This window comes from Lygodium microphyllum, chromosome 28 (assembly GCF_053477565.2).
Source record: "Lygodium microphyllum isolate KBCC chromosome 28, Lygodium_microphyllum_v1.1.10, whole genome shotgun sequence".
Lineage (NCBI taxonomy): Eukaryota > Viridiplantae > Streptophyta > Polypodiopsida > Schizaeales > Lygodiaceae > Lygodium > Lygodium microphyllum.
The window spans coordinates 95758627-95902805 of record NC_141162.1 but is presented as its reverse complement, the minus strand read 5'-3'; the positions used below and the strand labels follow the sequence as shown (position 1 = coordinate 95902805).

Here is a 144179-nt window from a genome sequence, read left to right as displayed (position 1 = left end):
AGCTGATTACTTTGTTGCTGCATGAGGAAGTTAAGCTTGGGCTCAATACAAGTTCTAGTATGTCTCAAAGAAGAGACACTATTCTTTACTCTAGCTAGCGTGGTAGACGCGGCAGAGGCCGTGGCTCTTTTCGAGGTTGAGGAGACACTCGAAACACTTATGGACAACATCAGCAGAATGCCTGGCATGGCACAAATACATAGATCTAGCATGGATTTGGTGGATTTAGAGGCAGGGGGAGATCACCCATGGTAGAGGTGGTGGATCTGGTTCATGGCAGTCAAATGATCAGTCAAACAGAGATAAGGAATATCATTATTGCGGTAGATATGGACACATTGCAAAGGATTGTTACAAGAAATAGGGAGATATAAAGGCAAAGGGAAAACAACATGGACACTATGCATCTTCTAGCGGTGCTCATGATGAGCAAGTTGACAGATTGGTTGCCATGCAACATGTGTCTACTAAGAATGCATCTAGGAAGAACATAGATGAGAGATGGTACATTGATTTAGGGGCTTCAAATCATATGACACCCCATGGAGAATGGTTTCATGAGATGGTTGCAGGTTCACATGGTTATTGTGTATTGGGGATGATACCCAACATGACATTCAGCACACAGGAATTGTTCCGTTGTTGATGCTTGATGGCAAGAAAAAGAGCCTGCATGATGTACTACATGTACCTACAATAACGAAGAATCTTTTGTCAGTTGGACAAATAGTAGAATAGAATCCGCAGGTGAGATTTAATAGAGATGGATACTTTGTTGAACAATATCGTAATGGCTGCAAATTGATTGCTAGAGGCCAAAGAGATGGCAGAACTATTGTCCACAACCTTACAGCTCTAAAACGGGGCCTGAAACAGCCTCAGACACCCAAAATAATTGTGAAATATCCATAAAAGGCTTATTTGCAAAATATACAATGATCTTCCCGCACACCAAATCTCACAGCAATCTAAGATTTTTGCTCGACCCTGCTTCAAGTGCCTCCATAGGCACTATCCAAGAGAGAGAGTGGAAGAATGGGAGAGCTTCTTACCCATTGCTTGCTTGCTGGAACCTTGCTTCTTCTCCTTCACTTTAGCCTTCAAAATCAGCCTCTCTCAGTGGCACGGCTCTGATACCATATCAAGAATCGCATGATGGGGGGATATGCTTGAGCTGTTGCGCTAAACACACATTATATACACAAGAGGAAGCTCACTCAAGAACACAAGAAGAGAGATGGAGGACAAAACGTTTTCTTACTGATTTTTCTTCTTCTTCCACACACTATCCAATGTACACAAAGTATAGATAAGATACAACATAAAGGAAAGTGGCCTTCTAAGTCAAACAGTGCATAACTGACTACACTAATCGACTAGCGTTATATATTTGCAAGGTGTAGGTAGGTGTACCAAACTAAATATAATAAGTGATAAGTCAGTGACCATGTGAGTATCATAATGACCACCAACGTGCTAAGTGTAGACGTGTGGACTCATCTAGCCAGGCGGTCCATCATCAATGTCCGCACGTGTTGAGCTTGCCATCTCAACAGGGAAGAGGGAGGTAGAGGCCTAGGAGGGCAAGCCAAGGATCCAATTGTGTGCTGGACTTGTGGTCACCCATGACATATTTCTTCATGCTGCCCTAAGAGAGAGCAAGTGAATAGAGATAAGGCTTATTTAAGATGTGCTAAGTGTGGAATCACTCATCTCTTTGTCGACTACCCTAGGCAAAGATCATCCTCTAGTTCAGCAAACGAGCCATCGATTCCATTGGGGTTGTTCAGTGTCAAGACACTCGATGGGAAGCCACACCTATCATGTTGCATGTCATGACCTATGCGCAAATAAAGCAAGTCGGCATATCATTGCCAGGGCCTAGAAACCTTGATGCATCCTCAGTTGGAAAGAAGAGCCGAAGATGAAGGAAGAAAAGACCGAACGGTAAAGTCACCCTCAAAACCGAAAGTGCCACAATGCTACTAGTTGGAAGGAGAGTCAATGCTGAGGAAGAAACGTCTGCTCCACGAACGGCTGAGAAGGAAAGTGCTAAGGTCGCCAAACCAAAGCGCCAACTTAAAGTGATGCCAGGAGGCATATTCCACGGTGGATTCCGTGAGGTTTTACGGTGGATTCCGTAAACTTAGATAACCGGGGCTCATACGCAAAGAGGATTCTTTGTGCAAGAAGTTGATGGGGACGCCTGTCCTTTTCGGGCGTTTCATTAATTTAGTGTGTACATGGGTGATTCCATAGCGGGTGATTCCGCAAAATGCATATTAAATTAATAAACGTTTATGAGTTTACAGTGCGCACTCGTAATAAATTAAGGTTAGGATTTATTTCTAACCAGTTGATTTATTTATGTAGCTGAAGACTGCTAGGTATTCACTTTTGTCGGTTTAATTGTGTTATTTTACTAACGATTGTGAATGCTTCAGTTGATGTGTAGAGATAGCAGCAGTGCGGAGGAAAGCATTGGAGTCTAGCGGGTTTTCGACCTTTGGACTATATTTTGATAGGCGCCACGCCTATATTTTGTTATGTCTATAGAGACATCGATTATTTATTATTATTTTGTATGCGCTTATGCGCCTGGATATGTTATTTCTATTTGGACATTGAGATTGGGCGTGCCAGACACTATGGGCACCGTCCATTAGCTTTATTTTCCTATTTTTGGTAGAAAGCAAACTCAAAAGCTAAAAGCTTGTCATATTTTTGTATTTGGGCTATTTTTTAGCATAAAGATTGGAAATATACATTAAATACATGCTTTGTGAAGCGCTCACACAAGGCATGGGGGAGATTCAACCCAATTTGTCTCTTGTCTCATGTCGTGCTTGTTTTTACATTGGTTTTTGTGCTAAAAAGTAGAGTGCTTTGTTCTTGGGGACCTTTGGAAATTCACTACGTGAGCTACCTGCGTCCGATCTGCGCACCAGTGGTATCAGAGCGGAGCAGAGATCAAGGGCTTCCAATCGCTACCAATCTCGGGCGAAGGCGGAGCTCCAGGAACAAACGGCCTCTACAGTCAATCTCGTCGCGAACCGTCGATACAGGCAGACTTCTGGCGATCAAGAACCCCTATTTCCACTGTTAGATCGCGAAGGACCACTCTCTGTCGGCGGAGGACCACTCCCTCAACTCCATGAACAAGTCGTGATAAAACAGTGAGAAATCTCTAATCTTCTTCATTAAAAAGCTTAGTTTCAAGCTTAAGAAGCTTATAAGCTTCATAATCAACAAATCGATGCATCCTGGGAGGTCCGAAAATTCCGCGCTGTCAAAAAACGCCCCCCCCCCCCCTCACGATCAGAAAACGGCGCCTTCTTCTTAAGCCTATTAAGCTTAAGCTTAATTTATTAAGCTTAAATCCTTCTATACTCTGCAAGTTCTACTGGGCAGACAAGTCTGCAAACTCTCCGTCACGCACTCCAGAAGACAAGTTCCGTAAGTCACTTGGAATCAAGTTCCGCAAGTTCTGCAAGTCGGCTAAGTCCAGCAAGTCTACAACTCTACAAGTCTGTTAAGTCTGCAACTCTGCAAGTCAGACTAAATCAGAACTGACTAACGCTCGAAACTCCTAGAAGACTTGTTCGTTTGCAAAAACTCAGAACTGGAAAGTTGTTCAAGCAAGCTGTTTTACCTATCTACAAGTTCGTTGAAGTACTTTCAGCAAACGGAGACAGAAATATTTCAGAATTTCTGAAAATTGAAGAAGAAAATACCCAAAAATACATAGCCTTGTAACCCCAAAATTTGAGCTACGCTCATCCCGCTAACTGATTTTGAGTGAGAAAGGTTTGTTGAGTTTTACAGGATGACTACCCCACATATGGATGATCCTATGGCTGAAGACAATCTACCCGAGCCTACCATGGAACAAAAGTTGGATCTTATCATGCTGCAATTGGACGAAGAGCGAAGAGCTAGGCAAGCCTTGCAAGCGCAATTGACAAAGCTACAAGGAGCGTCCACTGATAAAGAAGAACCTCAAGCTGAAGATCTGATTCGCCGTACCATCGACGCCACTCTTGAAGCACAAACCATTCGCAAGGAATCCAAGATAAGTAAACGAAGTTTCAAGTTTCGCACTTTCAATGGCATAAGAGAAGGAAAGACTGTTTTATCATTCATTAGCCAGTTTGATGACTATTTCCATGAGGAAACTTATCCTGAGAAAGATAAAATCAAGTGTGTTACTAATCATCTGATAGATAGAGCATCACTTTGGTGGACTGTCGTCCGCAAGAGCATAGAATGTCCTGCTACATGGGAAGATTTCAAGAAGAAGTTCATGCAAAATTTCCTTCCACCACAATTTCATGAGAAGGCTATCAAGCAATGGGATTTACTTCAACAACGCGACCGTGAGCCTATTCCACAGTATACAGAGCGTTTTTGGAATGCACTCTTACAGCTACGCATGCTTGAAGACGTACCAGAGACGACACATAAGTGGAAGTACATGTCTGGACTTCTTGGACATTACTACGCTGAGGTGAATATGTTCAAGCCTGCTACCCTTGAAGATGCCATCTCCTTAGCTCACGACACTGAAGATAAGTTACGTGGAAGAGATCGACGACCACAACCATTCCAAGCAAACGGTAATTATGGATCTAAACAATTCAATTCAAATTTCAGAAGGTTTAATCCAGGTCATTTTTCATCACCATCTTTCCGCAAGAATTGGCCTAAACCACCTGCATTACCATCCACTGTCAATCCAAATCCTAAGCCTATCCAACAAGCAAATCCAAATATACCCAGACTCCCAGCCATTGCAAATAATGTGACCAAAGCCAAGCCCATCGTATGCTACAAGTGTCACCAGCCAGGCCATCTCGCAGCAAATTGTCATTCAAAGAAGCCATCAGCACATATCAACTACCTTGGAGCTATGGACGAGGACGAGCATGAGGATATGCCGGACTTCACTGAAGAAGAAGATGATCCTACTACTACTTCCGACACTTTACCAGGTATGCCTACTTTACATTCATTATTGACTATGAAATGTATGGTGCATGGAAAAGAAAGAACTATCTTGCATGATGACGGTAGTACGCATGATTTTATTTCAGCAAAATTGGTAAAGGAATTGAAACTGCATACAGTACCTACGCATTATCGCATAAAAGCTGCATTTTTAGGTACTAGGTACAATGGCACACAAGAAGTTCAAGATTTAGAAATTCAAATTGGTCCATATATTGAAAGAAGAAATTTCTTAGTTGTCCCATTACAGTCTAGCGACATTATTCTAGGAATGCCATGGAGACACCAACATAATCCCAATATAGATTATTCCACACACACAATGAATATTAATTTTCAAGGAAAATCTATTACATTATTTGGTATGCATGCATCTCATATGTTTCCACTGCTTTCGCATACTCAAGCAAAACGTGCACTACGCAAGAATACTAAATCATATCTCATTTGGGTGAATGAATTGCACGCAAAAGAAACTCATATGCACCCTAGGCATAAGGAATTTCTTGCATATTTTAAGGACTGTTTTGCAGAAGACCTACCACCAGGTTTACCTCCATCACGTCCAGAAGACCATAAGATTGACCTAATACCTGGCACACAACCACCTTGCAAAGCCCCATATAGGCACAATCAAATAGAGCAAAAAGAAATCCAGACTCAAGTAGAAGAATTACTAAATAGAGGTTTAATTCGACCTAGCAGTTCTCCATTCGGTGCACCTGTGCTCTTAGTCAAGAAAAAGAATAATACTTATCGGATGTGTATTGACTACCGAGCATTAAACAAGATCGCTGTAAAGAATAGGTATCCTATACCTAGAGTTGACGACCTTATGGACAAACTGCAAGGATCTTCTATATTTAGTAAAATTGACCTTAAATCTGGATATCATCAGGTGAGGCTAGATAGATCCGACATATTTAAGACTGCATTCAGGACACAGTTTGGCCATTACGAATTCTTAGTTATGCCATTCGGATTAACTAATGCACCTGCCACTTTCAGTAGAATGATGAATCGTATTTTTCTAAAATATCAGTATTGCGTGATTGTTTTCTTTGATGATATTTTAGTGTTCAGTCAAAGTGAAAAAGAGCATTATGAGCATTTATCATTAGTTTTTCAATTACTGAAAGAAAATCAATTGTTTGCAAATCCTGACAAGAGTGAATTCTTTAAGACAGAAATAGAATATCTAGGTCATATTGTATCAAAAGAAGGAATAAAAGTTGATCCTAAGAAAATTGACGCAATATTGCATTGGCCTATTCCTAAAAATGTACATGAATTACGCTCATTCCTTGGTCTTGCTAGTTTCTATAGGAAGTTTGTACGTAATTTCTCATTACTTGCTTTACCACTGACCAAACTTCTTAAGAAAGGCATTGTTTACCAATGGACTGAAAACCAGCAGAAATCCTTTGATTTACTTAAACGTGCATTGACCAATGCCCCTGTCCTACAATTGCCTGACTTTAACAGACCATTCTTTTTAGTTGTGACCGATGCTAGCGGATCAGGAATAGGAGCCATGCTAATGCAAGATAACCATCCAATAGCATATTCTAGTTCTAAACTGAAACCCTCTGAGCTCAAATATTCCACTTATGACAAGGAACTCTTAGCAGTTGTACAAGCATTGAAACAATGGAAGCATTATTTAATGGGTTCAGAATTCATGATAAAGACTGACCAGCAAAGCATTAGACATCTACTTAGCCAACCCCAAATTTCTGACCGCCATATCAAATGGGCTTCATTCATTCAAAGTTTCCATCCTATCATTCAATACCAACCTGGAAAAGAAAATGTAGTTGCCGATGCATTAAGTAGAAGACCTGCAATTCATAACATTTCTATCATATCTTTTGATTCTTTAATTCCTATGAAAGACACATATCACCAGGATATTACTTTTCATTCTGATTGGCAAAAATTAGTTCAAAATAATTTCATTCCTGTTGATTCATTGTCATATAATGATGGATTTATGTTCTTTGAAAAGAGACTGTGTGTTACTATTCCATTCTGATCTTTTGTTTTGAATGAAATTCATTGTCCCCCATATCAAGGTCATAGAGGTATCATTTCTACATTACGCATGTTAACTGAAGATTTTTATTGGCCGCATATGGATGCAGATGTGTCTAATTTTGTTTCTGAATGTCTGATTTGTCAAAGAATAAAAAGACATCATGGTAAACAGTATGGATTATTAATGCCTTTATCTATTCCATCTAAACCTTGGGAACATATATCTATGGATTTCATTACTGGCTTACCAAATACTAAATCTAACCATGACATGATTTGGACAATTGTAGATAGATTTAGTAAGCAAGCATATTTCATTGCATGTAAGAAAACTTTAACAGCATCACAAGCAGCACAGTTATTTTTGAAAACTGTTTTTACTAACCATGGATTGCCGAAAGTGATTATTTCAGATAGAGATTCTAGATTTTGTAATAATTTCTGGATTACACTGTTTGCAAATCTAGGCACAAAGATTGATTTTTCATCTGCATTTCATCCAGAAACAAATGGACAAACAGAAGCCACAAATAGCACTATTTTAGATCTTTTACGTGCATACACTATCTCTAAACCTCAGACATGGGATACTCATTTACATTTATTACAGTTTGCATATAACAATACACCGCACACATCTACAAAGAAAGCACCTTTTGAAGTTATTTATGGACATAGATTATCTACACCTGTTGCATCTTTGTCTAATAGAATACAAAGTGCCGATGATATTGCTGTTATGCATAACACTATTTTTGATGAGGTAAAGGATATGATTGCTAAAGCCCAACAATCATATACTAAACAAGCCAACAAGAAAAGACAAGCCATGAATTTCAAAGTTGATGATTATGTTTGGCTTAGAATAGAAAAGCGTAGACTGCAAAGTGTAGATAGACATCCAGTTGTCAAATTAGCCCCTAGATTCTACGGACCATTTAGAATCATTCATAAGATTAATGACAATGCATTCAAGTTAGAACTGCCATCACATTGGAAAATTCATAATACCTTTCATATTAGTTTATTGAGACCATTTAGAGGACAATTACCTATCCACCCTGTCTATGAAAACCCACCTTTACTAGAAGAAGAGACTGAAATACTTGAACCAGAAGCCATTATAGACACTGACTACATGACCACTAGAACTGGCCGAAGGTACTCTAGATATCTCGTGAAATTTAAGAACCATCCTGTAGAAGAAGCACAATGGATGCACGCTAGAGACCTAAATGCTTTCCCCACTCTGTTAGCTCCACATTGAGCTAATAGCAATTGAGGTCAATTGCTATCCCACCCCGGGGGTATGATGCCAGGAGGCATATTCCACGGTGGATTCCGTGAGGTTTTACGGTGGATTCCGTAAACTTAGATAACCGGGGCTCATACGCAAAGAGGATTCTTTGTGTGAGAAGTTGATGGGGACGCCTGTCCTTTTCGGGCGTTTCATTAATTTAGTGTGTACATGGGTGATTCCATAGCGGGTGATTCCGCAAAATGCATATTAAATTAATAAACGTTTATGAGTTTAGAGTGCGCACTCGTAATAAATTAAGGTTAGGATTTATTTCTAACCAGTTGATTTATTTATGTAGCTGAAGACTGCTAGGTATTCACTTTTGTCGGTTTAATTGTGTTATTTTACTAACGATTGTGAATGCTTCAGTTGATGTGTAGAGATAGCAGCAGTGCGGAGGAAAGCATTGGAGTCTAGCGGGTTTTCGACCTTTGGACTATATTTTGATAGGCGCCACGCCTATATTTTGTTATGTCTATAGAGACATCGATTATTTATTATTATTTTGTATGTGCTTATGCGCCTGGATATGTTATTTCTATTTGGACATTGAGATTGGGCGTGCCAGACACTATGGGCACCGTCCATTAGCTTTATTTTCCTATTTTTGGTAGAAAGCAAACTCAAAAGCTAAAAGCTTGTCATATTTTTGTATTTGGGCTATTTTTTAGCATAAAGATTGGAAATATACATTAAATACATGCTTTGTGAAGCGCTCACACAAGGCATGGGGGAGATTCAACCCAATTTGTCTCTTGTCTCATGTCGTGCTTGTTTTTACATTGGTTTTTGTGCTAAAAAGTAGAGTGCTTTGTTCTTGGGGACCTTTGGGAATTCACTACGTGAGCTACCTGCGTCCGATCTGCGCACCATAAAGCCATCAAGAAGGTGAAAGAATGGGTAAGGGAGGCCCAAGAGTACCTAAAGGACCTTGAACCCATACTAGAGGATGAGATCGATGATCTCTCAAGCATGATCACGCCAATCCCCCCCCCAACAACCAATATCAAGGGAGGCGATGGCATCCCAAATTGGGCTACCTACACCAAGGCTAAAGGCTTCAGGCAAGCAAACCAATCAAGGCCATTAGCCAAGAACCATAGACTTAGGAGAGAGACAAGTGACTAACAACCTCCTCAATACACTGGTGGCCACCCTTGTAACTTTAAGGCAAAGAAACTTAGGTTACAAGAATGTCATCATAAACCTTAAACTGGGAAGTTAGAGACCCCAAAATCTAGATTCCCTTAGTTAAATTCCAAGGGGAAGAGTTCACTATGTGAAATTCAAGGTCTTATTGCTACTAGATTAATCATCACTTGAAAGTTGCATGATTGATTGAATTCATAACTGCTTTTTTAATCAATGAATTTGTTTTATTATGATTGTATGTCCATGAGTAAATTATGCAAACGAACAACTGTGCATTAAGGGATTTTTAATTAATGAAGTTGTTTTTATATGTTTCACATAATGTGGTAGGTAATTAGATAACTAAGAACTTCCATAGAGGGAAGTGGGTGGATGGATTCTCGACTAATCCATACCCATGGCAGCTATGTATAGGACTTGGGGTAGACTCCACCTATAAGTAAGGGAACAAGATTTGACAATGTGATTAAATGTTACCTATATTGACAATTCCCAAAGTGTATGAAAATTTTTAATTTCTCTAATAAAGTGTTAACATATCTACATGAGATTCAATTCCTCCCCAATAGGCGATTCTTTGTTGCCACCATTTCAATCACCTGCTATCTAAAGCCCCAATGTTACCCTTATTTACATTTTGTGCCCACCAATCTCAAATAGTAGAGGCCTGAAGCGAGGCCTGTTGAGTTATTTTTGCTAGCCTCCATACTTCACATATTTCAATGTGATGCATTTGTTTATATGTAGCAATGCCTAACTTCCTGGTATGCCTCCTAATGAAAAAGACAAGAGTGCTCCCTCCCTTCCATTATGTTATGCAGTCCTCCATTGTACACAACCCTTATTGCCAGCCAATTCACGCTTGCCTCATCAGACATGAATCCAACAAATTTAAGAGGATTATGGCCACATCGAACCATGACGGATCAAGCCCTTCCTAAAATATAACCAATGCCCTTTCTAAAATAGCACATTTAGAGCACAACAATAGATCACATGTCTACAGATATGTTACTAATAGTAATACTCCAACAACAAGATCTTGACATATGAAGAATCATAAATGAATTTTGAAATAATAATTTTGGTATCCAAAAAACATACTTAATTCAAAATAATGTCTTTTATTGTATAACCCAACAACAAGGAGTTAAGCTAGTAATTCCTAAGTCCTTGCAAAGTAATTATATAAAACATGTTCATGCTTATCCTTTGTTTGGATACCTAGGATTCCACAAATGTCTAGGTTTATAAGGAAATTGGCCACCAAAACTTCATCACTTTGTGGCACATTTTTAAAGAATCAAACATTCAAACTAGGGATATGAAAACCAACGGGATTTCTCCAACCTATCAAAGTATCCAATCATTCGAATCAGTGGCTTGGAATATCTAACACGATAGTTTGAAGTTAAAGCATCACAAACACAATAGGAAATTCAATAGCAAAATTCCTATTATAAGAAATAATAATTAGACATTCTTGCCCTAAGATAATGCTTCTAGATCAAGATTAGAATTTCAAGTATGAAGTAATTAAAATAATTTCCAATTTCTTAGGATTCAAACAAAATTTTGCATAACCATATAACCCCCCAAAAAATGGGCTAATAGAATGTCTAAACAAATGATTTCAATATATGTGGATCCTCTACAACAAAATTGGGATGAAATACTACCACATGTAACTCATACATATAGATGTTTAATATAAGCATCCACTCAAATAAGTCCATTTAGGACATATATGGAAGAGACATAGCTTTTTCATCAAAGATACCTTTTTAAGAAATTACACAATAAATATAAAGGTGCAGCGGATTGGTACTTAGAATTGAAACAAAAACAACCATTAATGAGACTAGGAACTCGAAAAAACCTTGACATAACTTAATCTAGACAAAACAAATGGTATGATAATAAGAAAACTAATAAATAATATGACATTAGAGATAAAATATTTATTTATTACCCAAATAGAAAGAAGAAATAAAATGAATCACTACAATATAAATGGATGGGTCCATATATAATAACAAACAAGATAAGAAAGAATACATATGCGACAAAATGACTAGATAAAAATACAAAGACAACTACACATGCAATAAGAATAAAAGAAAATTTTCAACATACTAATGAGCATGTGTGCAAGACATATTAAGGATAAATGAAAGGAACTAAAGGATTATCACAAGGGATAGTATGTGGGGGGAAGTGTGGCATGCATTGGAGGACATCGCCCATGAATAAGGCTCAAGGGGCATACATCAAAGGAAGACTACCCACAAGACTCAAGAATGACATCTAATTGGCCATCCAAAGCTTGTAACAATCTCAAGAGGACGTTTAAATTGGGGTCTCTTTCTCATGATACCATCGTCTTCATGAATTGATGGTTGTTGCATAGAATGGGTTATTCTTTTCAAACTTGATCATCTAGTAACGGAGCATTACATTTTCTTACAAGAAGAATAAGAAGAAGACAATGAAGAGCAAGACAAAGAGCAAGGTGATGGTGATGGCATGTGAAATCCAAGCATGCTTCCTTGCTTTTTGAGGGTTCTACCTAGTCTAGACCCTTTCCACCCCTCTCAAGCAGAGGCACACACACACACACACACACACACACACAGAGATGTTCTTTTGTTATGTCCATGAAATGTGAAACAAGGTGACTTATCAATAGGTGTTTGCACCGTCATTTCACTACCCTTGCTACTCAATGATTTGCCTAATTTTGGCCATGATTATTAAATATGATAATATTTCCTATTTTGGCCAAGATAATCACATTCCAATGATCAAGTGCAAGCACTAATTCTTCCTTTGAATTATCATTTTTAGTTGCCCAACATAATATAATTTATGGGCATTTGATATAAGGATAGATTGTCTCAACTTTAAGTCTTTGTAGCCTCCATTTGAATCCATTGGACTACCACCTCTTGTATTTAATCCCTGTCTCGTCACACTAGAAATTAGACGAGAAAGCTCTCATTTTGCTACATACCCTAGGTAACCATAGGCCAACTATTGCACCTAAGAACCTCATGTACATGGTATGTAGAGCATTTGCTAGGACTATTAAGTTTAAGCACTAGAGTTATTAGGAAGTGGGGTGGTGGTGGTCTCCTCCCCACCCACCACCTGTCGGCCTGCATGGATAGTAGGCATGTGGCCTCTCGCTCGTCGTGTCATCGCCTCCTTTCCCCTTCCTCGTGCTCATCGCCGTCATCCTCCTCCTCCACGTCGATCATTGTCTGCTCCCTCCCTCTCGGCGTCATCACATCGTCTCCCCCTCCACGTCGGCATCTCCCTCCGTCTTCGACTTCCTCGTTTACCCCCTGCCACCTGTCGGCGACGACAAGGGGGGGGCAAGGTAAAATATTTGTACTAAAGTTTAACCATTAAAAGGGGGGGTTTTGTATGCAGGACCAGGCACGGACATTACACATGTTAACAATGGATGCATGCCAACCTCCTTCTGGTGGATGCTAGAATGTCTATACACAAATGGTTTGCAGCTAGCTGTAGACACCGTTCTTATTTCAATGGATTGCTAAGACATATGGAAAAAAAAAAAAAATCATATGTATGAAGGACCTTGAATAATTTTTGTTTTATGTGAAATTTGATCAAAAACAAGAAAAACTTTTGTCCATGTTGGATGATTATGTTATTGAGATTTATGAAGCCACCCTTGGACTATTCTCTAAAAGGCTTTAACTGTTCTATATGACCAGAACAAATGATAAAATGTTTTCTTTTTCACATGAGAAAAGGGATTTATAGGCGGAACCATAGTCTACATAGGGTCAAGTGTGATGTCAAATAGTTTTTTCTTTCCCTTTAATGCAACATGTTTTAGCTTGGTATTGAGCATAGGGATCACACACAACACACAAAATGTATCCACTTCAACTAGGTTGCCACTTTGAGGCTATGTCAAAGAGTTAGAAAGATGACCTCTTAATTGTAAAAATTGAGAAGTAACGACCATTACAATTTCCTTTGTTGTTTTGTAGGAAGTGGAAAATTTGGATCAAAAAGTATGAAATATTTACAATTGAGAGATTTTATTGAAGTGGGGAGAGTGTTTACAGGGAACCATCCTTTAGTGGATTCTTATTGAGTAGGTTTTTATAAGATTGACTGAAATTCAAGTTTTTCAATGGATAAAAGCTAGCTATTTTATAGATATTGTGATTATAAAACATTAATATCATATCCCCCCCCCCACACACACACACACACAAGGAAGGACTTTGTAGGCATACTATGGAATTGCCTACAAAAACACCTATATAGGAAGTAATAGTAACTCTAAGCCTTGCTTGATTTCCACTCTATGTGTGATTCTCTATACACATAGTGAACCCTCACATATGTGAAGTTATGAGGTATAGTCCTGGGATGTGCCTATATTGTACTATTGCTTTTTTTGAATAATCCAAGAATATACCGTGCTCTCACATACTATGTTACCTTTCTATGCCATGTTGAGTGAGTAACTGAGTGCAAGTGCATCACATCTCCCTTCCCTCTTCCCCCCCCCCAAAACCAGCCTCACTTAACCCTCAACCATTCCCCTTTGTCATTTCAATGGAAAAAAGGTTTTTTTAATGAGCATTGGAATGGGAGAATGAAGGTGCCTAGTCGAAGTGGCATGTGGGATACTTCAACTATATGGGATATAGAACAAGCTCTCATATACTCTCCTTTTTAGGGATGAACAAAATGTAGCCTAATAATAGTAACTAATCCTCCATGCTAGGACTTATGCAACCAAGGGTCATTATGACACATGTAAAGTGATGGTGTTTAACCCCCCTCTAATACCCCTCTCTCTTTAAGCACATTTTCTACTAACTTATCTTACTATAGATGTGTAACTTTGTCATTTTAATAATCTCCCCCCTCTCTCTCTCTCTCATACATTACACAAAACACTCGTGTAACCCTCTAAGATAATGCAATTCTCACTCGCATTAGACCCATTCATCACACACACACACACGCACACACACACACTCTCTCTCTCTCTCTCTCTCTCTCTCTCTCTCTCTCTCTCTCTCTCTCTCTCTCTCTCTCTCTCTCTCTCTCTCTCTCTCTCTCTCTCTCTCTATATATATATATATATATATATATATATATATATATATATATATATATATATATATATATATATATATATATATATATATATATATATATATATGACTTTGTGTGTATGTGTGCACACATGCTCGTGTGTATGTGAATGTGATAAGCACTCAAAAAACCCCCTCTGTGTGTGTGTGTGTGTGTGTGTGTGTGTGTGTGTGTGTGTGTGTGTGTGTGTGTGTGTGCGTGCAAATGAGATAAGCACTCAAAAAACCCCCTAGGATTAATTCATATCCATACAAGCTCATGATTCATCTCACTTTTTCCCTAAGGTAATATAGTTTACCCTCAAAATTCGTACACAAAGTAACTGTGAAATGGTTGACCCCAAGCTGATTACTCCTTTAGTGTACATACTAATGAGTTACACATAATTGAAGAGTCCAACATCCCTTGGTCTTTGAACTTAAAGCTTGATGGGGTGGGAGCATGCATCCATGTTGTAGCCTCAAAAAGTCATGAGCATAAGTGTAATATTTCCCCCATCCTACACAACAATGGTGGCTGCCATGTTTGCTAGACCTGTTGACTGAAATAAAATTCCAAAATAATGAAGCAATACCTCAATGTCAATGCCCTGATGGTGCCTCAATAGGCCGAGAAGAAGCTCGAGAAGCTAGGGAGTGGCGGGAGCTCAGGAGAATGAACTATGGCTGCCGGGAAGGAAACCCAATGTGAGTGGGGAGTCAATGGGAAGCTGAGAATGCCACGAGCCATGCTCAAGAGTCGGGAAGCCGTGCTCTGATACCAATTGAAAGGTGAGAAGGATCGAAGCTTGCACTTGAAAGCTATGGTGGGAGAGCAAGAGCAAGAAAGAGAGAGACAAGAAATGGGAACTCCAACAGTCACAATGTGTGACTGGGCCTTCCTTTATTCAAACTGTCACTAAAAGAATAAAGAATAAAGTTATGATGATGGGCACCCGTCACCTACAGTGTGCAGTGGCGGTGACTGTCAGTGTAGTAATACACGGGCGGCTAGGCGGAGGCGCCTTTACCCCCAACAGCTTGTTGAATTTCCTTATTACATCAAATAGAGTTCTAAGTACAAAAATTGTTTCGTATAGATGGATAACAAAAAGAGGGTGACTCTTTATATTTATAGCTCAAAATATTATAACTTTTAGGGTAGAACTCTAGGAATGGTAATCAGCTAAATCAATAGGATAGTCGCATGGGGTTTCATGGTGGATATCCAAAAGCACATATTGCGAAGGAGGATCGGGAAGACCTTTTATATGCAATCCAAGGTTGCATGCATGACACTATATTGACACTCTATCAACCAAGATCATTCTTGCCACATCATCATAAACATAATGGTCCAATCAAATGGCTCAACCATAGGTGTACAAAGTGGGTTTTCTCCTTGATGGGGTGAATATGAAAGCAGTTATAACCTTTAGGCTCTCCATCCATTGGATTCTTTAAGTTTGTTTGGATCTAGTGAAAATGATACATGGCTATGTAGCACTAATACCCATACCAAATCCATCTTCTTTCTCGGTACAATGAGAATAGATTATACAATTAGTCCATGATGTGCATCACATCTCTCCTCCATCCATAGTCAGAGGAGGGTATCGCCAATGTGAACATGGCTCAAAACACTAGAAAACAATCCCAAGCTTCCATACTTTGCTATACAAGAAAAATTCTTGAATCCCTAAAATTGGTTATAATGCCATAAAGACATTGATGGTTATTCAGTGATTGTACAATATGATCTTTAACTCTAGAAACATGTAAAGAATACAATGTACCAGATTTAGCACCTTTTGCAACAACAAAAGACTCTTTGTAATTTTTTCGTACATGATATGAAGGTCACCCTCTGACCACAATCATCAAGGTGTGTTGTACTAATCAAACTCTTAGTGAAGTTTGGAACATGCCAAAAGTTTTGCAAGACAAAAGAACACATATCATATAGCAACAAATGTATAGTCTTAATACCAACAATGTTGCATGCGTAATTATCAAGATAGATGTATCATCATCTCCCGACATCATAAGTAGTGAACCATTGATATGGAAAGATTCTCTAAAATCTAAAAGCTAATTCTATGATATGCCATTATTGACAGTAACCAAGGATGCATCACTTAAAGATGATGCATGATAATACATCTTCATCATCAATGATGTATGCATTAATCTCCTCTACCTTTGTCTTGCCCTTCTTTTCTTTTTCCCCTTTTGCATGTTCTTCCACTTATAGAAATCCTTCTTTATGTATTCCTTCTTATTGCAAAAGAAGCATTCCATCCCTTCTTGTTGAAAGAATTACTCCTTGGCTTGCCTCTCTCACAAGAGTTTCCCCTAGCAATTGACCTTTGCCGCACAATGCATGCACTAGAGCTATTTGACCATGCATCGTTCTCTTCATTCACCTCCTTAGTGTGTAAACTTCTCTCAACCTTAGCAGTCCTAAGACCACTTATAGGTGTGGAGCTACTAATGGGTATCTTGAAAGTGTTCTTCTAACTCTCAGGCGGCAAGGTAATCAACAACAATACAATTTTTACCAAATCATAGAAAATTATTTTCTACAATGTCAATTGGCTAAAAATCATATTAAACTCGTTGAGATGGTTGGATATAAAATTCCTCTCCTCTATGGAGGGGCCAATAATTTTCTTCAATTAGTATACATGTGAACTTTCTTTCTCATAAAAATCATAAAGCTTTTTTCATACAATATATGCACTACCTATTGTGTCTTTTACATTAAAATACATGGATATTGAGTGTATCAACATGATAGTGGAATGGACCAACTTATTCATTTTTTTCATACATCTCTATCTATGCCCTGAGGTGTAACACCATTGAATCTGATATCTTTCTTCCTTATTTTAAATCAATACATTATACATTTTCTCTTTCTAATAAGAAAAATTAGTGACATCTAATTTTTTAATATTAAATAATCTATTTTTAGAAATGCTTCCAAAATTTATAATAGATACAATATATCATATACACAAAATACCAAGATATGCTGAATTGCAAGCTCAAAAGAGAACAATTGACAAAAACAAAAGTGTCCCACAAAGCCAAAAATGACTTAAGTAGCATTAAGAACCCAAAATTAAGATATATGTACATCAAAAAATCAAGATACAACTAACTACAAGGCTAAAGCTTGCAAAACTAAGTGGTCATCACAATGACAAATTAAGACAATACCATAATAGCATACACACTCTTTAGTGCATACCAATGTTTTTGCAATTCTTTTTGGGATTTAACGACTATTAATCTCAATTAAAAAGACCTTAAAAACACATATATCTTGTTTTTCTAATGTGAAATAATTTTTAAAGAATTTTATGCGAAATGGATGTGTTTTTTGTGAACACGTCTTTCTTGCTCTAGAATTGTAGTCTGACATGATAGCCTTGATCTTTCTCTTTTTTCAAACAATTTTCATGTTTATAGCCTGTCTTTCCAATTCATGAATTGGTCTTATTCATTTTTGTGTGGTTGCAGCTATTTTCTCACATGATTTTTGCTATTTTTCCATGTGAACATGATCTTTTCTCATCGGAATGGTCTTCTCCTTGGTTGGCCTTGAGCCCTAGTCAAATTAGACATTTTTCCTTTTTTGTCCCTTAATTTTGGCCTACAAATTTTGTGTTATTAATTTTAAATTGTATTTTCATACGTATTTTTGGCATGTTTCTATGCGAACGTGCCTTTCTCACATCGGAATCATGTTTTGACATGAGTGCCTTGTCGAACACTTATCCCTTAACATTTTTTCTTTTCATTGCCCATTATTTTAACAAATAGATCATCTCGAATTAATTTTTGTTCCACTTTTTATGTGCATTTTTTATACTTTTTCCATGTGAGCACTCCCATTTCTCATTGAATCTATGTTTTGATTTGATGGACATATCTATCTTATGTACCCAAGCATTTTTTCTTTTTCATGCACTCCATTTCGACAAACATATTTTCTATTATTACTTTTTTTAAAATTATTTTTTCCATGTGAATGCCTATTTTTTCTACGAAATATCTTGTTCATGCTATCCATCGTGTTTCTCCTATCACAATGCCCACTTTTCCTTTTTGCCACATTTCAATCCGAGGCCCAGATCTTTTCGAAATTATTCATGAATTTTTTTTAATGTTGTGTTTGTGTGTTCATGCAAACGCCTGATTTTTGCCTTGAATTGCATGACGTCAAGTCCTTTGTCTAGGGGTCCAACCCACCCATCCTCCTTCATTGCTGTTCATTTCCATCGCAACAAATTTTTTGCCTTGCCCCGCGATTGTACGCGGGACAAGAGGGTGTTTTCTTTTCTTTTTTTAAAAACCACCAAAAAAAAGAAAAAATCATTAAAAAACTTAGTTTAAAAAATTTTTAAAACCCACTCCACTTCCCGTCCGTTTGTGTCCCCCCTTTCTTTCTCTCTCTCTCATCTCTCTATATCTCTCTCTTATCCACCTCCCTCCCCCCACCCCTCGCCATTGTCCTTCCCCACCGCCTCCCTCTCTCCCTCTTTGGTACATAGATCAGATGTTGTATGCATACGTAGCGAGCGCTAGAAGGTCCCCAAGAACAAAAGAACTCTACTTTTGCACAAAAAACAAAAGAGAAGACTTGCACGACATGAAGCAAAATGACTAATTGGATACAATCTCCCCCCATGCCTTGTGTGAGCGCTCCACAAAGCATGTATTTAATATATTATTCATCTCCAAGCTCAAAAATAGCCCAAATTTACAATTAGCACGCTTTAGCTTTTGTGTTTGATTTTGTTCAAATAAAGAATAAAGTGGTGTCGGAGGGGTTTTTTTCAAAAGGTTGAATTCACCGGGGATTAGAAGTAGAAGGAAATAGAGATAGGAGATGGAAAAGAAGATAGAGAATACCCAAGTGGTAAACACTACAAAAACAAATCACAATGAATTGAATCAATATGTATTGAAAGAACCTGAAATCTTTGCAGTACTCAGAAGCAATCTCCAAGCATTAGATCTCCTGGAGCTTCTTCGTAGAACAAAACGTGCATAAAAATTCAAGCTCCTTCTCTGCTTCTTGGAACCCAAATCTGATGGCTCCGTTGGCTCCAAAAGGGGGGTAAAACTACAGGACACCTACTCACGGATCTCCCAGATCACTCCTTCTTTCAGTTCAATCTACAATTTTTAGCCTGTTTTTAGCGACCGCGACACGCGCGATTTCGTCAATCTATCCTTCTTGTGAAAATCCCCTAATTGGATGAAAAAGCAACTAGCTTTTTGCATGCCATCCTAATTTAGAAGCTTTTTCTAAATTTTTCAGATTTTTACAATAAATAATATCCATGCAACTCACACTATTACTAATGGCTCAGATCACATTGACTCTCTAGATCAATAAAGAAGTCGAATGATGATGCATTCCATACTTTTTCACATTGTGTCCTCATAACATCACGACAACAGTTGGGCGCCCAAAGAGTCGGGCTATGCCCAAATACAATGTCTAAAAACAAATATTGAAATCGTGCACCCATGCACATACAAAATAATAAATATATGTCAAGCGCTTTAATAAATAAGTGCATCAAAATAAATATTAGCGCCATGCCTAAAATGTGCGCCCATCAAAATTGATAATTTCTTCTAAATAACTTGAATACACGCTATCGCCCAATGCTTCCCAATGCCACCGTTGCCTGCTCTACACATCAACAATTGAAGCATTCACAGTTGTTAGAAAATAATAAAATTAAATCGACAAAAGCAAATACCTAGCAATCTTCAGCTACAAAATAAATAAATTGGTTAGAACTCTGTCCTAACCTTAATTTATTACGAGTGTGCACTCTAAACTCATAAACGTCCATTAATTTAAATATGTATTTTGTGAAATCGCCCGCTATGAAATCACCCACTAGCACATTAAATTAACGAGACGCCCCAAAAGAATAGGCGTCCCCATCGACTTTTCGCACAAGGAATCTACCTTGTGTATGAGCCCCGGCAATAAATATAATTTTACAAAATCCACCGCAAAACCTCATGGAATCCACCGTGGAATATGCCTCATGGCATCATACCCCCAGGGTAGAATAGCAATTGTCCTCAATTGATATTAGCTCAATGTGGAGCCAATAGTGAGGGGTAAGCACTTAGATCGCGAGTGTGCATCCATTGGGCCTCTTCAACAAGATGATTTTTAAACTTTATCAAATATCTAGAATATCTACGGCTAGTTCTAATGGTCATAAAGTCAGTATCTAGAATAGTTTCAGGTTCAAGGATTTCAGTTTCTTCTTCTAACAATGAAGGATTTTCATAAACAGGGTGTACATGTAATTGGCCTCTCAAAGGTCGTAACAAACTGATATGAAAAGTGTTGTGGATTTTCCAGTGTTGGGGTAATTCTAGTTTAAATGCATTGTCATTGATTTTGTGAATGATCTTGAAAGGTCCATAAAATCTAGGAGCTAACTTTACAACAAGGTGTTTGTCAACACTTTGTAATCTTCTCTTTTCAATGCGTAAGCAAAACATAATCATCAACTTTGAAACTCATAGCTTTTCTTTTCGTGTTAGCTTGTTTTGTATATGATTGATAGGCTTTCGCAATCATATCTTTAACTTCCTCAAAAATAGTAGCATGGATGTTAGCAATATCATCAGCAGCTTGAACTTTGTTTGACAATGATATAACAAGTGTAGGCAATCTATATCCATAAATGATTTCAAATGGTGCTTTTTGTGTATCTATATGTGGTGTGTTATTGTATGCAAACAGAGGTAAATGTAAATGTGTATCCCATGTTTGTGGTTTTGAAATTGTATATGTATGTAAAAGATCTAAAATTGTATTGTTAGTAGCTTCTGTTTGCCCATTTGTTTCAGGATGAAATGCAGATGAAAAATCAATCTTTGTTCCTAAATTAGCAAACAAAGTAGTCCAAAAATTATTGCATAATCTAGAATCACGGTCAAAAAATAATAACTTTTGGCAAACCATGGTTAGTGAAAACAATTTTCAAAAACAATTCAACAGCTTGAGATGCAGTTACCATTTTCTTGCATGGAATGAAATAGGCTTGTTTGCTAAACCTATCTACAATAGTCCAAATCATATCATGATTAGCTTTAGTATTGGATAAACTAGTAATAAAATCCATTGAAATCTATTCCCATGGTCATTCTAGAATTAGTAAAGGCGTTAATAAACCATATTGCTTATCATGGTGTCGTTTAACTCTTTGACAAATTAAACATTCAAATACAAAGTTAAAAACATCAAATTCCATCTATGGCCAATAAAAATCTTCAATCAATGTATGCAAAGTAGAAATAATTCCTCTATGGCCTTGATATGGGGGACAATGAATTTCGTGTAAGACAAATGATCGAAATGGAACAGTTACACATAATTTTTTTCATAAAACATAAATCCATCAACGTAAGACAATGAATCAATTGGAATCCAGTTATTTGCAATTAATTTATTCCAATCAGCTTGAAAATTGGGGTCTTGATCATAGGTATCTTTCATAGGGATAAGGGAATCAAAAGATATCACAAATATATTATGGATAGTTGGTTTTCTACTCAAGGCATCGACAGCAACATTCTCTTTTCTAGGTTGGTATTGGATAACTGGATAAAAACTTTGAATAAAAGCAGCCCATTTAATGTGTCTGTCTAATATTTGTGGCTAACTGAGGAGATGTTTAATACTTTATTTGTCAGTTTTGATCATGAATTCAGATCCCATTAATTAGTGTTTCCATTGACGTAAAGCTTGTACTACAGCTAGCAATTCCTTATCATAGGTAGAATACTTAAGTTCAGAGGGTTTAAGTTTGCAGCTAGAGTAGGCTATGGGATGGAAATCTTACATAAGGTCAGCTCCTATTCCAAATCCACTAGCGTCAGTGACTACTAGGAAAAATGGTATGTTAAAGTCAGGTAATTGCAATACAGGAGCATGAATTAAAGCATGTTTCACTAAATCAAAGGACTTTTGTTGATTGTTGGACCAATGATACACAATATCTTTCTTTAATAATTTTGTCAAAGGTAATGCAAGCAATGAAAAATTTCTCACAAATTTTCTGTAAAAGCTAGCAAGACCTAAGAAAGAACGTAATTCATACACATTTTTAGGTATCGCCCAATTCAAAATTGCTTCTATCTTTTTAGGGTCAACTTTAATACCTTTAGATGAAACAATATGTCCTAAGTATTCAATTTGTGTTTAGAAAAATTCACTCTTTTCAGAATTAGCATATAATTGATTCTCCTTCAATAATTTAAAAAACCAAGGATAAATGTTCATAATGCTTGTTCTCATTCTTACTAAAAACCAATATGTCATCAAAGAAAACAATGACACAATACTGATGCTTCAAAAATATGCGATTCATCATACGACTAAATGTGGCTGGTGCATTAGTTAAACCAAAAAGCATAACAATGAATTCATAGTGTACAAATTATGTTCTAAATGTAGTTTTGAAAATGTCAAATGTGTCCAATCGTACTTGATGGTATCCAGATTTAAGATCTATCTTGCTAAATATTGCTGACCCATGTAGTTTGTCCATAAGATCGTCTAGCTTAGGGATCAGATATCTGTTCTTGACAGTGATCTCATTTAGGGCACAATAATCAATGCACATCCTATAGGTATTGTTTTTCTTCTTCACTAATAGGACAGGTACACCAAATGGAGAACTACTAGGCCTAATGAGTCCTTGGGTTAACAATTCTTCAACTTGGACTTGAATTTCTTTCTATTCAAGTTGGTTATGTCTATAAGGTGCTTTACATAGTGGTTGTGATCCAGGAATTAGATCTATTTTGTGATCTTTAGGATGTATAGGTGGTAAGCCAGCAGCAAAACAATCTTGAAATTGTGAAAGAAATTGTGCATGCCTAGGATGCATCTGATTTTCTTTAACTTCAATTTTATTCACTCATATTAAGTAGGATTTGCTACCTTTTTGTAATACACATTTAGCCTGTGTATGACTAAGCAATGGAAAATTATCAAAAGTTTGCATACCATGCAATGTGATTTGTTTTCCATTAGAATGAATCTTCATCGAATGCGTGGAATAGTCTATATCGAGATTATACTGATGACGCAGAGGCATTTCTAAGATAATGTCACTAGATTGCAAAGGCACAACTAAGAAATTTCTACATTCAATATAATCACCAATTTTAATTTCTAAGTCATAAACTTCTTGTGTTCCATTATATCTAGTGCCTAAGAATGCAGCCTTGATGCGATAATGAGTGAAAATAGTATGTAAATTCAATTCTTTGATCAATTTTATAGAAATAAAATTGTGTTTGCTCCCATCATCATGTAAAACAATCTTTTCTCTACCATGCACAAGATATTTCATCGTTAATAAAGAATGGGGATTTGGCATACCTAGTAAAGTATCTAAAGTAGTACCGATATCATCATCATCTTTTGTAAAATCTGGCATTTCTTCATGGTCTTCATCTTCTATTGCTCCCAAATAGTTGATGTGAACCGTTTGCTTTTTGGTTTGACAATTGACCACTAGATGTCCAGGTTTATGGCACTTGTAGCAGATTATGGGTTTGGCTTTAGAAACATTATTGGTAATGGCTGGGAGTTTAGGAATGTTGGGATTTGGCTGGAAAGATGGCTTAAGATTTGGATTTGTGTTTGATGGTAAAGCAGGGGGTCGTGTCCAAGATTTACGGAATGAAGATGGAAGGAAACGATTTTGATTGAATCTTCAAAAGTTTGAATTGTATTGTTTTGAACTGAAGTTACCATTAGTTGGGTATTGTTGTGGTCACTTCTCTCATCCTCAAATTTTGTCTTCAGCATCATGGGCCAAGGAAATTGCATATTCAAGAGTCGTTGGCTTGAACATGTTCACCGCCGCATAAAAATGACCAAGTAAGCCAGACATAAACTTGTGTTTATGGGTTGTCTCAGGTACATCTTCGAGCATTCAAAGTTGCAATAAAGCATTCCAAAAACGCTCAGTATATTGTGAAATAGGCTCGCGATCCCTCTGCTGTTGCAGAAGATCCCACTATTTGATTGCTTTTTTGTAGAATTGGGGTGGAAGAAAATTCTACAAAATTTTCTTTTGGAAAGCCTCCCAAGTAGTAGGACAATCAATGCTTTTGTGGACAACAGTCCACCATAGCAATGCTCTGTCCACTAAATGATTAGTGACACACTTAATTTTGTCTTTCTCAGCATACTGTTCTTCATGGAAATAATCATCAAATTGACTAATAAAAGCAAGTACAGTCTTTCCATCGCGTAACCCATTGAAAGTACGAAATTTGAAATTTCTTTTACTTATCTTTGTTTCTTTCCGAATAGATTGCGCTTCAAGTGTCGCATCGATCGTACATCGAATAATATCGTTAGATTGCGGTCCATCTTGGTCGATGGTAGATCGTTGCAGACTGGCCAATTGAGCTTGCAAAGTTTGACGTGCTATTCGTTCCTCTTGAAGCTGCATCATAATTAGGTCTAATTTTTGCTCCATCGTTGATTCTGATAAATCCCCTTCGGCCATAAAATCTTCCGTGGTTTGATCAGACATCCTGCAAAATTTTAAACAACCTCACACACTCGAAATCTTGTTAGCGGGATGAGGGTAGCTCAAAGTCGGGTTTACAAGACTTATTTCTTTTCTTTTTAATGGCTTTTTGCAATATTTCTTATTTGTGGATGCTAAAGTTGATGTTACGGTCTTCTTCCAAGCATATACTTCGTCCATGTAGACTGCGTATAGCAATCTGATTACTAGAAATTATCTCTGTCACAGCACGAGTGTGAACAAAGGCTTGCAAGAACTACGAATCTGGTTCGGAAGTAATTCAGTGTGAACAACCTCTATAGTAAAGATTGGAAATTGAGTCTTTGAGCCTTAGTAAAGCTTAAAAAAAACTTTAGTCTTTAGATAATAGAAATTTAACTTAATCGTGGATTCTGAGGACGATGGCATTTGAACGGTGACGGCGGCAATCAGTACATGCTGCCACCACCGATTGTGAAATCTTTAAGGCCTTAAGCTTTTTAAGCTTTTCTTTAAGCTTACAAACTCAATTTTGATGAAATTGCTTGTTTTTCTAAGAAGTAGAAGACTTAACAAGGAACTTGAGAAGTGGTCCTCCGCCGTCAGCTACTGGTTCTTCGCGATCCAACAGCGTGGTAGGGGGTTCTTCACTGCCAGGAACACGCTGGTATTGAAGGATTGCCGCGAGCGTGACTGTAGAGCTCGATCGTTCCAAAAGCTTCGCCTTCGCGCGAGATGGTAAGCGATTGGAAGGCCTCGATCTCAGCTTCGCTCTGATACCACTGGTGCGCAGATCGGATGTTGTATACGTACATAGCGAGCACCGAAAGGTCCCCAAGAACAAAAGAACTCTACTTTTGCACAAAAAACAAGAGAGAAGACTTGCACAACATGAAGCAAAAATACTAATTGGGTACAATCTCCCCCCATGCCTTGTGCGAGCGCTCCACAAAGCATGTATTTAATATATTATTCATCTTCAAGCTCAAAAATAGCCCAAATTTACAATTAGCACGCTTTAGCTTTTATGTTTGCTTTTGTCCAATTAAAGAATAAAGCGGTTGGGCACCCAAAGAGTCAAGTTGTGCCCAAATACAATGTCCAATAATAAATATTTAAATTGTGCACCCATGCACATATAAAATAATAAATATTTGTCAAACACTTTAATAAATAAGGGAGTCAAAATAAATATTGGCACCATGCCTAAAATGTGTACCCCCATCAAAATTGATAATTTCTTCTAAATAACTTGAATACATGCTATCGCCCAGTGCTTCCCAATGCCACCGTTGCCTACTCTACACATCAACTGAAGCATTCACAATTGTTAGAAAATAATAAAATTAAATCGACAAAAGTAAATACCTAGCAGTCTTCAGCTACAAAATAAATAAATTGGTTAGAACTCAATCCTAACCTTAATTTATTAAAAGTGTGCACTCTAAACTCATAAATGTCCATTAATTTAAATATGTATTTTGTGGAATCACCCACTTGCACATTAAATTAACGAGACGCCCAAAAAGGACAGGCGTCCCCATCAACTTTTCACACAAGGAATTCACCTTGTGTATGAGCCCCGACAATAAATATAATTTTACAAAATCCACCTCAAAACCTCACAGAATCCACCATGGAATATGCCTCCTGGCATCAATCTCCAAACCTCCCCCCGCCTCCTACCCTTTTCCTTCTCCTTCCTCTCTTCCCATTCCTCCTCTCCCACCTCCCTCCTACAACGCCCATCCCGTCGTGATGTGCTCCACCTTGCCATGGTCACGGCCGTGCCGCTACACTATGCTCCACCTTGCTATGGTGATGCCCAACCCACCGCCTTGTGCCCCACTGCCCATCATCTTCCTCCTTAACGCCCTCCAACTTCCCCCTTCATGCTCATTCGCCCCCCCCCGGAACATTGCACATGCCATCAGCTAGCACCTCGCCCATGGATCCACCAGGCACATCATGTTCTTGGCATCTCATATCAGCGCCAGTACCGTCAATGTGCCTGCCAACTTCCTCCTTGCCACCACCACTTTCCTGCCCACCCCGCTACCTACTAACAACCTTCCTAACCCCCATTCCCGACCGCCTAGGTGCCCTATCCCCCAACTCCCTAACCCACTACCCGCTCGACCCCCTAACCAAACCCCCTACCTCTCTACCACCCAACCCCCTACCCACCAGACCTCCTACCCAAACACCCTACCCGACAAAACCCCCCTCCCCCCCCCCCCCCCCAACTAGACCCCTTTTCCCCCTTCCCCTTTTCCTCCCATTCCCACACCCAATAACCCTCACCACTTTACCCCCCCTCCCCCCATTAAAACCCCGTCAAACCTCTTGACACGCCCTTATCGTCCTCACCTCAATTTTTCGTGTTACCCATCTACTAGCCCTCAACTTGTCTTCACCCCCTACGAGGTCCCTGGTCCGCACGGTTCTTTGTGCCATGGATTTTTTTCCCATTTCATTCAGCGTTATTCGCACATAGGAATTTTATAGAGCATGGATGTGTTGATTAAGTTGTCATTCACATGTGAGGATGTGCATGAGGTCTCAGCCATGCTAAGGCATTGTTGATATTCCCATGCACTGTCGTGTATCCCGATACACACATTTTTTGCAAATTTAAATTGCTAAACACATTAAAAACACACAAAAAAGTAAATAAAAATAAAATGATTTAAATAAAAGTTTAAAAATCCACACAAAAAAATCACTAAAAGTTTTTAGAAACACTTCTGAAATTTTCCTTTAAAATTTGAAAAAAATCAAAAAAATTACATGCCTCATTTTTAATCTTTTGATTATTGTTTTCACAATCTTAAAATCCAAAACCTAATAAAAACAAATAAAAATGGATTAAAATATCTTTTAAAATCTTTTAAAAAGTTGCATGTGGTATTTTGGGTATTTTTCCTCATGCTATAAATTTTCAGCTTAGTGGGAGTGTCTTTTAATTACTTCAAGGCTGTGGTTTTCTCTTCACCCATCAATTTTCGCATGCCATTCAGATTAGGGTGCATTCACACACCCTACATGTATTAAAATTTTATTTTCTTTTTGGTGCATGTTAAAAGAAACCAATTGATCACTTTTTCACGCACATACGTGTTCGACACATATCAATTTTAAATAAAATAAATAAACCCACCGCTCACATTATACCATTTCATGCGCTAAACACGCACAATCCTTAATTAGTAATAAAATGAACTAGCCATCACTCTTGCACACACTTGCAAAAAAAAGCACTACACACAATAATTGATAACAAATGAATATGCATTTAGAGATCTATGGAGTCAGTATCGAAGTTTAGGTTCATTTAATGCACTGTAAAACATAATAATTTTTCTTAAAGGATAAAATAAACCATGTTTTTCTTTTAAAATTAATCACCTAATAAAAAGTTAACTATTGTTAATAATTGGTCAAATCCACCTACCATTAAACTTAAATCCATCTTCACTACACATCTCTTATCTAATCAGTGATTACAATAGGTGGAAATAAGGGAGACGTAGTCTATTACTTACGTAGTCCATGTTGACAGGTTTCAATCTAGCCTTCGTTCAATTGTGTCAAGAATGCTGTAGTTTGTGATATTTATTATGCTTTGATGGTCACGATGATGTAGTTGGGATATGGTGTGTATAAATTTTTTTCTTGCTTGATATGAGAACCAGGGTGCTTGTTTGTTTGCATTTCATGAAGCTATTAGTCACATGTGTGGGTAGGTCATGCCCAATTTTTTCTAGGATGTGGTTTGCTTGGGGTTGTCTTTTGTGTTGAGTATAAGCTAATACTCTATCAAGATCTTATTGGTTTTTTTGTTTCACTATTTTGCAAACCCCTTTGTGTCTATTTGTGTGATATGTGTTTTGTTTTTTATCTAAATGGCACCCCAAACTCCTCCTCCCATCCAATATGTTATGTTGGTCAGTCAAGATTATTCTCAGTTGTTGACAGAATTAGACCTTATTACTAAGGCCACACTATTCTAGCTTGTGGCTCTCTCATTGCCACTTATTCTTGATGATCCCAGCCTATATGATGAAATTTTAACCTCTTATAGCAAGCAATCTAGCTCTATTCAAAATACCACTATTCTGATGACACCTCAAGGATTGGGAAAAGCTTTGTCTCTTTCCTATCATGGGGAACCCTTTTCAACAACCCACTAGCTCTTTTCCAATGTTGATATTTTGAAGCTCTTACGGAGACTGACCAAATAATTATTAAATGCTAAATGGGTCATCACTACATCTGGAGTTTGTGTCTCAATGATTTATGATCCTTTTTTAAAATAGCTGTGTCAATTCCTTTAGGACAAGTTTATTCCTACTAAGACTCCATCTAATTATATGTCCAAGGAATTATTCACTACTTCCAAAATGGTGCTCAAGGGCATGACCATTGACTAGAGTTCCTATCTCCTGGCTAAAATGGATCAACACTTTATTAGGGTGACTAGGGGTAATGTGACTAATGTCACATATGGTTCTTACTTGTATGTTTTCATGATATACTCTGCCCGTGCAAAGGACATTCCACCACTTTCTGAAAATCCTCCAATGGTTCTCCCTTCTTCTATTGAGGATTTTGAATCTATCCCTGAAGATCATGACTCTCCACCTCTAGTTATTCAGAGGAAGCACTTAAAGCGTGTGGCAGAAATAGTTCCTACTTCCATTCCTCTAGTGCCAATCCCTTTTACATCAAGCAGTACCCTTTCTACATGCCTCACATCTCCAAATTTATTCAAGCCACATAGAGATGGTAGTTTGGACATACCAATTTCTTCTCTACATCACCTAGTTTCAAGAGAAGCCATTTAGGAGATGGTATTTAGGACATACCAATTCCTTCTCTACATCGCCTAGTTTCACGAGATGCCATTCCTTTCCTCTCCGAAGCCAATTGATCATGAATCTCTATTGTCCATTGCAGCACTATTGGCGCTCGACTGTTTGCCTTTACTTCCATCTAGCTCAGGCATTTTAAGAGGCCCATTGCAAATATTGCAACGGGTTGTGTTATGTTATGAAGTTTGGATGATTATCGATTGTCAGGGATGAAATTTAAGGTTAGCCTCCATTATATGACTGTAAGGACATTTAGAGTTGTATAGAGATATCAGTTATAGCTGGTGTTTAGCAATTGTACTCTTCTTTCCACAAGGAGATCCAACACTCCAAGGAGGAGTTACATAAGGCTAATACTGATGTTGCCTCAACTAAGGAAACTCTTTCCGATGTTTTCAAGTAAATTGAGTCACAAACTAAGTTGATAGAAGCCCAAAAAATGGAAATCTCCTCTTCGCAAGCTTAATTGACCGAAGCAAAGGCTCAAATAGCTACTATTAACAAGGATAAGGATCATCTTTTTCAGGAGACCCAAGAGCTTAAAGCTTTAATCACTACCCAAACAACAAAATTATAATCAACAAATTGTACACCTGAGCATCAGAATACCAAGGTTGAGGAATCAAAAGAACGGTTGGCTCAGCCGTGCTCCATTCCTCCAAGTCCTAATGTACCATCAATACCATCTTTATCAGCTACTCTTCAACATAATGCAACTTTGTGTCCTTTGTTCAAGCTAAGGTGGAGAGACTTCAGTCCAGAATGGATCTTTTGTGGTCTTATTTTAAGCGGTTTATGGAATACATCTTGCAAGATCATTCCTTCTTTATGCACTATCAATAACAAAAGATGGCTTTTACATAAAGTTGTCCACTATGGATTTGCATCCTCCAAAGGATGGATGGGTGATGCTTGGTCCTCAAATCCTTTATAGAAGTTGCTTGAATGGTTTTTGTGGATTCAATCATCATACCAGACACCATGTTGATGTCTTATAAATGTATCTTAGAGGTAGTCTCCTAATTCTAGAATGAGGATATGTCTTGGTATATGGGGGATGTGATCTTGCAAGCTATTCTTTATGTTAGACACTTGGAGTTGCAGATGGATGAGATTTTTGCGCATACCATTTGGCAACCAATCATGCATTATAGCGCTCAATAGATCAATCTGTAACCTTATAAACCCATTTGTACCTAATAGCTTTCTTGCCTTCAAGCAAGGGCACCAACTCCCACATGTCATTATCGATAAGTGCATCCATTTTTTCATCCATAGCACAATCCCAATGCTCATTATCCATAGAATCCTCAAAAAAAGTTGGATTTACATCTTGCACAGCCTTAGTCATATATGCATAGTGATGATCTACATAGCTATCATATGTCAATCACCATACTGCCTTTCTTACTCTTCTTGGCCTGTATGGATCTAGATCACTACATAGTTTTTTAGCATCCTCTTGTGCCTTCCACATACCAAGTGTTTTGATAGACAGAACTCTAAACTCCTCATCCAACCTTTGCTAAGAGCCATCTAAATCAACATCAATATAAGAGAAACGTGATGATACATCTCTCACAATAAGTGAGTCCTCAAGTTTCTCTTTACCTTTTCTTGACATCTATGATGTACTTTGTAGAGCAACATGTGACCTCAATCTACCATTTCGAGGTCTATCAACAAAACTATGACTAGGAGACTCTTATTGGAGCCCCAAGAGGAGTACCAAGAAAACAGAGAAACTTCAACAATAAAATATATTCTATCACACCAACAATCAAGTTCTTCATACTTTGATCAATCTCACAAAAATAGAAAGAGCACTAATCTTCACAAATCTTCATGCAGCATCATATAACAACTCTCCCACTACGGATTTCTCACAACAAATCTTCAACATGTTCTTGTTCATAGAAACCATTAAAGAACCAAAATAACACAAATAAATGATAAATTTAAATGAAATTCATCACATAGTATTCATTTTTCATCATCTTCATAGTCTTCATAGTCATTCTATCAATCTCTCTCATAGTCTCACTCATAGATACATTGATTTTCATAGAAAATTGACTCTCTTATACACTACTATCTCTCTCACGTATGCTCTCTCTTTAAAATTACCTGAGAATAACAAAGAATAACTCTCGATATTCCTCTCCTAGTCGTGGATACCCCTCCCAAGAGGTATACCTGATATAAAGTGTCACCAGAGCCACTATAGTGTCCCTTGGGAGCTCATTAGTGTCATTGTCACTTCGAGTCTTCTTTAGCTACTTCTTTTGCTTTTTCAAGCTATTTCGATCTTATATTCTTTATCTTATAAGATTGCAAAACATTCCCAAGATAACCATCCATTCTCATCAGAACACTTATAGAAGCAAACAAAGGCCTACAAACTAGATACAAAAGCTCTTCACAAAACGCTACAGAAGGTCTACGAAAGGAATTAAAACTTTACATCTCAAACCAAACCACTTCAAACCATCAAAAATTTTTTAACACACTCTCAATCATTCCTCAATAAACTAATTCACAATCTCAACATCACAAACAAAAAGAAAACAGACTAAAATAGAGGCAAAACAAACTCTATCAAAATCAAATAGACACTTCACAGAACCTATCAGAACATTATATCTCAACCAAAAAACCATCATAAGCTTCTTAAAAATTATCTCAACACACTCCAAAATACTTTTCAAACTCAACAAAAACCAATCAATCCACATCACAAAATCAACCATTCAGCTCACAAAAACAACAAAAATTAGCCCACAAACAAGTCATTTCAACTCTTAATATACCCCCACACTTAATAAAGGATCATCCTTGTAACCTTGGAAAAAGGAAGAATAATAAGTCCAAAAACTAGCTCAACGCTTCTATCTCGAACATCGATCAATCAATATCCACGAACTATCATCGACCCCATCAAGCTCCAAAATAACTTCAATTTATCAAAAAGATTGTGACAAAAGAAAAACACTTGGAAGCATGAATCAATTCTTAACTTACAAAATACAACTAAATAAAATAGCAATATAAGAGGCTCTTCCATTGCAACGCAAGTCTTCAAGTTGTGCCATATTAATAAATCAGCATCTTCGAATCTTTTCAACTTTTCCAAACTGTAGCTCCAAATGGACACAAATCAAACACACCCACACACAAACACATAACATATAGAAATCTAAATGACACCCCAATAAGGGAGAATGAAAAGAGATTCCATTAAAGCTCAATCTACTCATTACATCTAGAAAGAAACCATCAATAAAGATGTTCTCTTTTAAAGGCCTGATGATTTCAAAACCTGTCCATGAAAAGGGATTTATCCACAAATATCTTGGGAGGATTCTAAAATATTGCAAACAACACATCCTCTCCACAAGGGCAAGATATCTGCTCAGAAGACAAATAGCATGGACATACAAGATATGCAACTAGCAGGGATCAACATCCACATTGACATTAATGCACAACTTTGGAAGGATTAGTAGGTTGATGATAGATTTGGTAAATAATTATGATAAGCTTGGAGTGGAGTTTGCCAATCCCGTGGAATCACAAGCCAATTAATTTGAGGTCCTATCAATGAATCAATTTGACTTCGCCCTCTTTGTCTAGGTATCTGTAAATCAAAGCTAGAGTGGCTACTAACCAATTGAAGGAGACTAGGAATAAAAGATGTGGATGGAGGAAGAGGAACAAGTATCAAGGGATGAAGGGATGGATAGGCAAAATCATAAACAGAAGAAAGGGTCAAACATGGAGACTCGGGTAATTTAACTAAATCAGATAAGAAAGGAGTTAAGAAATATGCTAGAAAAGTAGAAAGGAGTGTAATAGATGGTGGAGGACAATGAGCAGGGGAGAAAACATGATCCACAATGAATGGACAATGAGTAAAGATAGGATTTTGGAGAGCACCTTGTGGTTGGAAAAGAAGAGGAGAAATAATATGAGGAGTCAATTGAAGTATGGATAAATAAGGATCAAATCTATGGGCCATCTATTGATAGTAAGTGAGGGAAGGCATTGAGAGACCTACAACATATCAATGATTGTAAGCTTCAAAGGAGGTATCAAAGGGGATTGTTTAGAAACATGGGCTAAAAGATCCTCCCTCAATTGGTTAGTATTTTGTAATCATGTAAGGGCTTTCAATGGTCACTGATTCAATATAAACAAAATTTATTATAGAATGCCAAGAAGCTTTAGGACATGCATCCAGTTTGGAAGAACAGGCTTTGAAAATCTCATCCATTTACAACTCCAAATGTCATACATAAAGACCAGCTTACAAATTAGCATCCCCCACATACCAAGACATATTCTAGACATCATCTGGAATTAGAAGATCACCTATAAGATGCATATAAGACATCAGCATAGTGTTAAGTATGATTGAATCCACAAAGACCATTCGAGCAACCTATGCTAGGAGATCTGAGGATCAAGCACCACTCCATCCATCCTTTGGAGGATACAAATCTATAGTGGAAAGCTTCATATAAAAGGCCAACTTCTATTGTTGATAGTGCACAAAGAAAGAATGATCTGGTGGCCTATATTCCATAAACTACTCAAAATAGGACCATAAAAGATCCATTCTAGATTGATGCATTTCCACCTTAGCTTGGAATAAAGGACACAAGGTTGTATTATACTGGAGAATAGCCAAGTCTTTAGTTGATAAAGAAGGTACCTATGGTACATTAGGACTTGGACGAATGGAGCATGACTGAGCCAAGTGTTCTTTTAACTCCTTAATCTTGGTGTTTTGATACTCAATGGTACAATTTGCTGGACTGTGACTCGCAAATGTTTGGGGGTAGCAACAATTATAGCTTTAAGCTCTTGGGTTTTCTTAAAAATATAATCTTTATCCTCATTTACAATAGCTAGCCGAGTCTTTGCTTCAATCAATTGGACCTGCAAAGAGAATATTTGCACTTTTTCTGGGCTTCTACCAATTTAATGTATGACTCCATTTGTTTGAAAATATCAAAAAGAGTTTTCTTAGTAGAGGCAAGTTCAGTAAGTATTATCCTTATGTAACTCCTCCTTAGATTTCTCTAGCTCCTCATAGAAAGAAGAGTATAATTGTTGAACACAAGCTGTAACAGATATTTCTATGGAACTCTGAAAGTTCCTACACAGGAAAGGATTGGTGTCTTTTACCATTAGGTGATGCAGAGAAGGAATTGATATGTCCAAACTACCATCTTTGTGTGCCCTAATAAATTTGTAGATGTTAGGCATACAAAAAGGATACTACCTAGATATAGCAAGGATTGACACTAGAGGAACTGGGGTGGGAATTGTTTTAGCCGCACGCTTTAACTACTTCCTCTGAAGGACCAAAGGAGAAGAGAAGTCATGATCTTTAGGGATAGTTTTAGAATCTTCAATAGAACGAGGGACAACTAGTGGAGGATTTTCAGGAGGTGGTGGAATTTCCTTTACAAGGGCAGAGTATATCAGTAAAACATGCAAATAAGAACCATATGTTGTTGAGAAATCAAATGATGTATGCCTAGAAGAGGCTTTGTATAAGAGAGATGACAAAAGTTGTATGCTCCAGAAGAGATGTTCAAAATCCCATAAGCACAGAGAGGAAGAGTGGTACTATCCAAAAAGGCTATATAAGCATGTACTTGACACTCATTTCAAACAAAAATGGTACTTTCATTTTGTGTCACTCAAGATTGTGTTTATGAGTCCAAGCTAATCCATCTTGGAACCTAATTCACTTGAGTTACAATCTTTCACCTCTACCATGTTTCATATCTATAATCTGCATCCTCCATAGCTAGCATAGCTCTAGATCCGTGTTTCTCAACATGGTATCAGAGCCTTGGTGAGCTATGTCTAGCCACACCCATTCTCCCTCCTCTACTTCTACTACCTCTTGTTCTAGCTCTTATGGTAATGATAGTAGTTTAGTTTAGGAGGAGTAAATCAATTTGATAGTGTAGGAAAGAGAGAGAGAGTTCTATTATTGCGAGTAGGCTCCTTAGTACCAAGTAGTTGCTACCTACCATACAAATTATGTCTCCTTTTTTGCTGAGCACCTTAGTGATGAATTAAGGAAGCAGTTTCTGGAGTGCAGCGCTCAAATTTGGTGGCATTCCCATAGGACAAGAATGATCATCCATCATTGACAAAAGAAGAGGAAAGCGAGAGAACACAAAGACAAAGGAAGAAAAGGCACATCAGTTCTTTTTCTCTCATCTGATCCATCTCTGCTACTACAGACACACGAAGCAGATTAATGAAGGCTCTCCATCTTCACAGTTGTCAAATCTGTTGGAGGCTGCGGAAGATCGAGTGCTGCTGATAAGGCTGTTGTACCTTAAGAAGATTGCGCTAAGAGACCAGCATCTTTATGGTTGAACAGTTGATTGAAAACGGGGGCGGAGCAGTCAAAAGCGAAGTACATGCACACGCAACCTTTATGGTTGAACAATTGATTGAAAACAGGGGCGGAGCAGTCAAAAGCGAGGCACAGGCACACGCAACCTTGTTCTCATTGGCAACTGGTCTTCCTGTTCTCGGAGTACTCTCCGTTCGTTTCTAGAAGACGAAGGAAGCGACGCAGTCAGATGGGTTTGGGAACCAAGAAGGCCGGGGTAAAGTCACGGGATCAACCTTGGAGGATGAGACTGTGAGTTTGAGTCTCAATCACAGAAAAGAGCGTGACAATATATATATATATATATATATATATATATATATATAATAAGGGTTTGGTCTATTCAATTTAACCTAAACATTAAGGGTTAAATCAACCCTTCCTAAGTACCCCATTCACACTATATCTCTCTAACCAGCGTAGCACAAGCACAGTTCATATTCATAAGCACTTAAATACTCATAAAAGTGCTGTTGTTACCAGGACACTTTTCCACATAAAAAATTGTTTGCTTGCACAAAAGTCACAATTATCAAATCCCTTGTAAATCTTAATCTTCTTGTAAAAGGATAGACACTGCCCCAGAGTTCTCGTGGTAAGACCTCCTACTAAAGATGACTGAAGTGGAACATATAGCAAAATTTAATGGTGAAGGCTTCCATGCCTGGAAGGAGAAGACCATGTACCATCTTATGCGGAAAGACTTATGGGACTTGTTTGAAGATGATGCAGACAACAAGAAGGAAGATGATGAAGACGGGTTTGTTGAAGAAGACCAATTCAAATCCAAAGAATGGAAGAAGATGAATAATAAGGCACTAGGCATCATTGCCTGGGGACTAAGCGATGATGTGTTGCATCATATATCTGGCATTAGAAATGCTAGAACCGCCTGGGAGGAACTTGATAGAATGTTTGGTACTCAAGCAAAGAATTCAAAGGTAAAACTTCTCATGCAGTTTTATAAACTGGATATCAAAGACAACACTTCTATGACCATACACATTAATAAGTTTAAGAGTTTAAAAACTCAACTTGCATCTCTTAAAAAGAATATTGAAGAAGATCAAGCAATAGCTATACTACTTGCAAGTGTAAACAAGGATCCATATGAGAACCTTGTATCCACTCTAAGTAATGTTCCGAGCCTCTCACTCAAAGATATTTAGCACTCACTGCTTGATGAAGAAAGCAAGTTTAAAAGCAAAGATGTAAAATAAACTAGCCCAAGGGAAAACCTCTTATACACTAGAGGAGCTACTGGACCCAAAGGAAGAGGTCGACGATTCAACACCGACAACAGGAATCGGATGACATGTCATTATTGTGGTAAAACTGGCCATATTGCCAATGAATGCTTCCACAAGAAAAGAGCACAGCAGATGCAAAATAACTACCACCAAAATCAATTCATGAATGAAGAAGAAGAAAAAGATACTTCCGCTACCATCAACAACTATGACAAATTGTTTTAAGGAATTTGTTCCCATAGTGGATATTGTAAAAAACCCTACCAAGATGTAAAGTTTCAAGCCTTAACTTGACTAGGCTCCCAAAGAGCTAGTCTCCTGGTCCATGTTTACATGCAGGGGGGCAAAAGCCAGCAAGGGTAGAGACTCATCATTTGAGGGGGGTGTTGAGAAATCAAATGATGTATGCCTAGAAGAGGCTTTGTATAAGAGAGATGACAAAAGTTGTATGCTCCAAAAGAGATGTTCAAAATCCCATAAGCACAGAGAGGAAGAGTGGAACTATCCAAAAAGGCTATATAAGCATGTACTTGACACTCATTTCAAAAAAAAATGGTACTTTCATTTTGTGTCACTCAAGATTGTGCTTATGAGTCCAAGCTAATCCATCTTGGAACCTAATTCACTTGAATTACAATCTTTCACCTCTACCATGTTTCATATCTATAATCTGCATCCTCCATAGCTAGCATAGCTCTAGATCCGTGTTTCTCAACATATGTGACATTAGTCACATTACCCCTAGTCACTCTCACAAAGTGTTGATCTATTTTGGCAAAGAGATAAGAACTCCAATCAATGGTCATGCCCTTGAGCACCATTTTGGAAACAGTGAATAATTCCTTGGACATGTACTTAGATGGAGTCTCCGCAGGCATGAACATGTCCTGAAGGAACTAACACAACTATTTCCAAAAGGGATCAAAGATCATGGAAACACAAACACTGGATGTAGTGATGACCTGTTTAGCATCCAATAAGTTGTGTCTATCTTTGCAAGAGCTTCATAATGTCCGTATTGGAAAATAGCTAGTGCACTGTTGGAAAGATCTCCCCATGATAGGGAAGGGACAAAGCCCTCCCCAAGCCTTGAGGCATCATTGGAACAGTGGTACCACGAACAAAACCAAACTGCTTACTATAAGAGGTTAAAAACTCATCGCACTAGGTAGGATCATTAGGAATGAGTAGCAATGGGAGAGCTACAAAATGAAATAGGTCAGCCTTAGTAACAAGCTTTGATTCCAATAATTAAGAATAGTCACAAGACTAACCAAAGAAACATATTGGATTTGGGGAGGAGTGTGATGTGTCATTCAAGTAAGAACAAAATACACACACCATACAAACAAACACAAAGGAGGCCTACAAAACAACAGAAGGAAAAAACATATAAGATTTCGTTGGAGTATCAGCTCATACACAACACAAAAGACCACCCTGAGCAAACCACATCCTAGAAAAATTTGGTATGACCTACCCACATGTACGACCAATAGCTTCGTGAGATGCAAACATACAGGTACCCTGATCCCCATATCAAGTAAGAAAAATAAAAAATTATACACATTATACCTCAAACTACACCATTATGACCATCAAACCACCAGAAATACAACAAACTGCACCACACTGACACAATAGAACCAAGATCGAACTACACCTCATAACTGGGGACTAATTAAGAGACTGTACTACCCTCATACCCATGTAGCGAATTCATTAACAAGGGACTACACCTCATAACAAGGGACTAATTAAGAGACTATACCACCCTCATACCCACGTAGCATATTCATTAATGAAGTGATGGATTTGCAATGTAGATAGATTCAAATTTAATGATAGGTGAATCTTAAAAATTATTATCAATGGGTGAATTCTTTTATTCGGTGATCAACCTTAAATAGAAAACTATGATTCTTTTTATCCATTAAGGAAAATTATTACATATTCATAGTGCATTAAACGAACCTTGCACTTTGAACCCAACTCTGAGGGTCTCTAAATGCATATTCATTTTTACAAATTATTGTGTGTGGTACTTTTTTTGCCAGCACATGTAAGAGTGACAACTGGTTCATTTTATTACAAATTACAATGTGTGTGTTTAGCACACAAAGTGCATGCAATGTGAACGGTGGGGTTATTTTATTTTATTTAAAATCATGTGTGTTGACTATAGATGCACGTGAAAAGAGTGATCTACTGGTTCCTTCTTTTAGCAATTAAATGTGGTTTGTGGTGCACCAAAAAGAGAAGAAAATTTTGATACCTACAGGGTGTGTGAATGCACCCTAATCTGAATGAGGACACAAAAATCAACTAATGAAGATGAGACCACGGCCACAAAGTAATCCCAAAATATAATCCAACCAAGCTCAAAATTTACAATGTGAAAAAAATACCAAAAATACCACATGTCATTTTTTTAAGTATTTTGGATTTTTACATATTTTTTCTACTTTTATTTAATTTTATTAGTTTTTAAGATTTATTTTTGTGCAAACACAATAATAAAAAGATTGAAAGTTGATCATTATTTTTTTTTACTTTTTAAGTAAATTTTAAGCTATATTTCTAAATTTTTAGGGATTTTTTATGAAACTGTTAGGTTTATATTAGGTTTTTCAAAAAAAAACTCTTTTTTTGCAATTTTCGACTTATATTTGTGAACAGGTGGAGAAAGAGGAGGAGGAGGAGCAAATGCATATGTCGGGCATGACAGCGGAACTGGGGTGAGTGCAAAACAGTGAGGAGGCAAGACAATAGAGAGAAAATGATAGACAACATGAACAATGCGCCTGATATGAAAAACAAGCATTCACATGGAAAATTTGTAAAAAGTATACATGAAAACAAGATCAAAAATTAATAATAGAAAACCCATTTGCTAAAACAAGTGTAGTAAAAAGAAAAATAGTCGACAAGATAGACATGTCTATCAAATCCAACACAGGGCTAGTGAGAAATAGGAATGTTCACATAGAAAAATGGCAAAAATACATAAGAAAAGCAAAATGAAAATTAATTCAAGAAGATTTGCTAATCGAAACACAGGGAAATAAAAAGGAAATTTGTTAGGATAGCCATGTGTGATAGGACTATCAGGTCAAAGCACAATTTAAGTGGCAAGAGGGTACATTCATATGGAAAAATATCAAAAGTATGTATGAAAACACAATAAAAAAGTAATAACACAAAATTGGTGGGCCAAAACAAAGAGGAGGAAAAAGGGAAAATGTTTGGTTGGATGTATGGCTCAAGACTATCCAAGCAGTACACCATTCCATTGAGAAGAATGCATACTTGCATGGAAAAATAGCAAAAATCACGTAAGAAAATACATGTAAACATGCAAAAATAAATAACAGCCAATCCATGCATCAAAATGATGAGTTGTCAAAAGAAAAAATATTCAAAGAAAGTAAAGATTATGGCTATTGGGTCAAACTATAATTTTGGTGTGAAAAATGCGCATTCACATGGAAACAGGTCCATTTCGCAAAAAATTATATAAAACTTAATAACTAAGGAATTGTTATTTGAAACAAAGGACATTAAAAAGAAAAAGTGTCTAGTTTGAAGGGACAAATAGGGTTGTAAGATTAGATGCCAATTTTGGTGAATGTAGGATATATTCACATGGAAGAACGAAAAAATGAGAAAAAGGGCTAAATGGCCAAGAAAAGACATCAGGTTCAAGGTAGAATAGGACAGTTGGGTGGAGACTGGACTCCAACAGCATAGAGAAGACATTATATCTAACAACATGTTCATGAGTGTATGTGTCCCCACACCTAAGACATGATAAATATATATAAATACAAGAGGTAGGGTTAGAAACACTTAGCCCATTCAGATGGTCAAGGTGGACCATCCTTGAGACACTATGTGTCAAAGGCATTCACAAGAGGTATAACAACTCGCCATAGCACATGTCCAGTATGGCATGGACTATGCAGAAACACCCAAGGAGGAGGTAGAATTGTAAATGAAGACCTGTCAAGTTGTCAATGACGAAGAATACAACACTCAGAGCAATAGGTGCTCATGTGAGAATGATAGATCAATTTCTCACCCCATGCTCACCTCACTCAAAGAGAAAGGAAAAGAACCCATACCTTGCACCCGGTTGAGAGATTGACAAGAGGAATGGCACAAAAGTATACCAGTTTGATGGTGCATCAGTGCATCCCAACCCTTCTGGCATAGGTGCGAGAAGGCAAGCTAGGGAGCCTTAGAGTGCAATGCATACAGCAAAGTGACGTGTCTTGAAGTGATGGTAGAGGCATGTCCCATGTGTGCATAGGACAATGAAAACGTACCTACACTAATGTTGTAATGTCCCTCAATCCTCACTTCTTAGAGTTGATTGAAGGAAAAAACTGTCACACTCAACTCCCTCTCTATCTCACACTTTGTTGATGAATACAGAGGGCAACCCATACTCACATTTCCATCCTCTTAATATGAAAGCTCACATCACTCAAGGTTTACCGATGATGATCAACTCTATCTTATCGATGATGTCAAATAGTGTTGGCTGATGAAGAAGCATACCTAGGGAGGTAGCCAATAGATGAGGAACTTGAATCGCATGTAAAAGAGGTTGTCTATTGTAGGCATCAAATGCAACTATCAAAGCACAAGATAAGCGCACCAAGGGAGGGGGCTTCAAAACTACATCTTGGGGATTTCAACTAAGAATTCAACTATTCTAGACTATGGGGTGTTGCTATCTTTTCCACAGTCAACTTCCCATTCAAGGGTGTTTGCTACCTTTTCTTCGAGCAAGACCTGTTACGACAAGGAATTTCTTTCTTTTCTCCCATAACAATTTTTATTGTTCTTTTATTTTTCTATTTTTCTCTCTTGTCTTTTCTTTTTCCTACTCCCAAGGGTGTTTCCATCTTTTCTCAAAGAGCAACTCGGCATAACAAGGAATGAAGTTCTTTTCTCTCATTACCTATTTTTTCTTTTCTTTTATTTATTTTGTCAAGTTAATGGTAGAAACACCATTTATCAGAACCAATCTCACCATGTCGGTTGGATTGAATAGAAGGATAATTGAACAGAGATGAGAGGTGGAGGTGAGGGGCTAAAAGAATGAGGCCACCCCGTCAGAATGAGAATGATGGATATCAACAACAACATGAGAAGTAGTAAGGAGTGATACCCTAGAGGGAGAGGGACTATTGTCAGTTGTGATTGTCAAGATCCCTAGGGAGGGAAATACTTCTGCAAGCGGTAACCATTAATCAAGAAGGGATCATTAGAGGCATCAACAATTTGCACTTGGATAGAGTCGTTAGGGTTGATAAGGGCCCATTCGGCATTGTTGGAGCTTTCATGGAGACTTGCCAAAGTGTGAATCATAGGTGAGGATTAGGTCACCTTCCTTGCATTCTTTATGCTTGATGAAGTTGTCTTGGTAAGCCTTTCATCAAGCCTATGTTGCTTCCATACACTGTAAGTCCATCTCTCATATTTCATCCAAACATTCCAAGTGTAGGAGGAAGCACTGCAGTGACTCAACATCTCTGAGCTGCTCTTTGATAACCACTTGCAAAGAGGATAGTTCTAGCTCAACATGAAAGATAGCTTTTGTATCGTCGTACACCAACTGGAAAGGTGTCTATCCTATAGCAACCTTACGTGAGGTTTTATATGACCAGAGGGTCTTTGTAAGTCAATCATCCCAATAATAGCAATATATACAATCGTCCTTATCAAAATCGAATAGAGAATGCAATTTGTAGCTTCAACTTGGTTGTTGGCTTTGGGGTAGTAGGATCTAGACTTGCGGTGGGCAAATCTTATACAACTTTGTCAACTCTTCCATAATCTTATTCAGAAAGTGAGTGGCTCTATTAGTCACTAGCTTTAGAGGACAACCAAAATGCATGATGATATTCTTGTACAAGAACAGGACCATGCTATTGTCATCATCTCATTTGAGAGCTTTGGCTTCACATCACTTTGTCGCATACCAATATGTATCATTTCTATTTCCTTCTGGTTGGAGGGTCAATTGGGCCCACAAAGTCAATACCCCACTTCTTGAATGGCTTCAGGGGAAGCTGTAGTGGCACGGCATTGGATTTGGTAGGCTTTCCCATCCATTGACAAGCATCACAGCACTTACAATAACTATAGCCATCCTTGTGGAGGGTTGGCTACCAATATCCAATGAGTAGAGCCTTTCTAGCTGTTGCTTCTCCCACAAAATGTCCACCATAAGACTCGTCATGGCATGCTTTCGGCATGATCTTGATCTCTTCTCCCACAACACATCTCTATAGCACTTCATCTCTAACTTAGTCAATGTGTAGTTCCTTTCCTGATCAATGACCTTACAACTTGCATAGTAGATAGGCTGATCTAGTTTGGAGGAGCCTTTTTGGCATAAAACTACACCTAAGCCTTCAACAAATGCATCAGTATGCATATGAAACTCCTTCGTCCAATCAGGAGGTTGTATGATGGGTGTCTCATTAGTATTTGCAGTTTAGTACTAGTCTCAAATAATTCACAATTTGATAGTACAATCTCAATAGCAACCTTCATGATACCAAAGAGCTCATCAATTTGAAATCATTTTCCCAACACCATCATCTAGCTTCAAAAAAATTTTAAAGATCAATAGGATTGGAAAAACTTGAGTTCAATTTTTTATCCGCAATACACAAATAAAACTTCTAAGCAACTTGCAACTCATGAGAACATCAACACAACCTAGAAATAAAATCTCTTCTCTTCCACAATATAATATCAAGGAATATAAATCAAACAAGCCTACTTGTAGCCACCATAATTCTTGATTTGCTCTTAATACTCCTCTTTCTATACCACCACATAATGGTCATGGCAATTATTATTCAATTGATAGTCCTCTTCCACTTCTCATCTACTTCACTCTAACAAGATAAGTAGATGTCCTTAGTACAAATCATGAGTCCAAAAGTGTATCTTCTTTTTCCTGATAGCATGGCCCAAAGTTATTTTATCTTTAGAAGTGTTCAGACCCCGAGTCATCTGCCGTGAACCTCCATGCTGGTCGATGCTCCAAGATCAAAATTTATATCTCCCACTATCAAAGAAGGCCATTGTAAAGTAGGCTTTCCTTTTCCTCCTCCCCTTCACCAAAATGGCACCCTATTAAAAATCACAAACTATTCCTCGATCAAATGTGCGAATTCTACTTTATATAGTTTTATGACTATATGTGTTTGTTTTGCTTGATGTTGAAAAAGATGGATCAATACTTGGCATGGAGGAAAAGGTGGTTATAGTAGTATGACAAGGCATTATCTTCATCTTTGTTTTTCGCCTATTCTCTTTCATCCTCTTCAATGGTCAACCCCCTCTCCTCCAATCAAATCGACGACATGGCCACCTTTAAATATAAAAGATCATGCCATATATGTTTTTCTCATTTTTGTCTTATCCTTCTACTTTTCAAAGCGAAAGCTTTTAAAGCTTTCTCAAAGCTTAACAAGCTTTTTAAAACGAGAAGTGTTTTATACCCTCTTAGGCCCCCTTTTAAAAACATGTCACCTAATTCTCTCTTAGGCTTAAAGCCTTTACACAAACCCTCGTGTACTTTCTTCTTTGTTTAAATTTCCTTCTTGTGTTCAAGAAGCTTTGTGACATCCAAATTAATCTATATCCAAAAAACCTCAATCTTGCTTAAGCTCGAAAACAAGAAAAATTCTCAACTTGCTCAATTTCTCAAAACCAAACTTCTTGCATCCTTCTTGCCATCTCGTGCATGCTTGCTCCACTTCAACAAGATGTCATTTCTAACTTATTTGAGGTAGATTTGTTTTTTCACAAAAATTCCCGACATATTTAGCCCTAGTTTGCAAACCTTCATGTGCAGCCGTCCTCCTAGATTAAAGATGAAAATAATATGACCCTCATTGTGATGACCAACAAATAAGATTTTACAAGCACCTAGATTAAACACAAATATAATTCCACTCATGTCTAACTCCCCTGTAAAACATTATGTGATGACTGAACTCCTAGATCAAACAAATAGATTATACGTTTTTCATCTCATACAAGATACTTCTCTGGGCCCAAAGACAAACTAGAAGTAACATACAACTCATATGCATATAAAATCTCTATTTTGGTATCCCAAACAATATGCTTTATATAACACATGTCCGCAAAATGAGCCTCATCATCTCATTGACTCCAATGCTTGCCTCCAAACTCCATAACCGCTTTCTCATAACCCGTAAGCTTGGCAAACATTTGTATGCATCCAAATAAGAAATCCAAGAAATTCTAAATAATATTTTGCATCCTTGAAGGCATGTACGTACCAATCAATACAATTTCTTCCTTTGACTTAGACTCCTCAATGCAATAGATGAAACCACACCTCACACTTGATATTACTTCCTCATCAAGAAGTATTTCCAACAACTTCATCAAATAATCTTCATTATCGCCTTGGACACCAAACATTTCTTCACGTATCCAACAATTTCTTTGCTAAAGACTAGGAATAGCCTCCTCTATCTGCATATCTTGGTTCTCTTTTATAGACACATCCTACAATGCTTTATCCAACAAGAACAAAAGACCAGCATTCTCATACTCCAAACTCCAAAAGACAAGAACCTCCATGAAAAACATCCTTAGCAAGTTTCTTTGCAGAATACCATCAACTAACAACATACTCTGCAAATACAAACCATAAAATATATCTACATTTGAAGTGGAGGAAAAGGTAACATGTGGAAATTTTGCTCTCCATGCACAACACTTTGCATGGGCTCTTGCCATATAACAAAATCTTCATCATCATCACTTCCCAAACTATCCAAAAATAACTTCTCAATACTAGAGGCATCATCCAACTCTAAGGAGTATTCTTTAAGAATCCCCTCATTCTCTGGCATACAAGACAGGTGCTCTAGTCTACTCTTCAACAACCAACTCATCACCAAAAACATCACCACAATCATCATGGAACACCTCAACATGATGACTAACAACTTCACTCAACACATCACCAAATCCTAAAGAAACATCATGATCCTCCTTGCAAACCAAGGAGTCCAAACCAATATTAGCAAACATAACACCTCTTGTATCACCACAAGATATAGGAGACTCTTGGAAGCCCTCCCCCTCTTCTATGTCACTATCAAAAACTATCACACCAGCCAAAAATTGAGCTTTCTCCAAACCTGAAGAATAATCTAGTGATGTACATCTTTCCCTCCCATCCGTATGCATGCATGCCTTCTCTTCAACATATTGAACACTGTTTTGTGGATATACTCCATACACCAAATCTTGTACCTTTTGCCAAACCGAATCCAATACATCCATGTAATCCTCATAATAGCATCCCATCTCTCTAATGTCATTGAGTCAAAGCTTCTATAATCCCTGAAACTTTCTGTATGACTAGTCACTCGTGCCAAAACCTATAGAATGAATAAAGAAAAACTCTGTATAAACCAAGATAGACTTTTCCAACTGCCAAGAATATCATCTAGAACACAACTAACAACTTCTAAGGCATGATCTGTGAATACCTGAAAAGAAAAACCCTCCTTCTCTTCATCATCCACAACATCAAACATATGCATATGCTACTCCACATAATCCACCCAAACATATACATCTTCATCCAATCTCCCGTGGAACATCGCCATTCTGAAATAAATTCAATTGTCAAAATATAACACCAAACCACTTATCGATGCTCCTTTCTGGAGGCACCAAAAATAATGTATCTCGAGTGGTGATCGATAATAAATCCATCACAGAATTCGAAACACAAGAGAAAAAGGAGCATTGGTATATATTTGCAGTTTAGTACTAGTTTCAAATAATTCACAATTTGATAGTATGATCTCAATAGCTACCTTCATGATACCAAAGAGCTCATCAATTTGAAATCATTTTCCCAACACCATCATCCAGCTTCAAAAAATTTTCAAAGAGCAATAGGATTGAAAAAACTTGAGTTTGATTTTTTATCCATTGTACACAAATAAAACTTTTGAGCAATGCCTCTTGCAACTCATGAGAACATCAACATAACCTAGAGAGAAAATCTCTTCTCTTGCACAAGATAAACAGAAGATAATATCACTAAATATAAATCAAACAAGCTTGCTTGTAGCCACCATAATTCTTGATTTGCTCTTAATACTCTTCTTTCTATACCATCACATAATGGTCACTACAATTATTATTCAATTGATAGTCCTCTTTCACTTCTCATCTACTTCATTCTAACAAGACAAGTAGATCTCTTGAGTAGAAATCACGAGTCCAAAAGTGTATCATCTTTTACCTAATAGCAAGGTCCCAAAGTTATTTTACCTTTTGAAGTGTTTAGACCCCGAGTCATCTGCCGTGAACCTCCATGCTGGTTGATGCTCCAAGCTCAAAATTTAAATATCCCACTAATCAAAGACGGTCACCATAAAGAAGTCATTCCTTTTCCTCCTCCCCTTCACCAAAATGGCACCCTATTAAAAATCACAAACTATTCCTTGATCAAATCCACGAATTCTACTTTGTATGGTTTTATGACTATTGTGTTTGTTTTGCTTGATGATGAAAAAGATGGATCAATACTCAATGTGGAGGGAAAGGTGGTTATAGTAGTATACCAAATATAAAAGATCAGGCCCTCTACATTTTTCTCATCTTTGTCTTATCCTTCTACTTTTCAAAGTGAAAGCTTTTAAAGCTTTCTCAAGGCTTAACAAGACTTTCAAAACAAGAAGTGTTTTATACCCCCTTAAGCCCCTTTTTAAAAACACATCACCTAATTCTCTCTTAAGCTTAAAGCCTTTACCCAAATACATGTTTAACCATACCTTTTAGAATTTACTACCTTGCATACTTTCTTCTTTGTTTAAATTTCTTTCTTGTGTTGTTTGAGAAGCTTTGTGAACTCCAAATTAATCTTTATCCAAACATCCTCAATCTTGCTCAAGCTCAAAAACCACAAAAATTCTCCACATGCTCAATTTCTCAAAACCAAACTTCTTGCATCCTTCTTGCTATCTCATGTGTGCTTGGTCCACTTCAACAAGATTTCATTTCTAACTTATTTGGGGTAGATTTGTTTTTTCACAAAAATTCCTAACAACATGATTGCAAAAACTTCCAATTCCATCAAGTTGCACACAGGTTCTTGGGCCTTGGTTTGACTTTCAGCACCAACAATGGCTTTCATAAGGGTTGGGGACTGGGACAATATTTTATAGTGTGGCCTTCTCTGTTGCATTGATTGCATAAGGGCTTGTAGTCCATGGACTGCCATCTAGGGTTTTGACAATTTGGTAAGATATGTCCCTTTTCTTTGCATCTATAACACTCCACTTTTGATCTCTGGCCACTGCCAAATTGTCATCCTCTATAGGTTTGGAAGGGAAACCTACTTGGGCAAAAATTAGGACCGAACTCTCTAGGCTTTGGTCTAATATCTTGGGTTGTGATCTTGGATTCCAGCAAATTGAATCTTGCTTCTTTGTCTTTCTTCCTTTTGTCATGCATCTCATTTAGAGAATAAATGTCTTCTCTATGAGCCATAGACAATATGAACAAAAAGCTCCTAGTATGGTTGGCTTTCGCGTACATTTAGTGGCTAAATATCCTGCCTGATGGCACTTTGTGCACCATGTATTTGATTGCATCACATCTCTTCCACCTCCTCTAGTATTGGATATGCTAGTAGTATACACTTTAGTGTCTACAACTACTATGTAATCACATCCACCCATTAGGTCTTTCTTGATGCTTGCAACTAAATTGAACAAATAGTCCTCCAATTTTTTCCCTCCTAGAGTACTCACAGTAGGGTTTTGGGAAGTCTTTGTGATCATTGCATATACTTGTTGGGTTGGTCTAGAGGATCCAATGTTGTTGTTGAGTTGCCATTGGAGGTACAGTTTGAGACCACTGTTGTTGTGGTTGAACCATCATTTGAGACACTATTGTTGTCTATGGCCATTGTGGATTTGGTGCACTATATTGCAGCATTGTTTAAGGCACTATTGTCTAAGGCATATCATTCTTCACATGGGAGGAAGTAAGACCCCTCTTTTTCTGAGGTCATCACAGCCTTGCTCCAACTTCATCATACAACCCCACATCATCCACTACAACTTGCAGGTTAACTAGTCTTCTCGGCTTCACAAACTTATTAACTTCTAGTTGTAGGACTCTAAGAAAAACTCCTTCTAAATTCATTCATCCAAGAGATGGTCAAACCATCTCTTCAATATGCATTCCATTCTAGAGACATACACTTCCACCCATTCATCAGAGGACTGACTTAAGGTCACAAACTCCTCTTACATCCGCTCTCGAAAGCCTTCTTGCTTAAATTTAGTGAGGAAGGTCACCTTTAGATCATCTCATGTGCCAAAATTTCCAACTACTTGTCTCTCATATCATTGAAATACTGCACCTTGAAAGTGGCAGGAATATCACCAACCAATGCTCTAGGGTTTTGGCATTGTTGGCTGCACATGCTACCATGAGCTCAAATATATGAAGATCAGGGTCTTCATTGTACTCTCCCTTAAATATTGGCAACATTACCATATTTTTTGGTCTGTCATCAACATTTCCAGGATAGATCTAACTTGGAAGGGACCTTGGGTTGCCACTAGGACTTATATAAAGAGTGCCACAAGGGCATCAAAGGAGGATTCTACTATTAGCCAATTCTTGGCCTTGATTTTTGCCTTCTCTCTTCTCACATACCTCTGGATTTGTTTTAGTGCTTGGCACTTAATCATGTCATTCATTAGGGAGTTGGCTCCACCCAATTTGTCTATACTTAACAGAAGGGAATCAAAAGGGCTTCAATCTTTAGAGGATTCTCTTACCAACATTTCTTCTACTTGCTTCTTTTCAACATCTCTGAATTCAACTTTCATTCTACTATAGAGGGGAAGATATTCGATTCTGAAGGTATCAAAATTCATTCTTCTAAGGATCGCCATAGTGCCATTGTCCCAATAATACCAATGTCAAAGGGTTTCAATAGCATATGTTGTGAGGAACACTCTTTCTACTAACTTCCACACTCAGTTTCCAATTGGACAAATAAAAGGTTGCTACTGCACCAAACATCCCATGTATCTTGCAGTTGGGCATCCACAAATAAGTCCCAACTCTTTCTTCTTATTCTTGTGAGCCTCAACTAGCCACGACTCCTAAAGCTTCTTCATAAACTCCCACTTGAGAAATTATTCAATGAAGGACAAATCTTCCATGGATAGTCGTTCTCTTTGTTTTTCCTTTTCTCTTCAGTTTTGTGAAAAACAATTGGCTATTGTGATATAACTTTCTATAGCTTTAGAAGACAATGGAATCAATTTGTCACATAGAGCCTGCATCAAGATGGTGATATGTTTTTGCCATTGAGGAATGTACTTCTTGTAGAGAGTGGTTTTGGCAATGAAGGATTAGTAGTGTAATTTCTTCCCACATTTGAAGCATAGACATTTTTCTTTCCTCTCTTTGAAAAGCTCCATGGGAATAAATTTATGTCCATAGAAGTAGAACATTTTTATATGACCTATGAGAACATTACATACTTGATAGCCTAAATCTCAGCTTGGACATCATCTACCATAAATGCATTTGCTTCCCATAATTTGTTGTGATCCAAAATGTGGTTCCTTAGGGCAATCAACCAAAGTTTGGTGACTTCAGTTGTTGAGAAGAAGGTTACTATCCATGCAATTGGGACACCATTGCAATGTGCATCAAATACTAACATAGTGTAAAGAGAAAACTGCAGACAATTTATGTTAAAAGTAAAGAGAACATCAAGATCACATAATGAAATTATTACTAAAAATATCGAAAATATAACAATAAAATTTACCTTATACTTATTCGTACCAAAGGTTGCATCCATTGCTAATAAACTATTGTTCCCATGTCTATCGAGCACCTCCAGTTGCCAAGAAGTTTGGATACCTAGTATAAATGGTTGATTTTTTGCCTCACCATATATTTGATAAATAAAAGCTTGGCTTTTATTTGACAACACCCAATAATGGACACTATGAGCATCATCTTGATGGGTTTGCAAAGTCAAAGCCTCATGTTTGCTGGCAACATTCAAAATATCTCGTAATGTAAGAAATGTATCTCTTACAACATGCACTTTTCCATCATTTGCACCCATTTGAAGAAGATGTATATGTTGTTGTAGGACCTATTGAGAAACCCTTATATAACATGTCATAGACCCAAGTTCTCATCTCTTGTGATAGCCATGGTGCGAATAATATTTTTGTAGAACTTTCCCCTGTGTAATGTGGTCCATGACATACATTGCCATGAGAATCAACATGGTGATATTGGACATACATTCCCCTGTGTAATGTGGTCCATGACATACATTGCCATGAGAATCAACATGGTGATATTGGACATACATTCCCCTGTGTAATGTGGTCCATGACATACATTGCCATGAGAATCAACATGGTGATATTGGACATAGCTTAGACGAGCTATAGAAGGCCATAAATACAATTGTGTTGTCACAAAGTGACATTGGCATCCAACACAATGCATTTTGGAAGACACCCTTCTCTTTTTGAAATTTGTAGAATTCATGCTTTCACGGGCATCTTTAAGGCCAAAGGTGCACCAATATCTACAAAATTAAAGATGGATTAAATATAGAATTAGTCATTCTAACACAAGTTGTATAAGAATTACAAAAATCTTAAGCAAAAGAAAACTTACGCCACTAATTGTAGATAGCTATCTTTAGTAGGATGGGTTAGGGACCCATGCAATCTTTTTTTAATCCACTCCACACGAAAATTCGTGGGTGCTTCCAATCTTTTATTTTCGCCATGGATGAAATCATTGACACGATACCATGGAATGTAGGCAAGATGCAAAGCATTGAACTTTGAAAGGGGGTCTTCTCATGTTTCCCATTGAAGATTTGTGGAATCGAAAAGACCTAGTGGGGGGATTTGGACATTGATTTGACAACCTTCTTGAGCCATTACAAGTATATCATTGTAAGAAAAGGATAGGGTGGAGAAAGTGTGATTAGAAAAGTTCTAACTATTGTCAAAGAAGAAAGGATTGTAGAAAATATAGGTGATTTTGTAATGTGAAGTGGAGAACTTTGTCCTTTCATATCCTTTTATAGTTCTAGCTAGTCGACATAGGTAATGGAGGAATGGTGGCAAATTTTGAATTTTTTGAGCCACAATCTCTCATTTAAGATCCGTCTATGGTGATAGTGGGGAATAACAAATGAGATTCGTATGTGGTAATAGTGGGGAATAACAAATGAGATCCGTATGCGATGATAGTGGGGAATAACGGATTCTAGGATGGTAGGTGATATCCTAGGAATAATGATTGGATGGTAGATGTCGTGAGGTGGGGGCCGTTGAGCCGCTAAGGTGAGGGTGGAGAGGCATGATGTGTCGAAGGTAGAAATGTAATCTTTACCAGGTTCCACAAAAAAAAAATTGAGTTCATGGGGTCCTCCACATGCTTGCGTGGAGAAAACAACAGGTTGAGGGGCTTAGGATCTATCCAAACCCGCCAACGCCTTGGCCCAAAGGGCAAAATAGTTGTTCCATCTCAAGGAGAGATTGCAAGCATCCCCTGCACTCCTCGCAAGCGACTCAAACATGACTTGCTTACCCTCTGATCACTCTCATGGATCAAGATGCATGGTACAATAGGAGATTGAAGCATGGGAATTTCTGGAGCTTAGTTGTGATCTAATGGATGTGGCAGTCCTTGACATGCACTACACTGGCATCCCCTTTACTTGTCATAATTGACATCTTGGGGACACCTGGAGAGCATGTAGGCTAGATGGATTCTACTCTACACAATGAGCATGGGGGATGAGTGGGGGAATAACCTAACGTACTCTAACCAAAATGAATGCTTCTATTCGTCTACGGATACTAATGGCATGTCATGTGGTCATTTTAGGGCACTCCCAACAAGGTCCCCTACCATTCCATTTCAACACATCCTTCCTGGCGGACAACCTTTCTCAAGGTAATGGAGTGCAAGTGGTCTCTAGCTAAGGACCCGATCCTATCTCCAAACTTCAGATGGTAAAAATTCTTAGAGGCAATCACTAAGGCCTCCAAGGAGCATGGGAAGAAGAAGGCAGCTAGGAGAAGAAAGGACATTGAAGGTGCTACGGTGACTTGTGAGCATCTCCTCAAGGTGCTTTTCAAGTGTCTACATGACTATACTTCACAACTCTTACTAAAAGAAACTGAGAAATACTTGAAAAGCCAAGAGGAACATGCAGTCTAGACATCCATGACCCTACTCGGAGGGCAACAGGAGAAATTGGGAGATGCAACCAATTATTTATTCTTCAACGCTCTCAAACTGAAGCAAACCAAGGAAAGCATTGTTGGAGTGGAAGATGAAGAAGGTGTACTGTAGATAGTTGAGCATTAGGTTTGAAGAAATTTTGAGCAACATGTATCTTCCATGGTAGGTATGGAACCTACTCTTCCCTAGGCATATGAGGAGTGACTTGACATGTTTCTCGAGGATTCCATTGTGCCTATTCTCCCTACTGAAGCCCTTTCTCTTGACAGACCATTTTCATTAGAGAGGGTAAAGTTTAATGTTTCAAGAATGAACATAGGTAAAGCCCCTGGTTCGGATGGTCTGTCTATCAAATTGTTCCAAAAAATGTAAGATACTTGTGGTAGGGTGGTAGGATATGGTTGACGCGATGAATAAAATTCGCAGTTTTGGTTGCGTGATTAGGGGGGCCAATCAAGGGTTAATAAAACTAGTCTCAAAGTCTCTTGTAAGGTGACAAACTGGCACCCCTTGACAATGCTTAACTTTACCTATAAGGTGATTTCAAAGACTCTGGTACTCAGAATAAAGCTTCTGATGGGCAAGATTGTACACACTAGGCAATATAGCTTTGTGTGTGAAGGACATATACAAGATGAAATACTTAATCTTCATCTTTCAATTGATCTTGCATTATCCCATAATGGTGATTTTGTCTTACTCAATGTTGACTTAGACAAACCATATGATAGGGTAAATTGGCATTTCATCAAGAGAGTGTTGGAATTTTTTAGATTTGGTCTTGTATTTGTCAGCATGATCAATTGTAATGTGCCCGCCTATCGGCTATCCAAGCACATTTTACCAGTCCATCGAGAAATGAGTCTAAGCATCACTGCCTGGCACTCCCATGGAATGTTTCAGGGTTTTTTCGCCTAGGGTTTCTTGAGTCCACCTCGCAACAACAGAACGTTCGCAACCAAACCCACTAGGATCGACCTAAAATTTGGATTCCTATGGGTCAAGGTCCCCTGATAGCATTCTAGCGTCGGGTTTTGGACATCCTACTTTACGCAAAGTTACCCAATCCAAAGCAGATCCATGCAACACTTGGTTCAAAGAGAATGGGAAATGAGAGAGATGCGTTGTTCAACCTCTCTTCCTGTAAGCATAGTCCCATTTCGATCCCCTGAAATGGCATGAATCGGGGTTCTAACCTAACAATACCTAAAATTCGTCAATAAAACCTTGTGAGAAGCCTCCCAGTTCTCTAGGACCACCCTGCCATAGGACGGCGAACTCGTTGGGAGTTTCGCCCACCCACTTCCCTCAATAAGCACTCTTTAGTTATCTAATTAGGTCCTATCACATTTATGTGTGACATTCAAAATCAGCTTCCTTAATGAGGCATTTTAGTAGGGAACATAATTCGTTTGTGAAATTTGCGACACAAATATGAAAACAGAGCAAGCAGTTCTTTTGACAAACAAGTTCCTTAAATTATCTTCAAGTTAATATTTGTCTTCTGCCCATACATGAGAAATTATATATCCCTTCTATCCAACAGAAGTACCCTGCTCAAATCATGTGGCACCATAATTTCCATCCAGTATCTAGAATAGAATCTTCCAATGCCCTAGATGTTGGGCTCATGGTAGTCTACAACTCCGTTCTGGACTAGGCAAGGGGTGTCCAGAGCTCCACTGACCCCAAGCGACCTAGGAGTGAGACACAACTTCCGTGGTTGGCCTTTTCACCACTCGACCTTTGACCCGTGAATCGAACAGCACCCTCTTGGATTGAAACACGATGTGACCTTGGAGATGATCCACCCACGCAAAAGATCCTTCCTTAATTAATCCAATTAAGAATCAAGCACAGTCAAGGCAATTAGCTTAATATCATCTTCCATGAAAACAATTTCTTTATTCCCCATGGCAACTTGTTATTACTGGCCCCTGCCATGCATTTACCATCAAACACAAACACTTGAAATAATCATCCATATCACATCCCAACAATCAGTTTAATGCAAAAGCATTTAGGATTTTATTTGATCAATCAACAAAAACAATGGTATCCTTTTCCAAACATTGCAGAAATCGTTGTGGTAACCTTTCCATCACGTATTTGCTCTCCCCCTTGGGATCAAATAGTGATTTTACTTAACGCTCCCTTCCTTTGGGTAGGGCATACAATAAGGTTTTAAATGTTGTACAAGACGTAACTCCTATCATTTTAATGCGAGATAATCAATCTAGCAAGAGTATTTATGCATCTTATCTAAGTGACATTTACCTTTAGCATTTCCCTACTATGCAGCGTTTTATCTTGCTCTTATCTTCTTTTCTCCTAAGGTAATGAATCACGTATCTTGATGTAAGTTTCATATAATCTCCCCCCATGCATGTACCGTCCATGTGCATCTACGAACCTTAAACAATATTGTCCTAGGTAACGATTAATCGAAGACTTATCGATGCTTGGTACTTTAGAATCTTATATGCTACTTATGCTATGCATGGATTTTAACGTATAGCAAGGAGAAGCAATCTAGTCCTCTTGATACATGCACTTCGCAAACTCCATCTTCGAATACTTGGGGTGAAATTTATCCTTTTCAGTGTCCTATTTTTGTGCAACTTAGTATGACCCTAGCATATCTCATATGGAAATCAAGCAAGCATCCATCAATTTGGAAATACATCACTTACAATCGGTACTGCAGTTGGATTGGCAATGATGTCATGCTCAAGGCTTTGTTGCTCATTGAGGGATTGTCATCCAAGCGCGTCAATTTTCACTTGGGGGCCATTCTCAAACTTCGTCTCCCTTAGATGCAAGTTGCACAAGACTTTCACACCTTATACTCGATCAGTGGGGCCAATTGGGAATACACTGCGGATAACCCAAGTGGAACAAGAGGTATGCGTTCATGGCAATGGGAAAAAAAGATGCGTATGGCCACCCTCTTAGGAGGGGAAGAGAAGGAGACCCTTTCAAAAAGCTCTCTCTCTCTCTCTCTCTCTCTCTCTCTCTCTCTCTCTCTCTCTCTCTCTCCCCCCCTTCTTCTTCTTCTTCTTCTTCTTCTTCTTCTTCCTCTTCTTCTTCTCTCTCTCTCTCTCTCCCTCTTCTTCTTCTTCTTCTCTCTCTCTCCCTCTCTCTTTCTCACCCTCTCTCTCTCTTCAGCAACAAAGGGAGGGGGCAAGAGATGATATCCTTGCTTAAGGGGGGGTTTATATAGGTGTTTGGGGAGGGGGGGTGGGGGTTTGAAGGTTATTATTGGGGGCGGGGGATTGCATGATATGAGGGCCCTTCCCTCCACCTGGGCATCTAGGTTTGTCCTTTCGCCATGCACTTGATGTTGGGGGGGAGAAAGAGATAATGGGGGGGAAAGGTAGCACATGTGTGCTCCTTCCCCCCGTCGACTTTATCGGCATCGTCATCTCCGCCTTCAACATCATCTCCACCACTCGTCGTGATCTGCATCATCTCTATCAATCATCCTCTTTCCTACGTCATCATCATAAATCGTGTCATCTCCTTCTTCTTTCCATGTCATCGCATTGTCTTCCCTTCCCTCTGCCAGTTGTCGTCATTGATAGGGGGTGTAAAAATTTTACAATTAAATTATTACAAAGGGGGGGCTATGGGTCACAGAACGTTACATCCTCTCCCCCTTAGAAAACTCGAGATGTCCTCATCTCGAAAGGACTGGGGAAGACAAGCATTAATGGGGTTTAAGGCCTGTGGGTTAGGACCCACCATGCGTCCGCTGTGCTACTCTGATCACTCATAAGCATGTAGTCTTTTGAAACAACAACTTATTGTATTAGATCTATCCGAGTCTGAATTACAAGAGAAGAGTTTATTATAGTTACATATCATGGATATCCTCTAGGTTTTTCCTAAGTATCTAGTATATTTTGGATCACTGGAGTTTGTATAATTTCATTCCTTGTAAGTTCAAGTTCTCTTCAAGTCTTGTTGGGACAATTGATGTGGTTATGCCCAATGTTGTGGAACTCCGAGCGTCGATGTTTAGGGTGCTTTGGAAATTCCCTTTTGAAATGACCTAGCTCCTTGCAATAAAAATAGCGCAAAGCTTTATCACTTGGAGTCACAAGATTTCTGGTCGTCCTTGGTAGGATTTTCTTCTTTAGGCCAAATTGTCCTAAGATCCTTTCAACAGACTGAAGTGGTCCTTTATCATGGAAACCTTTTTTTTGAATTGTCCTCTTTTTAGACCTGGACTGAGGTCCATGGTCAATCGGCTTTGCTTGTAATATTAGAGAATACTCCCAAACTTTGACATTCTAGCAAGACCCAATCTATATTAGTCGAGAAAAACACTTAATGAAAATTCATTGCAAGTTATAATTGCCATTTCTTGCTAGAGTATCTCTAATCATTTGCAAGTTCTAGGCTCAAAATTGATGCAACTCGTATTACTCGAGTTAACTGTAGTTATAAGAGTAAAGTTTATTCCAATACAAGTTGTGTTACATGTCGATAGAACTTCTAGGATTTCTAATCATCCTAAAGAGGTGTAATATGCTCTAGGTCTTTGTCTTCATCTGACTCCTCTATATATCCATAGACTGAACTTGTGTAGCTTCGTTTCCTTGGGGTTTCAATGTCTTCTGGGATTTAAGTCAGGGCAGTCTGCTTGGATGTGTGCTGCGCAAATCGGATGTTGTATGCATACGTAGCAAGCGTCGAAAGGTCCCCAAGAACAAATCGGATGTGTGGTGCGCAAATCGGATGTTGTATGCATACGTAGCAAGTGTTGAAAGGTCCCCAAGAACAAATAACTCTACTTTAAGCTTAAAAATCAAGAGAATAGACTTGCACGACATGAGGCAAAAAGACCAATTGGGTACAATCTCCCCCCATGCCTTGTGTGAGCACTTCACAAGGCATGTGTATATAAATTTATTCATCTCAAAGCTCAAAAATAGCCCATTTTTATAAATAATCATGCTTTAGCTTTTGTATTTGCTTTTGTCCAAATAAAGAATAAAATGGTTCGGCGGCCTAAGAGTCGGGCTGTGCCCAAATACAATGTCCAATAATGAAATATCTAAACCGTGCATCCATGCACATACAAAATAATAAATATTTGTGAAGCACTTCAATAAATAAGTGCACCTAAATAAATATTAGTGCCATGCATTTAATGATAAAATGCGTGTCTATCAAAAATGATAATTTTTTCTAGGTAATTTGAATACACGCTATCGCCCAGTGCTTTCCATTGCCGCCGCCGCCTGCTCTACACATCAATTGAAGCATTCACAAATGTTAGTATGAGTGCACTCTAACTCATAAATATCCATTAATTTAAATATGTATTTTGTTGAATCACACGCTGTGGAGTCACCCACGTGCACATTAAATTAACATGACACCCTAAAAGGACATGCGTCCCCATCAACTACTCGCACAAGGAATCCACCTTGTGTACGAGCCTCGGTAAATAAATATAGTTTTATGGAATGCACTGCAAAACCTCACGGAACCCGCCGTGGTCTCACGGAATCCACCATGGAATATTCCTCCTGGCATCAATGTACCCTAGCTCATTGCAATGGAAGCATTGATGGTAGGGACATCTCCTACGGATGTGTCATATCTCACCGCACGTGTGGCATCTCTTGTTCTGATCTTGGGAATAATCTTTGTCACAATTGTTTGAATTAAGTTCTTGGACGATTGACTTTGCTCGAAGTAATGCATATTGCAAGTCTGTTGGACACATTGCTTCAAGACGGTAATTCAGAGGATTGTTCAGGCCATGGCAAAACTTGGATACTTGCTGCATAATATCCATAGGTGGTGCGTATTTTAAAAGGGTTACAAACTTTGAATAGTAGGCTTTCGAGGTTAATTCCAGCTGCTTGAGCTTGAAGAATTCATTCATCCTCAAAGTTTGGTAAGTTGGTGGAAGGTATCATTCGCGTACAACATCTTTCAGCTGAGCCCAAGTGACAGCGGCTTCAGAAACACCCCAATTTTTGCACCATTGCTTCCACCATAATCGAGCCTGGTCAACTAACTTAAGTTTCACTATCATTGCTTGATTGGTACCAGCAGTTTCTGAAGTAGAGAAATAATCATCCATCAACTCAATCCATATCTCCGCCTCTACTGCGATGTCTATCCCTTCTCTATCAAACTTGGGTGCCTTAATTTGCTTGGGAAGGAATTTATTCTCTTGCATGTCAGCATTCGTGGGTGCAGAAGGTGCATGACAATCAAGTTATACCACTTAAGTTATTCTGTTTAGGATATGTCTAAGAACCATACATTAATCAATCATATAGCATTATGAAGCTTTTGCTTTGATACCAACTATAATGTGCCCGCCTATCAGTTGTTTGCCTATTAGTTGTCCAAACATGTTTGATACCAACTGTAATGTGCTCGCCTATCAGTTGTCCAAACATGTTTTAGCGGTCCATCGAGAAACGATTCTAAGCATTGCTACCCGGCACTCCCATGGAATGTTCCGGGGTTTGTCGCCTAGGGTTTCCCAAGTCCGCCTTGCAATGCAACGTAGGATCAACCTGAAATCTGGGTTCCTAGGGGTCAAGGTCCCTTAACAACATTCTAGCATTGGGTTTTGGACATCCTACTTTACGCAGAGATACCCAATTCGAAGCAGATCCATGCAACACTTGGTTCAAAGAGAATGGGAAACGAGAGGGATGCGCTGCTCAACCTCTCTTCATGTAGGCATAGTCCCATTTCGGTCCCCTAAAATGGCATGAATCGGGGTTCTAACTTAACAATACCTAAAGGTCATCAGTAAAACCTTGTGAGAAGCCTCCCAGTTCTCTAGGACCACCCTGCCATAGGACGGCGAACTCGTTGGGAGTTTCGCCCACCCACTTCCCTCAATAAGCACTCTTTAGTTATCTAATTAGGTCCTATCACATTTATGTGTGACATTCAAAATCAGCTTCCTTAATGAGGCATTTTAGTAGGGAACATAATTCGTTCGTGAAATTTGCGACACAAATATGAAAATAGAGCAAGCAGTTCTTTTGACAAACAAGTTCCTTAAATTATCTTCAAGTTAATATTTGTCTTCTGCCCATACATGAGAAATTATATATCCCTTCTATCCAACAGAAGTACTCGGCTCAAATCATGAATTTACAAAGTCAACAAGTCTAAATTCTGCAAATCTGCTAAATCACTCAAGTTCTGCAAGTTCTGGTACTCTGCAAGTCACATAAGTCTGCAACTCTGCAAGTCAGACAAGTCACTTGAAATCAAAACTGACTTCTGTTCAAAACTCATAGAAAGACTGTTCCTACGCAGAAACTCCGAACTGCAAAGTTGTTCTTTGGAAGGTACTGTTCGCATACGTAGGTTTGCTGAACCAGTTTTAGTACACGCAGAATGATCAAACACATATTTTTCAAAGATTACAAATCCCGCAATAGCCAAAGACGAAGATTGTGAAAGCCACACACAAAAATATATAAGCCTTGTACACCTGATCTTGAGCTACTCTCATCCCGCTAATTGGATTTTGAGAGTGTGAGGTCTTTTGAAGTTTTGCAAGATGACAGAACCACATATGGATGATTTAATGGCTAAAGGTGATCTTCCTGAACCTACGATGGAGCAAAAGCTAGATTTAATTATGATGCAATTGGACGAAGAATGAAGAGCTAGGCAAGCATTGCAAGTTCAATTGGCTAATTTACAAAGATCGAAACTGCCGACAAAGATGAACCACAATCTGAAGATCTTATCCGACGTACCATTGATGCGACTCTCGAAGCTCAATCCATCCGCAAAGAAACAAAGATAAGTAAAAGAAATTTCAAATTCCGTACTTTCAATGGCACTCGAGATGGAAAAATTGTTCTTGCATTCATCAGTCAGTTTGATGATTACTTTCATGAGAAAACATATGCAGAAAAATATAAAATCAAGTGTGTTACTAATCATTTAGTGGATAGAGCATCTCTTTGGTGGACCGTGGTTTGTAAGAGTATAGATTGTCCCACTACCTAGGAGAAATTCAAGAAGAAGTTTATGTAGAATTTCCTTCCTCCACAATTTCATGAAAAATCCATAAAGCAATGGGACCTTCTTCAGCAAAGAGATCGTGAGCCTATTCCTCAGTACACCGAACGCTTTTGGAATGCATTACTCCAGTTACGCATGCTTGAAGACGTACCTGAAGCGACTCACAAGCGCAAGTATATATCTGGATTACTTGGGCATTACTACGCTGAAGTTAATATGTTCAAGCTTACTACTCTTGAAGACACAATTTCTTTAGCTCATGACACTAAAGACAAGCTTTGAGGAAGAGACAAGTGTCCATAGCAATTTCAAACCAATGGTAACTATGGATCTAAGCAATTCAACTCAAATTTTAGAAGATTTAATCAAGGTCGTTTTCCTTCATCATCTTTCCGTAAGACTTGGGCAAAACCACCTGCTTTACCATCCAATACCAATCAAAACCACAAGCCAATTCCACAGTCGAATCCTAATATTCCTAGACTTCCTGCCATTGCAAACAATGTATCTAAAGCCAAACCTATAGTGTGTTATAAATGCCACTAACCTGGACATCTAGCAGTCAATTGCCAATTGAAGAAGCCACCTGTCCACATCAACTATCTTGGAGCAATGGAAGATGATGAACATGAAGAAATGCATGATTTCACAGAAGATGAAGACGACATTACTACTACTTCGGATACTTTACCAATTATGCCAACTCCACATTCTTTATTGACAATGAAATGTTTAGTGCATGGAAAAGAAAAGATTATTTTGCATGATGATGGTAGTACTCATGATTTTATTTCTGCAAAGCTAGTGAAAGAATTGAAATTACAGACTGTACCTACGCATTATCGCATTGAAGCAGCATTCTTAGGCACAAGGTATAATGGAACACAAGAGGTACATGACTTGGAAATTCAAATTGGTGAATATACTGAAAGAAGGAATTTTCTAGTTGTACCATTACAGTCTAGTGATATTATATTAGGTATGCCTTGGCATCATCAGCATAACCCTGATATAGATTATTCCACACATTCAATTAATATTCAATTTCAAGGAAAACATATTATATTGTATGGCATGCATGCATATAATGCTTTTCCACTGCTTTCTCATACTCAAGCTAAACGTGCATTACGCAAAAGTAGTAAATCTTATCTCATTTGGGTGAATGAACTGCAAGTTAAAGAAAATCATATGCATCCTAGGCATAAAGAATTTCTTGCACACTTTAAAGACTATTTTGCAGAAGATCTACCACCTGGTTTACCTCCTTCACGTCCAGAAGACCACAAAATAGATTTGATTCCTAGTACACAACCACCTTGTAAAAGCACTATGTAGGCATCACCAGATAGAGCAAGAAATTCAAAATCAAGTTGAGGAATTACTCAATAGAGGATTGATTAGACCTAGTAGTTCTCCATTTGGTGCACCTATTTTGTTAGTAAAGAAGAATAATAATACTTATCGTATGTGCATTGACTATCGTGCTTTAAATAAGATCACTGTAAAGAATAGGTATCCAATTCCTAGAGTCGATGACCTTATGGATAAACTGCAAGGTTCTGCCATATTTAGTAAAATAGACCTTAAATCTGGTTATCATCAGGTGAGATTAGATAAGTCTGACATATTCAAGACTGCATTTAGAACACAATTTGGTCATTATGAATTTTTAGTGATGCCTTTCGGATCGACTAATGCACCTGCTACATTTAGTAGAATGATGAATCGTATATGTTTGAAATATCAGCATTGTGTTATTGTATTCTTTGATGATATCTTGGTGTTTAGTCAAAATGAGAAAGAACATTATGAGCATTTGTCCTTGGTTTTTAAGTTGTTAAAAGATAATCAACTGTATGCTAATTCGGAAAAGAGTGAGTTCTTTAAAACAGAAATTGAATATTTAGGTCATATTGTATCATCACATGGTATTAAAGTTGACCCTAAGAAAATAGAAGCAATATTGAATTGGCCTATACCTAAAAATGTGCATGAGTTACGATCTTTCCTAGGTCTTGCTAGTTTCTACAGGAAGTTTGTGCAAAATTTTTCATTACTTGCTTTGCCTTTGACTAAACTTTTGAAGAAAATTATTGTTCATCATTGGTCTGATAATCAACAAAAATCCTTTGACTTATTGAAACATGCATTAACCCATGCTCCTGTTTAACAACTATCTGATTTTAATAGACCATTCTTTTTAGTAGTTACTGATGCTAGCGGATCTGGAATAGGAGCCGTACTTATGCAAGATAATCATCCCATAGCCTATTCTAGTTGTAAACTGAAATCCTCCGAACTTAAATATTCCACATATGATAAAGAATTATTAGCTGTAGTACAAGCTTTAAGACAATGGAAACACTATTTAATGGGTTCTGAGTTTATGATTAAGACCAATCAACAAAGTATTAGACATTTACTTATCCAACCCTAAATATCTGATAGACATATCAAATGGGCAGCCTTTATTCAGAGTTTTCATTCGATTATCCAATATCAACCAGGTAAAGAAAATGTAGTGGTCGATGCATTAAGTAGAAGACCCACCATTCACAATATTTCTGTTATATCATTTGATTCTTTAATTCCTATGAAAGATACTTATCATCAGGACATTACTTTTCATGCTGATTGGAATAAATTAGTTTGAAATAACTCGATTCCTATTGATTCACTGTCTTATAATGATGGATTCATGTTTTATGAAAAGAGATTATGTGTTACAGTTCCATTCCGATCTTTTGTTTTGAACGAGATTCATTGTCCTCCATATCAAGGTCATAGAGGTATCATATCTACTTTACGTACATTAACTGAAGATTTTTATTGGCCACATATGGACACTGATGTATCCAACTTTGTTTCTGAATGTTTGATTTGTCAAAGAGTTACGAGACATCATGGTAAACAGTATGGATTACTTATGCCTTTATCTATTCCATCAAGACCATGGGAACATATTTCTATGGATTTTATTACTGGTTTACCTAATACTAAAGCTAACCATGATATGATTTGGACTGTAGTAGACAGGTTTAGTAAACAAGCATATTTCATTCCATGTAAGAAAACTTTAACAGCATCACAGGCAGCACAATTGTTTTTGAAAATTGTTTTCACTAACCATGAATTACCAAAAGTTATTATTTCTGATCGTGATTCCAGATTTTGTAACAACTTTTGGATTACTTTGTTTGCTAACCTAGGAACAAAAATTGATTTCTCATCTGCATTTCATCCTGAAACTAATGGACAAATAAAAGCCACTAATAGTACTATTTTAGATCTTTTACGTGCTTACAATATTTCTAAACCACAGACATGGGACACACATTTGCATTTACTGCAGTTTGCATATAATAATACACCACACACATCTACAAAGAAAGCACCGTTTGAAGTCATTTATGGTTATAGATTGTCTACACCTGTTGCATCTTTATCAAATAGAATTCAGAGTGCTGATGATATTGCTACTATGCACGCTACTATTTTTGATCAAGTTAAAGACATGATTGCCAAAGCCCAGCAATCATATACCAAACAAGCCAATAAGAAAAGAGAAGCAATGAATTTCAAAGTTGATGACTATGTTTGGTTGAGAATAGAAAAACGTAGATTACAAAGTGTAGATAAACATTCAGTTGTGAAATTAGCACCTAGATTCTATGGACCATTTAAGATCGTTCACAAAATTAATGACAATGCATTCAAGTTAGAATTACCACCTCACTGGAAAATTCACAACACATTTCACATTAGTTTATTGAGACCCTTTAGAGGCCAATTACCTGTACACCCTATTTATGAAAACCCACCTTTGTTAGATGAAGAAACTGAAATACTTGAACATGAAGCTATCATAGACACTGACTTTATGACCACTAGAATTGGCCGAAGATATTCTAGATATTTAGTCAAATTTAAGAACCATCCTGTAGAAGAAGCCCAATGGATGCACACTAGAGACTTAAATGCTTTCCCCACTCTGTTAGCTCCACATTGAGCTAATAGCAATTGAGGTCAATTGCTATCCCACCCCGGGGGTATGATGCCAGGAGGTATATTTCACGGTGGATTCCGTGCCATGGTGGATTCTGTGAGGTTTTACGGTGGATTTCGTAAACTTTGATGATCGGGGCTCATACACAAAGTGGATTCTTTGTGCGAGAAGTTGATGGGGACACCTATCCTTTTTGGGCGTTTCATTAATTTAGTGTGTACATGGGTGATTCCATAGCAGGTGATTCCGTAAAGTGCATATTAAATTAATAAACGTTTATGAGTTTAGAGTGCGCACTCGTAATAAATTAAGGTTAGGATTGATTTCTAACCAGTTGATTTATTTATGTAGCTGAAGACTGCTAGGTATTCACTTTTGTCGGTTTAATTGTATTATTTTACTAACAATTGTGAATGCTTCAGTTGATGTGTAGAGATAGCAGCAGTGGCAGAGGAAAGCATTGGAGGATAGTGAGTATTTGAGTTATCACTTATATTTTGATGGGTGGGCACATACCTTAGGCATGGCGCCTATATTTTGTCGTGCCTATTTATTGAGGCGTTGAATATTTATTTATTATTTTGTATGCGCATGGGCGCACGATTATGTTATTTGTACTTCGACATTGTATTGGGTACGCCTGACTCTTTGGGCACCGCCCATTAGCTTTATTTCTATTTTTGTGCTAAAGCAAACTCAAAGGCCAAAAGCTTGCTATTTTGTAATTTGGGCTATTATTTGAGCTTGAAGATGATTAATACATAAAATACATGCTTTGTGGAGTGCTCACACAAGGCATGGGGGGAGCTTGCACCCAATTGGTCTCTTGTTTATGTCGCACATGCTTTTTACCTTGAGTTTTGTGCAAAAAGTAGAGTTCTTTTGTTCTTGGGGACCTTCTGGCATTCACTATGTGAGCGTACAGCATCCGATCTGCGCACCATCAATGGATTCTCTGATGGATATATTCAATGAGTTCACCGACTTGTCATCATATGTAATTAGCAGAAGCAAAACTAAAATCATCCCTCTTAGCTTGGAGGGCCCCCAAGATTGGATGGCAACTTATGGGTTCAAAGTTGTGCAACCTGGTCAGATAATTAGATATTTGGGAACCCCAATCGGTGTTGGGCTAACAATGAAGCAGAGATTTGATTGGTACCTAGAAAAGTGCTTCAGAAACTTGTTGAGTGGTTCAATGCCCACCTTGCTCTGGCAGGGAGAATTACTGTGATTAGGAATGTATTAACTTCCATGACAGTCTACATGGCCTCACTACTCTCATTTAGCAAGTTCGCTTGGGGATCGATTGAGAAGCTATTCAGACATCTCCTTTGGAAGAAAGGTTAGAATTCTAGTATGCCCCAGATTGGCTGGGACATCATCACATCAAGAAAGGATAAGGGAGGTATAGGAGTGGAATTCTTGGCAAGCAAAGCAAGTAGACTGTCATTTAGAATTCTCACTAGAGTGTTGGTGGTCATCCTTAGGTTGTGGATCATTGAATCACAGGACAACTATCATAACTAGATAGATGCATAATGGACAGATGTAGTATGTAACTACTAAAGACTTATTCATCTCCCTCAGTCTCAAATAGCTCAAGGGTTGGTGAGCTCTTGGTAGCTTATGATCTTGTAGGCTTACTAGACCTTTGATTTTAGCAAGAAAGGGGATTTGTCTCTGAGATCTTTCATATGGCTCAACCCATTTTCATTTGAGCCTACGGTAGCCCATATTCTATCATGATGTGCCTTAGCTAAATCAATTGGGCAAAAAGGGCTGAAAGCTTGTTACCAGCTCTAGGATGATGATAATGGAAGCTTGTTACCTTTGGAGTCACTCAAAGACTCATTTGGCTTGACCACTAGGGAGTATTGTTTCTTTCAACGACTTTTGGCTTAGGTAAGGGAAGATTGGCCTACTTCTTGCATCAACTAAAGTTTTCCTCCACTACTAGCACTAACTAGACAAGTTGGCAAGCAACTAGTAAGATGTTAGAAAAGAAAGGACTTCTCTCCCCTGTCACGTGCCATTCCTCTCTGTCTCTTAGTGAAAATGGAAGAAATGTTCCCCTTTCGCAACCTTGCCACTTGGCAACAATGAAGAATCACAAGGGTGTGGAAAACCACTCCATCTTACCATCTGAACCTATTTAGATGGGGACTATTGCTGAGGAAACTACCACTCAGGGCAAGGCTTGCCAAAAGAAATCCTATTTCCCCCCTTTGCCCCATTTGCAAAAGGCACAAAGAAGACAAAAAACACCTCTTTTGGGACTGCATAGCAATTGAACCTTTATGGCATAGGACTAGGAAGTGGTTGAAAGGTGCTAATCTAAGAATTGATTTCAGTTTTGGAACTGTTTTCCTTGGAGATAGTGGCTCCTTGGATGAGACTTTATGGAGGTTGGTCTTGTTGGTTTCCACAGTAGTCATGAAATTTGTTTGGAGAGAGTAGAAGGAACTCCACCGTGCTTTTGGATGATTTGATTCGCTAAGTCCTTCTGAATGTGCAGAGCATCTAAAGGAGGAAATTTTAATGATCTTGAAAGCTTGTGAAACTGAACACTGGGTGTTCAAGTTTTTTTGTAAAAAGCTAAAGTTCTCATCTTAGATTTGTTTTGGGCCATTGGCCAACCAAACCATTTTCAAATGGTGATGTAAATATTTCCTTACCACATGAATGAATGGAAAAGTGCATTACAAAAAAAATAATTTTTCTAGCAAAGTTGTGAACTAATTGCAATACTATAGCTATAATAGTGGTAGCCCTTTTACACCAAGTGACTTTGGTAGTTTATTAGGTACCCTTAGAGTGCCCCAAACAAAGATATCTAATTGTGTGTCCCTAGGAATCGAGCATAGAGTCTTACGCAGCATGCATGATGCCTTAATGACAGCAACTCTAAATGTTCATGCGTGTAAGTTGAATTTGCACTAGAGCACTAGTTAGTCTTAACGAATATGGCTAAACAATGTATTCATATATTCTAGTTATTATTAATCTTAACGAATTTGGCTAAATAACGTGTTCATATTCTCATGATTCCATACCCCATTCCTAATTAAAATTTAGTGCATTCAGAAACGGGCCTCTCTGTGAGGTCCGCGACGAAAGACGCCCTTCTCTTGCTCGAGTTTGTGTCGGATTCTGCGGCGAGCTGTTTGTACCGCTTCATCTGCAAGCTCGTGCTCTAGACAGAAACGGCATTACAGGGGCCTTTTGCCTCCCCATTTCAGCAGATTCTTAAAACAAGGAAAAGCAGGTATGGCCAGCCGTGCTGCTGCCGCTTTTGCTCGGAGAACGCCGCACGATCCTTTAACAGGTACGTCTAAATCTCTTCAATCTCGGCAGGAAATGGAAATCTGCACAGTAGCTTGGTTGGATGGCAAAAATCAAGCTTTTTCACACACTTCACAGAGAGAGAGAGAGAGAGAGAGAGAGAGAGAGAGAGAGAGAGAGAGAGAGAGAGAGAGAGAGAGAGAGAGAGAGAGAGAGAGAGAGAGAGAGAGATTATTCGTCCTTTAAATGATTTGCTATGAAATTTCGACCAATCCACACACGCTGTTGGTTATATCATCAGAACTCAAACTCTAAGCTTCAACATGTAAGACATTCGTGTTTAACCAGCATAATTGCATCTCGCTTCTGTCAACATTTCTGATCTCACCACCAATGACAAGGTGCATTGCTTCCTAAGGGGGTGCCTGATGCCGATGTCTCCTGCTGCGGTTTGACCAAAGTCTTAACTAAACGTTTTACTCTTGCACATATCATGGGTTGGGCGTGTATCTTGACATTTGGGCTTGCACCTATATGGTCAGCAGGGCTGCCATTTATTCCTTCTGGGTGGCTCATTTATGCTGCCGATTGGCATTTGTTGCCTCCACTATGCTGGCCGACCTGTCCTCTAGGGTGGCACCCCAGCTGTCTATATGTGCATGCTCCTCCGATCTTGCATCCAATTCTGGAGAGAGGGAGACTCAAGGGACTGCTGGTCAGTGTGCTGGTACCCTGGTGGTAGTGCACTGTTCATCTTGCACTTCTCTCTATGGTTTCCACGGCTTGTTCATTCCGAGTTCTTGTGTTCATATATCATTGAACACTGTGTCAGTGTTCATGCTTTGTCTTTTTGCGCTTCTGTTCATTTACGCATTCTCACGTGGTTTTGGCCTCCCAGTGGGCCTAGACCCCATGCTGGAAAATGCAATACTTGTTTTGCGATGTTTGGAGGGCAATGTTGAGTCCTCAGACAGCTAGAATCTTCAACTTTGGTGCTTTTTGCTGCTGTTTACTGACCGATTTCAGGTCTGCCATTGCTGTGTTTACTGCTATGGAAGCTGCTGAACATTGCATTTTTGCTGCCCCTCCCCCGGTTTTGTTGTGGGCAGCCTATTCTTCTAGCATCAACTGTCACCAAGGCTGGAAAAGTTGTCATCCACTGTTCTTCAACCTCCTAGATCAGGCTTTTTGGGCTGGATCCGCTCCTGATTGAGATAAACATGTGTGTTTGCTGAAAATGCTCTACTATTTCCAATCCATCGGGACATGCATAGACTCACATATGAAATGGCATATTTGCTAGTAGTGGATCCTCCCAAAATTAGGGTTTTGACTTATGGGACACAAAAGCTTTGGTAATCTTGAGTTTTGGGGCTGTTTTATAGAATTAATGAAGGTTTAATGTGTAATGCATCCTTTTTAGCTCAACTTTGCACTAGTAAATGTCCAATCATAATTCTATATATCTATGGCTATCAAAGTGGTGGCCACTACACTAGTGAATAGCCAAGAGGTGCTAGGTGGCTGGCAGCAGCTGGGAAAAAGGCCGCCTGGTGTGGTAGCAATCAGCAAGGGCAGGATAGCAGTTAGATGTGGAGTTGATGTTTGAAATTTGCAAACAAGAATAGATAACCTACAAAAAAGGGACAAGTTGAGTGGCTAGGTAGCCTCCTCCCAAAATCAGGGTTGTGGCTTATGGGACAAACTTTGGTAATCTTTAAGTTTTGTGCTGGTAATTCCCTGATCAAGCACTTAATTACAGCAATCAACAAATAACCATAAATTGAAATGAAATTTACCTTAAAAATCTTGGACTTTAGACAGCCTGTTGTCCCCAAAGTTGACGCCCCTTTTGGTATTTCTTTAACTTCAATTGCCAATGGACCGATTACAAGCCAAGATTCCACGATCTTCTTGGCTAATCCAAAAGCCCCTTATTGGTCCAACAATTAGCAAACAAATTGGGCAATTTGCCCCTTGAATTTCACCTAGGATTTACTCTAATTGGATCCCAACTAGCCAAATGCTGCGCCAAATTTACAATGGATGACTGGCCATTTGAAATCCCTATTATACCAAAATTATAGGTGCTGATTTCAGTGTACAATGTCTTCTATTGATGGCACAGGTCATGAGGTGGTTGCGAATCCCTAATTTCTATAGAAATTTAGGGTTTATAGCAAAAATTCCTCTATTGATGGCACAGGTCATGAGGTGGTTGCTAAACCCTAATTTTTGCAGAAATATAGGGTTTATAACAGAAATTCCTTTGCTGTCCACAAAATGTGGTTGAGATCTACTCCAAATGGTTGAGAAATGTTGAGATCTCCTGAGAATTGGTTGGAATAGGTGAGAATGCTAGTGAGAGAGAGAGGGAAAGTTCAGAGTCTCCACATAGGAAAACCCCTAAATTTGCCTACAGCCTACACTAATCAGCATTTAATGCTATCGCTTGTTGCTTGGAGCCTCTAGAATGATGTCGTTTGTTGCTGATGGAGGTTTTCTTGTTGTCACCAACCCCAAAATGGCTCTTGTTCTGTCGTAGCCTCCAATGGTTGTGTTCTTTGCAGTAAATTGAACTAGTAGCCCCTTCTTGCTCTCTCTTAGATTTCGAACCACCTGAATGTCATCTGCCAAAAACATTTTCTCAGTTTGCATGGGTATTTTTGCCTAGTGACAACCTTTTAAAACCTTTTTCAGTATTTTTCAGCCATTAAATTAATTTTTAAAATTAAATAATTTTAAAATCTAAATTTAGTCCTTCAAACCTTGCCCAAAATTAAATGTGTCTATCCATAATTAAATTGGCTAGGCCATTTGCAACCTAGAGTGGTCCCCAATCTTTGTTGATCCTCAGACTGTCATTAATTAATTAATCAATGCAATTTTCTAGTACCAATATTGACACTTATTGGCTAAACAAATGTCCTAGGTTCAAAACTAGCACGAATTGACTATCAAAATCTAGTCGGCATAACTTATCACAACTTTTGCCGCTGATATGCGTTGCATCCTCGAGGTCCTTAGTCTGTTACCATGAAATAATTGCAATATGCATCACATGTGCTAAACAACCTTACACATTTGATTAATAACCTAATCAAATGTTATTAGCAAGATTAAACTATCTCAAAATTTCACATATCCCTGTGTTGACACTTGTTACTTCGAGGAATATGATCTATGCCATGATCTTTAGGTTGTTCAGGCGATAGCTGCCCTGGAAGTGATTGAGAGAAGCAAGTAACATACATTTTCAAAAATGACATGCGATTCTTTTGTAACTTAGACATATTCTTAACATTCTTACTATCATCCTTATCCTTAGTAAAAACCAAGTACACTGAAAGATGATTTTTCATTACTTTAAAAATGGCAACTAGAGATACAATAGGGAGAGATTCCCCTTTTAACTTTACATTGAGTGTGAATGTCTTTCCTTTATGCTGAATAGTGATCACTTTTGTATGTGAATCAATCATTGTATGTATACATTGACACTATGGCATGCTAAGCAACACATTATAACCCTCAAGTGGAGCAATGGATAACTCTTTATTGTCCACATATCCTTGTATATGCAACCGAAGCTTTCCAATGAGCGGTGTGATGGACTCCTCATGGCTTTTACATACCATTTCAACTTCTCCCATGGGTCTTATCTCATCCTCTCTAATGCCTAGACGAGCTACAATGTCTACAGAGATGAAGTTGGTTCGTGCATCATTATCAAAGAATATCAATGCATGCTAGTCTCAAATTTTGACTGATGCTGTGCACAACTCAGTAGCATCATCATTGGGCTGATCATTAATAACATTATGTACCAATCCCATTGATATTTTGGGCTTCTTTTTCTTAGAATCTCCTTGATTTTTTGATTTCTCAGCTTGCTACCTATTGGGATAGTAATGTGACCCTCTTGTTCACAAATAAAGCATTTATTTGCAGCCATCGATTCCCTACGTTGTGCTAGTGTTTTCAAGCCCCTTCTTTGGTAATGTGGCCTCTTTTTAGGCTGATTTTCAGATTTGCTCATTTTCTCAGTCTTAAAACAACTTTTTATTCGGTCTCTCCCTACTCTCTAGAAAGCTCGAATCCTTCCAGGTAGCGAAGTATATGTTGTAGCAGCAATCTCTATAAGTTGAGACATGCTAGAGATAGTGGATTTAAAACAACTTTTTATTCGGTCTCTCTCCACTCTCTAGAAAGCTCGAATCCTTCCATGTAGCGAAGTATATGTTGTAGCAGTAGTCTCTATAAGTTGAGGCATGCTAGAGATGGTGGATTTAATGCAAAAATTCCCTATTCCTTTAGATAGCCTACAAGCATATTTTCCACTTGTTCATGAAGGGATACAGGGTGATAAGAAGTGATGCGCAGCAATGCATCCCAAAACTTCTTATTGTATTGCTCTGAATTTTTGCATTTCTTAGCATCCAACTTGTTTCAAGCTATCATGATGTCCACCTCAAAGGTACTTGGCAACCAATTCGATGCAAACATTTGCTTGAATTGTATCCATGTTGACAGTGCTCTACCTTGCATCAAGAGTGGACCACCTTGCAATGCATTCTCCTTTAAGAAAGTGGCTGTCTTTCAAATCTTTGAGGATTTCGTGAAGTTTCCCCTTGAATAGGTTGTATCAAATTGTTGAATGAAAGTCAAAGCTTTTAGTCTATCTTGTGTATCACTGAAGGACTCGAACTTCATTGCTTTTCCACCCTCATCATAGTTCTTTGTTGCCCCATTGGTTGTCAAGTTGCCATACAGTGGCGGTTGTAAAAAGGGTGCATTTGCTGAATTTTCATGAAAACCAATAACAAATGGAGCATTTGCATGATCGGCAGTCATTCCTTGAGCCCCACGAGTGTTCGAGGGTGCAGATGCATCACCAAATATTCTGCTTTGTGCCACAAGCATCAAGCCAATGCTGCCATACATAGGGTTTTGCACATTATGCCATACCTTTCAAGTTTTCGTATGCGCTTCCTCTCCAATCATAGCCTAAAAAATTGTGCTACTACCAAAGTATCATGGCTACCCTTGTTAGAGATTGGCATTTCTTGGACATGAAGTTTCATTTTTGAGCAGTTTTTTGTAGTTGCAGCAGGCAGGCCACATGGCAGTCGGTCCGTACAGGTGACATCAAGAGGCGGCAGGCAGCGTAGATGCCATGTGACACAGCAGGGTAGTTAGTCAGGTGCAGGTGCAGTTGGCTGGGCAGTTGGCCAACTTGTATTATTTATGGCATTTTTTGTGGGCTATTTATTTGGCCTAGCCTCCACACACTTACACAATTTAGATCTTAGGTTTCCAAGTTGTTGATCATGGAGACTGCCCTCAGGGTTCATAGAGTGTGAGATCTTCGAGGTAGAGACATATGCTTTGCACTTGTGTACATATTTGCATCCTTATACAACATTCTTCGTTGCAGATTTTTTGTGTTCCACTATCTCTTTCTCTCTCTCTCTCTCTCTTTCCTCTCTCTTCGTTCACTCTGTCTTGGTTATATGCTTCCACATTGCTTGACTTTGACATGATATCAAAGCATTAAAGGATTGACCAAGGGTGGACCTACTTGAAGAGGAGATTTCAATGCGACACAAGGCTGCTTTTTCAGTATTCAAGGGTGAACAGGAGGATTGCACATCAGAACAAGGTTGAGGCGAGCGTGGGTGTGTGAGAAAGGAGCAAATTTGTTGAAGCTGTTGCTGATTTTTGCTGTTTGACAAGAAAGAAGGTTGCGTTTTGGGCCTTCAAGTGTAGATTTTACCTTTTCATTGCCTCCGGCAGGTGAAGGAGCGGGACAAGCGGTGAAGAGCCCTAGCAAGTTGCATTCATAGAGTTAGAGGGGGTTGCTTTTTGTGTTTCGTGTAGATATTGTAGGTGAAGATGTCTTTTGAGGCCGAGACAGAGTTTCAGGTGATCATGGACTGGAGGGTGTCCATGTTATTGGCTCTTTCATTAGATCAAAAGCTTGATGGTGAGAACTACCACATTTGGCGGGTTATGGCACTTGCCATTTTGGAGCTCTATGATTTGGCGGAGATTGTTACGGAGGGTATTCATTGTCCTTCGCGAGACGAGTTTAGACTCTCTTCAAGTGATAAGTCGGAGTTGGCAAAGGCTTAAGCACATCGGAACAAACTCAATGCTCGCAGATGCTCGTTTTTCTCTCTTATGTACTACAACTGTGATCTCTCATATAGAGCATTTGATGGTGGCTCAAGAGATATGGTTGGAGTTCGATTAGATGTATAATCGCATGACTGTCATGAAATGAATTTCTTTGGAAGTGCAAATAAGGACCATGAGTGTCAACAAGTCATTTTCTATGCGGGAGCATATTAACATGCAGAGGCAGCTTCAAATGCAAGTACAAAACATTGGGAAGGTGATCACTTCAGAAGACATGGCGATAATTTTTCTTTCACAGTTATTGCTCCATTTCAGTGGTTTTTATTCTGCCTTGATTGCCTGAGGGCAATCTGAGACTCTTCGGTGGGAGGAGTTGGTTTCTATGGTCTTGGACCAAGAGGAGCGGTTGAAAGGGACCAATGCTTCAAAATCGAAGGCATTGGTAGGTCAATCCTCTCAGAAGAAGGGGAAGGATTGAAAGGAGGAGGAAGAGGACAAATCAAAGGAGGACAAAGAAAAGAAGTCCACTTGTCACATTTGTGGTGGCAAGACAGGTCACTGGAAGAAGGATTGCCCTGACAAGGAGAAGAAGGAGAAATCTTCAAAGGATTTTGGAGCGGTGGCTGCTCCTCATCAGCTGCTTTTCTCCACTTGGAGGTGGTTGAGGCATTGTCCTTGAAGGCCTCTAATATTACATTACTCGGGAGTGGATTATTGATAGTGGTGCCTCACGGCACATGACTCCTTCAGCAAGTCTTTCTCATTTATGGCATTCGCATGGCCAAGTTCTCATTGGTGATAGCTCTTCTATCAGATAACATGCATCTTATTCTAGATAGACGGTAAGGTGGTGCCCATACATCTGAGGTTCTTTATGTGTTGGCCTTGGGATACCATCTACTTTTGGTAAACAAGATTTATGCCCTCGGCCTTTTGGTCGAGTTTGATGTGGATTTTTTTTGGATTCTTGATCGTGGATCGAGACAAGTTCTTACTTTAGGTTATGAGGAGAATAGAGTCTATAAGTTGCAGTCTTCTTTTGCCTTGACTTCTCTTCTTCTTACCTCTCAAACTCAGTCCGAGCTTTGGCATTCTTGGTTTGGCCACCTCAACTATGATTACCTATGGAAGGTGTCTAAGGGACAACTTGTTTGAGGTTTTTCGAATATTGTGGTGAGCAAGCAGCCTTGTGTATCTTGCATCCATGGGAAGCAAACTTGTTATGCTATTCCTAGCAAGGCTTCGAGGTGGTCTTCAACATCCTTGGAGCTTGTTTCTACCGATCTTTGTGGACTGATGAGGATGGAGTCCGTTAAAGAGGGCTTGTATTTCATGCTAATTGTGGATGATCATAGCAGGATGACCTGTGCTTATTTCTTGAAGCTGAAGTCGGAGGTTTTCTCCAACTTTATGGATTGGTTGCTCTTTGAGGAGAATCTATCGAGCCGGAAATTGAAGAGTTGACAATCGGGTAAGGGCAGAGAAATTATTTCTAATGAGCTTGCTCGTTTTTGTGCAGATTGCGGTATCCACCAGGAGTTTGCCAACACAAACACCCCTCAAGAGAATGGCATATTGTAGCGGAAGAATCGTAGTGTGATCGAGATGGCCTGTACCATGATGGAGCATCAACAAACACGTCAGCATCTATGGACTGATGCTGTGGCTACTATAGTTCACATTCTTAATCAATTCCCTACTTCTATTGTTGGTATGACCCCTTATGAGGCGTATTTTGGGTCTAAGCCAGATGTTTCTTAGATGTCTACGTTTACAATCCAAAAACATAGTGTGACAAATTTGAAGTAGCTTCCAAAAGACAGGTGTTTGTGGGCTAGAGCTTGCAGTCTCAAGGTTATCGATTGTATGATCTCGTTAAGTGGGATGTCTATACGAGCCGTGATGTTCTGTTCGTGGAAGTTCTTGCCTCTGAGGGGGGTGAGGAACACCCCCTTCTTAGAGATCCCGGTGATAGCTGGGCGCTAGCGACTGTTTCTTTGGAGCTTGTGCCTCTTGAGGATTCTTCTTTGGATGAGGAGCTTACTTCTCAGTCATCGGGCTCACCGATTGAGCCCCAAAAGTCGGTTTGGACCTTCTAGAGATTTCAGCAGATGGAGAATAAAGAGGCAAGATTTGGGCTTCTCCTTGTTGAGCTCATGACACTCTTTGTGATGCAGGGATTGAGGGAGTCCTTGAGGGGTGGCAGCCACAGGATGCCTTGCGGCGTTCTCGGAGGAACCAGGCACACCACACTGAGCTTGTGTATACTAATTATTGTTTGATGACTCGTGCCATGTAGGATCAGGAGCCCACCTCCGTGAAGGAGGCTTTACAACATGATCATTGGCAAAGCGCAATGGAGCAAGAGCTTAAGTCCAGAGAGGAATGACACTTGGCACCTTGTTCTGAAGCCTTCTCATAAGAAGATCATTGGAGTCAAATGGATCTTTAGGACCGAGTACCGCAATGATGGCACATTGGACAAGCTCAAGGCTTGCCTTGTTGTGAAAGGTTTCGCACATCGCCCATGCATCGATTTCCATGATACTTTTGCCCCTACAGCTCAAATGGTTACTATTCATGTAGTTCTTGCCTCGGCTAGCCATAGGAGATGGCCGTTCTATCAGTTGGATGTCAAGTCTACCTTCTTGAATTGGAAAGTTGAAGGAGGAGATCTATGTTGAGTAGCCTCTAGGCTTCGGTTCTCCAGATGGTAAGGTATACAGGTTGAGGAAGTTTCTCTATGGCCTTAAGCAAGCTCCTCGTGCTTGGAATGAAAAGATTGACTCATTTCTCCAAGAGAAATTGGGGTATCGGCGTTCGAAGACCGACCCCCAACTTTATGTTCACACCTCAGGTGGAGGTTGTGTGTTGTTTGCCCTTTATGTGGATGACTTGATTGTGTGATTGTGATAGGTGACCATGCCAAGATGGTCGAGTAGACGAAGGCAACACTTCATGAGAAGTTTGAGATGACAGATATGGGACTTCTTCATTTCTTTCTAGGTCACGAGATCTATCAGACTCCAAGGGAGATCTTTATTTCCCAACAGTGGTATGTGCAGGAGCTCTTGACTATGTGTGAGATGAAGGGATGCAAGTCTCTTACGACTCCTATGGACCCGAATTGGAAGGCTACCGCTCATTCCGATTCTCCTTTGGCGGATGCTATCCTTTCAGATAATTGGTTGGCTCCTTGATCTGGTTGACTTATGTTATGCTGTAGGTGTGCTGGCCGGGTTCATAAGTAAACCCAAGATGGTGCATTGGTAGGTTGCTCAAAGGAATTTGAGGGTCCTATAGGGGACCTTGGATCTTGGGATCTATTATCTAGCAAGTACAGGTGATGCAAACTTGGTACTTATTGGATGGAGTGACTCAGATTGGGCTGGTGATGTGGATCATCAGAGATCCATGACAGGCTATTGCTTTACCCTGTGTGCCGGTGTTGTTTCATGGATTAGCAAGAAGCAACCCACGATTGTCCTATCTTCGACTAAGACAGAGTATCGGGCAGCGTCTTCTACCACATGTGAGGCAATGTGGCTTTGCAGGCTCTTGGAGGAGCTTGGCCACCTGCAGATAGGTCCTACTATTCTTCAATGCGACAATGAGAGCTGCATTGCCTTGGGTGGCTAGGAACCCCGTGTTTCATGCTCGAATGAAGCACATTGAGATCCAGTACCATTTCATTTGGGAGAAGATTCTAGATGAGACTATAGCCGTGGTCTACTGCAAGACGGAGGACAATCTTGTAGACTTATTTACGAAGGTGCTTCCTCAGGCTTTACTTTGACAGCACTCCAGATTCCTTAGCCTTCTGCCCTGTCCAAGATCTAAGGGGGGTGTTAGAGATTCGTATTTCCTGGACTGGCAGTTCCATTTTTGAGCAGTTTTTTGTAGTCACAGCAAGCAATTCACGTGGCAGTCAGTCTGTACAAGTGACGTTAGCAGGCGGAAGGTAGAACAAGTACCACGTGGCACAACAAGGCAATAGGTTAGGTGCAGGTATAGTCGAACAATTGTTGGGCAGTCAACTGTATTTAATGCAGTCGATCTACATTATTTATGGCATTTTTTGTGGACTATTTATTTGGCCCAACCTCCACACACTTACACAGTTCAGATCTTAGGTTTCAAGGTTGCTGATCGTGGAGATTGCCCTTAGGTTTCACAAAGTGTGAGATCTTCAAGGTGGAAACATACGCAGATAAACACTCTGCGCTCGTGTACATATCTGCATCCTTATATAGCATTCTATACTGTAGATTTTTTGCGTTTCACTATCTCTTTCTTTCTCTCTCCTCTCTCTCTCTCTCTGTTCACTCTTTGTCTTGGTCATACGCTTCCTCACTGCTTCACTTTGACAACCCCATCATGGCATGCAGGCTCGGCTGTCCAAAATCCATTGGATTGGCACTTCCATGATGGCCTTGCATTTGCATTCCTTGCCTCATAGGTACCAACTGTTTTGCTTCATTACCATCGTTGGGAGCTTCAAGTGAAGACTTTGGCATTACCTTTAGTGCAACATGCTGTCCCGAAGGTGTGGAAAATGACTTTTTCTTCTTGCCCTTGCTGTCCTTCTTTGGAGCATTCAAAAATTGGGTGAATTGAGGATCCTTTGTCAATTCTGCAAAGAGATTTGTTGCTATCCTCATCCGATTCTTGAATTGGTAATTAAATTCCTCTTCACTTTACTGGTAATCACCCTCATTATACCTTGAAGGCCTTGCATCTTGCCCAACAACAACATTTTCAGCTTGCTTTCCATGATTTGAGCCTTGTCGAAGATCGGGCATTGCGTTTCTCTCTTCCCCATGTGAATGTCCATACTGAGAGGCATCATCACTGCTTGATTCCATCCCATTGTATGAAGACATCTTGTTGTAATTTCTTAGCTAAGAGCAAAAATCAGCACTAGCACAAAGCTTTGGCTTGCAATTAGGTGCCTTGGGCCCACCAAATTAAGGGATTGAGTGGTGTCCCTGGAATGGAATCATTATGCCTTGAAGACCTTGCATCTTGCCCAACAACAACATTTTCAGCTTCTTGTCCATGATTTGAGCCTTGTCCAAGATTAGGCATTGCATTTCCTTCTTCCCCATGTGATTGCCCATACTGAGAGGTATCATAATTGCTTGATTCCATCTCATTGTATGAATACATCTTACTGTAAATTCTTAGCCGAGAGCAAAAATCAGCTCTAGCACAAAGCTTTGGCTTGCAATTAGGTGCCTTGGGTCCACCAATTCAAGGGATTGAGTGGTATCTCCACAATGGAACCATGAAACTAGTCTTCCTTCTTGGAGAGTGTGGTAATTCCCTGATCAAGCACTTAATTACAGCAATCAACAAATAAACATAAATTGAAAAGCACAATTCACCATAATAATCATGGACATTGGACATTTTGTTGGCCCCAAAATTGGCATTCCTTTTGGTATTTCTTTAACTTTAATTGCCAATGGATTGATTGCAAGCCAAGATTCCACGATCTCCTTGGCTAATCCAAAAGCCCCTTGCTAGTCCAACAATCAGTAAATAAAGTGGGGAATTTGCTCCTTGAATTTCACCCAGGACTTGCTCTAATTGGATCCCAACTAGCCAAATGCTGTTCCAAATTTACAATGGAAGGGTGGGCATTTGAAATCCTTGTCACTACCACAAATTGTAGTGCTGATTCAGTGTATGATGCCTTCTATTAATGGCACAGGTCATGAGGTGGTTGCTAAATTCTAATTTTTGTAGAAATTTAGAGTTTATGTTAGAAATTCCTATGTTGTCCCTAAAATATTGTTGAGATTTGCTCCAAATGGTTGAGAAATGTTGAGATCTCTTGAGAATGGGCTGGAATAGGTGAGAGATTGGCTCCTGTTTGGTGTCTCAACCTCCAATGGTCGTGTTCTTTGCAAAAAATTGAACCAATAACCCCTTCTCTCTCTCTCTCTCTCTCTCTCTCTCTCTCTCAAGCTCCAAACTATTTGAATGGCTGAGACCTAGCCCCCCAAAAACGTTTTCTTAATTTGCATGGGTATTTTTGCTAAGTGGTAGCCTTCTAAACCCATTTTCAGCATTATCTAGCCATTAAATTAATTTCAACTCTTTTGACCTTGCCCAAAATGAAATGTGTCCATTCATAATTAAATTGGTTTGGCCATTTGCAACCTAGAGTGGTCCTCAACCTTTATTGACCCTTAGAATGGTATTAATTAATCAATTAATGCTAGTCCCTAATGTTACCATTGACATTATTGGCCAAAGTGTTGTCCTAGGGTCAAAATTAACACCAATTGACCACCAAAACCTAGTTGGCATAACTTATCATAACTTTTGCCTTTGACACCCATTGCATTCTTGGGTCCTTGGTCTCTTACCATGAAATAATTGCCATGTGTATCACATGCTAAACAACCTTGCACAACTTAATCAAATGTTATCGGCAAGATTAAAGCATCTCAAAATTTCACATCCCCGTGATGATAGGTACTCATTGCAAAGCATCCATCTTTTGTCTCAAAGTTGGCCATAGAAAGTCTTAATTGCTTTCTTAGTAGTATCAATACATTGATGCTTCGCAACTATAGACCACAACTTCTTTTAACTCCAGAGACAACCATATACTTTAAAAAATCCATTTCATTCAGTATCAAACTTTGCACAGCATATGCTTTAACTATTAGAGTTCCAAGCACACCAAGTTGCCACGATGAGAGATTCACCCACTTCCATGTAAGTAGAATATCATCCTCAAAGCTCACACGTACGATTGACAGATTGATTGTACAAAAACAACCAACCAACATATGTAAAATCCCTCAATACAAGTCCATGAATAAAGCTTGCAAGATCATGAATAGAAAGGCTCTGGCAAGTTGTAACTTACTATACAATAGTAGTTCATATCATAATACCATTGCTCTACCCAATGGCCATCCCAAAGTCATACTCTGACAATATGCATTTGCTAACAACGCAAATGGAAGCAATATTTTCAAATGCATTCGGAAGAGCATAGCAATGGTCCATGTGGTCCACGAGCAAAGAAATCTCATATGACAAGTGCCATATCACAATGACTCACATATTGCAAGAATGAGAAATCTTGATGCTTTGCTTAGCATTTGATTGAAAGTTAATCAAATATAGAAATGTGATTTGCATGTGTGAAGTGTAGGTCAGTTTTTCCACAATGTGCAATCCCATAGGATCTTGAGATATCAGCTAATGCCAAAGGCAAAAGTTGTAACAAGTTATACCAGACAAGTACTAGGTGATATTTCTTGTTAGAATTTGGTCTAGACCATTTAATTAGCCATAAGTGTTAGTGTTGACACTAGAGGATTGGTATTAATTAATTAGTCAATGCTAGTTCTGAGCTAATGAGTGCTCAAGATCACTTGGGTGATAAATTGGCCAATTCAATTGCCGACCAATTAGATTATTTTTTTGAGCCATAAATAATTGTTAATTCAATTTTTAGAATTAATATTCTGAAAATCAATTTAATAAAGTTTGACAATGTTGAAAATTGTTTTTCGAAGGTTGCCACTTTGCAAATCTTGGCCATGCAAGTGGAAAAAACGTTTTGGAGGTTGGGCAAGGAGGAGAGTGTTAGATATTTATTCATCCCCTAGATAGGCATTGGTAGTTTACCATTGTACAGTTAGCACTCTTGGGCATAGTTATGGATTTCTTGTGTATAGGTGGGACAGTTTTTTGCAGCCTTTTGGTGATCTTCAACATTGTCGGGTTGTTAGTCTGGCCATAGAGGTTGTACAGATACCATGTGGCATTGGCGGTATGTCACAACATTTATTATATTTTATTTATGGTTGGGATAGTTATTTGCAGCAAGACTTGATTATTTTATTAGTTTCTTTCATGTCTATTTATAGGCTGGCCAACATTCCACTTGTCATGTCAGGTGGAGAGAGATATCGGCCCATGGAGATACTTCGAGAGCCCATATGTACATTTGCCTTCTTCCTTTCAGCATTCATTTTAGTGTTCTATTGTCTCTTCTCTCTCTCTCTCTCCTCTCGTGTTCATTTTCTTTTAGTGTGGCTACATGCTTCTGCATTTGTTGCACTTTGACATGGTATCAAAGTAGTATTGAAGGGTTGATTGGTCGTCGGTAGACCTGAATGGGAGATTTCAATGCGTCAAAAGCTTGTGTTTTCAGCATTGGAAGGCTGAGGCCAACAGGTGAAGTGCGGGAAAGGAATGAAGTTGTTGATTTTGCAGGTTTTTGTTGTTCATGAAGGAGAAAAGGTTGCGTTTGTAGCCTTTAGGAGCAGATTTTGAGTTTTCATTGCCTCCGATGGTTGAAACAAGTTTAGGATGAGTGGAGGAAGCCCTAGCAAGCATCAAGATTGATGTGGAGTTTCAAGCTATTATGGACCATAAGGTCCCTATGTTATTGGCTCTTCCTTCCGTTCAAAAGCTCAATGGGGATAATTATTGCGTTTGGTGGATAATGATGCTTGCTATCCTTGAGTCTCGTGATTTGGTGGAGCTCGTGATCGAGGCTATTGATTGCCCTATAGCTCGTGATGCTTCCAAGCTTTCTACTAATGAGAAAGCTGAGTTGATGAAGGTACAAGCACATTGGGACAGAATCTGAATGCCTGCATTCGCTCCTTATTTCTCTCTTGCACTTCGGCCGTGATAGTTCATATTGAGTATTTGACTGTTGTTCAGGAGATAAAGCTAGAATTAGACCAATTGTACAATGATCAATTGGATGATCATTATGAAACGGGTGTCTTTGGAGGTACAAATGTGGACATTGAATCCATCCAAGTCGGCTTCCATGTAGAAGCATGTCAAGAAGCTTTGGCAATTGCAGATGCAGGTCCAAAGTGTAGGGAAGGCGTGTTAGGCTAGGGTTCAGTAGCATGCACACACAGGCATTCACAATGAAGAGTAAGATAGAAGAGAGTGCTAGAATGTCACATCCACTATGCGAGAATGATGTGAAAGTACAATCCCTAAGGTACTAAGTACCACATCCATTGATGGGTGTTCACACGGGGAAAAAACCTTTCTCCATCTAGAAGGTATAAAGTCCCTGTGGACGAGGGAGTGTTCACAGCAAAACTTAGGAGGAACATGATAAGTGTAGGAAACCCCCCTCGAATGAATGATGTGAACGTATACAGGGTATAGACAAATCAATCCCCAAATGGTATCAAGTGTAGAGCCTTGCAAAAGGCTTCAAACTTCTCTCTAGAGAGAGCTTTTGTAAACATATATGCCAAGTTGTTTTGTGTAGGGACATAAACCAAGTCAATCTCCCTTGCATAGAGCCTCTCTCTGACATGATGATAATGCACCTCAATGTACTTAGTGTGAGTATGAAAAAATAGATTCCTTGCAACTACCATAGCACTTTGACTGTCAGTATAGATAGGAGTGGGTGACTGCTATTCCACACTAAGATCGACCCAAAGGCAATTAAGCCATGCACATTCCAGTGTAGCTATAAATGCTGCCTAGCATTCAGCTTTAAGCTAGATGTAGCCACTGTAGACTACTTCTTGCTCAACCAAGAAATACATGAATCACCAAGCATAAAACAATTACCACTAGTGGATACCCTTGTGTTAGGACAACCGGCCCCATCACTGTTTGTGAATGCATGTGAGCAAGGAGAATTGCCTTAAAGATTAAAAAAACCCAATGTTTGAGTGCCTTTGAGATAATGAAAGACACGTTTAACTACTTGCCAATGTGTAGTACTAGGGCTATGCATAAAGCGTACCAATTGAGAGACCCCAAACTGAATATTTGACCTTGTATTACACAAATACAATAAATAGTCAATAGTTTGCTGATAAAGAGAAGCATCAAATGGATCTCACGCACCCTCAAGTGTAAACCTGTGGCCTGTCTCAAATGGATAAGAAATAGGCTTGTAGCCTTGCATTTGAAAGTGCTCAAGAAGCTGCCCAATATTCTTGGATTGTTGCAAAATAATGTCTGCTTAATTGCAGTGAATTGTATGCCAAGATGGTAGTGCAAGTGGCCAAGATTTGTCACATCAAAAGCATGTTGCAATTTAGCTTTTAAGGCTGAAATCTGTCTCATGGGATTCAATTAACAACACGCCATCTACATAAAGAATGAGAATCAAGAGGTTATCCCCATCTTTGTGGACATAAAGTATGCTTTCAATGTGGGAATTACTGAAGCCAAGAGCATGTGAGAGTGCGCAGCGAAAGAAGAACACGAACACAGAGGAGAGGAGAGAGGAAGCAGAGAATGAAGGAAGAAAGTCTGCACTGACTGAGATGAATGCTGAATACACTGGAATGGACAGAACAGTCCCTGCACGCAGCTCGGAGCGTCAGTGAGGGAACCAGGACAGACTGGAAGCAGAGGCAGCACCAATGCCGGAGACGGAGACGGAGGAAGCAGTGCTGTACCTGCAGAGAGTGAATACTGGACTGACTGGGGGGGCTGCTATAAATAGCCGCCAGCCAGCAAACTGGCCGACCAGCCAAACTGGCCGACCTGGCCAGATTTGGCCGACCAGCCAGATCTGGCCGACTATGGCCAGATCTGGTCCGACTGCCCAAAATAATGGGCAGTCAGCCCAGAAACAGCCCAGATTGGGCTGTAAAATGCCCAAGGCTGCATGCTGACTAAAGCAGCCTAAAAACACACTGACAGAGCTCCTCTGCCTCCTGTCAGACTCTGACAGGAGCTCACAACCAGGAGATGACAGACTGAGACTGAATAAGAGCAGGCTAACACCCCCTCTCAACTCCTGGGAGAGTCTGAAGACCCAAGAACCACATGTGATGAAGCAAAGAAGCCTGAGGCAACGGCTTCGTAAAGAGATCAGCTGCATTGGCCGCCGTAGGACAATAGACCACCACTAGCTCCGAATCCACGATCCGCTCTCGAACATAGTGATACTGAACCTCAATGTGCTTCGTACGAGCATGAAACACCGGGTTCTTGGCCAGAGCAAGAGCACTCTGGTTATCCACGCGCAGCTCTGTAGGTCCGGTCTGGGAAAAGCCAATCTCCGCGAGTAAGCGGCGGAGCCAAACGCCTCCATAGCGGTCGAACATAGGGCCCGATACTCAGCCTCTGTAGAAGAAAGTGCCACAGTAGGCTGCTTCTTGCTGCTCCAAGAGACAGCACCAGATCCAAGGGTGAAAGCATAACTTGTAGTGGATCGTCGCGAATCCACATCACCTGCCCAATCAGAATCACTCCATCCAGAAAGGGTAATCCCATCTCCATACATGATCCCAAAGGATCGAGTCCCCTGCAAATAGCGAAGAACCCGCAAGGCCGCCTGCCAGTGATCCTGGGTAGGAGTCTGCATAAAGGAAGACAATAAAGCCACCACAAAAGAGATATCCGGCCGAGTGTGAAGCAGCCAGATAAGAGAGCCGACAAGGCACCTGTAACGGGTGGGATCGGTAAGAGGAACTCCAGCTGTCAAAAGCTTGGACTCAGGGTCCATAGGGCATGAAATAGGCCGACACTTAGCCATATCAAACTCCAAAAGAAGCTCGGAGATGTACCTGTGCTGCGAGATAAAAATGCCCTGTGCCATCTGATAGATCTCCAGACCTAGAAAGAAGTGAAGGATCCCTAGATCCGTCATGTCAAACTCCTGCTGTAGAATGGACCGTGTATGCTCCACCTGCTGAGTGTCGCTCCCTGTAATGATAAGATCATCCACATACAAGATGAGGAACATCGAAAGAGAATCCACAACCCGTAAGTAGAGGTTGGGATCATAAGCGGAGCGCGCAAAGCCACTCTGTAGAAAGAAGCGGTCAATCCGTTGGTACCAAGCACGAGGAGCCTGCTTTAGGCCATAAAGAGCCTTCCGCAGCCTGTAGACATGATCCTCCTTCCCCTGCACAAGAAAACCAGGAGGCTGTGAAACATAAATCTCCTCCTCAAGAACGCCATTCAGAAAAGCAGACTTGACGTCCATCTGATAGATAGGCCAACGGTGGTGAGCAGCAAGAGCCAAAAGCACTCGGATGGTAGACATCCTAGCTGTAGGAGCAAAAGTCTCAAAGTAATCCAACCCTGCACGCTGGGCAAAACCCTTGGCAACAAGCCTAGCTTTGTGCTTGTCCAAGGAGCCATCTGCAAGATATTTGGTCTTAAAGACCCATTTCATACCAATCACCTTCCGTTTCGCGGGACGCGGTACAAACTCCCACGTATGATTTCGCTCGATGGAGTCGAGCTCGGCCTGCATAGCCTGTCTCCAAATATCCTGTGCAAGAGCCTCCTCCACAGTGGAAGGCTCAGAATCCTGAAGAATCTGTGACATAAGAGCATAGTTCACACATAGTGAACTGTCCCGCTAGGCCTGTAAACGGGCTGAACGACGTGGACCTGTAGAAGAGCAGGAAAGTGAGTAACACCTGAATCCTGCATGAGCTGGCGATACCATAAAGGAATCTTGAAAGACTCCTGCTGCTGTGAGGGAGACCTTGGGGTCTCCGGAACCTGTAAAGCACCCAAATCGGAGAGGGACTCCCCCTCACCGAGGGAAAGTAGATCCTCCGTATCTGAAGAAGGCTGTATATCCCGTGAAGATCCCGAAGAGGCGGTAGAAGAGCTCGTAGTAGACGAAGGCACATCCACCAAAGGGGAGAGGGAAGCCGAAGGAGGAGGAATAGGGGGGGTGCTAAGAGGCATCCTGGAAGGAAGTGAAGGGAGAGAAGGTGGGGGGGGGGGGTCCGTCGATGATGAAGAAACATCTGAAATAGAACCATCAGTCGGATCCTCAGAGGCCGAAGCCTCATCAAAGATCACATCCCTGCTCACCTCAACCTGCCGCGTCGTCGGGTCGAAGAGCCGATATCCCTTCGTGGCCGTACTATAACCAACGAAGATAAGCTTTCTTGACTTAGAGTCGAACTTCGTCTTCCTCTCCTTCTTGTCCACATGGACAAAAGCATCGCACCCAAAGATGCGAAAATGGGACACGGAAGGCTTCTTCCCAAAGAAAGCCTCATATGGAGTCATGTCCTGTAATGCCGAAGTCGGAGAGCGGTTGCGTATATGCACCGCTGTAGCCACCGCCTCACCCCAAAGGAAATGAGGAAGACTCCTATGCTCCAGCATAGATCGGGCCATCTCAATCATGGTCCGATTCGCACGCTCCACCACACCATTCTCTGATGGTGTGTTCGGATGGGAATACTCCACCCGAATACCATGATCCCTGCAAAACTGAGAGAAAAGGTGAGAAGTGAACTCTCCACCGTGATCAGCTCGAACACCACGAACCTTGGAAGTTGTTTGGGTCTCCACAAACACCTGCCACTCACAGAAACGGGAGTATGCCTCGCTCTTGTACTCCAAGAAATAAGGCCACACATAACGACTAAAGTCGTCCACAATCAGCATCAAATACTTGGCCTTCCCAAGGGAGGCCGTGCCCATAGGTCCGCAAAGGTCGGTATGTACCAACTCAAGCGGAGAAGAAGCCCGCCTAGAAGCAACCTGCGGGTGAGGCTGCCGGTGCTGCTTGCCCCTCAAGCAGCTAGGGCACAAAGTGTGAAGAGGAGGGAAATCAGGAAGTCCCTCCACCATCTTCCTCCTAGAAGCTTGGCGAAGAGAATCGAGGTTCAAATGACCATACCGAGCATGCCAGAGCAGCCCAAGCTCATGGGAAGTCCGCACAGCCAAGGCTGTGAGCGTATAAAGCCCACCCTCCTGTGTACCTGTCCAAAGAGCATCACCTGTAGAAGCATCCTCCACTGTGACTGCATCCTGAGTAAAAATGACTCGGGTACCTAACTGAGTAAGACCATGCACAGATAATAGGTTAAAACCCAAATCAGGCACATAGAGAACTTTGGCAGAGGAAGACCGCCTGTCAGAAAACATAGGTAAAGTCCCCACTCCATGAACAGGAACCGTAGAATTGTCACCAATGGTGACTGTACCCCCTCTGGAACGAAGATCCTGAAGCCAATCCTGACGGAAGGTCATATGTGAAGATGCCCCACTATCGACGAGCCAAGGCTTCTCCTGTGTGGTAGAAGCTAGGGCAGTGTCTTCCTCAACAAAGAGATGCATAAACGCAGATTCTGTTGTGGCGGGGGCCGCCTTCGAGTCCTTCTCCTTAGGCTTCAAATGGGGATACTTTTGCCAACACTTCTCCTCGGGATGAGTGCCCTTCCCACAATGGGGACACTTGGGCTTCTTCTCCTTCGCATCCTTCTTGTCCTCCTCCTTCTTGTCCTTGGCCTTCTCCTTCTGTTGTTTCTTCTTCTTGCCACCACCTGTGGAAGCCGTAAATGCCTTGGTGGAGCCACTGGCTCCCACCTCTTTGAGTCGCTCGTCATGCTCCAAGACAAGCGGGGAAAGCTCCTCCCATAGGAGAGTCTCACGGGTCCTCGAAGTGATGAGGCTGGTGTAGAAGACATCATAACGGGGTGATGGCAGTTGAGTCAACAGAATCATCGCCATATCCTCATACGATATCAGACGACCAAGAGAGGCTAGCTCGCCTCGCATATCCTCCATCTTCGTGATGTGCTCCTTCATGGAAGAAGAACCATCAAGACTGAGCATCTGCAACTTCTTCTCCAGGGAAATCTTGTGGGCAAATGTCTTGTGCTGATACAAAGACGCAAGCTTTGTCCATACTTCCGCGGCGGTCTTTAACCTGTGAACATGTACAAGAACAGAATCATGGAGACTCATAAAAAGAAAAGAACGGGCTCTAGAGTTGAGCCTATCCCATAAGGCTGCACGGTCCATAGAGGTGCCATCGGACGAATTCACGGGGGGTCGGTCGATGGGCGAAGAAACAAGCTCCCAAAGATCAAAGGTATCAAGGATGCAAGCCACCTTGCATGACCATAGGGAATAGTTGGAACCATCCAACTTGTCTTCCTTCGGAAAGGAAGGGAGAATTGGCACCTGGATAGAGGGAATCAAGGAAGGCATCCGCACATCTGATGCAGTCTTCACTGAAGAAACATGGACTGAAGAAGGACGAGTGCGAGGAGGGTCTTCCCGATGTCGAACTTCACGATAGTCCCGCCTCCGCTCAGAGGAATGATGAGAAAGAAGCTCATCCTCTGAGTCTTCAAAGCCTGAAAACTGGTAAGACATCTTCCAATTTGCAAAATACCAAAGAAAGTTGTGCTGTTGACGAAATAGGACCAGCAATGTGGTCACCAACCACCAAGACGCAGGCAGAGAGTGCCTACAAACACCTGGATCTGCAAAACGCAAATAGATCTGATGTCGAACACCAGAATCGAGACCACCAGCACCGGGAACAAGCCCAAACAGAGGTCGCTTGCAGGAAAGGAGCAGCCGGGGGTAGAAGCGACCTGCAGAGCAGCAAAACGCAGGCTGTAGGAAGGTCGCCCTGCAGCAGAAGAGGTTTCCTGGCAGCAAACGCAGGCGGTACAGCCTCCTGATGCAGTCGCCTGGCTGGGATGGACCTGTTGGCAGCCGCCTGAAGCAATCGCCTGGCTGTTGTGGAACTGTGGGCAGCAGCGGTAAGGTATTTCTCTTGTCCTCCGTGCTCTCAATCAGGCGATGATACCATGTGAGAGTGCGCAGTGAAAGAAGAACACGGACACAGAGGAGAGGAGAGAGGAAGCAGAGAATGAAGGAAGAAAGTCTGCACTGACTGAGATGAATGCTGAATACACTGGAATGGACAGAACAGTCCCTGCACGCAGCTCGGAGCGTCAGTGAGGGAATCAGGACAGACTGGAAGCAGAGGCAGCACCAATGCCGGAGACGGAGACGGAGGAAGCAGTGCTGTACCTGCAGAGAGTGAATACTGGACTGACTGGGGGGGCTGCTATAAATAGCCCCCAGCCAGCAAACTGGCCGACCAGCCAAACTGGCCGACCTGGCCAGATTTGGCCGACCAGCCAGATCTGGCCGACTATGGCCAGATCTGGTCCGACTGCCCAAAATAATGGGCAGTCAGCCCAGAAACAGCCCAGATTGGGCTGTAAAATGCCCAAGGCTGCATGCTGACTAAAGCAGCCTAAAAACACACTGACAGAGTTCCTTTGTCTCCTGTCAGACTCTGACAGGAGCTCACAACCAGGAGATGACAGACTGAGACTGAATAAGAGCAGGCTAACAGAGCAATTACATATGCATGTATCTTTTCATACCATTGCCCTAGGTGCTTGCTTTAAACCATAGAGGGTCTTATGCAAACGGCACACTTTACTTTGTGAACCTTTCTGAACAAAGCCAGGAGGTTGTGTGACATAAACTTCCTCTTGGAGATCACCATTCAGAAAAGCAATCTTCACATCCAATTGATGCATATGCCAATCAAAGTGAGCAACCAATGAAATGACACTACGAATAGTGGTCATATGTGAAGTGGGTGCAAACGTCTTGTCATAGTCGGTCCCATGCTGTTGGGCATACCTTTTGGCAACAAGACGTGCCTTGTAGTGATCAATGCCACCATCAAATCTAGTTTTAACTTGTAAACCCACTTTGTGCTTGTAGCAGGCTTTCCAATAGGCAACTCGCATAACTCCTATATGTCATTTTATGAATAGAGTTCATTTCTGATTGCATAGCTGCCATCCAATGTTCATTGTATAAAGCATCATGTAAAGAGACAGGTTCCTCATTGCATGCAGTGGCTATGAGTACTTGTGCAACCAAGTTTACCTTGTGTATGGTGAGTGGCTGCTGTACTTCTACCGGGAAGTAAATGGATTGTTTGCTATCCAGTAATGTATCTACCAACTATCGAGGGACTGTTTAGCTTCCCGAATAGTAGCCCTCTCATTGGCCACTTCATCATTAGCAATGCTTTGATCAATGGGCTGAAAATCAGGCTGTTGTTCAGCATGTATTTGTTGCTGATTTTTCTGCTTTAAACCCTCAATAGGTTCTTGAAATTGACCAAAATCAGGTGTGCTTTGCTGAAATAATGGCAACAAACTGTCAAACATGTCCAGAGATACCATATTGGGCTGATTTTTGCAGTCTATGAAGGGCTGACCAGCACGTTTAGCAAATATCACATCTCTACTAACAAAAATCTTGTTGATTGAGGTTTGGTACAAGAGGTACTCTTCACTCTCTGCCTTGTAACCAATAAAAATGCAATTGACAGCCTTGTCTTGTAAATTATCTTTGTGATTGTGGCACCAAAGCATATGCCAAATAACAAAAGACACAAATATGTGACACCATTGGTTTTCGGCCATTCCAAGAATCATAAGGTGTACATTTTGCCAATGCTTTAGTGGGAGTACGATTCAGCACATAAACTCTAAACATAATAGTATCAAGCCAAAATTTTGGGGACGACTTATTGTGTGAAAGCATACAATGTGCCATTTTCATCAAAGTACAAGTTTTTCTTTCAGCCACATTGGCTTGTTGAGGTGTGCAAGGCGTAGTACATTGATGTGTAATGCCCCTTTGAGCCAAAAAGGTGTTAAACTCTTTTTTACGTTTCTGCGTTTTGCGTTTAGGGTTTGCAACCCCAAAAAGGGGCACCATCCTAGACTGACTGTGCCTATTTATAGGCCACTCTCTTATTCATTCCTCACGGCTGATTCATTCAGTCCATCACCTCTTCTCTCTAGTCTCTCCTCTATCCTCACACCCCTTCAGGAGGACATTGTGGTTCGTGGTTCATGGCTGTCTTCATCATCTTCCTTGTGCTATGGCACCCTTGTTCCCTTGTATCACATTCACTTCATGATTCAAAACTTCATCATTCCATTCATCAGAGTTTCTTCTCTCTTCTCTTCTCTTCTCCATGTTTGCTGAGTTGATTGTTCACTCTTGTTCCTCCCCGCAGACCCTACTGTCTCGTTGGTACGTCATCTTTTGACACCCCCTTGATTGGTATATAGTGTAATCAGCTAGCGTCCATTGTCATTTTCAGCCAAGGCGAAGAAAGTTCACAAACATCACTATGCACAAGTGGTAATTTTTCATCAGCACGTATAGATCCACCTTTGGGAAATGAAGCACGATTCACTTTGCCAAGTACACAACTTTCACATGCATTGTCTGTAGGTGCTTTTACAGAGGGAGATAAAGCACTATATTTTTACTTTTTAGGCAAAGCAAACTGCCATAAATAAGATGATCAAAATGAGCATGCCATAACTCAGTGTCATCTAAAATGGTGTCATCAACGTGTAGTGCATTCTTTGATGCTTTTCTCTCATGTAAATCAAGCTGATAGAGTCCATTGTATAATGTACAAGTAATAATGAGGGCATCCCTATCACTATAATCATAGACATTGCATTGATCCATGTGGAATTTAACCACAAAACCAGCACATGCAATGTTTGAAATTAAAAGTAAAATTTTCTTTATGCTTGGCACACACAAGAACTTTTCAAGCACAATAGTTTTTCTATCTACTGCAATAATGGGAATTTGACCAATGCCTTGAGAATTGCATACGCAACATTGTTTGCACATACAACAGATCTTTCCTTTTATAAATTTGCATATAATACAAAGAAGTCGCGAAAGTATGTTATGTGCTTGGAAGCTCTGATGTCAACCATATATTGCAATTTTCAGCCACTGATAGACCATGTTCATGTGAAGAAGTATCATATGAACAACACACAATAAAAGCATAAGATTGACGAATGTCCAAGCTTGCTAAATGTGCTGTTGCATCCTTTGTATTTGCTGAATTTTCAGCAACACTCATGCTTTCAACAACATGTCCCTTTTTTCTATAGTAATTGCATCTCTTTTTCTTAGCACCATCTGTTGAGCTAAATATGCATTACTTGCTGACTAGCCTCTTAAACAGCCCCAAAACACACTAAAAAATGCTCTTTTAAAGAAAAACCCTAAAACGGGGAGCGGTTCGAGAGAGTTCAGTGGAAACCCTTAAACGGGGAGCGGTTCAAGAGAGTTTTTATGGAAACCCTAATTTTTTGGGTGCGCTTCCACATCTATAAATAGACAAGCTGCCCCCATTCAGATTCATTCTATTTGTGCAGGTTTCTCACTCCACGTGCAGATTTCAGCCATCGGCCTCCTCCCATGTGGCTGTCTAGCCCTCGATACTGCTGCCACTCCATCCGTGTTTGCTCCTGCTGCTGGCGCCTTCATGCATGCTGATGTCAGCTGTGGCAACATCACCATCTATTGCGATCTGATCATCCAATCATCGCCAGCTACATCAGACACCATTTCAGCCTGCTGTTTACAGTAGATTGTGCACAGTCTCTAGCCTTCGATCGGTGGTACATTGCTGCATTTACCAGTTTCCAATCTCTAGACTGCTGTGTTTTGGTGACCAGCTTATTGCCATTCACTATTCAACACTCCTACACTCTGACTGGTGGTCATAGACTTGGGATCCGTTCCAGTGGACGTCACACTCTGACGTTGCTCTGCCCTTTAGCACATTGTACACTCTTACATTCATTTAGAGTATTCATTCACTTCAGAGTTGTGCTCTCTCTTTCCCTTCTTTTGTTTGCGTTTGAGTTTTGAGTTTTGCGTTTTGCGTTTAGGGTTTGAGTTTTGCCCTCTGTGTCTGTGTCTCTCTCTTTGTGTTTTTGTCGTGGTCGTACACTCTGTGTGTTCTCAATGTAAACCCTAGCAGTTTTCTTTACACCATCATCCTTGGTGCTCGAAGAGTTCGTGGAAGAAGATGGTTTGCCTTTATCCTTTGAGTGTCTATACTTATGTTAGAGTGATTCACCCTTGCTTGCTCCTCTTGTAATAACAATGACATCAACGCATTAAATGTATATGTCTCGATAGTTTCTTTTGCAAGTAAGCGAAGTTTAGTGGGAAAACTTTGATAAATATTAGGTAGGCCAGGTAAGATTGTAGATACAAGGGAGCCATCAAGAATTATTTAATCAATATTTACAAGTTGCTCCGTAATGTCCTTGATACATGTAATGTATGCATCCACAAAATCACCCTCTGTCATGTGCTCCATCTCAAGTTGCTTGCACAAATAGGCTACACAAGCCTCATTGCACACTTGATATAATGAAGCAAGCTTATTTCAAGCATCCTAGGCCGTTGTGCACGATTAAATATGCGGGATAACCTATCTCTTGGATGAGAGTGCATTGAAGCATAAGCTTGGGTATCATGTCTATCCCATCTCAATTGATGTGCAATGGAAGGTGGAGGAGCTAGAGTGCAAGATCCACTAGTGACAGTGGATGAGCTACAAGAATGCGTAGCATTTTGTGTGGCTGGGCCTGTAGACTTGTTGAGCCAAGCATGGAGCAATTGTGTGATTAATTTAATAGAAAATTAATGAGAATGAAAGAATTAATCACTGCACAACGATTCTCAATCACAAATGGAAAGTAGTGCATTAATGAATGAGAGAGAGTACAATGCTGAAGGTGATAACAATGAATAATGCTACACTTATGTGCTAATGAGAGATGTCTTTTAATAGTAAAAAAGGAAACCCTAATAGCTTAACCGTCATAGAAAACCCTAAAATAAACCCTAACCTTAGTGTCACTTAGTGCAAGGACGCTAGGGGCAGCCTAGATCATGGATCAAAGGGCATCAACGTGTCAGAGTGCAGCGGTGCGGAAGCGTAGGACTGAGAGAGAGAGAACGCAGAGAGAAAAGGGAGAGAAAGAGACAGTGTACAATGAAGATCTGCTGTATAAAGAATGCTGAATACAAAGATATACACGGGCGCAATGCGCTGGACTGCGTGTCTCCACCTCGACGATGCGACCTGCTGTCCACCTCGAAGTCTGCTGCAGTCTGCACTGTCTGCTGTCTGAAATCTGTGAACAGAGACAGAAATCTGCACGGCACCGGTCTGTAATCTGCGACAGAGGAGTAGGCAGACTGCTGGAAACGTCGACTATAAATAGTCGAAAACAGCCACGAACTGGGGCGCCAGAAATAGGGCGCAGCCAGGAATAAATCAGCTGCAGGCAGTCGGACTGCCACGTGGCAGTCCGACTGCTGCTGCTGGTACTGCCCTCCAAGACAGGACAGGCTATGATCTCTGACACAACGCATAGCTCACGAGATGGTCTCCAAACTTCTCTCCATGAAATGGATTGATTGATTTAGGAAAAATGATAGAATTCTAGAAAATAAGAAGAAATATAAGGTCATGGTTGCACAAGTTGATCCAAGTGGATATAGCAACCTATGACAGTACAGAATATGGCAAATCATGTAACAAATGGAATTAAGTTCAAGGCTTGTCGAAAAGCTTGGAAATTTGGTGGAGGAAGAGCCTTTGTGAAAAGATTTGCTAAGTTGTCTTTAGTGGGTATGTAGGACAATTCTATTTCTCCAGGTGACATCTGCTCATGAATATAATGGTAATGAATTTCCATATACTTTGTGCGGGCTATTGTCCATCTTGGGAACAACTATGCATGTGACATTGTAGGTATTGACAGTGTGCAGTTGCAGTTTCAGCATGGTTCTGTCTTCACACTTCAGTATGAACAGCATGTACCTCAGCTCAAGAAGAGCTTGATTAGCATAGGGCAGCTAGATGACGATGGATTTCATACCACCTTTGGTTATGGGAAATGGAAGATCTGTAAGGGATCTAGAGTGATTGCTAGAGGTTGTAAAAGTAATACCTTGTATCCTCTCCACGTATCTAGTGTGCGTGACCATGTTATTGCCATGATTGAGTAGCCAAGTGTTTCTTTGTGGCATGGTTGGTTGAGACGCATGAGTCAAACTGGAATGAAAGTTCTTTCTCGTTTGGGTTACTTGCCTTGTCTTCGTTATGCTGATTTTGAGCATTGTGAATCGGGATCATTGTGTTTATGGTAAACATGCATAGACGTCTCATAAGAAGTCTCTTTCGTTGAAATCTTCTCCTCTAGAGTTAGTACATTCCGATGTATGTCAGATGCCAAAGTTATCTTTAGGGGAAAAGAAATACTTTGTCACCTTTGTCGATGATGCTACACGGAAGGTATGGGTTTACCCTATTCGTAGCAAGGACGAAGTGCTTGACAAGTTTTAAAAATTCTTGGCATTGATTGAAAATCGGAGTGATAAGACACTTAAATGTCTTTGCTCTGACAATAGTGGAGAATATGTGTCCAAGGCCTTTCAGGCATTTTGTGACAGCAAAGGGATAAAGAGGGAGCTCACTACCCCTCATTATCCATCCCAAAATGGAGTTGCAGAGTATATGAATTGGACCATACAGGATAAAATCCGTACTATGTTGTCTCATGTTGCATTATCCCATGGCTTTTGGGTAGAGGCTATTATGATAGTTGCTCACTTGATTAATCTGTCACCGAACAGGTCTTTTGGGGGGGGGGGGGATCCCTTAGGAAGCGTGGTTGGGCAAGCCACCTCATATGCTCACCTGAAAGTGTTTGGCTTCGAGGCTTTTGTGTACATTTGTAAAGAAGAACGCATCAAACTTGAGCCAAAGTCCTGTAAATGCATTTTCCTAGGACATGGTGACGAGGGTGAAATGGGGTATAGATTATGGGATCCCGAGAAAAGGAAAATAGTACGTAGCAATGATGTTATCTTCCGGAAAGATTACATGCATAAACAGCCCGAAAAGACTATGGAGGTCAGTAGGGTTGTATTTTGGGAAGAAATACCTTTTGGACAGCAAAATGTGCCCGTTGTATAGCATCAATTACTTGCTGTAAATGAACCTGCAAATGCATAAAATAATGCTGGAAATGATCAGCCAGCCATTGCCCATAATGATGATCCACTGGATGTGCAGGAATAGCTAGGACATCAAGCTGTTAATATTGATTTGTAGGCTGAAATGTCAGGACAACAAGCTGAAAATGAAAATTTGCAAGCTCAACAGCCAGCAAACAATGATGATTGGGTTAGGAGATCGTCTAGGGCTACTAGACAACCTGATAGATTCGTTCCTGATGCAAACAATGTGGTTGATTATGTCATGTTGACAAACTGTGGTGAACCGTGTTGCTTCAAGGAAGCAATGGACAAATAGGACAACAAGAAATGGTATAAAGCCATGTTGTCAGAGATGGAATCTCTTGAGAAAAATGGCACTTGGGACTTGGCGCAGTTGCCTAAAGGGCAAAAAACTCTTCCATGCAAATGGGTTTACAAGATGAAGGTCACTTCTGGTTCCTTGCCAAAGTACAAAGCAAGATTGGTTGCGAAGGGGTACAAGAAGGAACATGGAGTTGACTTTGATGAGATCTTCTCTCCTATAGTCAAGATGACTACATTGAAAATCATTTTGGGCTTGGTTGCAGCTGAAGATATGGAGCTTATACAGATGGATGTAAAGACTGCATTTTTACATGGTGATCAGTATGAAGATATATATATATGCAGCAGTTTGAAGGGTTTGTGGCAAAAGGGAAAGAGAAGATGATATGTAAACTCAAAAGGAGTATGTATAGGCTGAAACAAGCACCAAGAGAATGGTATCATAAGTTTGATACATTTATGCAGTCTTAAGGTTTTCGTAGAAGTCAAGTGGATCACTACTCGTACACCAAGAAGGCAGCAGATGGCAGCCTAATTATCTTGGTTTTGTATGTTGATGATATGTTGATTGCTAGCAGGGATACTCATGCCTTGGACTCACTGAAGCAAAGTCTTCATGTCAGCTTTGACATGAAGGATCTTGGTGATTCAAATCACATTCTTGGCATGCGAATACTCAGAGATAGGTCAAAAGGATTACTCTATCTATCTTAGCAAGAGTATATTTCCAAGGTTTTGTAGCGTTTCAATATGGAGGGGGGAAAACAATTGGGGTTCCATTGCCTCCATATGTGAAACTCAGTGCAGAGGACAGCCCTACATCTGATGATGAGAAGGCTGAAATGGCCAAGATACCATATGCTTTAGCTGTTGGCAGTTTGATGTATGCTATCATTGCTACACGTCCTGACACTGCATTTGCAGCGGGAGTGGTTAGTAGATACATGGCAAACCCTGGTAAAAAGCATTGGAAAGTAGTGAAAGATATTTATGAGATATCTCAAAGGCACAAAGGATTTGTGCATCTGCTTCGGAAAGCAGAAGGCATTTGTCGTTGGGTTTACGGATGCAGACTATGCTGGTCATGCGTCACTTCATTAGAGATGTACTTGACAGCAAGAGCATTGAGCTTGTCAAAGTGCATATGGATGATAATCTTGCAAATCTTCTCACGAAGGGTCTTCCAGCAGATCGGTTTGCTCATTGCTGACAGATGATGAGAGTTGGGTAGGTATATGTATTTCATCTTTGTACATACCTAGACTTAGTTGATTCTTTTCTCCTCTTAAGGCACATTGCCTTTAGGTGGGAGGTTGTTGGGAATAATGGGCCATCGTGCCTTTTATATGTGCACGAGTGTGAACACACCCTTAGCACATTTGTACTTTCATATATATCTATCTAAAACCTAAAGAGGTACACTAGTCTTTGTACTGAACATCAAAGGTGTCGTGCTCACTCTCCTTTATACTGCTCTCTACTCTCTTTGTATGTTATCCGTCGTGTTCACTCTCAGCTCCATTAGGCTCCATCAAACTGATATCAGAGCACAGGTTGTGTTGAATGCTTCAGCAGTCGTGCAGGAGTTGGATGTTTAGTAGGCAGAGTCGGAGGTACAATGGGCTGCAAAACGTGTGGTGCCAGGCATCACGTTGACGAACATGTGCGGGTCATGCAACGACTAGGCAGTTGCAGGCGAACAGTTTAGACGATTGCTGGTCTTGGTGTGATTGGGCTGCAAAAGGCGACGACGGCTGGTTTTGCAGAAGGCGATGGGCAGACGATGCTGCACCACAAACGATGGTGACAGACAAGCGCTGCATAAGGCCCCAGCACGTGGTGAGGAGATGGGTCTAGCGCGTGTGGTGACCGCCAATTGCACAGTTGCGACCCAGGTCGGCGGGTCAACGGACCCCCTCCTCGTCATATTTTTCTCAAAAATCGGTTTTTTCTTAAAAAATCCCTTTTTACCCCTTTTCCTTTGCGGGCATTCGTGCGTGTAAGCACAGTTCAGAATTTTGGGCAGATTTGTGCCAAAAATTTGGGGATTTGTCCAGATTTGATGCGAGCAAAACACAACAGTGATATTTGTCTCAGCAATTGCATGAATTTGTGACATTTTACCTCCGACATTTGGGGCTTTTTATGTACATGCAAGAATTGGGCTGAAATTTACCCAATTTCTCGACATTGATGCACATTGGACCCTGTTTAATTTGGGGCATTTGCTGTTTGGGTGAAATTTGTGCACCATTTGGTCATTTTATGTACATGCGGGTTTAATTCCATGCAATTTGGAAATCTAGCACTTGAAAAATTTGGGGGTTTGCTGAAATTTCTCTATTTTGGCAAAATTGGCCTATTCTATGCATGTCAGAGACACTGCAGATGTATGGTTGATGCTTTGAGCACAAAAATTTTGGGGCTTTTGACCGTGCGTGTCAAATTTTGTGCCTATGGGTGCATGTACAACAAAAATTGCAGCTAAAATTTGGGACTTCTCATGTAATGTGATGTATTTATCCTTGGAACAACTGTAGTCGGTTGTGGAGTGCTGTAGCAAAAAGGTTTAGTGCTTCTGAAAATTTATTTGCAGATCTGAAATTTCTGCTTTTACGTGGTTATTTATTGTTGGTTGGTTCTTGTTTGTACCTTGGTCACTTGTGTGACAGTTTTGGCCTGCATTTACCGAATTTGTTGGTCACATTTGGGCTGAAAATCATGGCTGGCAGCAGTGATTGCAATCATCTCATGCACATTAAGAAGCTTGAAGGAGCACGTAACTTTGCAGTTTGGCAAAAACAATGGTATAATATGGTGTTGTAGAAGAAGCAGGCAAGGCCGATTAAGACCAAAGGGGCAAAGCCCGCAGATATGGAATAGGAAGATTGGGATGAGTTAAATGAGCTTGCACGCTCAACCATCGAGCTATTGATTTCTGATACCTTGCTGTTTAATATTGAAGGTTTGGATTTTGCCTATGGTATTTGGACTCGACTGGAAGAACTGTATGCCCAGAAGAGTGCCGTAAGCAAAGTTTACTAGCTGAAAAAGCTTATAGATTTTTGTATGAAAGAAGGTACAGCAATGTCTACTCACTTGAGTGAGTTTAACTCCATTTTCAGCCAGTTGGTTGCCTTGGAGTTCAAGATTGATGAACAATTTAAGGCTACGTTCTTGCTTTGTACTCTACTAGAGAGTTGGGATACATTCAAGACTGCTATGAGCAATTCTAATGCGATGCTTTTGTATGCTGATGTAGAGAGTGCTCTACTCATGGAAGAAATTGTACCCAAGAACATCGTGCATCTCTCTCTCAGACTCTCACTCTCTACTCTGCACTCACTCACTCTCTCTCTCTCTCTCTCTCTCTATTGAGAGAAAGCATTGCGTGTCTCAATCCTCCTTGCGCTCTCTGTCATAACAAACTGGAATCAGAGTCATCATCCGTATTTGCAAGTAAAGCATGTGTACTAAAGTATAAAGAGACAAAGAGTATGTCATTCCCACTGTCACTGTCATGAGTGACTACATTCACCTCTTCAATTTTGACACTGCTCTTCCTAGGTTGACTCTCTTTCTTCTTTTCCTTGCTATCATCTGTCTTCTTGTCCTTTTCTTTCTCTTTCTTCCATTTGTAGCAGTCACGTTTAAAGTGACCCTTCTTGCCACAATGATGGCATTCAATATCCTTACCATGTGATTTATTGCATCCCTTGCTATCAGATTCGCCTTTTTACTATGATTTGCCTCTAGTATGCAAAGCACTAGAAGACTTATTGGATGCATTGTTTTGCCGATTCATTTCTCCTCTTAAGGCACATTGCCTTTAGGTGGGAGATTGTTGGGAATAAAGGGCCATCGTGCCTTTTATTATTTATATGTGCACGGGTGTGAACACATCCCTAGGACATTTGTACTTTCATATATATCTATCTAAAACCTGAAGAGGTACACTAGCCTTTGTATCGAACATCAAAGGTGTTGTGCTCACTCTCCATTCTATTGCTCTCTACTCTGTGTGTGTGTTATCCCTCACATTCACTCTCAGCTCTGTCAAGCTCCATCACAAGCATGGAACACTAGGCTTCGGGCAATGGCCAAAGCAATCTAGTTGTTAGTGAAGATAAGTGTCAAAGCCGTTTGATACACATGAAGATTTGCAAGTAACTTGCGAAGCTAAACACACTTTGCTGTTGTTGTGAATGTTACTTTGTACTCAACTTCACAATTGGAAGTAGCAATTGTAGTTTGTTTCTTGCTGAACCAAGAAACAAGAGATGTACCCAAGAAGCGGGTGGTAGAATGGTTGTGGACTATCGATTGGAAGGCGGCAATTGCAACGTGATGGTCTGGGGCAACATGACGATCAAGGCGGTAAGTAGGCAGTGTTAGATGATCGCGATTGGGGCAGTAGTGATAAGGCTGAGCAATGGCTCATGTCGGATGAAGGTGGTAACCAAATTGCAAGCTGGCATAAGAGTGGTAGGGTAGAGCCTCGTGTAGCGCTTGGTAAAGAACACACAAAGATGACAGCACGGAGGGCAATGGCTCAAGGAGTAGTGGGTCAAGCGAGAATAGCTCAATGGCAATGGTTAGTGTTGATGTGGCTGTGAGTGATGGCAAGGGCAAAGAAGGCAAGTGGCTTTGATACCATTGTTGGCTTAGGTGTGAAGCAATTATGCAATTAATTTAATAGAGAATAAATGAGAATAAAAGAATTAATTGACGCACAACGATATTGGGTCACAAATGAGAAGTAATGTATTGAGTGAGAGAGAGTACAACGCTCAAGGTGATCACAATGAATAATGCCACACTTATGTGCTAATGAGGCACAAAGTGTCTTTTTATAATAAAAAATGAAACCCTAACGGCTTAACTGTCATAGCAAACCCTAACCCCAGTGTCACTCAATGCCTAGGACATTGGGAGCAACAACTGCGTTTAATGACAGTTTAAATGCCTAGGGGCCTAGATCATGGATCAAAGGGCATCAATGTGTAGCTTACGAGATGGCCTACAAGGTCCAACTTTTGAACCACATACATAGCCCCAAAATCACTTGGCATCTAAGACATGCTTCATCATGTCTGTCCACATGGGATAATTAGTGGTATCCAATTTATTAGAGTCCCCAAACATATTGAGAAAATCATTTTACCCAGCCATTGCTTGTTGCAAATTTCTAGTTTTTGGGACCAATTGGCTGTTGTCCAAAGTGCAAATGCAAGGGCAACAGAAAAATAAGGCAACAGAAAAATAAAGCAAAGCAAAGGCAAAAAAACTTACAAATTTTCGCATAATTGATGATGATGGTGAAAAATTTGCAGCTCAAATGGCTCCAATGTCCGCAAATGTTGATGTAGACGGTATAATTGGCCTCAATGTCGATGAATTTGGGGAGATTTCTCAAAAGCCCAAAATTGATTTGGTGAAATTTGGATTTGAATGTGAAAAGTCTCAAATTTTTGGTGGAAAATTAGGCAATTTTGGGCACTAGACACAAAATCCATAAATTTTGGTGAAATTTGAGATATTGATGCTTGCTACAAAAATCCCCAAATTTTGTGCCTATTAAGAGAGATACATGCGAACAATGGTTTAATCTTGATTAAGGCTAAGTATTACCAAGGTTATCATGTATCATTAATATGATGCTGTCGAAGAGGAGCAAAATATTGATGAATTTGGGCATGCATAACATGGCCAGCTGTCAAGGCTTGTTGGCTGAAGAAATGGAGGTGGCACATCAACATAGAGTTTGTTAGGCTTGTCAAGGGATAGCGTGAGGTGGTGAAAGTTGACAACGTTGTATGGTGTGGCGAGTTTGACGGAACGTGAGTTTGATGTGCAAGTTAGAAAATACAGCAAGCAAACGAGTGTTCATGAGCAAGGTAGACGTCAATGATGACAAGTAGGCTGACAAAGCTTATCCAGGTTGTTGCCTAAGTGAACAAGAAGAGAGAAGAGAGTGTTGGAATGTCACATTCATTATATGAGAATGATGTGAAAGTACAATCCATAAGGTACTAAGTATCACATCCATTTATGAGTGTTCACATGGGGGGAAAACCCTTCTCTAGCTCGAACGTAAAAAGTCCTTGTGGATAAGGGAGTGTCCACATCAGAACTTAGGAGGAACAAAATAAGCATAACAAGGCGATTACCTCAGAGATTATAGTAATAACTTTTCTTTCACAATTACTGCCTTGATTTAGTGCATTCTATTCTGCCTTGATTGCTTTAAGGCAAATAGATATCCTTAAGCGGGAGGAGGTGGTTCCGATGGTCATGGAATAGGAGGAACAACTCAAAGGTCAGAATGCTCCCAAGTCGGAGGCGTTGATAGTTTAGTCTTTCCAATATAAGGGGAAGAAGAACAAGAAGAAGAAGGATGAGAAGACCAAGCCAAGGAGTCTACTTGTCACATTTGTGGCAAGATAGGCAGCCTCTGATGCAGTGATGTTGGCCCCTTAGCTTCGTGAGTGGATTGTGGATAGTGGTGCTTCTCGCCACTCATAAGTGATAGCTCTTCGGTCCCTATTAAAGGCAAAGGTGATATGGAGTTGATTCTAGACGAGTAAGATAGTGGTAGGTGCCTATATATTAGAAGTTCTCTATGTGTTGGGTTTGGGATATCTTACTCTTGCAGTGAGTTTCGGAGTTCTTGATAGAGATTGTCCATAGGTTCTTTGTGCATGTCATGAGGAGAATGGAGTCTACAAGATGCGGACTTCATTAGCCTTCACTTTTCTTTTTCTCTCTTCTCAAACTCAAACCAAGCTATGGCATGCTTAGTTTGGCCACCTCAACTATGAGTACTTAAGGAAGGCAGCTGGTGGTTAGCTTGTGTGTGGATTGCCAGAGATTGGGTTGAGGCACCTGCCATGCATGTCTTGCATTTGCGGCAAGTAGCATAGAGACATGATTCCTAGGAAGGCTTCGTTTAGGGCTAAGCAACCCTTGGAGTTTGTTTCGATGGATTTATGTGGATTGATGCGGATAGTGTCCCTTAAGGGGAGTTTATACATTATGCTAATTGTTGATTTTAACAAGATAACTTAGGCGTACTTCTTGGAGCTGAAGTCAGAAGCCTTCTCACACTTTAAGGATTGGTTGATCTTTAAAGAGAATAGGTCTAGTAGGAAACTCAAGACCTTGCATTCTGACAAAGGAGGTGAGTTTGTCTCCAATGAGCTAGCTAGGTTTTGTGCAAATGGTAGTCTATGGAGGAGAGAAAAGAGATACAATGAGAGTGTGCTGAAGCAAAAGACTAGAGCATACTTGTTGACCTAAAAGAATGAGAATAAAAGGTACAAGATGGGTCTAAGATAGACCTAGCTCTAACTCAACTAGAGTTAACTGACTCTAACTCTAACCCTAAGAGTGGTGACACAACTTATAACTTTAGTTGTGTTCACGCTAAGAATTGAAAAAGAACTAAAGACTAAAACATTGGGCATTGCTTGTAGAATTGGCAAATTTTAATATCAAGTGTTTCCTTTTATGTGTGGGTGTGGGCCAACATTGATTGTATTCTTTGCCTACTACATGAAGTTATATAGGTTCACATTTTCCTTATTTTCCCATTGGGGAAAGGAGGGGGGTGTCCATCTTTCCGCTTGTGATGCAATTGGTGGTCTCTAGATTGTCTTTTTGTGGCTGATCTTGAGCTCTTGGTTCTACTTTGGCATATTTGACTAGATATGTCACTTTTGTTGGAGTTTTGTCCTTTCTTTTTGGATTAGTTGGGGGGGTGCAATGATAATTTTCTTTTTTAAACAAGACATAAACTTTTCAAGTACAAGTATTCTTTTGGATTCTTTGGCTCCCAATTGAGCTGTAAGAGGATGTGTTGGAATCTTTGGAGATTGCTAAGCATTTCTACTTTATAGCACACCAAATTTTAGGAGTCCTGAAAGTGGTTTGGGCTTATGTTTTCTCTTTTGGGCACTTTGGGCTAGGTTTCTTAGTTACCAATCATCGGTGACTTGGCCATGGCAAATATTACTTGGATCGAACCTTCGTGCTTCAAAAAACTTCCTTCTTTAGAGCTTGTGGTCTTTTGTTTGCTGAACGATCCATCCCAAGTTATGGAATCCCTGAATAATGGTGGTCTTCTCTATTTGGTTCAGCCTCCCTTAAAGAAATCTTTTCCGTTAACACAACACCTTCCTCCCTCCTCCGCAATTTAAAAAAAAACCATCCAAAAAAAGAAGAAACCCTTTTTTTCCTTCTCATGTTTTGATTGCATCCTTGACAACAGTGTGCTATGCTTGTAGGGCTTTATTATGTTTAGGACTGGCACATGTAAATTCTTTGTATCCACCTTTGGTACTGAGTTCTTTTGCTCCACAATTAAAAAAAAAACCATCCAAAAAAAGAAGAAACCTTTTTTTCATTCTCATCTTTTGACTGCATCCTTGACAATAGTGTGCTATGCTTTTAGGGCTCTATTATGTTTAGGACTGGCACATGTAAGTTCTTTGTATCCACCTTTGGTACTGAGTTCTTTTGCTCTTCTAGGGTATTCTTTGATAGCTCGGAGGCATGGCTCGTCATTAACTGTTAAAGGTGGCCATTACATCATCTCTAAGGGAACTGGTGGGAGGTCATCTGTAAGGTTGACAAAATGTCTGTTTTTGAGTTTGAAAGCAAAATATCGTCTCATTCCCACTTAATGGCTTGCTGCATCTAACTAGGTTTTCTTTTTTGATACAGTGGTATTATAGCTACTGTATTTGGCTCAACAGGATTTCTTGGACGCTCTGTCGTTCAACAACTGGGTATATTGTCTTCTTTCACATTGCAAGAGAGAATTATGATATCAACAGGCAGCTTATTATTATATCTTGCACTGACGTTAATTTCACTCAAATGGCAGCAAAAATGGGGTCCCAAGTCATGGTACCATTCAGAGGTTCTGAGGATTCACCTCGACATCTGAAAGTGATGGGAGACCTTGGACAGGTATAGGTGTATGGAGGATCTACTTTTGAAATAAGCATTTCAATTCCTGGTTCAAACTTCACAAGCATTTTAATATTTGATCGTGAGACATGTGGATAGCATGTAGGAGTAAAGACGAAGCAAAGGAATGATGAAAAAATGATCAACAAAGACAATAAAGATGGCTGAATAGAAAGGTTGTCCCCGACACATGTACTGACAGTTAGGGCAGGTGAACATCATGAGAGACCATGAAAAATGAGAATGGCAGAGGATGATGAATGATCCAGGCTGTGAGCCCTAGGTGATGGAAATACTGAATATGAAATGAAGCATATACAAAGGGTGGAGCTTAAAAAAAGGCAAGAGTGTGAATGATGGAAGATCTGATGAGGCATGTCATGTTTATGATGGACATTAGAAAATGGTGGAAACTGGTTTGACCTAAATGGTTGCCTTAAAACAGGGCAAGATGTGCTTGGATATGGCATTTCGACTGTGTGGATATGTGCTTGGATATGGACTGGACATTGGCTCTCAATACCCTGTCAAAATGGCCCCCCTCTGACCAAACAATGACACAATTGCAGATGTCCAATCTCAACTCAACACAAGAGGTTCTCCAGGACTGCTGATGGGTAATGCCTTCGTGGTAACATCCGCTGCAAATGCACCTAGAGGAAGGACATTTAAGTATTGTTTTCGATCATCCCATGGAGTATAGTGGACTGTTAGAGAAAATGCCGCTAGATCAAAGACATTCGAGTGTTGTTTTTGATTGTACCATGGAGTATAATGGAATTCAGAGATGTTAGGGCACTGGTCCTAGGAGTGCAGCTTGGTGCTGATCTGAAGTACTGAAATCTCAAACTTGGGAGCTAGAGAAGAGTCGTACTGGAAACCTCTATTGCATGGAACACAAATATAGAAGGATCCTCAATCATAGGGTAAAGGCAGAAGTGGAACGGAATAGTGAGAATCCTCCAAGATGGTTTAAAACTCAACCATTGCAAAAACTAGAACCTAAAAGAAGATGCAGTCACATGGGGATCTACATGGGTTCTCTCAAGGACTTGGAAGAAAGTGGCCCCTCATGCAACGAAAGAAATTCTTTGAGTCCACATCACCATCATTGCATATACGCACATTGCATCTATCCATGTGAAAGTAAGCGAAGAAACCAACACGTGCAATTACTGAGGTTGACGAGATATTCCTTTATCCCTTGCACATACAAGACATCACAATTAAGACTTCTTTTGACACCATTGTATCCTTGTTGATTGCAACTATGGGAATCTCTCCAATGCCTTGCATTGTTGGCATAACCAACTGATCCCCTCTTTGGTTTGTCTTGTATAGAGATAACCCTCTATGATAGTTAATGTGCTTAGAAGCACCCATGTCAAAGTACCATGCATCTTTGGCTTCAACCACTGACAAGTAGTACATGTGCAATGAAGGATCACAAGTGTCCAATTGAGCTATGTTTACTGCCTCATCCTTTACACTAAATGTCTCTTTGTAATTGCATGCTTGATTGCTTCTTTTTCTCATTGACAATGTGCTTGCGACATTCGTGAATGAGATGATTGGGTTTCTTGCAATGGTTGCATGCTGTCTTCTTTTTACCCTCATCTTTTGCAGCATTAGAGTCGGAAGATAGGTGTTACATTCATGGACATTCGGATGGGCGCTACTAATATCGGTCATAGTGGCCATAAAGTGACCAGCCATGTCCTATTTATAGGACTCAAGGCCCTATTATGCATGTCATTGTGTGAATCTTCGAAGCCATTGGGACTCAACTCAGTTTTAGCACAGCTTACTATCCCCAAACTAATGGCCAAGGCAATTTCGACTCGTAAGTTGACACATTTGTACATTGGGATGGTGTGGGCTGGTGGAATGGGACACTAGCTCTTGGAATGTGATTGTGACACAATATGCTATTAGCTCCTAGGGTTAGGGGTGAGCCTGTTTGGCTCTATGGTTGGGAGGTGAGTTTGATGTCCATTTCCTTCATGGTTTCTGTCGTGGGAATGACTTGTATCATGTTTCATCTTGCAAGTTGAACCCTAAGGGGATGTTTCAACTAGGTTCCTTGTCCTTAGGCTTTTGCCTCATTTTCAGCTTTGACTTTACCTTGCCTTTATGGGAGGCGGCAAATACCTGATTGTTTAAAAGTGCTCTTGATTGGTTAACTCATGATTGCTTCTTCTATAGCAATAAGGGCACCAGCTCATCAAAAGAATTTGTATTGGCGGTGAAGATAGTAGCAAAGTTTTGATAAAGATCTCGCAATCTAGCTAAGACTGAGATGCATCTACAATGGTCCATCAATGTTGGCCAAGTGTTCCTTGAGCTCTTTGATTTACTTGATGTTTGAATTGAGGGAATCTCCCTCATTCATATGCTCAACCTCCAACTATTTTTGCAAGTATGTAATGCATGTTTCATTGTGTACTTGATACAACAATGCAAGGACATTCAGTTTGCTTGTTCATAGGACATGATCAAATATGAGAAATAACCGACCTCTTGCACAATAGGGCAATCAATGCATATGCATATATATTAGGTGCCCATCAATGTTCGATGCGGGAGATTTCTGCTAAGTGCTCCCTTCTGTTACCAGTATAAGTACAAGAGACTGTTCTCCGTTTCTCCTCCCAGCACGTCTAGGAAGTGCTAACTTGACTTCTCACTCCTCGTGTGTCTCTCGCTAGCCGTCTCCTTAAGGTGAGTTATACTATTTTTGCACTCACTCACTTCCTAGGCTCCCCTTGACCCCATTCGGGCGCCCAAGGCCCCCGGATGGTCTTCTCTCGTACTTGTTCCCCAAAGTATTACACCATAAATGTAACATTTCCTCCCCCTTAAGAATTGGTTTTGTCCTCGAAAATGATACTTGGAAGGTCCAACTGTAATTTAGGAAACCTTTTTCTTAAAGTACTTACTTGCTTCCATGTTGAGCTTTCTTCCGAACAATCTTTTCATTTGACCAGATATTCTTGATAAATAGTATTCCTTGTTGGTTTGTTATAAACATTTAAAATTCTTTCTGGTTTATGTGGATTAGATTGGTCATCTAATAGCTCCTCAATATTATAATTTAAGATTAGATTATCCATATCACCCAGCTTCTTTCTTAGCTTACTTACATAAAAAGCTGGATGTGTTTTACTACCAGCAGGTAGTTGGAGCTTGTAAGCATGTTCTTCCATCCTATTAAGTATTGTGAAAGGACCACAATACTTGGGTGACAGCTTTGGACATCATCCTGTTTTCATGGTTTTAGTTTGTTCAGGCACCTTAAGATAGACAAATTTTTCTTCTTCAAAGGAGATGTCTCTTTAGTGAGGACCTGCATAAGCTCTAGCTCAATTTTGAGCTTTCTTAATATTTTCTTGAGTAAATTTTAACATATTATTCATATCCTTCAAAAAGTCCTCGGCTTCCTGAATCTTTTCCTTATGCAGTTCTATTGCATGAGGAGCTTTGGGCTGAAACCCATACATTAGCATAAATGGACTATATCCAGTGGAAGAGTGCTTGGCACTATTATATGCAAACTCTGCTACTGGTAGATACTCTTCCCAATTAGTTTGCGCCCTTTTACTTACATATGCCTTGAGCATATCTTTAAGGATTTGGTTAATCCTTTCAGTTTGTCCATTAGTTTGCAGGTGCTCCGTCGTACCCATGCTAAGTTTAGTATCCAATTTCCTAAATACATCACGCCAGAATTGACTATCAAAATTTCTATCCTGATCAGAAACTATATTTGCTGGAAGGCCATACAATCGGTATATGTTCTCTATGAACAATCTAGCTAATTTTGGTGTTTTAACATCAGTTGAAGCTGTAATAAACCTAGCCATTTTGGTTAACCTATCCACAATCACCCACACAGAGTCGTGCCCCCTCTGTATTTTGGGTAACGCAACAATAAAGTCCATGGAGATACTCTCCCATTTTTCCGAAGGAATCTCTAATGGGTGGAGAAGTCCTCCCATTTTCAATCTTTCAACTTTATTAACATGGCATTTATTACATTTGACCACATAGTCAAGGACGTCCTTATTCATTCCAGGCCAATAGAACTACCTTTTAATAAGACTATAAGTCTTATATTCCTGGATGTCTCGCACTAGGGGTATCATGACAGTCAAAGAGTATCTGGCGCCTTATTTCTTCATCTTTGGAGACACATATCCTACCCTTGTAGAGTAAATAACCATTATCAATAGTAAAATTCTTCCACTTGAATCCCATTTGAGCAACCCCTGATGCTCCATTTCCGTGTTGAACATCCTGAGATGTTTCTTCCTCAGTGGAGGCTCTTCCATTTGGATGCCCATTTTCTATTGCTTCCCATATGTTGGAATATGCCGGATCAACCTGGCATTTCCCTTTTAAGGATTCAAGCAAATCGGAAGTGAACTGAGTAAAACTCAATTAATTTATGATGGGCATTCTGCTGAGTGCATCAGCCACTATATTATACTTTCATTTTCTATATCTTATCTCATAGTCGAACTCTTGGAGGAGTCCGGCCCATCTGGCTTTATGCCCTTGTAGATCCGATTGGTCATTAAGCCACTTAATGCTTTCATGATCCGACAAGATCAAAAGTTTGGCACTGTACAGATAGTGTCTCCATTTCGTCATTGCATGTAGCATACAACTCCCTCTCATAAACATAATAATTCTGTTTTGCATGGTCTAATTTTTTGCTTTCAAAAGCAACTGGTCGAGCTTCTTGTAATAAGACTACTGCCTACTATCCTATCACTGGCATCAGCTTCTACCACGAATGGTTTATTGGGATCCACAATTAATAGTACTGGGGCTATAGCAATAGCTACCTTAAGTTTTTGAAAACTTTCATTTTGGTCTGTTCCCTAATTAAAGCTATTCCCTTTCCCTTTAAGTGGTCCGTCATTGGAACAACTATCTTGGCATAATCTCGAATGAATCTACGATAAAATCCAGATAAATCTAGAAAGATCTGTAGCTCTTCCAAGTTCCTTGGAGATGGCCATTCAATAATTGCCCTTACTTTTTCTGGATCCATCTTGATTCTCTCTTTCGAGATAATATGCCCTAAATATTTGACCTCTTGTGTGAAAAATTCACATTTAGTTTTCTTCGTATAAAGGGAATGGGCTTTAAACAATTGGAATATTAACCGTAAATGTTTCAAATGTTATTCTCTTGATTTACTAAAGATCAAGATATCATCCAAGAAGACTACTACAAAGTGTCCTAGATAGGGCCATAACACACTATTCATCAGCTTTATAAAAGTAGCTGGTGCATTAGTGAGACCAAAAGGCATCACCAAAAAATTATAATGCCCATATCTAGTACGAAATGCTGTCTTAGGAACATCTTGTGCCTTAATTCTTACTTGGTGATAGCGTGATCTTAAGTCTATCTTTGTGAAGAATTTTGCCCCTTGTAATTGATCAAAAAGATGGTTTAGAAATAGGGTGTGTTTCCCTATCTATGTCAATTGGGTGATTTACATCACTCCTATCCGGTGGAAGGCCACTTGGTAAATAAGAAGAAAACACATCTTTGAATTCATCTAACAAACCACTTAATTCATTACTTACATTCAACTCACAAACATAAGAAAATTGTTGCTTTGTATTACAAAAAGTAAAAGTGTTCTGTATAGGAAGGGACCATAACATATATACCTCACAAGCTTCCTTCTTTATCAGCTTTTGAACTTCAATGGAACATATCAAAGGGTTATCAGATACTTCATGTTCACCTTGAATCACAAAAGTCTTACCATCCCTTTCAAATTCCAGTGTATTATGATGATAACTATGCTTTAAGGATGGTTCCAATCCCCATAGCCACTCCCTCCCTAAAGCAATATCGGCCCCTTCCATATTTATAATTTGGAAATCAAGCTTATCTTTATATCCTTGGATCTCGATTTCCAAATTGGATACCCTTGTATCCCATATTTTATTATCCCGACCTTGCATCATACGAACAACATATTGATGCTTACTCTTTTGTTGGGGAAGTTTCAATTTTTTCACAAGTGCATAATTTATGAAATTGTGGGTGGCAGAGTCATCAATCATGACTCTAACCCTCTTTCCCGCTATCAATCCATGCACTCTAACTAAATCATGTGGCCTGAAAGTAGGCTGCCACATAGAAGTGGACATACAATACCTATGTTGTACATCCTTGTGCAAGACCTCTAAAGATTTATACTTTTCATGTCCCTTTGATTCCAGGGTCTGCACTACATGGATTTGTTTCTCTTTTCCCTTGCCCTTGTCCTTATCATTTCCTTTATCTTCCCCCTTTTTCCTTTGAGGGCAATTCCAGGCAGCATGGTTAGGAGATAGGTAGTTGAAACACGGCCTTTCTTTTTTCGCCTTATTAAAGTCATCTTGACTTAACTTTGGCCTTACATATTGTTTCTTTTCAAAGGGTTGTTTCTTACCCTTAAGGAATGGCATTTTCCTTTTAAATTTACCTGCAAATTTTGAGGCTTTAAATTATTTAGTCTTGGGCTCTGTATCAGTGAGACTAGTGAGTGCTCTTGGATGCGTATTGCAAATTTAAATGCCTCTTCAAGCGTCTTGGGTGAGCTCCTTTTCACTTCCTTTTTATAGGCCTTATCTAGTCCCCTTATGAATCCTCGTCTTTTGAGATTTATCTATTTATTCCAATTTGAGGATTATCTCACGATACTCCTCGAGATATGTCAGCAAAGGTCTTCCCTTTTGTCTGACATAATCTCAATCTTCCCAATTTCTTTTCTTTTCATTTTTAGGAAGGAATTCTTTCAAAAAGACCGATTCAAATTGAGCCCAAGTTTCAGGTATTTTATTTGCCTCCTTTAAAGTTCTCCACCATTTATATGCCTTCGGTCCCAAGGTTAGACTGACCTCCAGCGCTTGGAGATGCGGTGGAGTATTCTTAAGTTTGTGCAAATCCTCCCATTTTTGGAGAAAATTAAAGATAGTGTCTTTATTTTTATCATTTTCCTTCCCATGAAACTGAGGGGGTTTCATATATTTTAACACTGGGTTATCCCTCAGCTTTTGGTGGGGTTCCCTAAGGTCTCGGATAGTCACATCTAGATCTTTTGATGAAAATGGAGTATCTAAGGTTTCTACCTTACCTTTATCCCTTTCTAGTAATAAGGCTAATTGGGATTTTATTTCGGTGAGTGCTTGAGTTAGCAACTCCATTTGAACCCCCTGTGCTTGCACACGAGCAGTTAGATCATCAAATTGTTCTCGTATAGTAAAAAATCCTTTCCATTGTTCTTCTTGAATTTCCGTTTCATGGGGATCCACCATAGGATGGTCCTTGGAACTAGAGCCTTTAGTTACCCCCTCTTTCTCTTTCCCCTCCATTAATACATTGGAATAAGAAAGAAAATTTAAGAAATTTGCGTACAAGATGAGGTACTTCCCTAATTATAGTGATAGGGCAAATGTCGATGGCCTTTACAGCTTAGTGATAGCAAAAAACGTGAGGAACAGTTCGACTTTCCTCCAATCTGTGCAGGTCGCATGGGAATAAGGCCTGTCGGGCAGGAACACAGGATAAGGAGGGGACTGAACACCCCCCCCAAGTCACATGTGAACAAGCTGTGACCACAATTGTAATTTAAAACGGGACTTCGCTTGACTTGCACCATCCTGCCGTCCACGCCAAGTACATGAACTCTGCCCATGATTCCAACACGGAAGTAGTCTGTCAGGCGACGCCCACGTAGGTTCGAATCCAGACACGAATTGGAGACCTCTAGTGTGTGAGAGTAGCGTGATAACCACGGCCAATCCTATAGCTGTCGGCAACATGAAAGCATCCGCCAACACGGAAACATCTAAGACGGGACCCGGCGGCTCTTTCCGAAAAAGCCCGTCAACACAGAAACGTCTATCAGGCAACGACTGACGTGACCCGCTCTGATACCAGTATTAAGTGCGCGTCAATGTTCGATGCGGGAGGTTTCTGCTAAGTGCCCCCTTTTGTTACCAGTCATAAAAGCACGAGAGACTGTTCTCCGTTTCTCCTCCCAGCCACGTCTAGGAAGTGCTGGCTCGACTTCTCACTCCTTGTGTGTCTCTCGCCAGCCGTCTCCTTAAGGTGAGTTATACTATTTTTGCACACACTCACTTCCTAGGCTTCCCTTGACCCCATTTGGGTGCCAAGGCCCCTGGGCGGTCTTCTCTCGCACTTGTTCCCCAAAGTATTACACCATAAATGTAACAATGTATATGTTCTCATCCCATCTCAACTATTTGAAAGTGGGGGAGTAGTAGGTGTTGACCTTGATGAACCACTAGTAATAGTTGAATCTTTACTAGTAAAAGATGCTTGTTGCTGCTACATAGCTTGCATGCTTCAACCTTGTCCTTGATGCATACATCCATGATTATTTTGCAATCAAAACATGATACGTCATGTATGCCCACACGGGGTAATCAATGTCATCGGATTTGCTATTAGTGCCAAACATTCCAAGAAGATCATTTTGATCTTCCATGGCAATACTGCTCCATGCATATAATGAGCTAAAAATGCATTAATCTTAGTAAAAAAGCCCCAACACTCAATCAATCGATGAATTAAACCTTTTGCGTTTCTAGAGAGTGTCTATGTCTTGTAAGTACAAACTCTAATTGCGAGGACCCAAACTTTTTATAAATAGGCATGCTGCCCTCCAGTTAGCCACAATTTCGTTTTTGCAAATTGTAGGTGCTAGAGCTTTGCTATCCACACTCCGTACGTGGATGATATCTCAGTCAAAGCTATCCACTATCGTCTTCGACCATCAAGCGCTTGTTTCTCAGACATTCCTTGCAGATTTGAACTGTTTCCAGCCAACATCTATCCACGGATCATCAAAGCGGCTGTTGTCCATCCTCCAAAGTTGGTGTTTGCTGCTGCATGTCATCCGAGGAGCTGCGTTTTGCCTAGATCAGCTGTTACCAACAGCTGGTGACATTCATACCTTGCATTTCAAGCATCTTGGTGCCGCTTGTGCAGTTTTCTCTCTTTCCTACCATTGCTTTTTGCTATGTGGGACCCTTAATCAGCTGCCATCTCATCATGTCCAGCTGTGTTTGCAGCCCGTTTGCCACACTGATCTAACATGCACTATTGTGTTTGCTGCTGCCAGATACATATGGAGGCCACCTTATTGCGTTTCGGATCTGTTAGAGTATGACACGTTGTAGTTCATACTCTCTACCCTGGTCCTTGAGACACAAGAGTTTGGGGGTGAATATTCTTTACTTCATAATGTGTTTGCTTTTGAGTTACCCTAACCCTAGTGTGTTCTTTATTAGTCTACACATTTGTCGTACGATTGTTTTTGTATTTTCTATGGAAGAGCATTTGGTATCAAAGCTAGGTTCTTGCTGAAGAAACCTAAGCCCTTTATTGGAAAGCTCACCTTAGAAGTAGGAACTATAGAAGGGAAGGTGACATCGAATACTTCTACACCTACTCAGTCCCCAAAAGAGCCTATGCCAAGAATTGAGTAAGAGTGGCATTCATGGTCAACTCCGCAAGGTTCCAATACAGACGGAGATCCTTTTAACTATGCTACGGACACACATTATTATTCCATCACAGATGAGGAGTTGCAGCTAATCTTGGCTCATAGAGCTAGGAAATTTGAAGAGCTATGTCGCTAAGCCTTTAAACAAAAGTTGCATGAAGAAGCTATAATTCTTTCTTGTTAGATGTAGCACACAAATCTAATGACGTTGCAAGGCCATTGAGGCCTTCGTTAGGGATGGGGGGATGGGTCCCTCCTCTTGGAGAGAGAGATTTGAAGTACGTTCCTTACTTTCAACCTCTCTCTCCTACTTTGGTGCAAGAGGCTTTCGTTAGGGATGGGGGGATGGGTCCCTCCTCTTGTAGAGAGAGATCTGAAGTACGTTCCTTACTTTCAACCTCTCTCTCCTACTTCGGTGCGAGGCACACAAGTTTCTTCTTTCGTCTCTTCTTCTATTTCTTTTGCTCACTACCTTTGTACCATGTTCTAAAGATCAAGATGAAGCTATACTGCTATATGTTGATCATTGTAAATCTCCCATTGAAGATCCACTCATATATGTTAATACAAGAAAGGGTGATTATAAGAAAAAGCTTGGTAACTCTTTTTCTTCATTTTTTCTTTCAATTTTGCTTCTCAAAGTTAGAATGAATTTGGAGTTTTTTCTTCCATACATTTTGCATCTTCATCTTCATTTATATTTTTATCCTTAAATCAAAATCAAGTTAATGGATCTTTATTTCAAATCCCCACCCATCCTATCCATTTCTTTCGCTACATCGCTAGTACCATTTATACCATTCACCTTTGCATATCAAATACCTCATGGCATTGCACAGACTACACCTGGGGGTTCTTTAAACATAGGCACAACCTTCAAGACCTCTAATATCTTCAGTTTCGGGTAGTGCTCATGCATCTTTGGGGGAGGCTCAACCTCCATCCTATGCACCTTTGGGTTACATCCAACATGGGGTCTCCACTCTTACTCATCTAGGTGTTGACTAATTTATGCACGATTTGTCTTCATGGCAATTCCTAGTGGGCCTTTTGGTTATGCTACTATTCCTCAGTCAATAGTTGCATAGAGTTTTAGAGTCCTCGTGCTTGCCCCACAGGTACCTGTTGGTCCCTCTCCGACTTTTTTGGCCTATCCACCCTATCCTCCTCCCCATCATTACTATTCTCCTTACCCTCAGACATCTCACAATCCTTCATCTTGATTTGCCAAGCATGCTTTTATTGATAAGACTCGTTTTGACAGGTTTAACTATACGACTTGATTGAATTTGATGAGGTGTACCCTTGACTCATAGAACTTGTGGGATATTGTTCAGACTAGAACCCTAGCGAGACCCATGACTTGTTCCACTTGAGGTTTTTCGCTTATGCAAGACTAGAAATACCTCTGATATTGTCAAGCTGATGCAAGGTCTTTTACTTGAATTCCACTCCTAGCTACAACACTTTGACCTAGCATTAGAGTAGCGGAAACACTTGATTGACCGTTATGCGGCTCGAGATAGGACATATTGTATAAATCTGGACCATGAGCATCAAAATTTCCAAACCATCAATCAGGATGACTTTACGGTCAAGTTGGTTGAGAATTAGCCACTTCTTGTCGAATTCTCCACTACAATGGCTTCTAAGTCCCTTGATGACTAAGTCACGTTGTTTCTGAATAAGTTGCCTAGAAAATAAAATACTTTGATTTTGTGGAGCAAGTGATCTCACAGCCTACCATGCCTATGTTCTATGGATTTTGTTCTATGAATTTGAGTGTAAGCTACTTTGTTACACTTGACTGTTTGATTAGTTTCATAGTGCTTCCTTCACAGAGGGGGTTCTTGTTGTTTTCTCTTAGAGGAGACAATAAAGACAAGGTCAAAATCAAAATCAAAGACAAGATCAAAATCAAAATGAAATCAAAAAGCATTGCCAACATTGTTAGAAGACAATCCATTTTGATGACAAGTGTCTCAAAGGCTAGAGGCACGCAGCTCAAAAAGACTCAGACGGGGCCCCGCCTCTTACTTTCAGTTGAGGCTGTTAACACTTCAATATACATCTTCAAACGCTACTCGATTGTAGCGGTTTCTTAGAGTACTTCCTTCGAGACATTCTTTGGCACTTAGCTTGTTATTTTCCATTTTAGAGTCTTTGGGTGTTGTGTGTACACGCACACGCCTAATGATAAGATATGAAAGCTTACTCCTGATGATAAGATATGAAAGCTCACTCCTCGAGCTAATCTCTTGATTTTTATAGGAAACTCTTCTGAGGTGAAAGCCTATTGTTTGTTCCATCCTTGGACAAAGAATGTGATTGTTCGGAGAGATTTTGTTTTTGATGAGAGGGATATTGTACATAGCATTGCATTGGCCTTTGAGAAGATCCCTACTCCTTCCACATCAGAGATAGTGTCATCTTAGCTAGCTTTGCTACTTGCTTTTGACCCATCTGCAGAGTCTTTAGCACCCGGGCCTTCTTCGCAAGACATGTTACCTTACAGGTACCAACTGACTATGGGGGATTTGGAGAACATTCCATTGGATTTGACTCTTGAGGGAGACCTAGTGGATTTTTAGGATTAAATTGAAAGCTAAACGAACTTCGGATAAATACAAGGCTCGCCTTGTAGTCCAAAGTTTTTGTTAGAAATATGGCATAGATTATGAGGAGACCTTTGCGACCCAGTGCACGGTTGATATCATTCTGTTTGTTAGTCGTGCTAATTGCTCATCATAGTTAGCCGATTCATTAGATGGATGTCAAAAGTGCCTTCCTGAACAGTTATCTGGAGAAGGAAGTCTACGTGGAGCAATCTCTTGGATTTTCTTCTGCTAACCATAAATAAGGTCTTTTGTTTGTGGAAAGCTCTTTATGGTTTGAAGCAAGCATTGTGTTCTTGGTTCCATAGGATGGATGAGTTTCTTCATCTCATGGCTTTCACTCTACCCCTTATGACTCGAACTTGTATGTCAAAACATTTGAGATGACTAACCTTGGCCAATTATCCTATTTCTTCTGCATGGAGGCTGTTCGATTTGGGGATAATATTTTTGTGTCACAATGGAAGTATGCCCTTTAGTTAGTGGAAAAGTATTGTATTGATTAGACACGTCATGTGGCCGTGCCACTTTACCCCAATGTCCGCTTATCTAAAGATTCTCTAGGTCAGTCCTTTGATGATCATATCTATAGGTCTATTGTAGGAAAACTTCTCTGGTTGATTCATACTTGGCTTGATCTTACGCACTCTTTTTCTTTACTTAGTATTTCAATACACCTAAAATGTCTTATTGGATTGCTTGTATGTGTGTGGGAGATACGTTCGGTGTACTTTTTCTTATGGTTTGACTTATGGTTAGGGTTTGCTTTTGCAAGGGTACGTTGATTTAGACTAGATTGGAGATCTCAACACTTGTTAATCTCATGGTAGCTACTTGTTCTTGTTGGGCTCAACTCCCATTTCATGGTTAAACTGTAAGCAGGAGACAATGGTTGCTTCCACATCTGAGATAGGGTATCATCCCCTCTTTGATGGCACCACAGAAGCTATCTACTTGCGGAGATTGTTGGCTGTTCTACATTTCCTGTGTGACTCTTTGATTATTCTATTGCTACAACTAGAGAGCCGTAGCACTAGTTGGTAACCCGATCATCACACCATGGCCACATCATGTTGAAATCCACTTCGACTTTACTAGAGAGCAGATTGAGCTAGGTATCATCTGCCTAGAGTTTGTGCCATAATCCAACAATTTTGCAGATATTTTGACCATGGCGGCCAATTGACTGGTTCTGTAGTACTTGCTACCTAGGATCAATATGGTGTGTTCTTCTCTTTTGCTTTGGATTGATAGGGAGAGGGTGATTCCCTTTGCTGTCCTTTTCACATTGAGAGGGGGTGGCCTTCTCTCAAGGGTGATTGGATTTTGGTTCAAATTATTGCTTCAAAGACATTTATTATTTTGTACATTGTATCATTATTTGCATGCTCTGGATGGCTATGATTGTAAAAGGGTACGTGGACAAATGAACAATTCCCTAGTGTAGGCATTGCCTAAGTGGCACTATTGCATAGCATTTTGCATGAGCATGACCATTTGCATTGCCTCTTGTATAACTGTAGTGCATAGACATCGATTCTTATAGACATGCAGTTGTGCATGTTTATCCCTTTTTAGTATTTTGGAGTGGTACCCTTTGCTTCTAGCTATCTTTTTTGGCTTCCCTCACATATTCTCCATAGATTTCTTCATTATCCATACCTAGTGGTGGTTGGGATGGATTGTTTGTTTTGTGAAGGTATTGCGTATGAGCATCCCCTTTTTCTCCCCAAAAGGACACGGATAACTCAATAGGATGAAAATCGATTGAAAACCCTTACTTGCAGTTAAATTTATTCCAAACAATCAAAAGCCCTTTATTTTTTTTAAAAAAGGAGCAAAGTCCAATGTGGCTCCAAGTTATGGTAGGCCACTGGGCATTTGATGCAAGCACCCTTTGTTTGATACCTTGACCTCTTTGGGATGATCACTTGGGCTTCATTGGTAAGATTGCCATCGCCTCTGTAGTCTTGGTAGGTCATTGGGTAGCCAATGTGCATCCGTTACTCGACACCTAGGTTGCTTTGGGATGGGATGCCTTGGGGAAAAGGAAGGAAAATTTGGGCATGGGCTAGTATAGTTCCTTTCTAGTTTTAGTTTTGGGCTTGAGAGGGGTTGTTCAACTAAAAATGCATTAGCTTTTTTTAAATAGCCCCAAAACTCAATAATTAATGGAACCTTTTGTAATCCTAGAGAGCATCACTCCCATAAGCACAAATCCTTATTGGAAGGACCCAAACTCTCTATAAATAGTCATGTTGCCCTCCACTCAGCCACAATCTCGTTTTGCAGCTTGCAAGTTCTAGAGCTTTGTTGACAATACTCTATGCACAGAGGATATCTTAGCAAAACAACCACTTGTTTTTGAGCCCTACCTCTGAGATTCGAACTGTTTCTAGCTATCATCTACCTAGTGATTATCAAGGTGGCTGTTGTCTTTGCATTTTTAGCATCCTGTTGTTGCCTGTGCTGTTTTCTCTCTTCTATTGCTGCATTTTGGTATATGGGACCCTAGATCAGTGGCCATGTCATCATCTTCAGCTGTGTCTACAGTTTCACATTTCTCTTCTACTTATTAGTGTCATTGATCAAGCATCTATTGTTGTGTTTGTCACTGGCAGATACATATGGAGGCTCCCTTGTTGCGTTTCGGGATCCATCAGAGTACGACACACTCTCCAGCTCATACTCTTTGCCCCGGTCCTCGAAACGGGTGGGTTTGGGGTTATTATTCTTCATTGTATATTGTATTTGCTGTATTGAGCATTGTATTCTATTCTGTATTAATTTTTCATTATTCACCATGTTCATTGTCTCTAAGTTATCCTAACCCTACTGTGTTTGTTATCAGTCTGTACATTTGTCATACAATTGTGTTTGTGTTTTTTGTAGAAGAGCATTTCTTTATAGTATATACTACCACAAGCATAAATCAAATGAGTGCTATAAAGTGCTTGAAATGGGGTGGTTTGCTATTGTTCAAACACCTAAAAAAATAGATGAGAAAGGAAAAAAGTGGCTATTCCTAGTGATGGAAGTACCGAATCAATGAATAGATTGCACAAGGACAATTGGAATGTCACAAATAGCTCATTGTCAAAAAATACAAATTTTCGATAGTGGGCTGTAATTTCAAAAAAAATCGTTGCTTATAAAAGCTAGGTTAGTCCCAAGGAGGTTTGCATTTTAAACTTTGTACTGCTCTAAATCATTATCATTGTTCTAGCCTTAAGGAACTCATTGGCCATGCTAACACTTTGGAAGTGGAGCATAATGGCAACAAATCATTCCAAAAAAACAATAAGAAGAGAGTGGCTGATCATGAGTAGTCAGCCCCAAATGAAGGACAAAAACAGAGGTAGAAACATGCATCAAATTAAAGAAGATGAAGTCCTATGCACCTCCAAATGCTCCTTAATTTTGCTCTAGTCTATACTCACAAGCCAAGCAACTTTCTAAAGAAGAAAGCAATGCTTCACGAAAGAAGGGAAGTGTTCTATATGTGGACAAATAGGCCACATAGCATAGCAATGTTCGAACAAAGGACAGAGCAAAGCTTTTGATAACAAGCCCAAGTTACTAGTGATGATCAATGCTATCAAGGATATAGTGGCAAACAAACATCACATTCCAGAGATGTGCAAACTATTAAAAGCTTGGGGACATTTGTAAGATAAGTCACTATTCCTAATAGACCTTGTACTATTTTTGATAGACCTTGGGGCAAATGAAAACTTTATTTCCTTGCAATTGGCTAAAGAGCTTGGATTAAAGAATGGAGATATGGAGTCTCAAGCAAAAGTTTTGGTCAATCTTTAAATGCTGATGAAGATGACACAATGAAGGCTATAATACCTTACATTAGCAAGCTAAAACTCCAAATCCAAGGCTACAATGATGAAGATATCTTATGTTTCGAAGATTGTGATGGTAGTGACGTGCTTTTTGGTATGCCATGGAGTCATAGGGTAGACTCAGCTATCTTTTAACAAGAAAAGAATGTAGAACTTATAGACAAAGATAAGAAGTACGAGATTCAACCTAGAGTAACTGGAGACACCTCTAAAGTAAGCCATATGCAAGTTTCTAGAGCAATTAAGGATTGTGTTCAATGTTGTTTTGATACAACAATGAATCACTAATCATGCATAGGTCTTGGAAAGATTACATGAGATTGACACATTCCAACCGCAACATTCTCATCTATTTCATTTTTTGGGTTGGATTGGACTTTGGCACATTTGTTGTACTAGAAATGCCTTTATCGTTGTGTTTGCCTTGTTGGGTGTAAAGTCCCTTCGGGTGTAGTGTAAAGTCCCTTAATCTCCGTGTATTAACTTATACAGGTGTGAACATACCCTTATTTGTACCCTAACATATAAATACATTTTATTCTTTGTGTACCGTGAAGAGCTAGTACACACTTCTTGGGATTCTCTCACTCTCACACTTAACAGTGCTCTTCCAACTCACATTCCCATTGTGCACTCATCCCAACAAACTAGTATCAGAGCTGCAGCAACAATGTGTGTGTTTCTTGAGGATAGCATGAGTCAGTTCAGTGTCGTGCACGCACGTAGTAGTCAGGTCATCACCTTTCAGTCAGTCGAGGGGCAGCAGGTGTTGTTTTGACCGGGTGATAGGTCGGGTTGGTCAAATGCAGCTTCTTCAGGCCAGTGTGGCAGCAGGCGTGTGCAACGTATCAGCAGGTGTTTGTTAAGCGAGGTAGGTGACAGCTCGGCTATCAGTCGGAGGCAGGCGGCAGCACCTGTAAGCTGACGGAGACAGACGGCAAACTGCGTGGACCTAGGCGACGGTAGGCGGCAGCACGTGAGAGATTTTTGATGACATGGCACATCTTCTTAAACCCTAGTTCGTGCGTGTAAGCACAATTCTCAGTTTTGTGCAGATTTGTGCTGGAAAATTTGGGGCTTTTCCCAGATCTGATGCTATTCATGCATAAGAGCGACATTGGACCGGGAAATTGCAGAAATTGTGCACATTGGCCTTGAAAATTTGGGGCTTTTTGTGTATTAGTAAAATTTTCCTCAGCTAAGCCAAATTTATTGACATTGGTGCACATTTGGACTCGATAAATTTGGGGCTTTTGCAAAATTTGCATGTTTTTCGCTCTCGGGAATATGTATTAATGCAATTGGGGCAGATTGGTCATTGAAACTTTGGGGCTTTTGCTGAAATTTGGGGATTTTGGGAAAATTTGATGTGTGAAATGCACTTTGGGGACATTGTTAAAGTAATCTTGGTGTTGTAAGCATTGCAACTTGAGTTTATTATCTTCCACTTGTGAGATTTTGAAGAAATTGCAGAGAATTTCGGTGTTTTTTGTGTATCAGAAGTGCTTTTGGGCACATATGTATATAGTACACATGTTAGGTAGCTCCCATTGAATTGTTTATTGCTGAATATTCATGGTGCAGTAGTCTTAGTGATCATTTGCAGATCTGGGATTGTTGCAAATGTATTTTTGGTGATATTTCTAAAGTGGGAGTCACCTTGCAGTGATGTATGCATGGAATATATGTTGAAATCTCAGTTATATTGATGAAAGTCATTCTTTCTATTGATGCAAGTGTATTTGGATCAAATCTTGCTTTTATTTCCTGAAGTTTTGGGCTGAAATTAGCTGAATATTCAGCCTGTTATTTACTGTCATAAAATACAGCGTTGGTACTTGGCACTTTGCTAAATAATGGCCACTAATGCTTCTAGCAGCAGTGACACTAAATCCCTTCTTGAAGAGGTTTGATGGCAATGGCTTTGATATGTAGAAGGACAGGATGTAAGACATTTTGTTTGTCAAGGACTGTGATGATGCTCTTTTGGAAAACGAGCCTGTAGCTATGACAAATGAGGATTGGGCTAGACTCAACAAGAATGCCATTGCATATATTAAAATGGATGTATTTGATGATGTACTTACAGCCATTAAGCGTCTTGGTATGGCTTATGCCATATGGAAAAAGTTAATGGACACTTATGAATATACAACTCCAGTGAATCAAGTGCATCTCATGTGCAAGCTTGTGAATATAGAGGTGGATGAGTCTAAGCCAACATTTAAGCATTTGAGTGCTTTCACAGGGATTTTGAGTTAGTTGTTGCAGGACTCTAGTTTGCAATCTTCTAATGATAATTGAAGGCTATTTGCTTATTGATGACTTTACCAGATAGCTGGGAGTCTTTGGTTCTTTCACTAAGCAATAACCCTTGCTAAACCTTAGATAGTGTAAGGTGCTCCATTCTCAATGAAGAGATCAAAAGAAAGTCTAGTTTAGAAATCAGTGGTTTAGCCTATCATCTTAGAGGCAGGTCAGAAAGAGCAAGCAAGAAAGAAACAACAAGGAAAGAAAATGAAGGATGATAAGAAAGATGATGACAACTCTCCCTCAAAAGAAGGTGCAAAGGCAAATGTTGCATCTAGTGTGATCATTGAAGAGCTTCCTGATATTGAAAAGATATGTGTTGCAACATCATGCAATAATGTAGATATTATGGCAACAGTAGATGATATGCACATTATCAAAAAGGAGGTAATTGATGTTTTACTTTTAGCTCGTGATGGGCTGTCCCAATCATAGATAATGAAGAGCGGTGCCTCTTTTCATGTTACTCCCTCTTTGGAGTCTTTTTCAAAATACACTGCAGGTTGCCTAGGCAAGGTTTACTTGGGCAACAACTATGCATATGAGATAGAGGGTGTAGGTACCATTCATTTGGCCCTTGAAAATGACCAAGAGCTGATTTTATAGGATGCCAGATATGTACCTGGCATAAAGAAAAGTCTATTGTTTGTTGGGTAGCTTGATGCAAGAGGATATTTTACTACCTTGGTGGTGGATCTTGGAAGGTCCACAAGGGCTCTATGCTAATTGTTCAAGGCAACAAAAGGGGACTTTGTACTATTTGCATTGTAAAGCATTACTTGGCAAGTTCTTGGTAAACACATGGGAGCTTGTACCTTTGCCCAAGGATATGAAAGCTATCCCTAATAAATGGGTTTACAAGGTGAAATGTATAGATGGGAAGCCCAAGTTCAAGGCACGTTTACTTGCTAAGGGCTATACATAGAAGGAAGGCATAGACTTCCAGGAGGTTTTTTCACTCGTGGTGAAGATGACTATGCTACATGTTTTGTTTGCTCTCATTTCATCCTTGGATTTAGAGTTGGATTAGATGGATGTGAAGATTGATTTTCTTCATGGTGACCTGGATGAAGAGCTGTACATGAAATGGCTCAAAGGTTTTGCAATTCCAGGGAAAGAGCATTTGGATTATAAGCTGAAACGCAACTTATATGGGTTGAAAACAAGCCCCCTAGATAGTGGTATAAAAGGTTTGATACCTTCATACTCAGCCATGGATTTAAATGCAATCATGTAGATTACTACCTATACACTATACAGGCTGATGATGGAAGCCTTATTGTGCTGCTCTTATATGTGGATGGCATGTTGATTTGTAGGAAAGCATAAGAGTACTTTGAATACTCTTAAAAGGCAGTTAAGTTCAGCCTTCTCAATGAAAGATTTGGGGGTAGTTGAACACATTTTGGGCATGCACATTAAAAGAGATAGAGGGCAGCACTTGTTGTTTCTCTCACAGGACAAGTACGTTAGCAAAGTACTCGACAGGTTTAATATGGCTGATGCTAAGCCTCTTGGTATGGCTTTAGCGCATACCAAGCTTAGCAAAGTTGATTGCCCAAAGGATGATGCAACTGCTAGTGCTATAAAGGGCATACCTTATGTATCAGCTTGTGGTTCTTTGATGTATGCCATGGTTTCAACTCGCCCGGACATTGTTCATGCTGTGGGAGTTGTTAGTAGATTCATGTCTAACCCTGGCAAGCCACATTGGAAAGTAGTGAAATGTATCTTCAGATACTTAGAAGATAGACAACAAAAGTGTATATGCTATGGAAAAGGCACACTAGAGTTGTGGGGATTCTGTGATTTGGACATGGCAAGAGATCTTGACACTAGAAAATCTACCAGTGGGTATGTCTTTACTTTGGTTGGTGGGGCTATTCCTTGGTGTTCAAGGTTGCAGAAAATTGTGGCACTGAGTAGCACAAAGGCCGAATATATTTCACAGCCACAGAAGCTTCTAAGGAAGCTATTTGGCTTGGCCATTTGGTCAAGGATTTTGGTCTCCCTTCACGTACTCCAGTGCTTGGTTGTGATAGCCAGAATGCCATATGTCTGGCTAAGAATGCCTTGTTTCATCATGCATATACCAAACACATAGATATTTTGTACCACTTCATTCGACAGGTCTTGGATGATGGTCTTGTCACACTAACGTCAAAACCCAAGATAATCCTACATATGTTCTCACTAAGAGTCTTGCAAAGGCTCAATATGAGCATTGCATCTAATTAGCGGGAGTTGGCTAGCTTAAAGGTACCACTTCGGGCCTTTAAATGTGAGGTTGTTGGGTGTAAAGTCCCTTAATCTTCCTGTATAAACTTATACGTGTGTGAACACACCCGTGTTTGTACCCTAATATATAAATGCATTTTATTCTTTGTATACCGTGAAGAGCTAGTACACTCTTCTTGGGATTCTCACTCTCACACTCAATAGTGCTCTTCTAACTCACATTCCCATTGTGCACTCATCCCAACATGCCTTTGGAATGCATGGTCATATTGGTCGCAATAGAGTCTTATTGTTGTGGCAAGTGGCTTCTATGATATCAACAAGGTTCTCATTGGCGATGTGGTTGATAATCTCAATAGTTAACTGTTAGAGATTATTCACACGACTTCGATCACTACTCACGTGTGATGGTGCAGGATACTTTATTGTTTAAGGACTTCAACAAGTTCTCTCTTTCTTGGTTTCATACTATTTTTGGGTTTTGTTTTTCCTAGCCTTGAATGTGGCTTTTGCATGTTGGCTAGACAACCTACTATATATTTGATTATTCTCTAATTTCAGCAACCTCTTACGAGAGAGAGAGAGAGAGAGAGAGAGAGAGAGAGAGAGAGAGCTTCTCATCGGGGGTTTGCCCATCGGCAATGTGCTGCGGGCTCGCAAGATTCCCCATTGCAAATGTATATTTTGTATTACTTGTGATGAGACCCATGTTCATCTTTTAATTTCTTGCCTGGTTGCTAGATATGTTTGAGACTTCATCTCCAGAGTGTGGACCTCATTGACCTATCAGAGAATGGCTATCTGTTCTTGGGTCTTAGGCAAGACCCCGTCCATGGCCAGATTACAATCTCATAATCCTTGCCTCTCTCAATTCATGTGATGGACTGATCTTTGGCACATTTGGCGGATTTGCAATGCCTTAATCTTCGATTTGGCCTTGGGTATCCGTGGTTATGTGGGTTGTGTGCGAGGCTCGCTTTTATGGCAGATTTCGTCCATGATTTCAGTTGGCCTCATAATTGGAGAAGTGGCTACTCCATGCATGAATATTATTTGCTCCACCCTTGTTGTGCCCTCTCTATGATCCCCTTCTTTTGTTCCTGCAGAATGGTGGTTGATAGCCTTTTAGAGAGTTTTTGTTCTTGTAGAATGGTGTTTTGACAGCCTTTTGGCTTCATGAGTGTTTGTTGCCGTCAGGCTCGGTTGGCTTGAAGGCCTGATATAAATTTTTCTATACATTAATTCAAACTTGAGAGAGAGAGAGAGAGAGAGAGAGAGAGAGAGAGAGAGAGAGTACTCAACACAATGATGATCAACCAATGCACTTGAGTGAAATGAATCAAAGTACAATGAATCAATAATGTTTAGTTTGCAAAATGTCTTTAAATAGAAAACCCTAGGACTAAGTGTACTAAAGTGACTTGAGAAACATTAATTGCACAAGTGTAGTATGTTAACTGTCCTAAGTGACACAACTAGTGTGTGAGTCCTGTCTATAAAGCCTGCACCAAGGGACATGGGGCATTGATGGGTAGCCCATGAGATAGCCAACATGATGAACGACCTATGTTGTGAACCCTAGACAAAATGCTGAATATGGAATGAAATATGTATGGAGCCTAAAAATACGCAAGAGTGTGAAAGATGGACAACCCGACCTGGGATGTCATAAACATGGTACACTTCAGAAAATTGTGGAAAATGGTCTGGACCTAAAATGGTTGACCTGACATGTGCCAAAATGTGCATGGACATGGTATTGGTTAGACAATATTGGTGCCTAGATATGGAGCTGGACAGTGACTCTCAACATACACTGCCATAAATAGCCTAAACATGACACAATGACCTAGCTTGGCGTGCATACCCAATGAGTAGCCTTGGCGGACCAAAGAAAAAAGTGGACAGCAACCAGAACTCAACAAAGCTCATAATGTCCCTTATTTGCTTAGTGTACAGCCCATAAGAGATGATCAATTTTTAACACAACACTCCACAACTTTTTTCTTTAACACATGTGACAGACATTTTTCTTTCCAATGCAGTCTCTGCAGCAGGGAGTATTTTGAAGGCAACTCTTTTGCAATGTTGAATGTTGCATGGTTTCAAATGACTTATCTAGGCTTGAAACATTGTTTTCATGCTCTGATTTAGTGCTATATTCACTATTTTAAAGTTTGTTGTCTCACATATGTATTGCATATTGATAGTCTCTGTTTTGTTGTGCAGGTAGTTCCAATTAAGTTTGACCCTCGAGATGAGGGCTCCATCAAAGCAGCGATTGCAAAGTCAAATGTTGTTATCAATCTCATTGGTTTGTGAACTCAATTGTCCTCTACTCTTGTTTCTAAATGCTAGTATTGCAAGGTCTTGTGACTGATGCGTTGCTGAGTTGGCAGGAAGAGAATTTGAGACTCGCAACTACAAGTTTGATGATGTACATGTAGGGATAACAGAGGCTCTATCTAGGGTATGAATTTTGCAACCTTGCTGCTGCTCTGTTTTTTTTCCGGGATGTGATGCAGTAATGAAAATCATCTCACATAAAGTGCAGGAAGATTGTTCGATATCTGATTATGATGTAATTTGACAGTTATCAAAGGAACATGGAGGGATTATTAGGTATATCCAAGGTTCTTGTTTGGGAGCTTCACTTTCATCGACTTCAAAACTTTACCACTCAAAGGCTCTTGCAGATGAGATAGCACTCAGGCATTTTCCAGAGGTAACATCTAATATTACTGGAACACATTACTGGAGTGCTCACAACACAGTTGTTAATAGGCGAGCATTTAAGTTATATATTGAACTTTCTTGCAGAGTAGGATTTTACCTGGATCAAGTTTGGCATGAATTGGATGTATGCTACTACTAGTCTCATATGAAAATAAAGTCTGCTGAGAGTTGCTCAGGTGCAAAAGCTTAGCTTAAACATGGGAAAGCCAACATGTTTGTTCTCTGAGAGCTCATTGCAGTGTAATGTGCAGAGACATAAAAGGTGTTTAAATAATGACAGGAGAAAGCCCAAACTTTTAATATGGCTTCTCTCAGTTTTTAGTTGCCAAGAAAATTGTCTAAAAGAGGTAGGCTGTTGTGCACCTAAGTGGTAGTGTATTAAGGGTGCCACCTGTACAACTTGATTGTGTGACATTGTAAAGGGACTAGGAGTATGGAAAATATTGATCTCTGGCTTGACATCCTACATCTTGATTTTGCTGCTCGTTTATTTATCCTGCAGGCCACGATTTTGAAACCTGGTCCAGTTGTAGGAACAGAAGATCGTTTCACAAATGAGTGGGCCTTGAAAGCGAAGCATCTGTCATTCGTTCCCATGCTTGATGGTGGTGAAACCAGGTGATTCCCTTGACATAGTTGAATTTCTATTAATTCATGCTCCAGTTGGAGTTTTTCCTCAGAAAAGATTTTGATCGGGGTATTAACATCCAAGATATTAATACTTAAAAGACAATATGTCCATTGGTAGTGTTCGTGATTTTTGAAAGTGGCTCATGGAAGAGCCATTCTGCAGTCAGCAGCAGTATAGGCTTTGTTGCATCTTGTTTTGCTGAATTGTTGGCAGCCAAAAATTAATTTAAAAGACTTGCAACATTTCTGAATGCGAGCAGAAACACAAGCAGAGAAGGTCCTGCTTAGGAGGAAAAGGGTGATGCATGCCTGTTGACACCTGTCTATAAGGAAATTTACTGATTCAAGCGTGTATAACAAATATCTCAGATCTTGAGAGAGGTATTTGTAAAGGTGCACTAGAATTCCATTCACAAATGGATCTCATGGGAATGTAAGGGGTTTCAGTGTCTAGGTATAAGTTACAGGCTGTGTGCCCAAAACCGCCAACACTCATGTGGTAAACCAAGTGAGATACTCAAATGGAAAACCAATTTGAACTTCTGGCCATTTGACATTGACATTTCTCCAAACTGAGCATTGATCCAAATAGCAATATTTCAGACATTTCAAAATGTTTGTGCGTGTTTTCATCTATAAAGCTTATTGCAATGGTATGCCTAACATGTTCAGTTTATGCTGAACATAGGCAACCTAAATATTTATGGTAAATTATGTTATCCCTGTGCTACTTTAAAGTTTTATTTCTTTGAGATACTCAAATGGAGTTCCAATTTGAACTTCTGCCCATTTGCCATTGAAATTTTTCCAAACTGAGCATTGATCCAAATAATTTCAGACATTTCAAAATTTTTATGTGTGATCTTATCTCTAAAAATATGCAATGGCATGCCTAACATGCTCAGTGTATGCTGAACATGGAGAACCTAAATATTTCTGCTACATTATGTTATCCTTATGCTATTTTAAAGTTTCATTCTTGGACAGGGTCCAGCCAGTTCACGTTAGTGATGTTGCAGCAGCATTTGTGGCAGCTGTGAAAGATGATGGCAGTAGCATGGGGAAAACCTATGAACTAGGCGGCCCAGATGTTTATAAAATGAAAGAACTGGTGTGTTTATTGAAGTCAAAATACTATTGAAGCTTGATGGCCTCATGTTCTTTTTCTTGTGGCTGAGAGAGAAGGAAGAAGAATGCGTTTAAGTTTTTTATTTTTTTGGTGGCCAGGCACAATTGGTTTTTGATGTTATCAGAGAGCGACCATTGGTGATAAATATTCCAAAACTGTTACCTATGGCAAGTATCATTCAGCTGAAATTCTAAGACACTCGACATTTTTATGGTTTGGTTGTAAAAATCAAACATTTTAAAGGATATTTTTTGTGTTAAAAAGGTGCTTAAACTCTCCTGCATGCCACATTCTGGGCAACAAAATTACACGAAGTCAAAGAAGTCAAAATGTTTTCGTACATGTCTAAATATTTGACAGTTCAATGCATAAGCTACCACATAGCAGTTGTAACTTGTCATTTTGTCCGATTCCTGAGTTGGTTAGGAGATCTGACCTTATGCACCCAGAATATAGTATCTCTGAATTTTGAACCATATTCTGAATTCTGCCCTGCCCCTCCAGCCCCAGGTGCAGAAGCATATGGTTCAAAATTCAGAGATACTATATTCTGGGTTTGTAAAGGCAAACATTTTAAAGGATATCCTTTCTGTTAAAAAGGTGTTTAAAGGCTCTGCATGCCACATTCTGGGCAACAAAATTACACGCAACTCAAATGAGTCAAAATGTTTTCACACGTCTAATATTTGACAGTAATGCATATATTATCATACAGCAGTTGTGACTTGTTACATTTCCGGACTCCTGAGTTGGGTAGGGGATCTGACCTTATGCACCTGGGATGGAGAAGCAGGGCAGAATTAAAGCATATGGTTCAAAATTCTGAGATACAATATTCTGGGTTTGAGTCTTCACTTTATATGCTTCAAGTTAAGCTGTTAAAGGCTTGGTTTCAGTAAAAAAGATCGTCACAGGGTTAAGCTTGAAGTTAAGCTACCTAAGCTATTCAAGGCCTGCAATTTTGTACGCTCAAAATTGAGCTGTTTAAAGCTTGGTATACAACAAATGTTGGTGGATGTGGTTGGTCTTATGAAGAGAGAATGTAAAAGTTTGGCCATTGTGTGTCTGTGGGTGTGGCTTTTGCAAATGTTGGTGCATATCCGTGCATGCATAGGTGTAGAGAAATTTGGTGACACATGCTGCAGCAAACTCTTGCATAATACTTGTTCTTGAGTCCAATATGTTCATTTCTTCTCAAGATTTTGAGGGGTCCTGCTTATCATGTTACTAAAAGTTCTATCAATTCAGCAGTAAAAATTTTATGGTAGGGACAGTAAGAAGAAGAGGATGTATGTGCTTGTTGGTGTGCTCAAGTCTAGGAAACAAAAAATTTTGATGAATTTGAGAGACTGGTATTGAAGAGGTAGTTTTGTTGTCAGTTATGTTGACTTGCGTTTATTTCATGCTGTTAATATTCTTTTCATGTGTTTCCTTAATATCACTTTTGGGGGCTTATGCAGATGCTTGCAGTACCAAGGGATTTTCTATTCAAAAAGCTCCGATTGCAAGTGTCATCCCTTAGTATGTACAGTATGGATTACCTTGACACACTTCCCATTGATTTAGTAGTGTCTCCTAATGGTAAGTCCTGACATATGAATATGTTGCTGCATGTGCTTCAAACTGTTCTGCTTCCTAAATGTTGCCTTCAATGTCGAAATGTGTACAGCCTTGACGTTTAAGGACTTCGGAATTTCTCCACGCAAGTTACAGGGTGTCACCATGGAACATTTGTATGCATATCGCACTGGTGGTCCATCATTTGGCACAACATGGCTAGAACAACATGGCTAGAACGTTTTTGAGCAAGTTCTAGGTTTGATTGTACTTCAAAAGTCTCGGCCACCCCTTGGTCATGATCACAATTTCCGATCAACAATTTTTTGGTAGATGACATGTAGAATTCTTGTGCAGAAGCATTGTCCAGGTTAGCATGTATGGGGAACATGAGACTGATTGCATATGCAACTGTATGCTCAATTTGACAGAATTTTAATAACACCTGAAATAAGTTCAGTTGTATTGTCAATGACACCCAGTATAAGAAAGCACAAATGTGACTTATCCACGGGAATGCTCTCAGTTTGGAGTTGTTTCCTGCTTGTAAAAGGTTGAATAACAAGAACTTACCATGTTTTAAAGTTTTAGTAATTTAGACCCTTGCAGTAATTGAAGCCCAATGGTTTTTGTGCAATATGATTGCATCCAATGCCATTTGTGATTTTACTGCACGTGGAATTAGTACATGTATCTATATTGCTTATACAATATCGTAGTTGGGTGCAATAGGGGGTTCTTGTTAGCAGTCATGCATATCATGTGTTTATCTCCTGCCTGTGAGCCTCAGTCCAAGTCTGATGAGACATTTGAAGCTCCGACAGAGTGTTTACTTCAGGTGGGGGTTACACCTTTGCATTTCATTTCTGACAGGGTGGACATTTTGACAGTGGGCGGGCTGACTTGGGTGGCCGTATTTTCGGCTCGAACTTGTTGTTGTGCCAGTTATGGCATCAGTTGGGCTATATATAGGCAGCCCCCTCTCACTCCACTCATCCATTGTTTGTTCAGCCAGCCTTATTCTTTTGTCTCATGCTCCTGCCTTTGTTTGGTGCCCACACCAATGATCCAAGCTGCATGTTGGGACCGATTGTTGCGGCCTTGTATCATTTAGTGTTTTGTCAGTTTGTTCCTTCATTTTAGTATGTTTCTTTCAGTCTTCTCTATTCACTGTGTTCACTTCCCTTTCTGCTACGCACTCTCACAGATCTCTATTGTCAATGTCATATGAGAGTTGCAGTTGGCTCCACTTGTGCAGAGTGATCCACTTGTCCTTTCCATTGACAGAAGGTAATATAAATATGATCCAAAACAAAGCCCCTACAAACTATTGGGTTGCTAAATCTAGGCCATCCTGCTTGATCCAAAGGGTGCTTAGTTTCCAAGTTTAAAGTGGTACAATTTTCATTGCTCTTGGTGGGTGAATGAGCTGATCCAATTAGTAGGATGTTTCAAGCTACTTCATTGATGCCTATGGCCATTGCTCCAAGTCTTGGGGAATATTGATATTTAGGTCTTGCAATTTCTTTTAGTAAGGTAGTAAGTTTTGGTGGTTGCATTTGACTCACTGTTATCTTGGGTCAATGGAGTGTTGGTAATTGGGGTTTCCCTTTGTGATCTTGTATGTTGGTTCGGCACTTCGTCCTTTCCATAATTTACTTTCATTTCCATCTCCAATAGGTGTTCCTAAGAGAGAGAGAGAGAGAGAGAGAGAGAGAGAGAGAGAGAGAGAGAGAGAGAGAGAGAGAGAGATTTTTGTCTCCAAAGAGGCAGAATGGCCTTGAGGCAAAGTAATAAGTACATTTAGCCATGTTGTCTTGACTCCAGAACAAAAATGAAAATGTGAGCAACTCACTATGCTTATGCTTACAATCTTGATGCTTGTGTCATATATAAATTGATCTTTCAATGATCATTTAGTTGACTTGTAAAGTCCTTTAATCTAGTCCACAAAAATAGGCAGACGTGTTGTACTTCTCAAGGCAAATATGTTTGTCATGAGTCAATCGAAGTTGTAGAGTTTGCTTAAAGGAGATACTTTTCGTCAATGGTGAGTATGCGATAGTGCAAATTTTTTGAGTAAAGGATGGAGAGGATGACGGCTAGGGGGTGTTCTCTACAAAGTGTGCATAGTTGATTTTTTGTGACCCCTTTTGAGTCGTAAATGGTGTATTAGTGCTGTTGGTGTGGTAGTGCTTGGTACGTTGGCCATGGAACTACCATTGAAGAAGTCTCTCAAAACATGTTGGCTCGTTTGCTTTGGCTTGGCCTTTGCCTTTGCTCTCCTACTCCATTTACCATTAACATGCTTTATGTAACAATGCAGAGATTGTTTGCATGTTTGCATATTCGTAGCACGAAATTCTCTAGATTTCTAATTGTTTAAGCATTTCTAGCAAAGTTCATTTCAATCCTTTGATTTTGGATCCAATTTTAATAGGGCATGCTACAATGGAGCATACACCGTAATCCTTTCTAGATCTTACATTTTTGTTCCAGAGATGAATATACATTATTGATTATTAGTCCATGCCAATTGTTCCAAAAGTGCATTTTCGTCTACCTAGGAAGATTCTCTCAATCTTTAGATATCTCATAAAAATAACCCCATGCATCTTTGATCCTCATACCCCACCTTGTGGAGAGGCCCAAGCCCATCCAAGAAAACAGTAGAAACTCCCTTTAATCTTACAATATACAATACATTTGCAAATAAAGTGCTCAAGCTCAACCTCTTGGTGGCCTAATGGGCAATGTGTGCATCATGTTTTTGTATACCATCCTATCTTAATTGAGTTGGTGCTATCATGTTTGTATTTGTCAAACAACACAACATACCTCATGGGAGAGTACATTGATGCATGCTAGCTTGTCAATGAACCCCTCTAGTGATGCAAGAACATGCACCCACATGATAAAGTGTCACTCTCTATGAGACTCTAATAGATACAATATCATGATTCCAATATACACATTACTTGGACAAAGAAAAAATAGTTGCATAAGGCAAAGCTAAGATGTTGAAATTGAAACAACCATGGTAGACTATTCTAGATTTACAATCATGATAGGCAATAGTTAGCGATGTGTACAAATATATTATAAGAGAGCAAGATGATATTGAGGGTGGAACTAGACTCGAAAGGAGAAGCTAGCTCAAGTGGAAAAGCATATGCCATTTAAGGTTGGCCCTCATGAATGAATGAATGAATGAGAAAGAAAGAAATAAATACAAAAATAATAAAGTGCTATTAATGTACTCTAAGACACCTCAAAGGTGCATATGACAAAATGATGGATCTCAAGATTCATATACAATCCAATTGGGGGTGCCCTTGGCATGAAAAAACGAAATGCTAAGGCTACAAGAGTTACTAAATAGGATAATGATCCTTAAGTAGCCTAATGCTTAGGCTTTTTGAACTCTTTTATGATTGCTTTGCCATCTCGATAAACTACCTATTTGTCCTCTTTTCTAGATACTTTCATCTTGGCAATCTCACTCGGTTGTGCTTTGAGTTGTGGTGGTGTGAGGTCATCTGTGATCCACACTTTAGTTCCCTGGAAACATGTTGATTGCTTTGGTGATTTTATTTTATCTTGTGTATACCCAAACTCCAAAGTTGGTTAGTTATTCCCTTGTTTGGAGGATTCCCATTTCATGAGCAAGAGAGAATGAGCACACCTAAAGAACAAGCAACCGCAAGACCAAATACATCAACTAAGGAACTCCACGATCACACTTAATATTGCAATATCTCATGAGGATCTCAATCCATGCCAATTAGGAAAACCAAATAGTAAGTGCTCCATGCACAAAAATCTCAGACTTGAATAGAATCAGAGAACATAGAAGTATCCCAAGGAAACATACTAGAATATATTAGCACGTTGAGAAGTAGATAGTTTTCTTCTCTACATTACTGATGTCTGCTCTTAGAAGTAGATGAGAAAAAGCTCACACATACACATCTTATCTATGTTAGGGAGGCAACCATATCTCCAAAAGGTTTGAACTAACATGAGCACTCCCAAAAGGCAAAAAATGAAGCAAAAAGCAAGACACTAGTGGTAACTTGGCTATTGTAATGTAGCAAAGCTTCACAAAACATCATGGCAGTGCTAGGTTTGCATGATATCAACGGCTCAACAATGATTGTGATAGCTCAACAGAGCTTGCTACTGTTGGTGCATGAAATCATGGACTCTCTCATCAAGGTTTAAAACTTGTAAGAAGATGTAATACATGTGCTTGTAGGGAAGATACACATCATGCTTTGCTTCTCTCTTCTAAAAATTTGGGTAAGAGCAACTTATAAACTTTGATAATGTCACAATGTAATGCATCCTTGCTACCCAAGATCCCTCCATATCAATATGAAACATGTGGCACTCATTGCAAATGATGATCTCATCTCTTGAAACAAAGGCAATAATAGAGTGACCTTTATCTACATTGTACCTAAACTCTTTGGTAATCTTGGAATGCCAACGAACAACTTTTCCACCTTTATACTTAGGCCTAAAAGAACTTATGCCTTGTTGAGGAGGGTACACCCCCCAATGTAGCTGGAGATTTCATAGGGGACACCATATCCCTCTCTAACAAGAATCCCATCCACTAAATCTACCACGTCTTCCAATGATAGATGTGTACCCGTAGCAATAGGCCATACACCAGGAGCTAGCCCAGGCAGTCCAATCACCTAGGTGTTGTCTACCCTCTAGTAATGTGAAACAACAGAAGCACATAACCAAATCAATCCCTTGTGAACACCCCTAGGGGCACTTGTAGATATGGTGGAAAGGCACGTCAACCCCAAAAACACGGTGCATGCACTCCAAGATGTTGTGAAGTACTTTGGGGAGTAATAAAAGCACCACATCATTGTTTGGACTCCTCAAGAAACCCATGGCAAATGGCTTTCAATTTTGGGTCTGTTCTTCTAATTGCCCACATAGTCTTGGCTATCCCCCTTTCTTTGATGGCTAGTGTTGAAGATGCTAGTCCATCAACTACCCTTGTGTTTTATCCTTGCTCACTGTGGTTGTTACATACTCTGGTTTGTGACTATCATCATCTAGCACAACTCCAGGTTTGGAAAGCACTGGGACACTTATGCCTTACATACCTATGCTCAATAGTCCTCTATTTGGAAATCCCAATCGCATTCATTGCACTGTGGGTGAAGTTAATGAGACTCGTGGTTGAAGCTAGTTCTCCATTTTTGGAGAGAGAGTGATTTTTATTTTTTCCATGCTTCTGTTTAGCATGTCAAGCACAATCTCTTGGGAAACAAATACGTCAACTTGTTTAGGTGTGGATTGTGGACAGGCCATAGCTTTGCAGTGAATTTCATCCTCAACAATGTTTTTCTTTCCATAACTCAACCCTTCGTGTAAGGATGGTTATGAAAACCCATGTGTATTGCACAGCTTGTACAGTGCGTTTGATCCCTAAGAACACAATAATTTATTACTGAAAGACATTGTTGAACACGCTCCTAAGGGAATTTGCAATGGATGCAAACCAAAGACCCACCATCCGCCCCACCATTTCCAATTGTTGGACATTTTCTTAATTTTCCAACCTAATGACTTTCTTCAACAATTGATTTGGAAAATAGGTGTGGACAATCCAAATTGTAACAGTCTAAATGAACATCACAATGACTAAGATAATTGGAAAACAATGATAGGTACAAGTTACATGGTCAACCCAAACATGCACATCATATCTGTGCTCCATTTCAATCATTGGAGACAAGCTTCTAGCGCTGGGCAACTCAAAGGCAATTTAACCATCATAGGTTGCTAGAAGCTCATCAACTGGCACAATTTTTTGTGCACTTTGGAGTTCAGGGTGGAGACTAGTGCCATTTGGCTAAAGCCTAATGAGGTCAAAGACACGTAGTGAAGTTGCTGAGGTGGCCTTTGCTTGTGGAACAACTTTGAGTCTTGGTTCAACATCCTCATCCTCCATGGCTAGGATATTTTTTGGTGCCAAATTTATCTTATAGAAATATGTACTTTTAGTATCTATAACAAATCCCTCACAACCAACCTTTATAATCACTGGTTCCAGCTTGACACCCTCAAATTTTGACATGATGGGAAGCAAAGAAAATGGAATCTCTGAGACCTTGAAGTGCTCAATGATTTCATTTCATATCTTCTTTCGACTTCAATGAATCTATTGGTGGAGAGGATGACAAGCTTAGAATCAACTGATGGGTTGTATATAGTTATACTTTTAAACATATTTTTAAAGTAATTCAATATCAAACTTTGAGATATGCGGCAACTATGAGGTTGCAAAGAGACAGAGTTGATGATGGAGGGTCACGAAAGCATGTGGCAGGCCAGGGAACAATGGAATACAAAAAAAGATTAGTTTGCACCAATCACATAACCTTTCAACCACGGCAAATAATGACCTTGATTCTCATAGAGGTTTGCACCCTTTACTACAATCATGGGGAGTAATGACAAGCATGCAACATTGAAATTACCTCATTCTAGTTAATACAAATTAAAAGATGTGATTATTTGTTGTGTTGCTTGGTTGGCAATGGCCTCTCTAGGCCGGTATATTATGGTTCCACCTTCAAATTTTGAAATTTATCTTTAAAAATAAATTCCCTTAGCACATGTACATTTTGACCAAAACCCTCTTATCTTCCCCACTTGAAGCTCTTCCAACTTTTTGGAAAAGGATTTATTTCAAGTACCAGATGTTATATATATTTCAATATATCGGGGGGGGGGGGGGGGGGGGGGGGGCAGTAATATGACACTTTTCAGCCGATCATTAAAAGTTTGGTCATGGTGCTAGCTACAACGTGTTTGATTTTTCGAACTTCTTGGGAAATGGCTCCTCTACCCTATTAGAATGTCCATGTACTTTTTGAAAATCCTACTATCATTAGAGCGCTAGTGGGCTCCTTCGAAGAGAGAGAGAGAGAGAGGGGGGAGAGAGACTAAGTGTTTTGAGGGAGTTCACAGGGTTCTAAATTATTTTTTGTCCTAGTCAAACCTCACTCCTAAGCAGTGTAGATGGTTCACTACACTAAAAAATTGTGATTTTGACATTATTCATACTTGAGGCAAAGATAATATAGTGCATGATTCTCTTTCTAGAATGTGGACATACAAAGTTTCAGCCATTACAGAGCTTCATAGTGATTGGATCGAAGAGTTATAAGAAGGCCATCTATTGGATGAAGAACTCATCCATGTATTTCCAAAATCATAGCAAGGAAACAAGGAGATAAATTCTCACTTTCAATTGAAATTTTATCTCATTTGGTTTAATGGCAAGATTATTATCCCTTACACCTCTTATTTCAAGCAGAAGATTATGGAGGAGATACACTCTTTGCCCACATTTGGATCCTTAGGTGTTTTTAAGACCAATGATAAGATTTCCAAGAGTTTTCACTAAAAGGGCTTATGGAAGGATGTAAATGATTATGTTTTTAGATGTGTGCCATGTCAATAGAATAAGGACAACACTCATAAGACATATGATTTGTTGCAGTGATGACATATCCTTGAAGGCATATGGATGCACATAACTATGGATTTCATTACTTTCTTACATATAACTAAGAAGAGGTGGAGCAATATATATGTGATGGTGGATAAACTCACAAAGGTAGCCCATTTTATTTCCACTAAGACTTAGGTTATTGCATCAAAGTAGTCAATCAATTTATGGAGCATATCTTTAAATTGCAAGGATTACCATAGGTCATTGTCCATGATGGGGACACCAAATTTGGAGTCCTTGTTGTTGTTCATGGGAAGGATACCAAATTTATAAGAAACTTTGGGCAAGAAGCGTGCAGCTCAATGGAAACCAAGTTAGCTCCATCTACAACATATGATCCTCAAATTGACGGTCAAAGAGAAAGGATTAATAAGTGGCTAGAAATTTAGCTGACATTTTTTTCATGATGTGCAACATGCATTGGACTGACGGCTCCATTTAGTTGAGTATTTCCATAATAATTCTACCCATTCTAGCATTGGTGTTTCTCCCTTTGAGGCCTTGTGTGGATATAAGATGCCACTTCCTACAATCTTATTCATTGAAAAGATACCTCAAGGGAAGAAGAGTTCGATCACATCTAGGCCCTACTTTAGTAGTATAAGCTGAATTGTAAGAAAGTTCAAGAATAGATGAAGTTGTATGCTGATGAGAAAAGGTATCCCATGGAGTTTCAAGAAGGAAGGTTTGTACTTTTAAAAGTGCCTAACTCAAATTACTTTACTTTAAAGGATGGCTCAAGTAATAAGTTGGCATAGGTTTTATGGGCCATACAGTATCCTCAAGTGTATAGGAGAATTGACTTATCCTTTTGAACTCCCTTCCTCCACAAACAATGTCTTTCATGTAAGCTAGCTTAAGCCTTTTGTTGGAACCCAAATGGATTATATGAAAGAGTTGCCACCCATAGATGAAGAGGGTAGTATATAATATATCCTTGAGGAAGTCTCAGGGTAGTGAGAAAAGAAGCTTCAATCTTGGTAAATCATTGAGTATTTGATCGAATGGAAGGATTTACATTTGAGGAAGCTTCTTGGAGGCCAGTTACCATTCTAGAAGAGTTCCCCTATCTTCAAGTTGCTCTTTCGGTTTAGAGCTAGTAAAGTTGGCTCTATTTTGCTACAAACAGCCCTCAAACAACCTTTTGTTTTAGAATAAAATTTACTCTCACTTAATGACAACGAAGTGCAATCTACGTAACCTAAAAGTAATTCAAAATAGCTTCGTTTTGATATGTAGCATGCTTCATTTGTACCAACATATGAAAAGTTATTCACCATTTGGTTTAGTAGGGTTTGTACTAGACAAAAGCTATCTACTGCTTTGTAGGTATCTTTTCAAGAGGATTTGGTAGCCAAGAACTCAATTTGAAGACATCTAGATGTTGCATTATCAGCAAGACTTACTCTTCAGTTTTCATTTTAATAAATTCTTTGAGATTTCCCAAAATTTTTGTATCTTTGTAATGCTAAAACAGAGTATAATCTTTTATAGAATTCTTTCTCCTCTAAATCTCCTTCTTAACAAGCATACATATTATCTTAGAGAAAAGAGATGAAATGTGTGTGTGTGTGTGTGTGTGTGTGTGTGTGTGTGTACATGGTAAAAAGACAAAAAGAGAAGTGAGATTTTAAAAATGTAAGCATGAAATTTCTAGTATTTTACTTTGGTACCACTAATTTCCTTGCTTTCATGTCCTTAATCATGTCTATAAGTAATAAAGAACTTGAAAAATAATATGTGATGTCATGAGGGGCTCTATGGTTTCACAAATTCCATTACAATAGAGATTCAAATAAATGGATCTACTTGTCACCCATGGGCCATGAATTAAAGAGAGGCCCTTTCATGTATGAATGATCTTATTGTTCTACCATCGAAACACTTAATGATAACATGATCTAAATTTGCGATGATCAAACTCCTCAAATGCACACTTGGCACATCCAATCAAAGAACCACTTACTGATAGGATACTCTAACTACCTATACAATCTTCTCAAACACATGTTCCATAACATGTGAGGCTACATTGGAAGTTGGGTAAAAAGACATCAAAAGAGGATGCCCTCATCTTACAAATCTTATTGTAGCCCTTTACCATACAACAACAAAGTATTAGCTCAAGATTCATGAGACACAAATTGCAATAAGAGGAAAATAGAGATAAAAGTGGACTACACAAGCATTGGGTACAATCTCCTCTCATGTATGGGTAAGCATCTCCCCCATGCATGCATTTATGGATTTGTATTAGCTTTTTGTGCTCAAAAATCAATAAAAAGCATCTGTGTTTTAGGCATCTTACTTTCTTTACATTAATGCCATGCTTTTGTCTAATAATATCAAATAAATCCATCCTAAGGTTTAGAAAAATAATAATCATCTAGCCCTTTATGCATTGCACAAAACTTACATCCAAATAAATAAATTGTGCATGTGTGCATACAATATATCCATACTAGATAGTGACCAAAAAAATAATAAAT

General features: G+C 39.7%; 1 protein-coding gene across 1 annotated transcript; it reads left to right on the top strand.

Moving 5' to 3' along the window:
• Window positions 1-69223: 69223 nt before the first annotated feature.
• LOC148011776 (NAD(P)-binding Rossmann-fold superfamily protein) lies at window positions 69224-134755 on the top strand. Its single transcript, XM_087670685.1, has 12 exons — window positions 69224-69486; window positions 107082-107178; window positions 107277-107341; window positions 107440-107525; window positions 130316-130400; window positions 130486-130556; window positions 130680-130811; window positions 131325-131440; window positions 132440-132563; window positions 132680-132748; window positions 134042-134162; window positions 134251-134755. The coding sequence occupies exons 1-12, from the start codon at window positions 69429-69431 to the stop codon at window positions 134373-134375; spliced, it is 1149 nt and encodes a 382-aa protein (XP_087526811.1). The 5' UTR covers window positions 69224-69428; the 3' UTR covers window positions 134376-134755.
• The last annotated feature ends 9424 nt before the right edge of the window (window positions 134756-144179 follow it).

What these genes read in the sequence shown, in the direction of transcription:
- LOC148011776 (XM_087670685.1), top strand. Translation starts at nt 69,429, where the DNA reads ATGGCCAGCCGTGCTGCTGCCGCTTTTGCTCGGAGAACGCCGCACGAT. An exon ending in TGATGGGAGACCTTGGACAG is followed by an intron (nt 107,526 to 130,315) that starts GTATAGGTGTAT and finishes TTTGTTGTGCAG; the next exon opens with GTAGTTCCAATTAAGTTTGA. An exon ending in TGTTGTTATCAATCTCATTG is followed by an intron (nt 130,401 to 130,485) that starts GTTTGTGAACTC and finishes CTGAGTTGGCAG; the next exon opens with GAAGAGAATTTGAGACTCGC.